General features: G+C 43.0%; 7 protein-coding genes and 1 long non-coding RNA gene across 9 annotated transcripts; 4 read left to right on the top strand and 4 right to left on the bottom strand.

The window, feature by feature from the left end:
• Positions 1–14121: 14121 nt before the first annotated feature.
• RRAGC (Ras related GTP binding C) lies at positions 14122–29061 on the bottom strand. The gene is made up of 7 exons (XM_036397137.2): positions 28744–29061; positions 25114–25317; positions 24196–24395; positions 23213–23327; positions 21634–21776; positions 20330–20478; positions 14122–19800 (listed from the first exon to the last, which is right to left on the bottom strand). The coding sequence occupies exons 1-7, from the start codon at positions 29008–29010 to the stop codon at positions 19649–19651; spliced, it is 1230 nt and encodes a 409-aa protein (XP_036253030.1). The 5' UTR covers positions 29011–29061; the 3' UTR covers positions 14122–19648.
• Positions 29062–31198: 2137 nt separating this feature from the next.
• On the bottom strand, positions 31199–36406 carry MYCBP (MYC binding protein). Its single transcript, XM_036397254.2, has 5 exons — positions 36315–36406; positions 36043–36115; positions 34310–34358; positions 33498–33627; positions 31199–31297 (listed from the first exon to the last, which is right to left on the bottom strand). Exons 1-5 carry the CDS (start codon positions 36327–36329, stop codon positions 31253–31255), a joined length of 312 nt encoding a protein of 103 aa, XP_036253147.1. The 5' UTR covers positions 36330–36406; the 3' UTR covers positions 31199–31252.
• A 2985-nt stretch (positions 36407–39391) lies between these two features.
• Positions 39392–40924, bottom strand: GJA9 (gap junction protein alpha 9). Its single transcript, XM_036397155.1, has one exon. The coding sequence runs from the start codon at positions 40922–40924 to the stop codon at positions 39407–39409; it is 1518 nt and encodes a 505-aa protein (XP_036253048.1). The 3' UTR covers positions 39392–39406.
• Positions 40925–46239: 5315 nt separating this feature from the next.
• Positions 46240–52061, top strand: NFKBID (NFKB inhibitor delta). Its single transcript, XM_036396987.2, has 12 exons — positions 46240–46307; positions 47009–47097; positions 47179–47212; positions 47345–47463; positions 47875–48059; positions 48540–48645; positions 49295–49441; positions 49598–49649; positions 50120–50277; positions 50648–50761; positions 51054–51218; positions 51683–52061. The coding sequence occupies exons 1-12, from the start codon at positions 46292–46294 to the stop codon at positions 51740–51742; spliced, it is 1245 nt and encodes a 414-aa protein (XP_036252880.1). The 5' UTR covers positions 46240–46291; the 3' UTR covers positions 51743–52061.
• Positions 52062–54610: 2549 nt separating this feature from the next.
• RLF (RLF zinc finger) lies at positions 54611–91426 on the top strand. Its single transcript, XM_036396986.2, is given in 9 exon segments — positions 54611–54763; positions 60372–60526; positions 66531–66612; positions 74624–74756; positions 82152–82354; positions 84776–84912; positions 85955–86096; positions 86287–88711; positions 88714–91426. Coding segments are annotated over 9 exon segments (5730 nt in total). The 3' UTR covers positions 91014–91426.
• Positions 91427–91556: 130 nt separating this feature from the next.
• LOC118695430 (uncharacterized) lies at positions 91557–94124 on the bottom strand. Its single transcript, XR_004981529.2, has 2 exons — positions 93933–94124; positions 91557–92030 (listed from the first exon to the last, which is right to left on the bottom strand). It is a non-coding gene; the product is annotated as an uncharacterized LOC118695430 (long non-coding RNA).
• Positions 94125–94694: 570 nt separating this feature from the next.
• On the top strand, positions 94695–107870 carry ZMPSTE24 (zinc metallopeptidase STE24). Its single transcript, XM_036397145.2, has 10 exons — positions 94695–94845; positions 96004–96150; positions 97621–97707; positions 98431–98547; positions 98861–99013; positions 100936–101077; positions 101768–101928; positions 103686–103790; positions 104904–105047; positions 106392–107870. The coding sequence occupies exons 1-10, from the start codon at positions 94729–94731 to the stop codon at positions 106614–106616; spliced, it is 1398 nt and encodes a 465-aa protein (XP_036253038.1). The 5' UTR covers positions 94695–94728; the 3' UTR covers positions 106617–107870.
• Positions 107871–109850: 1980 nt separating this feature from the next.
• KDM1A (lysine demethylase 1A) lies at positions 109851–137781 on the top strand. Of its 2 annotated transcripts, XM_036396974.2 has the most exons (20): positions 109851–110171; positions 113016–113181; positions 117898–117957; positions 121622–121755; positions 123399–123477; positions 124493–124585; positions 125293–125399; positions 126281–126362; positions 127762–127856; positions 128700–128842; positions 129309–129399; positions 130104–130238; positions 131305–131378; positions 132022–132133; positions 132508–132640; positions 133373–133560; positions 133906–134020; positions 135150–135277; positions 135532–135678; positions 137005–137781. In XM_036396974.2, exons 1-20 carry the CDS (start codon positions 109887–109889, stop codon positions 137188–137190), a joined length of 2553 nt encoding a protein of 850 aa, XP_036252867.1. In that variant the 5' UTR covers positions 109851–109886; the 3' UTR covers positions 137191–137781. The 2 variants fall into 2 exon arrangements, with proteins under 2 accessions (XP_036252867.1, XP_036252868.1); XM_036396975.2 differs by lacking the exon at positions 117898–117957.
• The last annotated feature ends 3740 nt before the right edge of the window (positions 137782–141521 follow it).

Genomic DNA, 141521 nt, shown 5'->3' with positions numbered 1-141521 from the left:
AAGAAACAAACAACAAAACAAGCAATAAATTATGATTTCTATGTTTTCATAAAAATTGGGTTTTTTAAACATTCACAGACAAATGGGTTTTCTTTCATTTTTCCTATTCTCTGGCAAACCAATTACTTTGTTTTCTCTGCCATATCACTACAAAATACGATGTGTTTGCTGATTGAGATATTAGGAAATTAAAAAAAAACAAACAAAACCAGAAATAAAGAGGAGTGGCCTTTTTTTTTTTTCTATTTGCTATCCAGAATATTTGTTAGAATTCTACCCTTAGGCTTAAATTCAATTCTGAAAATGAAACAACATATTTTACAGTTCCAATTAGTGTCCATTTATACTTTGATGTGCTGGTTATGGGAGCCCTGAGAACAGAATATGTTGTAAAAGTCATCAAAGTCAGATTTACCTGCTGATTACATAACAAGACTCTAAATAAAGAATGGTTCTTACTAGAGAAAAAGTGCAACATTTGGAAATATTAAAAGTTCATTTTTACATGAACATTGAAAATTTTGATACAGAGAGATGATAATGCAATATTTCTTCTTTCCCAACAGACAGAAAGATAGATTAATTAGAGATATGTCAGTGTGCTGGCCTACACTCTTTCACAAAAAGTGCAACATTTGAAAATACAAAAAGTGCATTGTTACATTCAAAATTTCAATACAGAGAGATGGTAATGCAATATTTCTTCTTTCCCAAGACAGAAAGATAGATTAATTAGAGATATGTCAGTATGCTGGTCTACACTCTTTCACTCAGCTGCAGATAGGTGAAATCATCTCACTGTGCATGGATCTCTCCACTACCACTGGAAAAAAAAAAAAAAACCCTGCAGTTAAGAAATGCCTGGCTAATAATATATTTAAAACCCCACCTGACATGATAAATGAAAGAGAATAAATGTATACAGCTAGTGAAACTTCCAGGGAACAGGGGGAGACTTCAACACTTTTGCTGACAGTGACTTTGCTGTCAGTGGCCTGTCTCTCTTGGAGGCAGCTGTCAATCAGAGCCCACCCTGCTCCCCCAGAGGAGTTCATTGTGCCTGCAGACAGCTGTGGAATAACCGCTCCTAGGCGCCAGCGCTGCAGATGGAGTGGATCTGTCAATCATTGTCACTAATTATTAACTTCTGTCACTCAGAGCAAGGCAACATATCTCTGCCTGATCCTCTGTGATTTGATCTGCTACGCCACCTCAGAGACAGGCAGTTCAACCTTTCATTATGTGTCACACTCTGAGCTCTGCTGGGTCAGCCCTCCTGGCTCCCTGCCCCAGCAGAGCTCTGCCCCAGCCTCACAACGTGGCAGAGAGGAGCTGGGGCCAAGGACACGCTCAGCCTCCAAATGCACTGGTCACTCCTGTTGTAAATGAATATTCTAATTTGATAATTAAGGAAATTTATTGAGTAATCAAAGTATAAATTTGGAAAAAGCCACAAGCAATTCAACTGTGAGTCCTCCTGGCTCCCTGCTCCAGCAGAGCTCTGCCCCAGCCCCACAACGTGGCAGAGAGGAGCTGGGGCCAAGGACACGCTCAGCCTCCAAATGCACTGGTCACTCCTGTTGTAAATGAATACTCTAATTTGATAATTAAGGAAATTTATTGAGTAATCAAAGTATAAATTTGGAAAAAGTCACAAGTAATTCGAGTCTGAGCCCTCCTGGCTCCCTGCCCCAGCAGAGCTCTGCCCCAGCCCCACAACGTGGCAGAGAGGAGCTGGGGCCAAGGACACGCTCAGCCTCCAAATGCACTGGTCACTCCTGTTAGAAGTGAATACTCCAATTTAGTAATTAAGGAAATTTGTTAAATAATCAAAGTATAAATTTGGAAAAAGCCACAAGCAATTTGACTCTGAGCCAGGCGATCAGAGTTGGGGAAACCCAGGATTTTGCCTCTATGACTCCATGCAGTCCCTGTGGGTCTCCAAATGTTATTTCTAAGGGTTTTCTTTTATCCTGTTTTTGTCAAGAAAATTGATCCACAAACACCAGAGGTTTATGTCCAAAAAGGACATAAACCCCTGAGCTCTGCTGGGTCAGCCCTCCTGGCTCCCTGCTCCAGCAGAGCTCTGCCCCAGCCCCACAACGTGGCAGAGAGGAGCTGGGACACTCAGCCTCCAAATGCACTGGTCACTCCTGTTAGAAGTGAATAGTCCAATTTAGTAATTAAGGAAATTCGTTAAATAATCAAAGTATAAATTTGGAAAAAGCCACAAGCAATTCAACTCTGAGCCCAGCAATCAGAGTCAGGAAAACCCAGGATTTGGCCTCTATATAGCAGCAAAGTCCCTGTGGGTCTCCAAATGTTATTTCTAAGGGGTTTCTTTTCTCTTGTTTTTAATCCACAAACACCAGAGGTTTATGTCCAAAAAGGAGACAGAGGAGTCCTGGAACTTTATTCCAGTACAGGCAGAGGCCATGGGGCATCCCCTGGGGTCTCTCCAGTTTTTGGAGGACACAGACTCCTTTTTATCCCAATTTCCCAGCCACATTTCCCTTCTCTCTTTCCCCATTTCTGAGGTACTTGAGAGGTACAAACTCCCTGATACACCTGACACTGAAGATTTCCCAAAGATTCCCACCTAATGTACAACCCTCCCTTTTAATTCTTAATTCTTCCAGAATTTAGGGTTTTTTCTTCCCTATTGCTTCTTTCATCTCTCAGTGTCCAGTTTCATTTCTCAGCAAACCTAAAGTTTATTTGTAAAAGCAAATCTCTTTTTCCATTCACCAATCAGTGGAATCCTTCCCAGAGCTAGTTTTATCTACCAGCAGACCCCCAGCTTGTTTGTAAAGACAAATCCACTGTTCCTCTCATTTTTGTCTTTTGGCCTCCAGAAGCGTATTATTGTCGTTTTTTTCTTTCTTGCTGTCGTGTTTTTTGGAACTGGTGAATAATTGCTGAAATTTTCTGAGGTGAAAACCTTCCGGGATAAACTTCTGGCATTGAATATTATCTTATTGACTATGCCTATCAAATGCCTCCTGCTGGGGTCTTGTCACACAAAAAAATCCCTTGAAATTTCCATCTCTGGAGACAGTGTCCTCCTGGTGTTTGAATCTCCATCCTCATCACTGAGCCTATTACTGCTTGTTGCCCAGCACTGGCTTTAGTACACAAAATGCTGTTGTTTTTAATTTCCTTTAGCATAAATTATTTTATAACATATATTACACCCCTCTTCTGGAAACATTTTGAAGCTGAGGAAGTGAAATATGGGTCTCCTCAAGCCAGGTCTCACAAGCTCTTGGAGATCTATTTCACACCCAAGATAGCTCAGCTACTTTAGAAGGCATAAAATCAGCAGGATGGCTTCTGTGGAAACAAAAAGGTTTTAATAAAAGGCAAAATAACAAAATTATAATAATACATAATATTACATAATATTTTCTCTTTACAGAGAAAAACTGAGCCAGGTGTAAGAGGTCCTCCTGCCCCTGGTAAAACACCCCACAAAAGCAATTAATTTCTTTGTTCTCTTCTTTTTCTAGTAAAATACTTAAGTGGGACTTTTAGGCTCCTGTCCAATTGGCCATCCTTAAGTTTGAGGTGAAGTCCCCCAAGTCCTATGAGATATCTTTTCACCTAACTGAGGAGAGAAACTTCTGGGTTTTTTTCATTTTTAAGGGGAGAAAGAATAGTTTTGTCACTCTATCAACAGGGTGCACATTCCTATAGGGAAGCATAGAAATACCTCAGTTTTAAGAAAGGGGAAGAAAAATCATCTAAATAGAAGCCAAGCAGGCCAGATTTTCATGGGATGAAAAGACTCAGAGAATTAATTTCATCATCATGCAAGGATCATCATGGAAAGAAAAGAAAATGACAAAAATTCTGCAGGAATGCTGGTGTGAAAAGAAAGGAGACAGGACATGAGTATGAATTAGACACAGGGTGAGAAACCACAAATGCCCTGCGTCAGCATTTTTAATAGCAGAGGTGATCCATTTCCAGCAGTGCACTGTCCACAGTGTCCTGGTACTCTTGAACATTTGCAGAAAACCCAATTTAGCTGAGTTCAGGGCACATTTAAAAAGTTAATGGGTTCAAGAAGGCATTAATGGTTGAAATACAATATGAGTGTGCCTCTTTCCCAATGTTATCTGTCTTGAAGTCTCCTAAAATGTTTAACTTAATGGTTTTAAAAATTCAAGTAGTTCAGAATTGCTAAGATTTTGTTTTCATCTTAAATTCTATTAACTCTTTTACCCAATAGCACTTAGCCTGACTATATCTTAATAATTAGCTATGCCAGTTTATTTACTTTGCTTCTAATAAAAAAAAAAATAGTACCCAGAAAGTTTAAATTTTAAAGACTTTTCCATACCAAAGGATACAGATCCTAAATAACCCCAGGTTTAGTTCTTCTCTCTCTTCCAAAAAAAACCCCAAAAAGCCCCACAAAAAACCAAAACCAAACAAACAAAAAACTAAAACCCAAAAAAACCCACCACAACAACAAAAACCAGCAAACAAACAACAAAAAATAGACTTATTTACATATTTACTCTTAAACACTCGTTGCTGTCTTGATGGGTCTCTTGAAGATCCATCTCCATTTTTCTCAGAATACTTCCAACTGAAAACCAAATCAAATTTCAAATTGGTAAACAGAATAATAACAAGGAAAATCTGAAAAGGGGAACCATTATTGGAAATGGCATAACCAACCATATATTATATGATTATATTATTATGGAGGTTTGATATTCCAAATTTATTTCCTCACACAAGTCCATTGAATAGAACACACATTTCAGTGCCTCTAATTACAGGGACTTTTGCTAGAGTTTTGTTGGGAAAATAGGAACAAAAAGAGACCATGAGCTTATTTCTCTTTGGACCCAGACCATCTGTTGTCATTACAGGTCAAAGAACATTTAATTTCCTTTCATTACCTTTGACAACAAGAATCCCTAACAGAATTTTAGTTGAAGAAACTTTTATAAAATATTACAAATCAAATAAATTGCATCTGAACCTCTAAATGCAACACAGTGGAAAACACAATAGTTCTTTATTTTATCAGCTGTCTGGTCATATATACATCATCTATAACTAAAACCAAAAGTATTGAGAATGCTATTTATCCAGAGTTAGCAAAAGGAATTATTTGACAGCTGAAAATGAAAAATCACTAATAAGCATTACAGTGTATTGCAGAGTTTAAACAATGTGATTAAGGAAACTTTTGCAATAATAAGGAGTGTACGCAATTCTATTTTACCTTGCTTTAAAAATTCCTCTGGGATTTCTTATTCTGTTATACAATAACTAAACTGGAATGTTATGTTAAACAAGCCTCACATTCTACCTGTATTCAGTATATATTCAACACTAAGAAATAAAGTTCTTTCAACTTATTGCCCTTCACTGAAGTATCCATATTTTCCCTTAAATTCTTTGCCCAAAGCAGTAAGTAGAGCAGAAGGAAAGTCTAAAAGCCCTAACCAATGCTTTGGCCACTTAGATGTTTGAGACATGCACTGTAAACACATTTAAACCATCTTATACAAACCTATTTTTAAGAGATGAAACTAGAAATTCTTCAGAAAGGCTGAGCAGAAATTTCAAAGAGGGATTACAGTGAAGAGATGGTGGGAAATAAAGCATTTACTGTTATCTCCTGCTGTGAGAAGCCAGTAACAAAACAAAACCAAAAGGAGCAAACAAATCCTGCAGCACAATTCTTCATGGAAAAACGCAGAAATGAAAGAGCAGCAGCACAGACAATGATTACATTGTCTATACTGTTCTCTTAATGTTTAGAGAATTAAAAGCAATACAAACAGAAATCAGTCAAGATATGCCCAAGAAGAATGTGCAGATAAGAAGAGCAAAATTTGTCATTTATGTAATCTGCTGTGGTCAGCAGTGATTGGACTCCTCCAAGTCACCAGAACATTATCAAGAGACAGAAATCAGATCAGATGGCTGCCACTGAAATGCAAGATTTGACAAGAGCCTCACAGCATCTAGAAAACACCACACTTGATATCGTGTTCTTAAGTTATACTGAATTACAGTTTCTTTAAAGTTTAAAGTTTGAAAATTAGGCCTAATTTTCAAACTCAATTTGTGTTCCTTAATTAAGTTTACTTAGGGCACTCTTTGAAAGTATTCACTGATGAACCAAATATTCCAATAACTGCTGCTATCAATGTCTTTTGAACCAGCAGCTTCACTACATCCAAAGCAGAGACAATTATTTAAAGTCTTTAAAGTCAAAATCCTCAAATTTAAAGTTTTCTCTAAATTTCTTCAGTTTGTGTATTGAAATCTGCAAATCATTTGCAAGTATTCTGGCCATACAGCTGCAAAGTGCTATTTAGCAGTCAGTAAATCCAGGTACACAAATACTTTCTAGACAAGTACAGTGCTCTGGTAAGTTATCATTCTAAAGCACAATAAAATTTTCAAAGAAAACAAAGTACACACATGCAGAAATAATCTTTTCCAAACTCCAAACAATTAAAGGATTACCCAATACTATTTTAAATACTTAAAGTTCAAAATTGGATGCATCTGAATCAGCATTTGCAGTCCATGTGTTTTCATAGAGTCATAAAACAATGATGCAAATTTACAAAAATGCATCCAAATCTAGCTCTTGATTTTGCTCAGATTTTACACCCAGCCACAAGGAGGTTAAATTCATAGTTCTGTAGAACTGCTGTTTATGCTGTTTATGTTTTTATAAACCATAAAACTTTATGTTTTATGGTTTAAAATCTGCTCAGATTTTAAACCCAGCCACAAGCAGGTTAAATTCATAGTTCTGTAGAACTGCTGTTTATGTCAAGTAGGTTGTCACAGGAACATGAGGTGAAAGTTTATCCTGCATTTCAAATTTATTTCAGCCAGCTGAGGCAAATCAAAGTCTCCAACACTCTTTCCTTTATAGAGTCTCTGGTTTAATCACATTTCAACTTCCAGTGCTGCTCTTCAAACCATTCCTGGATTCAACATCTTTCAAATACAATCAATAGAGAAAATGAGAGAGGAAAAGCATTTGTCTTGACCACTTGGTTTAGAAAACACTAAACTCAGTCTTGACAGTTCATGCTTTGAGACAATTAAAAATGGCAGGAACCCATAACAGTTGTTCCAAGCACCAATAAGTTTGATTGGTTTGGTCATGCACACAGGCACGAGGAACTAAATGTTCTTCTCTCGAATCTTCAGAAAAAGGAAATACAGAACTCATAGAAGAACCATTCAGCAATAAATTTATAAGTGGGACCTAATTCCCAAGTGCTCCACTCAGTCAGCTCTGAGCTCCCTGTGTATCTAAATTTTTTGCTCCAGAACTCCTGCCTGAACCTTCTCCTTGCTCTATTCTGTACAAAAAAAAAAAAAAAAGACTGGCCTGCCTCAGTTGCTTAATGAAGTCAGACACCCAAATCCTTAACAAAGTAGAATCTTTAGCCCATGATTTTCTTTGGTATTTTCTCTTTGCTGTTTAAAGCAATTGGGTAAACAGCCTCTTGTGGAGCCCAGTTCTGGTCAGTGGGCATTTTTTACATGGCACAATGAACACGAGCTATTCAAGATTGCACTCCCCATGTCAATGTAAGGAAATGCAAAGGCTTTCCAGTGTCATCATTGCAAAAAGGACAGAATATATGTTGTGCCACAAAACAGAAGATATGAGAGCTGCAATGCTGAAATAGCAGCCTACTGTGAACCTGCCTTTTTTGGCTTTCTCAGGCTTCAGTCTTCCCTTCCCTGAAGGCCTCCCATGCTTCCATTTAACATCAATTTTTTTTCTCTTTATCAACAGTTACAAATACAGATAGCTAGCTAAGAAGGCACAACATGGTAAAGACCATAAAGGAACTGGAACTCTATTCAAACTTCAAGAGCCTTTTAGATAATACAATAAAGAATCTGAAGCATTATTAAGTGACCAAGGATAAATACCTTTATCATTACAAAAAGAAGAGTTGTGTGGCAGTCACATAATGTAAAGATGCTGAAACAATCAAGAAGAGAAAATGAGCACAAGGTAGAAAATTTTTAGAATTAGGCTAATGTTATAATTCCTGTGCTGTCACTATAATGATGGAGAGCAGCACCAGAAGAATATTCATTCCAGTAATGCCTTTCCTAGGCTAATAGAAAAATATTATTCTAATGTTGAAAATGAACATCCTGCCCTGTCCAAATCAGAGAAACAATTTACAAAATAAAATGTCACATTTGCAGCAGTCCCAGAGGGACGTTTTCTTATTCCTCAGAGAACCGAAGCTGGTAAAAATGATAATAATTTTTATTATTGCAAAAACAACAACAACAACATTTCATAGCGAATAAGCAGGGATGCTTTGTGCTCTTACAGAAATGCAGGGATAGTCCTAATGTTTGATTCTGAATGTGTCTGTCAGGAAACAAACGCGAGCCTTCAGCAGCCTGATTAGTTTCACAGTCACTCCGAGGAGCTATCAGCTTCCCAGCGTGAAGTTCTCCTGCATCACTGCTCCAAGCCTTGGGGCAAAGGATTCTAATAATGACTCACAGTGCCGTGACTGAGGCCACACTTCTGCTCTGCTGAGCTGCTTGCTGAGAGGGCCTGCACACTCCCTCATTATCATTTTACAGTGGGGTTTTTTATTATTATTATTATGATTATTTATTTATTTTTATTTATTCTTTTGTATTGCACTTCCTTCCTCCAAATGCTTGGTGCATTGCAGTGAGAGTGCCAAGTGCTACCACCAGGACAGAAGCCATATGCTCATGGTTAATAACCTTCTGCTGTGGGGTAGTCACACAACTTTAGGCAGAGTGTTATGTGGGAGAAAAAGTTAGGATACAGTCTTCTAGCACATCCTAAGGAACAGACATCCTCCTTCCAACCAACAGAGGTTACAACCTCTGTTACTCTACACATTTCTCTTTTGTTAATGGAATTCTGCAGGATTAAAAATAAGAAGCAAAGGAAGGTGACTCACTTATTTAGCTGCACCTTAGCAGCTAGGATGAAAAACCAAATATTTTCATCTCCCTATCTATTTATTATGCACTACTGGAACAGGAATTCCTGTAGTCACACAACTTTAGGCAGAGTGTTATGTGGGACAATAGTTATGATACAGTCTTCTAGCACTTCCTATAAAATAGACATCCTCCTTCCAACCAACAGAGGTTACAACCTCTGTTACTCTACACATTTCTCCTTTTTTAATGGAATTCTGCAGGATTAAAAATAAAACAAGCAAAGGAAGGTGATTCACTTATTTAGCTGCACCTTAGCAGCTAGGATGAAAAACCAAATCTTTTTATCCCCCTACCTATTTATTATGCACTACTGGAACAGGAATTCCTCCAGTCACAAAACTTTAGGCAGAGTGTTATGTGGGAGAATAGTTAAGATTCAGTCTTCTAGCACTTCCTAAGAAATAGATGTAGGAGAGATCCTCCTTCCAACCTCTGTTACTCTACACATTTCTCTTTTGTTAATGGAATTACGCAGGATTAAAAATAAAACAAGCAAAGCAAGGTGATTCACTTATTTAGCTGCACCTTAGCAGCTAGGATGAAAAACCAGATCTTTTTATCCCCCTACCTATTTATTATGCACTACTGGAACAGGAATTCCTGTAGTCACACAACTTTAGGCAGAGTGTTATGTGGGACAATAGTTATGATACAGTCTTCTAGCACTTCCTATAAAACAGACATCCTCCTTCCAACCAACAGAGGTTACAACCTCTGTTACTCTACACATTTCTCCTTTTTTAATGGAATTCTGCAGGATTAAAAATAAGAAGCAAAGGAAGGTGACTCACTTATTTAGCTGCACCTTAGCAGCTAGGATAAAAACCAAATCTTTTTTTCCCCTTACCTATTTCTCATGCACTGCTGGAACAGCAATTCCTGTAGTCACACAACTTTAGGCAGAGGATTATGTGGGAGAATTAGTTAAGATTCAGTGTTCTAGCACATCCTATGAAATTGATGTAGACATCCTCCCTCCAACCTCTGTTACTCTACACATTTCTCTTTTTTTAGTGGAATTATGCAGGATTAAAAATAAAACAAGCAAAGGAAGGTGATTCACTTATTTAGCTGCACCTTAGCAGCTAGGATAAAAACCAGATATTTTCATCTCCCTACCCATTTCTCATTCACTGCTGGAACAGGAATTCCTCTAGAATTTGATGAACGTTGCTTAAACCAAACAGTGGTTGTATCAGTTACATCTCACACACACTCAGAGTGCTACCAATTTTCCATTTATTAATCATTTGGCAGAGTCAACTCAACAAACATCATGGACAAAATTGACACCAGTAAATATTTCATGCTATTATGCCTCTCTAATAAAATGTCCCTCTATTTCAGGACATATATGGATGACATGCAGTGTCATGTGAGGATACCATTTTCTCTGTTCATTCTTCATGTAATTAGAAACCTCTTGTTATTTTAATGCTCTTTACATAAGATCTAGATTTACTTGAGTGCTAGCACACTTCATAATTACTTCTCTAGAGAGGAAGCATGATAATAAAAAACTGAAATATTTAGAATATGCACATATAGTTCTGATTGACTGAATCCCCAAGTAAATCCAGGAAATAAGAAGTGATTTTAGAGCAGACAGTAAATGGATAACATGACTAGACTATCATATGAGGAATCCTGAAGTTGCCTTACAGATATGTCATCTACATGTTTAAAACTAAACTGAAAGAGGAGCTATACCAATCTTCTACAGAGTTATATATTCATATATTTATATATTTATATATGTATATATGTATATATTTATATGTAAGTGTGTGTATATATAGTATATATACATAGTATGTGTATATATATATATATACACTTTATCATTCCAATATCAGATATTAAAAAGGAAATTCTGAGAGAGTAAAAGGTGGGAACTTCAATAAAATTGCAGTAAACTTTTCCTATTTTATCAAGAGTTACACATAGTAGCTCCTGTACAGGATTAAAAGGAAAGAATAAAGCAAAAGCTGGAAAAGATGTGATCAGCTTGGTAAGTCTTCCCAAATCTGTGAGAGAATGTTGGTCTGAAAGGTGCAGAGCTGGACCATGATATTCAGAGTTTCACTTAAATTTACACTGTCCTTATGGTATTTTCAAATAAGTTTTGAGAAAATGATACGGTCTTGGCATTTTAAACAAGTATATTCTGCAAAAGGGACTCAGAAAAAACAGAAAGAGGAACACAGAGGAAAATGATTGCCCAGCTTTTGACGGAAGGACTTTGCTGCAGACACAGAAGTAAATAAAATCACCTTTTTTGTGTGTTGAAAGCATCTTTTCCAAAGACAAGACCTCCTCCAACAACTCTTACATTCATTAACTTTGGACATATTTGAGGGATCATCCTCTCTTCAAACACTACTGCTTTAACTGTCACCACACCTGGTGACACATCATCCTCACACAAACACAACTGCTCAAAGAATAAACCTTAAATAAACCTTAAACTTTCTCCTGCTCCTTGAGTTTTCTGATTTATTTTCTTTTATGATAAACTGCTCAGATGATCAAGCATTTCTGAAAGTCAGTTCAGGTTTTGAAGCTTTTTTAATAAAATTACCAAGACCTCTACTCCATTAGAAATATATTTAAATTAGGAAGACTTGAAAATTCTATAAAAACTAATCATTTAATAAAGTCAAATATAATCATTGTGATTTTTTTTTTCTTAACCTCAAAAGACTCTTATTTGACTTCTGATTTTTTTAACTGAAGTGACCAACCAACTGTGTTTTCCTACCTAGTCCATTCTGTGATTCTGTATGCAGGAGAGGCAGATCAAAGCAGTCACTTCCTAACCTAAAGTTGCTATCACTGTGCCAATTGTTACTTATGAAAACTGACATCATTCTTTGTGACAGCAGAAGGATGTTTAATAATCTCATGATCTCCCCTTCAGAAGCATTAAATTATAAGGGAGTCTTTTCCAGAAAGCAATTATTTTAATCAATGCTCAATCGGGTAAGTTATCATCCCTTATCAATTGTCTTTAACAGCAATTAACTAGAAGTAGTTTCTGAACACCCTAAGATCAATGCTGTCAAGAGGAGGGCACTTCCTGTCCAGTGAGAAAATTCCATTTTCGATAGTTCAGAAGCAGGAAAAAAAAATATACATAAAGTCATTTAGGAGCAAAAGAAACACAGTGAGAAATAAATGTCTTCATGGATGTTAGAGGTTAGGATTTTTTCTTTTTTTTTTTTCCTTTCTTTCTCTCAGGGAATCTCTCAGGGAATTTCTCAGGGAATTTCAAGGTTCCCTGAATTCCCTTTCTCTCAGGGAATTTCAACAAATCTTCCATTTGTTGCCTAAGACGATTAGGGACAAAAGCATCATATAGTCAACCTAGGACAGATGGAGATGAGGATACTGAAGAGAAGTGGCCAAGGTGAGGGGAGGGTGCAGCTGGAGACATCTCCTAGCTTGGGGGCTTTTGGGAAGGGCGACATCCCGAGGGATTTTAGGAAGGACAAAGATCCTGAGGAATTTTGGAAGCCAGAGATCCCGAGGGATTCAGGGAAGGGCAGAAATCCCGAGGGATTCAGGCTGGGAAGGGCAGAGATCCTGAGGGATTTTAGGAAGTGCAGAGATCTCAAGTGATTCTGGCTGGAAAGTGCAGAGATCCCGAGGGATTTTGGATAGAAAGGGCAGAGATCCAGAGGGATTTAGGCTGGGAAGGGCAAAGATCCTGAGGGATTTTGGGCAGTGCAGAGAGCTGGAGGAATTTTGGGAAGTACAAAGATCCCGTGGGATTTTAGGAAGGGCAGAGATCCCAAGGGATTCAGGGAAGGGCAGAGATCCCGAGGGATTTTGGATAGAAAGGGCAGAGATCCCGAAGGATTCAGGCTGGGAAGGGCAGAGATCCCAGGGATTTAGGGAAGGGCAGAGATCCTGAGGGATTTAGGGAAGGGCAGAGATCCTGAGGGATTTTGGCTGGGAAGGGCAGAGATCCTGAGGGATTTTGGCTGGGAAGGGCAGAGATCCCAAGATTTAGGCTGGGAAGGGCAGAGATCCTGAGGATCCAGGCTGGCCCTGAGGGCCGGGCTCGATTCCCTTTGCTCTCCCCTCGCCGCCGGGGCAGAGGAGGCAGCGCCGGTGCTGCCGAGCCCAGAATTCGCTGCCGCCGCCGCTGAGCTCCGTCCTTGGCCGCTTCTCCTTTGGCTGAGGCTTCGCTCAGAGCAGCCGAGAGCTGGGACCTCGTTAGCACCGATCCCACCGGGAGGGACCCTCACGGTCTGCTCGGGGGCTCGGGGGAACCCCGGGACCCTGACCCGCTCCCCACTCCTCCAACAGAGCGTTAATTCTGTTATAGATACATATTATAATATAGATATAATATATAATATAGATATAATATATGTAAAATATATAATATATAATATATCATATATATAATATATATTATATATTATATATAATATATTATATAATATATATTATGTATTATATATACTATATATAATATATAGTATATATAGTATATATACTATATATAGTATATATATTATAGTATAGATACATATTATAATACAGATATTATACAGATACATATTTGTGTATCTGTATAATATCTGTATTATACACTATATATACTATAATATATAGTATATGTAGTGTATAGTGTATATATATCTATATGTATAGATATATATTATAATATAGATATAATATAGATACCTATTATAATATAGATATTATACAGATAATATAATATAGATACATATTGTAATATTGGCTTTTCGCTAATATTAAAATGGATTCTATATGTGTGGTGTTAAAGTAACTTTGTTATAGAGATATCGGTTTTATTTCTGTTGTTAATTAAGCTTAGACATAGTAGTGAAATAGCTGCTATGTTTGTGTTAAAATCCCTGCTTGGATGGGATACTATCCAATGAACATAGGATGAGGACACCTGCTACAGATGTGCCCACTATCAACACTCACAGTCTGAAGACAAAATTTAACAAAATTTACGTTTAACAAAATAAATGAAGGACTTCAAGAACCAAAAATTTTAGGGATTTTTTTTTTAACAAGGAAGACTGAAAACCTCAGGAAATTTTCACTCCACACTGCTGATGGATGATTGAAGATGTGGCTTTATTAAGCTGTTTTTTGGCAATTATATTATCATTTACAAAAGTTTTCTTGTGCAATAAGTTAGCAGCTTTTTGATACAATGGAAAGTTTATTAGGAAATACTTTCAATTCTCTGAAACAAGTTAGTACTTATCCACCTCCTGCCCAGAAACAGAAGATATGTCAGCTGACAGCGGTTCACAGAAGGTTTTCAAGTCACATATCATTTTTGTTCATAAACGTTAAAGTACATTGCAAATACACAAACATGTAAAAACTGAGACTAATTAGATAAACTTTCTGCCTTACAGCTCTATCAGACTGTGTAATATTCTTTCAAAGAGAACAAGACAGCCATCTAGAGGGCATGAAAGATAAACTATCTATCTTTAGATCACAGGGGAGCACTGAATAACCAATTCACTCACTGCAAGCCAAAAATAATTAAATGGATCCCAAACACTTTTATCCACCAGGCGGTTTAATATTACTTGGTATTCCAACACATTTCCTCTTTGACTTTCTCTGACAGATTTCAGATAAAGAATAATCAGTTAGGAGCCCAAAAGATGTCTGGGGGTGGGGAGATTGATGGTGTGAGGGAGGGATGGGCACAGTATCAACAATGGAAACTTGATTGGAAAAATCAAAGTCAAGCAAAATGTGGACAGACTGCAATAGCTTCTCTTTTATTGGCCCCTAAGTGACATAAAAGCAGGGAATTAACATCATTCCCTTTATCTCATAGAGTAAAATGTTTTAAACACATTTTGTTAGGTAATTACAGAGTAAACCATATTTTATGAGACAGCAACTTTCACTTTCCATGACGCCCTTCAGCCTCTCGTTCCCCAGCCTGTCCGGAGGTCCGGGGTGCGTTCGCAGCTGCCAAATCCAACACTTTGCTGCATTTCACACAGTCGGTGATTGCCCCAGCCTCTAATTTGTCACGGTCTCGCCGCAGGGCCTCTCCCTTCGAGGGAATTGACATCTCCGCCAAATTTAGTGTCATAAGCAAACTTAATTAGTGTCCCTTCAAGTGCAGCTTCCACCTTGTTTATACAGACAGAGCAGGAGGCTTGCATTTACAACAGCATTCAGAAAAGGCACCTCTAGGACTCCTTTTTTAAAGGCTACGTTTCTCCTGCTACGGTTTCCACAACTTTCAGGGTAAAAAACTCTGCTGGGAGGGCAGAGAATAGCAAGAAAAGGAAAGGAAGGGAGAAGATGGCCACATGCACAGCAGCAGGGGTCAGTGGAATCACATTTTTTAAAGCCTTCCTGCAGACGCGTTACCAGAGCGCCGTCTACAGCGAGCGGCTGCTCCAAGCCTAAAACTGAAACCCGCTATTCTGCACCGAAAGGGACAAAAAAAATCTTCCCTAAATGAGAAAAACCACGCACACACAGGCGTCTGTAGCGGAGTCTTACAGGCGTCCCGCTATTCTGTACCGAAGGGAACACAAATCTTCCCTAAATGATAAAAACCACGCACACACAGGCGTCCCATTATTCGGCACCAAAGGGAACTCAAAATATTTCCTAAATGAGAAAAGACCACGCACACACAGGCGTCTGTTGTGGAGTCTTACAGGCGTCCCGCTACTTCGCACCAAAAGGAAACTCAAAATATTTCCTAAATGAGAAAATCCACGCATACACAGGCGTCTCGCTATTCCGCCCCAATGGGAACTCAACATACTTCCTAAATGAGAGAAGACCACGCTCACACAGCCGCCTGTTGTGGAGTCTTATAGGCACTTCCGCACCGAAGGGAACAAAAATCTTCCCTAAACGAGAAAACACCGCGCACGCACAGGCGTCCGTCCGTCCGTCCGTCTGTCCGTCCGGCAGCTCCCAGCACCGCGCACTGCCCGGGCCAGGCGGGGCGGCCCCGGCCCCGGTCCCGGTCTGCCCGCAGCTGCCGTGGGCGCTCCACCGCGGGCCAGGCACGGCCGAGGGCGGCCGGGGCCGGGCCCGCCCCGAGCCCGCGCAGCAGCGGCAGGGGCCGGGCTGAGCCACCCAGGCCGCTCCGGAGCGGGAGGCGCTGCCAGGCGAGCGGGGCTGCCCCACACTCCGTGCCGGACAGTGCAGGAGCATGGAGGGGCAGGATGGTGGGGATGGACGGAGAGCAGAGATCTCTGCAGCCAGGGCTGGAACTTGGGGTTTATTGCAAAGGGCCTGGGTGCAGGGCCCTGCTGGGAGCTGCCAGGCACAGCTCAGAGCAGGCCTGAGAGAGGAGCCCCAAAGAGGAGCCCGAGTGAGCAAAGAATAAAAAGCAAGAGCGAGAGCGAGGTTCCCGTTACAATACCATAAATCTTCCTCTGTGCTGAATATTCTAATTCTCACTAACCAATCTAGTACAAGATACAAATCCTACAGCATTTACATACAGCCTATTAGAATAAGATTTACATTACCACATAATGTAAAGCCTATTCTAATAGGCTGTATGTAAATTATGTAAATTTAGCATACCAATAACACGACCATACTGTGGTACATTTTAAACCCTAAAAACTCCTCTTTGGGCCCCTTCTGCCAAGCTGGCAGGGTCTGCTCTGAGCCTTGGGCCTGTCTGCAAGCAGAGGGGATTGTTTGATCAAAAGGGGATCACCTTCAGCTGGCCATGCCATTGTTTTCCAGTTGTTCAGGAACTGAGGGATCTCAAAGCTTGCTTTCATTTCAATCTCGCTTAGAGTTTCCATATTCTCAAAATCTTTTGCCAGGCAATCATATTTATAAGGCTTTCCTGTTTCATCTTCCCCAGCAGGACAGCAGCTATCCGTGAGATACAGAGCAAGAGAGGCAGTGAGGAGGGGTTTTTGGGTTTTTGGGTCTGTCTAACAGCCAAAGGGTAGCAGTGTTACACCTTCAGAACAGCAGTGATATCACCTTTGATTGCTCTGCCCCTATTCCAGGGCTTGGCCTTTCCCTCCATCCCTCCCCTGTGCTACAGCTGGCATCACTGCCAATGGGAGATTCAGCCAGACATCAGCAATACCCCAGTGCTCAATAATGCAAAGCTTTGAAAAATACCTTGCAAGGGATTGCTTTATTCTTCAACAGAAAGAAATTTTATTCCTTCTCTCAGCCCTCTCCTGTCAGCACCATTCTTCTCCTTAAAAGCACAGCTCCCCAGTTGTTTACAAAACAAGATTGAAAAACATGCACACCACCCACTACATGTGCAGAGGAGGAAAAAGGGGGAAAAAAAGGCAGAAAAGTAAAGCTTCAATTGATGGTTTCCTCTGCAAGTTCAGTACTTTTATTGGAGATATTGTGATACTGCCTTCCCTTTTCTCTAATAGCATCTGTCCCTGCAGCAGGCCAGCACAGGAAGGACAGACAAGTTCCTGCACAAGGAAGAAAATAAAGCCTAATTCCAATCCTTCCTCCTCCCTTGGCTTTCAGAAGCCAAAAACTCTCTAAAGCAGCAACAGGTTATTGACACTCTCCTTGTATAACAGCATCTTAGTTCAGTAAACTAAAGAAATACTGTACTCCTTTTAAATTTAACTTTCAACAAATTTAACTTTCAGAGCTTAGTTCTGAGACAGTTTTTAATTAAAATGAAAGCTAAGGCTGACTAAATGGGAATGTAGTATTTATCTTTTTTTAAGTATACCATAAAGATAACGTTGCTTTTAAAAGTTTGCTTAAACACATAGGCCTTTATAGACTTCTGTCCATAAAGACAAGCAGAAACCATAGTGTTACAGTTTGACCTTTTTTTTTTTTTTCATTTTATTAGCACAAAATCCTGTAGTGGGTGAAAAGAAAGAGAACATATGCATGTACTTAGAACATGGAAAACCCACTGCACAAATGGGGATTCTTTCTTCCTGTTATTTTGCCAATTACTTCCCCTCTTACCTTCAGAATCTGAACTGTGATAGTGCTTGCAAACTACAAAACCCAATCTTAAGAGCCCGCTGCACTCCCTCTAAAGAAGCTCTGCAGTTCCATTAGCAAAAAGGGGCTCGGCCTAGATTTAAGAGAACAGACCTAGAGCACTTGAATTCCAGTTTCCTGCTGTAAAAAAAAAAAAAAAAAAACCAAAACATTTACACAGTATGTGCATACACCCCAATGTTAATGCATGTATATTCATTTTTACATATATCAGTGGAAGTTCATCCTATAAGCACAGAAGCAGTCCCATGGTTATTTCTTCTGACCACATAAATACACCAGCTGCAGAAATCACTTCCATTAGTTCTTCTTGCAGAAACTTTTATAGTGGGACTTGTATAGTTGGTCCAATGGCTTTGCAACACCAATACACACATAGGGACAGGTAAAAGGAGGCAAGGTCTTTATGGGCCAGTGGCTGAGCCTCCTGCACAGCAAGGCTGGTGTACAGAATGACATCTGCAGTACTAATACCAATAAATTAAAGAATTCACATATACTGCCCATAGTATGAAAGTCAGCAGAATTCACAAAATCAGAAAAACCACTATTTTAGTCAGATTGCACAGCGACAAACAGGAGGGTGTTTGTCATAGTACAGAATCAATGTACCTTCAAAGTCCAGTACTGTTAGTAAATTATGGCACAGTGAACTTAATTGCCATGCACAGGTAACACCCTCAGACATTTTGCTAGGAATTGTCTTGATTATCAGTCAGAGAGTGGAGAAAGATCCACCATTAAAAGTCAGTAACTTTGTAATTTCTTTGCTTGGGAATAGCTGAAAGTGGCTGCTTTGTTCCAACAGATGGCAGACATTTCAGTTTAGTTAGCCATGCAGTTGTTTCATGAATGGGATTAATCACACAGATTTATGACATCCATGTTTTTGCAAAAGAGAGCAGGTAGTTTATTTCTGATTTTAATCCTTCCCTTCCATCAAAGGGGACATACCAAGAAGTGTGGTCTGAAAGCAAAGTATCACTATCTCTTAAAATGAAGCTCCAGGTCAGTTCTCCAAACAAACACATGATCACTAGAACAGAGCTCTCTATCTTGCATCCACTTAACAAGCACAGAATTCATGAGAACTATGAGCACACCAGCAAGAACAAGAACTACTTAATGGAATGATTTGAGACCAGCCTCAGCAAGCAAAAAGCTTGAGTTTCACAAGCCTTAATAACACCAATTTTGTTTTTGCATGACAGGAGGTAAACTGAAGCAAAAGAGGATATTCTACAGATTAATTTAAAAAAAAATTAAAAAGTTAAGCAAGTGACTGTTCAGTGTTTCACACAAAACCCAACTCAATTGTTTGTAAGTTTTGACCAGGCAATCAGTCAGACACAGACTGTTAAAAGAGGACTCCAAACTGAAAACCTACTGCATTTGCAATACAGCTGATTTCAAACTGGCATTTCTAACTCCACTGGCCTCAAAGTGTTTTCACAGTAGTTTCAGTTGCCCAACATGAGTTACAATCTGCTGTTCCACAGTTAGGACCACTCTTCTCTGAAACATACTTCAGGCTTTCAGACTACTCTTCTCTTGTTCCACAAAACTTTGGAGTGAAGAGCTGACAAGTCTACCCAAGGTCTTTAGCTTTCCTCTAGACTGCATTCCTAGGTGTGCCATTGTGAGTCACTGCTTTCATATTTGAGGTGCTTGATTGATGGTTGCAGATCCTGTGGGAGGCAACACCTACTTCAAAAACTTCATGGATGGCTTTGCGGAAGCAATGGAAATTGTAGTCTATCAAACCTGGCAAGGAGAGGAAAAACTGGGCTCAGATTGGCAGATTTATATAAACAGAGCTTCAAAATCAATATCAAATCTAACCAATAGGTATTTTGCTACTTATTTAGTATAAATTTGGACTTAGAAGATTTAACTAAGTTTCACTGATGGTAGTATTTATTTGGACTGTCTCAGTTTTTTGAAAAAAGAAAAGGTACTAATTTGGAATGCAAGGTGTATATTCATTATCAAAGAGTAGGTAAGGGGCCCATTGCTCCACACCACTGATCCCACTAGAACAGATGGTAGAACAGAGCTCCTGTTAGCTACACAAATCATTTTGGCAGGAGGACAGTGATTAAAGAGATGATTCACAAATTTAAAAATACGACTTCATTATATCTGTCTCCAAAAAATAAATATCCCCTCCCATAAGAAACTATGCAAATTTAGTCACACAAAAATCAAGGTGATTTGTAAAGTCATATTAGTATATTTTACAGCTGATAAAAAATATTAGATAAAGGCTGTTCAGTGGCAGGGAAGTTCTTACCTTTGCGCTCAAAACTCTCTTCCCTAAGAATGCAAACTAATGCCAAAAACTTCGTTACTTCCTTTAAGTACAGGACTGTTGTGTTATTGAGCTTGATAATTGCCATTGACTCTTTATCATAAGCACTTCCAGTGCCATCTTCTTTTAACCTAAAAAAGAACAAGTTAACCCAAGGCATAATCTAACAGGCATGCACATGTAACCTCCCAGACAAACAGCTGTTAAATGCAGTTAGAAGAATATTACTCATAATGAACTAAGCAAATGGAGAACCTGCAATGCAGGTCTCAATACTACCAGTGAGTAAGACCATTACCAGACCTTCAGCTTCTCAGGAAAGCCAGATCTAGACAGGGCAGAGGCCTTCATCAGACACTGATATCACAAATGAGCAGTTAAGAGCAAGCTACCAGCATGCATTCTTTTGATGCTTGGAGTGACAGCTCAGTGAAATTACTTTTGGTAAATGAATTCAAAGCTTCCTTTGTGAGGCTGGGGCACAGGATGCAACATGGAGCAGGACACTTTTGGTCTTAAGCTACACCAGCCTGCATTTCCAAGAAAAGATGAGCATGCTGTTTTCTAGCTTCAAGTCATTAGTGTTAGTTAAATTACTATAGAAGCAAATGATGTATTGCAAATTACTTCTAAGCACTCCTGAAAAAAACCCCAAATCAAAGAGTTACACAACCCTGGATCAACCCATCAGGAGACAGACCATGAAATGCTGTGGTATTTTCTTGGTAGCACTGCATTTTCCAGGCTACAGTTCTAAGACAAGTTATCACTTCTTCAGGACCACTTCTCAAGTCCAGTGGGAAGTATAATTCTGCTGTAAATTGTGAGATATCAGCACTGGATGCATCCCTCACAGAAAGTCAGCAGCAGATGAGTTGATCTTGCAAATGTTATTCTGTTCAGACTGCAGCAAGTCTCAAAACAATGTCACTGCAAGTTACACTCATGGCATGCTATTGACCCCAATTATTTGCAGGTATTTATGTACTTGCTCCACCATGCCAAACCAGGCACAGCAGTGTTCAGATTTTATATGAAACACGATTTCCACAAATGTCAGATAGCTGTCTAGGGCCACCAATGGAGGGAAACAAACCAAGTACAAGTGCTGCCAAATAATTTGGATTTATTTTAGTTAATCACAGAACCAATATGCTCTAAAGACCAACTGACAGCATTTTGCTGCGTGACAAAGCCAGCACCAATTGCACAGTTTGCAACCTATTTCTACAGGTGTTTCTACACTTTCTGAGGACTTTTTTTTCCTAAGAGTATTCATCACTTACCCATATATACAGGAGACATCTATGACTACATCAATCATGTCACAGCACAACTCATATGACTGCATGTCCACAGGAGAACTGTCTGTTGCAATGTAGATTTTGCTGACTACATCGAAGAGAAAAGCTTTTTCAATGCCTGAATTCTTCAGAAAGAGAAAGAATTTGGATGAATTTTTAAAATAAGTACAGTTTTATAATCTTAAGTAGAATTCATACATTTTCACATTCTTAGTAGCACAAGATGGTTTAAATATAAGCAATTTAGAGCCTTAGGACAGATTCAAGATTTAGAATATTTACTTTACAAATACAATACCCTTGTTGCCATAGTACATAGCAACATACATAGCTGACAAAAATAAAACTGGGGACTCTGTTACAATTCTTTTCAGTTTATTATTTAACTAATCATTATGAAGGTTACATTTTACTATGCCTCCAGAATCCATATTCAGCAATTTACCTTTTCTGTGTTTCTATTAACTCCAGAAGAGACAGAATTCACATCCTCCTAAGGGACTGGGCTCACAGATGAGATATTTCATAGCAGTATGCTGACTCTTAAATGTTATGCTTGTAGTATCTTGACAGTTCAGTTTCTGCATGAAGCATTTGCCATGCAGCTTAACATGCAGAGCAACTAAGTCAGCTTCTGAAGCTAAAAATCCATGACAAGTAGCACATGATGACTATGGAAAAGCACAATGCCATTTGTACCTGAGCACTTTGGTAAAGTGCACGTGCTCATACAAAGTTCAGAAGCCTTTTGTGGTTCAATTTATCACACATACACTACTGGCAAAGCTTCTTTTCTATTTATGCAGAAGCATTCCTTATCTTTTCCTAGCTAGTCTGAATACCCAGGACAGTGTCCTGAGGATATCCAAACAATCTTTCAAACATCCTCATGGCACTGGGCAAGGCCAACATACCCTTTATCCACTGGGCCAGGTTATTACAAACAGTCCTCTACCAAACAAGCATTACATGGTAGCATATGGGACATCTTTAAGTGTCCAGCTCCTCCTGGATAAAAATGGTTTTTTCTTTGTTGTCCAAATGCCTGCAGCAGCCTCACAGACAACTTAAATGAGATGGTCTTGTCTCTAGGGTGATACTTTATTTGATTGAAAGTATAGAGCAGCAAATTGCTATGAGACTAATTCCATAAGAAACATAAATATTAAAGAATAAGGGCAAAAAGCCTCACAAGTCATGTAAAACAGACAGCTAAGTCTGAGGCCAAGTTCATATTATCAAAAAAGTCTCTGGCCAGTACATTAAACTACTAATTGCCTTAGCAAAGTAATCAGTACACCCTACTGGCAGGAAACCTCCCTCAGCTGTTGTAACCAGGCAAAATACACTTTGTCAATATTTAGAGAAAGCCCACAAAGCACACACCAGTACAATTCAGCTGGTAAAGAGCTTTTAATATAGAAAACCAGGTTGCCAGAGGACACCTACATAAGTGCCACCCAAATCTCTCAAGGGCAGATGGAGCCAGCAATCTTTAGCAGAAGGACTTGCTTTGCCATTCTGGGTATTGCATTCCAGGTTCTGTTAGATGAACACTTACTGATATGAAGATATTAAGTAGATTTTCCAGGGTTGGCAGCTGTGGAATGAGCTTCTGTACCACTTTACTGAAGGCTTCAAATATTGAATGGTCATAGATACTGGTCAAATAAAAGCTGAGATGAGGAGGGAGGGCAAAGAAAGAAAAAAAAAGAAAAAGAAGATTCAAGAGTATTTCAGAATTGTAATAGAAATGTTAAAGCTATATTTTCTAACATTCTGGCCTGCTATTTTGCCTGGGATGCCTTTATCACAAATATGTCTGGACATTGCACAAAGAATCAAAGTTCTGAGCAGCTGGAGTACCCATGAAAAAGATTTTCCCCACCCTTGAGAGATGGGAGACCAAAGATAAAAACTTGAACATTGTTAGAACACACTTTTCCCACACAATGCTTATCACAAAGGTGTAAAAATGCTTCATCAGATTTCTTCCAGTCCCAGTCCTGGCCTTCCACTTTTTTCACATTAACATTGAGAGATACTGGCTCTACAAAAATCAAAAGAACAACAAAAGCAGAGAAAAGATAGCTTGTTTTAAAGGTGTGTGTAGAAAATACCTTAAAAGTGAGCCAAATCTCAAGTAACAGACGGAACTTTTAGAACCAGCCACACTAATCACAGGGAAAAGTCAGTGCAAGCCAAGACTAGAAGGCAGAGAGGTTCCCCTCTCTTTCCCTGCCCCTCCAGCCCACATGCACAAATCTGTTACAAATCTGTTACACTGGATGAGAAACTTTCAATTATCACTGAGCAGGGATAAATCTTGATTGGAATCTGATACAGTAGCCTGCCTCTTTTTCAGTCAGCCTAACAGCTGAGGCTTGGGCATAAATTCAGCACTGTGTCTTTTTTATACAAGTTGGTTCAGTAAGAAACTACCCAGACCTTGCTGCAGTTGTTGCAGTTTTACATCTAAAAGTCTTTAATCTGCATGCACATCAGCAACAGCATGAATCACATAGGCCAGAGCCTTTAACTCACCTAAGGTGAAGTTTTTCAAGGCCAGCATCTGTAAGATCATCATTAGCCCTCTGATGAATATCCCTCTGAGTTTCTATTTTATGGTCATCTGATAAACCATCAACTTTATGAATAAAAACTTCAAAGTTCATTTCTGGGTTGACCTTGTAGGCTTTTGAAACTGTAATGTGGAGTCTTGTTAAAGCTTCCATGTAGTCATCCTGTAAATCAGTTTTGGCAGGAATGAATGACAAAGTTGCCACCTGATAACTATTCCATTCTGCACAAAGACAAAATATTTCAGCACAAAGACAAAATACTTCACTTCTGTAACTAAACAGGAGTATGGGACAATAGAGTACCTTGATGTGTCATAAATCCAAGCAGCTTAGATTCTTTATGCCAATTAATTTTCATTAGCTATACAAGGCTCAGCTACACAAAACCAGACTTCAGAGCAAAAGGTGGGTTACACCTCAACTCCAGCACAAGGCAGCAGAGATCCCCAAAATGGTCCTAATAACCAGGAAACCTCCCAGTGTGAAATTCCTCGGGTTATGAGAAGCTACCAGATACCCAGTACACCAATACTAGAAACTGAGGTCAGAAGTGAGCTGTTATTGATTGAACTGTGTGTTATTAATTGAACTCCAGAGCAGAAAAAAGGGATAATTCAGACCATCTAACCAAGCAGGTTCTCCCTATTATTGCAGACCAGGTAAGTTCAGAGTAGGAGCCCTTTTCCACTCTCTCCACCAGCAGCCTATGTCCAGTCACTTCATCAGAACAAAACCACACACCACAAGTCAGATTGCCAATGTATCTCTTCACACACAGCAGAAGCCTTATGAACTTATCTAAAAATATAAATTACTGGCCTCTTGATCATTCCTTTCACACAAAAAGTAAAAATAAAACTTCCTTGTGATTTATATTTACCTGGGCATCAATAACATATATTAGAGCACCTGTTCCTCTGAAGATCATCTCATAATCAAATGTTGGATCAAAAAAGTCCATCTGTCCAGGAAAATCCCATATTTGGAAGTTCACAAATGAACTGTTGGAAATATCATCCTTGTAGATTTTGTTGGTACTTTCCAAGAACAGAGTCTCATTGGGAGACATTTTGTGAAATACCACCTGTGAAAAGAACACAAATAATAGTCTAGATTTTACCTTATTAGAAGAAACTAGTGAAAGATTTGTGATTTGAATTCTACAAATAGGTTTACCCAGTCTAAAATGTATAGCTTCTAAATCTATGGCATTTTAAAATGTATAACTTCAGGTAAATAGACAGCTTCCTGCATCAGCCAAGGAAATTGCCTACCCCTTACAAGAACCAAGCAACTGAAATACAGTGAAACATTTTCACAAATAACCCTACTGGCTGAAGACACAGACATCCAAGTTACTCTTTCTTTTTCCTTGCAAGGCTAGCACAGTGTTTTCAAATTCTGTTCTATTCAGATCTGGCATAAAGCCAGTTAATTAAATAACTGCAAGCTTTTAATACTTTTCCTTTCAGTCTTAGAAATTCCTAAAGGAAACTTTTAGTCTGGTGTCAAGTGTTAAAACACAACATAATCAGATGGTTCCTAAGCTACAAGAGAAGAGTGCAAAAATAACACCTCAGTTTTAGAGATCCAAAGAGTTAGGTAGTTTGCCATCTACTAACAACTCCTCTTGAGCAGGGAATCACAGCATGGGTAAGGCTGAAGGGAGCACAGTGGGGTTATCTGATCCAAGCTCCCTGCTCAGGCAGGGTCATCCCAGAGCACGAGACACAGGATTGCATCCACACAGCTCCTGAGTGGCTCCACACCCTCTCTGGGCAGCCTGTTCCAGGGCTCAGGCATCCACACAGTAAATAAGCAATTCCTCATATGTAGGTGGAACTTCCTGTGAAAGTTCACTAAAGAAAGGATGAAGGATTTCACACCAGTAGGCAAAAACAGTTTAGCTGCAGGATGATAAACATACTCATTGCCAGAACTCAAAAAGCCCCAGTGGGATTTTAGCCCTTCCTTGCAGAGAAGCAGCTAAAGCAGCCTGCAGCAAAACCAGCCAGTGTCAACAGAGAACTCTGTGCTAATGCAACTCAACCAGACAACGTGAAAGTTACTCCAAACAATGCACTCATATACACTAGGACTGCAAAAATTAAAGAAGTTTTATATACAGCACGTGGTAAATCTAAAAGCTTCACAATAGGGACTGCAAACTTGGTAATTTTGGTTTCTTCAAGTGTTTCTGACAGCTACAGAAGTCATCCCTTATAAACCTGATGCAACAAACTGTCAAAAAACTGCAAGACAAACAGCTCCACACCTAGTACAGTTTAGTGAGGCTCAAAGTATTACTTCAGCCTAGATTTTTAAGGCCAAGGGAAAGAATTTATTTCCTTGGGACAAACATCTTAGGAGGCCAGGGTCTAAACGAGGTTTTAAACAGCAGGACATTTGTATGGAGAAGTAAGAACACTTCTAGAAAAACAGCAGCTGTACTGCATTCTTCAAGGTTTGCAGCATAGTTTTCAAGTATTCTGAAATCAACATTTCTTTTGGAACTCAGCATCTCCCACAAGAGAAGAACAGAATTAGTAAATTCAGTTTAAAGCTGATAAGTCTCTGGGAAGCAACACTGTCACCTCCTTTTTGTCTCAAAATAGCACATTTCATCAGATTGCTGTTCTCCACCTGAACTCTTTCCAGTTTCCTATTACATCAGTACAGTAACTCCAGTTATGCAAGTCTGCACAGAAATTTGCTTATGAACTGAAACAGTCACTGCATTCCCAAAATCTACCTACAATTTGCTACTGAATATTAATAGGTTACACCAGTATGGAAAAAACAATTGGCCAAAGGGGAAAAAAAGAGTCCCTCCCCAGGACTGCATTTCTCTTTTTTGTGAGAGATCTCCTGTCAATACTGCTTCAGTAGAAGCATTAAATGATTTAATAATTCATGCTTTTCACAGAAATTTCTAGATAATCACAAGCCAATGCTTCCCCCAATACAGTGTTTATCTTGCATATATCCCTATTTTCTGGCAAGGGGATCAACAGCTGGTGCCCAGACAGAAGGGCTAGGTCTGGTTATGCCCATTTTTTAACTAGAGAGATCTGAGAGTAGGGACACTGTTAATAAGAAATTTCCTGATATTAGAGCATCACAATGAGCTCCTAGGTACCAGAATCACAGCTTCTAATTCCTAAGTAAGACTGGTAACTGGCAAAAGATAAATTCTATGTCCTCTTACTGCATATTCAATATGACACTATTCCTTTCCTATACAATTACTGGAATAGGCCCTCAAAGAATTGAAGACTGCCATAAAAAAGTCCAAAAGCTACATCTATAAAGAGACTTGTAATGTCTTGAAATCTGTCTGTAATCTGGAGTTCCTGCCTTCCTCTAGCTTTTAGGGCTCAGTTTTTTCAAAAGTGGACAATACAATCAGATCTCTAATAAGAGTCTACAACGAATACCATTCACATGACTAAAAGAGTTAGAAAAAGACTTTCAGTGAAAGCAGAACATTTGCACATACAGTGGGAGCATTTGACCTAAATAATGGGGAGTAACTGATAAGGCTAAAAAGCAACAACAGCCCAGTCTGCCACTGGATTTCAGCGTAGCACAATGGAAAAGATTTCTCACTGACAGAGGGTGAAGTCAGCTTACAACTCATTGGTTTACTGCAGCCTTGGATCACCAAGCAGCCTGCAGAAGATCGCTAAAAGAAGCAGATGCATACCTTCTATACTGCAATGTCCAAAAAGGCTTCTCTGCACAACAACTTTATAGAAATCTCTGTCGGTTTTCACACTTGCATCTGAAACAAATTTGAGGCCCTTAAGTCTAGAGCTGAGACTTATGCATTGCACCAGTAACATCTTCCCATAAAAATATCACCTATGCAAAGTTCATAGGAAGGACTGCAAACAAAATTTGCACTGAGGAACAAGGATTGTTCTGATTGCTACAATTCTAGTGAGCTACCTGGCAAATGAAAAGCCAGTTTTGTCTTATTTTTATTAAGAAACACTAGTGACTTCACAAAGCTACCAACAAACCTAAGGCACCGGAACTGCTGTATTTCCTCCTTGCCAAGTGACTCTCGTTCAGTCGCTCTAAAGGAAACCAGAGGCTCTTTCTGCTCACACAAAAGCAGAAGTCTCTCTCAAAGCATCAAAGGGCAAAACAACGGCTCAAGTCTTCCAAATGGAAGCACTAGCTAAACACCACACACCTAAACCACGTAAAAAAACACCTCATGATAAGTTTCACACCAGTGTCTTCACTTTTTACGCCTTAAAAGTGAAGAAATACAAAGGCTACAACCTATGCTACACAACCTTCCTCTCTAGGGCAGATGATCAGAGTCCATTCTGGAAAGCAAACGTCTGTAAGGAGGAGGCTCCCGTCGCTCCAACTTCGCCACACGGGCCCACAACAAAAAGTAGAAATTGCCCGAACAGCGGCAGGGCAGGGAGAACCAGCTCGGCGCCGGAGAGGCAGCGCGGCAGGCAGGGGCGGGGAGCCGCCGGCTGCCCCTCACCTTCTGGATGGAAGATTTCCCGCTGCGCCGCAGCCCCATGAGCAGAATCCGCGGCTTGGAGTCCGCCCCGCCCGCGCCGCCGCCAGGCCCGCCCGCGCCGCCCCCGGGCCCACCGGGCCCCGGGCCTCCCTCCAGCTCCGCCTCCTCCTCCTCCTCCCCGTAGCCGAAGTCCTTGGGGAACGAGTCCGCAGCCCCGAAGCTCCCCCCCACCAACGCCGGCTCCTCGGCTGTGCCTGGCGCGCCCGCCCCGCCGAACTGCAGCGCCATGTCCGCCCGAGCCCGCCGCCCCGCAGCCGCCAGCGCCCGTCCCGGGGCCTCCTCTGCTCGCCCGGCCCAGCCCGGCACGGCCCAGCCCGGCCCCGATTGGCCGCTGTCGGGCTGCGCGCCGCCGATTGGCTCGGCCGGGAGCGAGCTGGGAAGGCTCCGGTCAGACGACCCGAGTCACCTGACGGCGCTGCCGCACGTGAGCGGCGGGGCGGGGCGGCGGCACCGGGCGGCGGCACCACCGGGCGGCGGCACCACCGGGCGGCGGCGGCACCGGGCGGCGGCACCGGGCGGCGGCACCGGGCGGCGCTTGGTGCGGAGCGAAGGCATCGGGCAGCGGCACCGAGGGCGCAGCGCTCGGTACGGCCGGGCGGAGCGGAGGCACCAGGCAGCGCTCAGTGCGGCCGGGCGGAGCGGAGGTGAGACATAAACTTTAAAGGATTTAGGGATTTTAGAGGAGCTGACGTTTTAGTTAGAAATAAGCTTTATTGGAGTTAATCCAAATAAATGGGTAGGCCTCGATGAAGTTAAGAGTTAGTAGTTAACTAGTAATTGATTGCTTGTCAGCACAATGTTTGGGTAGCTGGGTTTATAATGAAGAATATAGAAACTGATAAATAGCTTTTAGGAACATAAGACAATTGTAGGGCTCCTCTGTTCTGAAACCAATTGAAGACGGGAATGGGAGTTCTACCAATGGGTTCATTTGTCATGTTTGAAAAGGTAGAAAGGTCAGAACGAGGAAGATTTCATTTATTTCCTCATTTTGGGACCCCTCCCCATGCAAGGGACCACCGACCCATTTCAAGGAACAAACTACGCAGGCTTAATGGCTTTTGAACTAATTACAATATGAAGCGGGGAATGGGATGTACCAAAGTTAGGAATATGCATTTGTATTTTGGGTATTCAATACCTGTATAGATAAAAGGACTCTGTAATCACCTGTAAATTTGGTGTGTCTTGGGGAGCTATCCCACAATAAACATTCACTTTCTAACTTTAACCTGTTAGAGAGTCTTTGTCCATCACAGATTGATATCAGCACTACATCAATATCCATATTTTTAATAAATCAGAGGCACTGGTTTCGGCAGGGGAGCTTTCGCCAAAGCAGCCACGTAAGAAAACGTTACCTTGCAAAGCAACAGTCTTCATTAAACAGGCATTAATTTTCTTCTAGCAGCCGTTTATCAAGCAGGCACTGAGATGAAGTTTTAACAAATCTTTGTTATTTCATCACCATCCTAATTTAAGGTTAGGATTGTGCTTTCAGAGGGAAGCAAATACAGTTATGAAAACTCTAAGTTGGGTTTACTTGCCAGGCACCAACAGCTCAAGTCAGTTGTCCATGCCCTGGGATGGCCTGGCCAACACCTTTACCTGCCTTGCTGCTTCTTTAGCAGGACATGCCACGGTACTCAGAAACACCAGCACCTTTCCCACAGCATTACCCTCTCCCTGCTCCCACATGGTGCAACTTAATGCCTCATGTTCTAGCTTACATTCAAGGAACTTTCTTCTGTCCTTTGTTCCTGAGGTTTGGGAAATTATTCTTTTTTGCCTTTCTTGATTGGCTTTGGTTTGTTGGTTCAGGGCAGTTTTTTTTTCCCTAATTAATGCTTTACAGACATAAAATAGTATTTCCCCCTAATTTTACCTCTCCTCTGGTCTATTTAGGACAATAGATACAATATTAAGGCAAGCAATTATTGCATTCACTAGCCCTTGATTACAATGACTAACAAAAGTTCTGATCCATCCTACCACATTTTCATGTTAGTTTAACTTCCTCATTTTTAGGATAGGTTTTGCAGACTAACAGCCAATAAATCTAATACATAAGACAACTACTGCATTTCATTTCCCCCTTCCTGTATTTTTGCTGTCATCAGCTGCCTTTAAAGTACTTAATTTTAGGGTAGGAAACAAATGTACCTCTTTAAAATATTATCACTCTTTTATTTTTAGGTTTTTTTTTATTAATAACTACTTTGCATTTCAGAAGAGTCAAGCACAGTTATCTAAAAGTTAATCATAATTGTCATCTTTTCTTAAACACAGAAAGACAAGAACATTGGCCAGCATGCTTAACTCAGCAGTTGCCAAGGCATCAGCATGCTCATGGTAATGAATTCTTTCTCTAAGATGATGAAGTAACAAAGACAATGCAGAGTTCACACACAAGACAGCATTTCTCAGGAAGCCCTTTATTAAGTCAAGGCAATAAAGAAAAAAACTACTGTTATTCACCATGCTTCTCATCTTGAGGTGGTTCATACTGAGCCAGCTGTGGATTTAAAGAAAGGAATTTAGTTAGTTGCAATATTTCATGTAACACTCTATATTAAGAGGTGAAAGAAAATGTATGGTCTGGACTTGTTCCATTTACTTTGTACATTTTAACTCACTCATCCTTATGCAAGTGCATTTTCAAGTCAGGCAATAAAGTAACCCTTCCCCAAAACATCCATTTCTCACACTGTATAACCCATGCAGCCATAACAAGGTGCATTTTTAAATGCACTTTCAAGCACATTTGTCTTGTCCTCAACTTTTCCCTGTTTCTAATTCTAGCAGTCTTTAGGCACTCTCATCTTAAATAGCAATTGATCATGACTGGGGTCCTGTAAGCTTTCACAGAAACACGATTCAATGAAACAGTCATTCTCACTGCAATAGTATCCAAGCTGACATTTCTTGTAATCCTTCTAGCTGCCATTATGCTTTCTGGAGAGTATAGCCTGGGCAACTCCATACTGAAATATGACCTTTACTTGTAAAGTTACTACCAAAGAAAGATACAAAGTTGTTCACTTGACCTCAGTGGCTTTAAAAATCAGTTCAAGCTTCAAAAACAGTTCAAGAATTATGGGTATCTCTCTGAAATATGCTGGTTCAGTTTACTCAATTAAGATTCCTCCCCTCTGCAAACTTCAGAGTGGGTTAAAATTAAACAAAGTACATATAAATAAAATTTAAAAGCATAAATAAAAATTAATAATAAAAAATATGTACATGTGTTCCTTCCTACCAGCAACAGTAAATTGCAGCAACCACTCTGCTGCTAACAAGAATCACTAAAATTTTATTTTTTTATTGATGTAGATATACACAACCCAAAGTCAGTTTTCTTTTCTACCAAGGACCTAACTGTTGATTTCCTGTCCTCCTCCAAGACACATGAATATCTGACATTTGTGTGATGAATGCAACAGTAGTTACCAATAAAATCACAGTTAAAGGCAGGTATTTTATGTTAGAGGATGCTACAAGAGAATGGTAGTGTTCTCCCTGCTGTGAGAACTTCTACAGTATGTCAGAATGATGGGCATTACATTGTAGAGGAAAGAACAGGGAAAAACAAAACACACTAATACTGGGAAATATGTAAAGAAGGAGTTATTATTTAAAGAATGAACGGGAAAGCACCAATGAACCATGATTCCAAAAGGGTTACTTTCCTGCAACAAGTTTTGACTTCTTGAAAAGACTTCTTTAAACAAAGACCCAGATTACTCTGCTCTTATCTGTCCATTTATTATCAGCTGCATTTTTAAGTCTGCTAAAACAAGTGGCTGGTCTACTGCTACTCTGTCTAAAATTGTGTTCTTTGCCATATTTCCTAGTAAGAAACAACAAATGTAGCTGAGGACTCATCATGGGTAATAGGGAAGAAGGAGACTTACAAGGACAGCAGGATGGCACTCTGGACAAGAAATACAAAGAATCCTTTCTCACAGAACTAAAGTGAGGGGGTTGTCTCCCACTAAAACTCAGGGGTATTCACATGTGACAATCACTATCCTCTTTTAATCTGCAGTGGCTCATAAGCCATGGCATACTAAGTATGTCAGAGGTTTCCTTCTTCAGCGTTGTTAGAGAGCTGTTCACAGCTCAGAGCTCTCTCAGACAGCCTGCAGACCATTAAAGAACGGCCCTGCCCTGGCTAGCACTTCAGATTCATTGTTGTTTCAGATAAATACCAAGGTCACTTGAAGTAAATTAAAGCACAAATTGTTGTTCCACACGGATCTAAGTGCCTGTGGAAGACCCTGCCATGTGGAAGGCTGTGCCAAGTGACACAAAGTAATACATAATATTCCTCCTTCAATCTGCCTTTTAAAAAGCTTTATAATGGATACTTGTTTTTCAAAACTGTCCTGAAAGCATGATCTACAAAATATCAGATAACTTAAACACATCCAGACAAGACTCAATACAACGTATTGGACATGATAATACACTTCCTCTAAATAAATAAAACCCTAGTTTAGCAATATCTTATGTTCTATTCCATAATAAGTGTTCCATAAAAAATAATAATCTTTACTACAACGAATTCTATCAGCATTTCTCAGTCATGAGGCTAAACAATGCAACAACATCTATCAGTTACTCTAATGGAAGAAAGTTAGCTCTATTATAATTAAAATATTTTTCTTGTTGTATAAGATGGAACTATAGAGTAACACCAAGTAGACTTTTACCTTGGTTTTCAGTTTTTTATTTTCTTCCAGCACAGCTTCATATTTTTCTTTCATCTCTGCCACTTCCAAGCGAAGTGCTTCTATTTCCGGATTCTCAGGAGCTGAAGCTCCCAGATGATGCTTCAGAAAACTGATATTTAGATGTTAAGTATTTCTTCAGTTGTATAACTACATTTTAGATTAAACCCCCGTGTTGAAGTTAACACTGCAGTATAAATGGTCAAAATTGCAGTAAACCACTGAGATTACTACAGGAAAAAAGTTACCAAAATAAGAGAGCTTTTCAAATTCATATTCCTTAAAAACAAAAAAAACAAGATATCAGTACAAATCCTTATGTGTTACTACGCCCTTCTTTTCTTTTCTTAATGGCAGATGTTTTGAAGAATTAAAATAACAAAAAAAAGAAGCCATACCCAAAAATGGAGGCTGTTTAAAAACAGCAGGAAAACAAATATTCTAGTTCCCCCTTTCTTCATGTATTTAAAAACAAACAAACAGAAAAAGGAAGTGTGAAGAAGCAAACTTCAGAACCCATTGCCACTGCAGGTACTCCAAGCTAATGCTGCAGCTCTCCAACACTGAAATGGCTCTAACTTAGCTCCATAACTGCCGGCATACTGAAATACCCAGCTCTCCTGCATCTGTCAGACTGTTAGCTTGTGAAAATGCAATTATTAGGGAAAATGCATTGATAAAAGTCACATTCCCAATGCAAGGCTTCGAAATGAGCCTATGCAGTTCACCCATGAGTCAGGAGCAGTACTGTGCATGAAGTCTCAATAAATAAGTCACAGCAAGAAAAAGGATACTCCAGTGCACTATCTGGTTTCTCTGGCTCTTCATATAAGGCTACCAACACTGCAAATAGAAAATATTCAACAATTGCAAGAAGTTCATGCAGCTCCAAGTTTTTCAAACACATACCAGCAGTCAGAAAGCATACATGTTGCATTTTTCCATTTAACAAGATTTTCACCTGTATACTATGGCATAAGCAACAGGTCTGCTGTATCAGAGGGGACAGAGCATTCCAGCTGGTAACAGCTCAAGAGTTTTCTTGATCCCTAACCCCACACAGTCTTTGGCTATTCTAGCACAGAACACAAAACATCCTGAAAAATTTTACATATGCCACATGCACCCTAGTACTAGCTTTCGCCAGTAAGCCTGAAATCCTAACTATAGTGTTCATAAAACTTCTACTTAAGCTACATCTTTATACCACAAGACATCGGCAGTTTTGTAACTTCCAGCAGAACAGCAAACACCCATTGAGCATCCAGTTACAAAACTAAATAGCTACTAAATGGCTGGCGCTGAGAATCTTTACGGATGGGGGCTCTAATGGCCAAAACCGCCGGACAAAAGCAGCAATAACCCGACAATTTTAATAAAAATAGCCACACACACAGCAGCATAATAGGAGACTGTCACATGAATACCCAGGAAGTTCCCAAACACAACCACTCCCTGCTCCCCACAGGGGCCACGTGCCAGTTTCAGATGTCTGCGCTACACAGCCAAACTGGTTTGCAGCTGAGCACCTCCTAAGTTAAAAGCAAAATGAGGCTGCTTGGGAGACTTGTTTTGCCATCCCATAGGATGGTAGTGCGATTGAAAAATCAAATGGTACTCACACACCAGGCCAAGAGTCTTAGTGCAGCAGCTATTCACTTGACATCCTAGATCTGCTGCTCCCTCTTTAAACAACATGTTTTCAATATTAGCAGAATAGTATTTTTTTCAATATTAACACATTTTTGCCACGTACTATTGGAAGGGTTTCAAAAAGATTTTAGAAGGGTTTCAAAGATACCAAGTCACAGGTGTCAAGTTTAGCATCATCATATCCCCCTATTTGATGTGGAGAGTCATTAATCCAGAACTTAGTGGTTTATTTCTAGAATGAATGAAACTAAGTTCCATCCAATAAAGGGTAGGAAACAAAGTTTTTTTTTAAGACAACATTTGCTGTTATTTCATCGCAAGCACTGACTTCCTCCGGAGAAGAACTTCACGAAAAGCACCCATTGAAAGAAAATAAACTAACCAACCAAAAGCAGGCATTGAAAGTAGCACTTTGGCCGGAGATGTCTCCATCACACCCCGCGATGGGAAGGGACCCGCCTCGCCGTTCTGCACGCACCTCCAGCACTGCCCCCCGCGCGGTGAGTGAGGAGCGGGACGGGAGCGCTCTGCGGCTCCCGGGGCGCCTTTCCCGCGGCCCGCTGCCCTCTCCCGCCGTGCTCCGCCCCGCCGCGCACCTCGGGCTCCATTTCCAGGCCACGCCGCACCAAGTTTTCCAGGCGAGTTCTTCTGCCGGCCGCCTCGCCGGACTGAGGAGAAAAAGCGATCGGCGAGGCGAGGCGGGAAGCCGATGGAGAGCGGCAAGGCAGCCCGAGGGACGGCCGCGGCACTGCCGTGCGGGGCGGCAGCTGCTCCGCGGGAGCGGGACACCGTGAGAGGAACCGCACCCGCCCGCAACGCCCCCGAGGAGCGCCCGCCGGCCCCCGGGGCGGCACGACGCGAGCCGGACACTTACCCTTGGTGAACATGTCCAGCACTCCCGACTTCTCCAAGTACTGGCGGAACTGCTCCCGCTTGGAGTCCGCGGCCTGAGGGAGGACGCCCACACGGTCAGATCGGCAGCGCGCCCCGCCTCGACTGCGGAGGCGGCCCTTTGGCACAGGCCGGTCCCGCTCTCCGCCGCGGAGGCGGCACGAAGGGCCGAGCCGGTGTCGGTCGGCGGCCCGCCGCTCCGCGCAGCCGGCACGGAGAGCGGCACCGCGCCCACGCCGGCGCGCTCCCCCCTACCTTGTGGTGCGCCATCTGACCCGCACGGCGCCTGCCCCGGCCGCGCGCCTGCGCCCTGCGCTTTAACGGCGCGAGCGCTTCTCCGCGGTTACCACAGCGACGGCGCCGCGGCAACGGCCGGGGCCGCGCCCCGCGCGCCGCCCTCCGCGCGCCGGCCTCGCTCCCCTCGGGACGGCCTCGCTCCCCTCAGGACAGCCTCGCTCCCCCTCGGGGCGGCCTCGCTCCCCCTCGGGGCGGCCTCGCCCCTTTTCGGGGCGGCCTCGCTCCCCTCGGGGCGGCCTCGCCCCCTTGCGGGGCGGCCTCGCTCCCCTCAAGACACCCTCGCTCGCCCTCGGGGCGGCCTCGCTCCCCTCGGGGCTGCCTCGCCCCTTTTCGGGGCGGCCTCGCTCCCTCTCAGAGCGGCCTCGCCCCCTTTCGGGGCGGCCTCGTTCCCCTCGGGGCCTCGCCGTCGCGCTCGCCGGCCAAGGGGAAGCCGAGGCTGGCGCTGTGCCCCCTTTCTTGCGCGGCTCTGGCCCCCGTCCCGCTCTGCCCTGCTCTCCTGGCCGGGGACGGTTCCGGGGCTCCGCTCAGCAGCCTCCGGGGCTGTTCCGCCCGCTGGCCGCGACGCCGCCACACGCGGCCCCGGAGCTGCGAGCGGTGGCAGCAGCGATCGTCCGGCCGTGACCGGGCCCGAGCGTCTCCGAGCTGTCCTGAGGGTCGCTGGAGTTTTTCTGTTTTCCAATGTAAGCACTCTGGTTTGTGGTTTTAGAAATTCAAAGTGTCTGATTAATACATTTCAGTAGCTGCAGCTGACTGAAATCCCAGGAGAAAGTTGCAGCAAGCAGCAGCTGCAGAGGTGCCTACCCAAGAGGCTCTGAAATCTTCACGTCGAAAGTCTTTTGCCTTAGCCTGTAAAAAAAAAAAAAAGCAGTTATACCTGTTTATTTTTCTGAAAAGCGGTTTACAATCTATTTATTGTAGAAACGAAATAATAATAATTAAAAAAGACCAACCAAATGATCTTGCACATATGATGTTAGGGAGTTTTTACACTTTTTCTCCATGCTGCTCCGCAATGTTTTTATTTTTCGGTAGTTACTCTTCCTTTGACAAAGTGCTGTGATGAAACAGAATGTTTAACTCCTGTCCAGACATTTAAAAAGTTCATAAAATTCCTCTCACAGCAGCAGAAAAATTGTTTTTTAACTTGTCTTGAACAATAAAAATACAAATGTCATATCCCATAGGTGAACATCTAAATGCTGACTTTGTATTATTTAGACAGCAGGAACAGAGTGCATTAAATACGAGGCTTTTTATTATGGAGAGATTAAATGCAAAACAAGCATTAGCAGTTATTGCCCACAGAATTTTATGCATCAAGAAATGCAAGAATCAAAGCCACAGCAGCAGCATTAACTTGCCTAAGTCACATTATGCAGTAATGTACATTCCAGTATATTACAAAACCTTAAATTTTACAGTGTAAACACAATTATGTAGGGCTGTATTTATGTATACAGATAGAAGTGAAAAGGATACTTGCTGGAGAGAAATCTACAGGGAATAGTTTAAATAATTCCAGTGTGTATTTCTTACCTGGATGGCACCAAATTAATGTTGCTGCTACAAGCAAAAAAACCTTTTAGGTTTTCTGGCTCCTCTTTTGCCAGTATTGTACAGTGTTCAGTCAATCTGAAACATGGCTGTCTGTTAAGCATAATGACAGTGCCCTTTAAGAATTGAATCATGCTGTAACATCATTATCCTATATCTCACAAATCATTTTTTTCAGTACATGAACAGTATGTCAAATCTGCTAATAAAAAATACACACAAATACTCATGCATTCCAGGTGGAACCACCTCACCAAGTATTTACAGTGTTTCAGAGCTATGCAACTCAAATAAATGTATTTCACACATAGAAAGCTTGATTACAAATGTACCATAGTGTTTTGTTCATCTTTGCCTCCTTTATTATTTCAAGATGTTTCATGGAACTTCCTTTACACCATGTGGACCAGAACAGCAAGTGGATAAATGTCCCAATGTTTTGTAATTCCTATAAAAAGCATAAACACAAATGCTCCTCCTAAACAGGTAGAAGCTTTATTTGATTTGAAAGTTTATCAGAATTCAGGGGAAAGACAAACAGAAAAGAAGTAGTTTTATTGTTTGATAAACCTTTTATCAATGTCTTTTGACATTGTGACTGAAATCAGGAAGGTACTACCATATTTACTTTTTTTGGTTCTCATTTTTTGGCTTTGGGTTTTGATTTTTTTTCTGTTTTTCATAGTAAGCCTTCTGGTTTGTGAAATTTAAAATGTCTGATTAGTAAATTTCAGTAACTTGTTTTCTGATTTTGCTATCTTATTAGTGCTATGAAAATTGTCAAAAATAAAGCTCACAACACGTCTGTAATTCATGATGCTTTAAAAAAATCAGTGGTGTATTGAATTCTGATAGTATGCTATAAGAAATACACTTTGATTTTTCTGCTGAGGAAGTCAGTGGTGATAACACTGAAAAAAAGTGTACCATGGAGCCAAAGAATTCATTATCTGTTTTGTAAATGCTTTTTCTCTTTGTATTTACAACAGTTTGAACAGTGGAATAAGTTTACCATTCTGCTTTTGGTCAGCCACCAAGTGTCTGTTTTAATTCTCAGACTGATTAGGCAGAGCCATGTTTACCAATACGTTCTTCTGAGAATTTGATTTGATTTACTGGTAAATTTGATTTACTGGTCTTTGTAAAAAATATCATTAGACTGCAAACTTTGTCTTCTACTTTTATTCAGTTTAAATAGTATCAGCTGTGATTTTATGCCTTTTTCCTAATATGTGCATTAGGAGGATGTATTTTTTCCTTTTTAGCTGGAGTGTAGAAGTTTATACACTAAGTCTATGCCACAATTTCATTACAAAGGAAGTAAAGAAACTATTTAAAATTACTTAGCTACTATTCAAAGAGTTACACAAATTTTCTACCTATGTAAAGAGCTGGTTAAAGTTGAATTATTTAGCTACACTTACACAGGTCTGGGTTGTGTCTGTGTGCAGGGATTATCCCAGCATTGGTTAGTGCAGCTAATGAGTTCACCCGTGTTATATTTGAAGATCAGTGGGGGCACGCCGGCTGCTGGCATTACTTGACAGTGACTGTTGCCTAGACAGAGAGAAAAGCTTAGGACTGTTCCAGTTTCTGCTTTGTGTAGATTCTGAGCTCACCACCCCCACAGAATCAGAAGTGTCTGCTCGGCTGGAATTTTTTCCATCAGCGTTGTAAGGAATTTGGGCTTTGTTTGCACTGAAACTGCTTTGTCTTCTGTCACTGTTCATTGGAAGAGAAATTGTTGGTGCTCCTGTGCCCTCAAGCACTGCCTGTCGTCTGTCACTGGTCCCAGGCTGCAGTGAAGTTTGAGATGGCATCTCAGCAAAGCTTCTCAAGTACATGTTTGCCCCAGGATCTGCATTCTGAGTATCAACATGCAAATGTTTCTTTTCGGTCTCTTCTTGTGCATTATGTGTCTCAGTCCAAAGCTCACCAAGGAAGCCTTCGTTATTATTTGTGCTAGCATTTTGAGTCTGATTGTCCAAAGCATTTGTAGCTGGCCTCTTCTTTGGAGATTTCTTTTCCTGATTACAATGGGTGTAATTGCTGCTGCTTTCTGTACGGTTATTTGGCACAGACTGAAACACAGAAGGAGAATTTAAAACTGGGTAGAGCATAGTGTCAGTTTGCTTTTCCATCAGAAAGGTGTAACTGCTAAGAGCACAAGGCAGTGTTTTCTGAGGGGTGGTGGGTATTCCCAAAGAAGAGTGTGGTATCACAGAGTATTTCTTAGATTTGTTTATGTAGAAATTCTCAGAGTCGTCTTTGGTTCTATTCTGCTCACAGAGTCCCATTTTAATTTTTCGGAATCCTAAGTGGATAATTTCTAGAATATTTAAAAGCAAGGATACAGTTGCTATTGATTGCATAAATAAAATAAACACTGTCTTTTCTGTTGGCCTAGATACAAAGCAGTCAACTGTGTTTGGACACGGGTCTCTCTGACATTTATAAAGGGGATCTAAGTGAAAACCATAAAGGAGATACTGCCCAATCATAAAGCCAACTTCCACTGCAGATCTTGTGAAAATATGTATCACATAAGTGCAGAGCAAAGAGCCTCTCAGGGGTGCTTTGTTCAGCTTTCTTTGGTCCAGCTGCCGCAGCTCTCTCTCCAGTCTTTTACGATTTTCAGTCATTTCTAATTCAGTGCTTTCAAGTTCCACCCTTACCTGAGCTTTCTTTTTTTGCCTTTCTTTTTCCAAGGCTCTTAGTCTGTATAAGGCATGACCCATATACACCAAGGAAGGGGAAGACACAAAAATAACTTGCAAGACCCAGTATCTTATGAGAGAGATGGGAAAGGCCTCATCATAGCACACATTTCTGCAACCAGGCTGCTCAGTATTGCATATAAATTCTGATTGTTCATCATTCCAAACATCCTCGGTTGCCACTCCAAGGACAAGCATTCGAAATATGAAGAGGATTGTTAGCCAAATCTTTCCAATAATAGTGGAATGAATGTGGACCTCCTCTAAAATGCCTCCAAGGAAATTCCAGTCTCCCATGGTTATTCTGCCATATTAACACTAAAATGCAATGAGAGAAACAAGTATCAAACATTGTAAAACTTGCATTCCTTCCTTAATATGTTATGAAAAAACAACACTGGGAAAATGATCATATCTCACATTGTAACCATGGGAACATGACCAACTGCTCATTGATAATTAGGTATTATTTTCTTTCACCTAGGAGAAGGAGAACTGCATCATCTGCCTGTGCCTGCTTCATTATTATTATTATTTATAATTAACATCCTGATAAGCACATCACTACAAGATATTAAACACCCTCAGTCTGCACCAGATCAGTAGAAACTTGAGTGCCTGACCTGTAGCAGGATTAAAAGAGCATTATGTGATCCATTTGAACATCATCCAGTAACACTGTGAGAGCAGTACATTTATATTTAGGTCACTTATCCAGGTACAGGAATATTTGCTTGCCCTCATTTTTGGATGTTCCAAGCCCCATGTCACAGCTGTAATTATGGCAGTCCAATTACTGTTTCAGAGAGAAAATTGGTTATATAAAGGAGCTCAAGAGAGAATAAATCATCTCATGGAAATGTCAATATTAATTAAAAAGACATGTTCAAGGATATCATTTTGTGCAGACATTTGCTTTTTGTTTATGGATGTCAACAATAAAGAAATAGAATTGCTGTAATTGGTTCACTTCCTCTGATCAATGATACCTGCATTTGAAATAGTGACTAGAGTGCCTAACTGCCAAGCATTACTATTTTTGGCCACAACTCTTTGAAAAATAAATTATTTCCACAAAAATTCTTTACCAGCATCTTCCTAAATGGCTGTCATCTGAATAGAGATAAACTGGTAACATATGTGTATAATTGTACCTCTCACCTTTCTTTCATACGTTTGTTTCTCCATTAACAGAATACTACATTGTGGTCAAAAGTTTAAATTCCTTTTCAATATTTATCTTATTGTATACATACACAATTGTAACACAATTTTTCATATGTGTGGGGACAAGCTAAACACTTGTAGCTAAACACCTTTTCATTGTATGTACAGCACAATTCAATAGAATAGTATCTTACTTTGGTATTTTTTAGGACAAAAGTGCTCTAGCATAGCATTTTCTCTTCAAATGGATTAATCTTCACCATATAAAACAGGAGTGCTAACAAGTCAACAAAAACTGGAGTGCTATGGTTGCAATATTGATGCCATAGAGGAATCTTTATGTTAAGCCTTCTAAACATGAAAATACTTTTGCAAATCAGTAGACAAATAGGCAAGTTAAACATTTAAAGAGAAACAAATTAAAAATAAATGGTAAATTAAAAATAAAACATACCTTTCTTTACAAAAATACGTAAAACTAAACATCTGCGGCGTCCAATAACAAATTACAACCCCTGCCATCTTCCATCTATGTGAGTAAATTGACACATGATAAGCAGTTTCTTTTGCTACAGTAGCAAATAGAGTGTGAGCTTTGCCCATGGAATTTATATTTGCTGGGGCTGAAGGGAGGAGAAAATCGATCTCTTGTTCAATCTACTAATGCTCCAAGCATAATTTAACTATGAACAGTAAATATTCTCACTTTTAAAAAGCTAGAAATAGAAATTCTGCAGCTTTAAGTTGAGATTATCTTCTCTCTTGCCTCAATAGCACCTTTAAGTTTTAGGAACAGTCTCAGCCTCATACAAATAACACAGAATAAAACAGAACTTTCAGACCATGTTTTAGTTTACATATCTCCCTCGCAGCAGACATTCAGCTTGCCTGTGCAGAAGAAGGTGAACACTCCCAAACACTCTCATTGTAAGTTCCTGCAGACAGTCTCTTCTCCTGCTCTAGCCAAGCACCACAACCCTGACATTAAAACATCAGTGGATGCACTTTTGGCCACTCCAGGCTCACTCCCTGCTCCCAGACAGCATCTCCTGTATTCTGTGATTCTGCACTTCTCATTTATCCTCCTGAGACCATATTACTTGTCATGCTGACATCTTTAAAAGACTCCTGAACTTGACAATGGTTTTGCTCTATTTTCCCATCCATATCATTCAGTATTTCTTTATGGGAGCAAATCATTATAATTCCTGTCTTAAATGTCAGACATACTAAAGATGTCGTTCTTCTTGATAGTGATCCTTACTCACAGCCTATAAAAGCTGACCAGGTGACACAAGTTCCATCTTTAATCTAGACCTTAAGCCACCCATCTGCATTACCTCAGCAGGAAAAACTGGGAGAACAGGCTGAACTATTTTCTGTTATAAAAGAGTCACAAACTGTCTGGTCTCAAAGAACATTTTGGGTACTGATGGTAAGCTGAGAAAACCCTTTCAAACACTCTAAACATTAAGAAATGTTGGGCAGGGGGGAGGGAAAAATACCTTATTTTACAAAAGGAGAAAAAAAGAAATACATATGTCTATTTTGTGTACAAAACTGTTTTCTGGAGCCAGCATTAGCAGTGCAGTGGCAAGGGCACAGCCTCATTAGGCATGCCTGGTATTAATGTGCAGGTCCACTGCTAGGACCAATGCATATCCAGCACTATAATGTTCTTCTAGGTGATCCTCATCAGCACTCTGCAAAAGTGTAGTTCTGATTCAAATGTCCTGTAAAGGATGAACAAGCTTCCTCTGCTGAGAACTCTAAAAAGCTAATCATTATCTTTTAATTTTGGTGCTGAAGATCAGTCGATAGGTCACGTCCAATTTCACACTTGACAGCTTGCCTGAAAGTACTCAGTCATTGTGGCAAGCTAGCAGTCTCCAGCCAGCCATCTCTGTGAAGTACTTAAAGCAGGATTTGAAACATGTGTCTTCTCTTGAGTACCCCAAGTAGGTCTCTAAATATTGTCTATTATTAATAAAACCCTCTAACTCTGCTGAAGTGGTGCACAGACACACACACACACACACAACCTGCCAGCTCGTGCAGAGATGATGAAGATTTGTTTGAAAAGCTGAAGTGTTTGGTGAGACTGAGCTGCCATGGCTGGAGATTTAGTTGCTCTGTAAAACCTAAATATTAAAAGAAGAACATGTAACAATCCCCAGTGTTCCAGGATGCATTATCTCTTTTAAAATGCTACTACAGTTAAATGACAACTTGACAACTCACAAGGGAAAATAAATTCAAGTGCCAACAATCATTTTATAGTGTTGATGCTGCTTTTTACCTTAGTTCAGACAGCTTGCAACTCTGACTATTTACATAAACTGTTTATAACAACATCCAGAAATTAGTAATTTAATGTTGTATGGAGAGGCTATTAATTATTCTTCCAGGTCTAGAAGCTACCTCACTGGCTTTTTATTCACTGCAAAACATTCTCTAAATTTTTATAACTGTATTGATTTTTCTTAGCTTAGGGTCAAACGTCACGGTAATCCTCCAATCATGGAAATAGTCTCTGAAGATCAAGGCCTTTTCATTTCTATACATCAATCAATAATGTGCACTTTATGTGTACAATTGATTTTTATTTTCTCCTGTTATCTGTCTGACCCACAATGGACAGCTGGATGAGCAGAGGCACAAACATCAGTGATGTGTCCTACACGTTTTCAGGCTAACACGAACTCACTCTCACAGTTTTCTTTCAGTAGTGAAAGAGGACCACAAATTATAAACTGCAACAATGAGAAATTTGGACAACTGAACTACTCAATGTTGTCTTTAGGATCACCAGATTCAGCAGTACTGGGTTTGAAGGCAGACCAGAGATCACCACATGAAGATTGAAGCACATACTCTCCAAATTAGTGTATTTTCTGTGCTGCCTTAGAGATTCAGTTTTTATTGCTAAGATACACATGCAAATCAGTAGGTATGTTATAGATTCACTCTTTATTGCTAAGATACACATGCAAATCAGTAGGTGCACATTTATATTTTCACTTTCACAAGCAAAATTTCTGAAGGTGCCCTGGCCTATATCAGAAAGTGTAAGGGTTTTTTTCACAGTTTCTGTCTTTATCTTAGTTCACTCTTGATAGTGTTTAATTCATTCCTCTCTTAGTTCCTTAACTTTAAACACTTGTATTTTCTGTATACTTTTATATAGCTCGCTGTCTATTTTCCTCTCTTAATCCATTGTCTGTAAAATTTTGTTTATACACATACACTGGTACTGTAGCTTTCTGTGCCTGCTTTTAGTTCTCTCCTGACCTTGCTTCTCTTTGTATTTTCAAGTTTCCATGTGTACTTTATAAGGTTTCCTCTCTATTTGTTTTCTTCTTTCCTGCCTGTTCTGTATCCATCTGCTGGGCTCAGGGTCAGTGTCTGTGGCTGGGGCCAGAGGAAGGGAGATGGGATTACCTGGGAGCTGCAGTTGTACTCAGGAGGTACAAGGGAGCCAAGGATTAAGAGAGGCTGCAGGAAGGGATGGGCTGGGACAGCAAATGTGCAGCCACTGAGACTGGGGTGTATAAACCACAGCCTTTGGTCAGGGTGCTTTGCTGTTCCTCCAGCTGTTCCAGCTCTTTGGGCAGGTGTGTTCTGGCATTTAGAGAATGGAGCTGCCTGTCTGAGTAAGGCTTCAGGACCTGTGTAATAGGAAGTACACTTGTGACACACCCCCCCCCAGTCAGGAACCTGGAGGGAACCTCCCTGCTGTGTGACATCCCCCACAATCAATCCACCAGCCTTGGTGGCCTCAGGAGTCTTCATGGTCTCAGTGGGTCCCATGGTTTCCTGGAGTTGGGGGTCCCATGTGTCAGAAGCTCCCACCAAAATCAGGCTGAGCCCCCCCCATCCTAAATACCACCCCCAAATGGGTCAGAAGCCTCCCTCAGATGGGGCAGAGATGCCCCCAAATGGGTAAGACACACCCCACAGCCCCCAAGTGGGGGGTATGGAGGAGAGCAGTGACATCCTGCAAATTGTGGCTGGGGGGACAGCCCTGGTCCCTCCCCCAGTCAAGGCACCAGCCCTGGTGTCTCCACAGTCTTCATGGTCTTCGTGGGTCTCGTGATCTTCTGGGGTTGGGGAGCCAGAGCCCCCTCATAGAAAGGGGAAGAGAGTCCCCCAAGTGGGGCAAAGACCCACACAAAATGATGGGGGCTGAGAGGGACCCTAGACTGTCGCCCCAAATCACTGCTGATGACGCCAAAAGGGAACAACCCAGGACCTGTGACCCATCGCAACACCCCCTCAGAGGACCCCGGCCCCGGGGTGACTCCGGCACCTTCACCCATCCTCTGGGTGCCCTGGGCCCCCCCGAAGCTCCGCCCCCCCGCTTTGTCACCCGTCGCAACAGTGACAGCGTTGGCGTTTTGGTGGCGTTTCCCTCCGGGGCGGGGTTTCCTCGCCCAAGTCCCCCCAAAACGGTCCCCGCGCCCGCCCCGGCCCCATTTGCCCCCGGATCCCGCGGGGATGCGGCCCCAGAGAGGTATGGGGGGATAAGTGGGTTGGGGGGTTCGGGGGCGGGGGGTGTCGCGGGCCCTTTCAGACCCGCTTTGAGGGGACGCTGGCCTTTTAAACGTTCTGGGACAGGGTGCTGGCTCTTTAAAACACCTGGGAGAGCGCGCTGGCCTTTTAGGACGCTCTTTTAGGGGACACTGGCCCTTTAAGAGCTGCTTTTGGGAGACACTGGCCCTTTAAGAGCTGCTTGTAGGAGACACTGGCCCTTTAAGCCTCGCTTTTAGGGGACACTGGCCCTTTAAGAGAGCCAAGAAGGGTCTGCCGACCCTTCAGGAGACCTGGGGGGGAGTAGGGGGGACACTGGCCTTGAAGGAGCGGGGGGACTCCCGGGGCCTCCCCGCTGGATTCTCCCCGCGGGGGAGGAGGGGGTTCCCCGGGGAGGAGGGCCGGGACGGCGGGGGCGGGCGGTGACGCATGGGAATCCCCGTGACGTCAGGACGGGGGGATTCCTGCCTCGCTGGGGGAGTGCCCAGGGCTTTGGGGGTCCCGGGGGGCCCGGTTATGACACGGCGGTTTGAGAGGTCTCGGGAGTTCAGAGGGGACCCCCGAAGAGGGTCTGGGTGAGACACGGGGATCTAGGGGACGCCTGGGCGCTTGGCGGGGTTTTAGGAGTTTTCAGGGTTCCCCGTCATCCCGGGGACCCCCGAACCCTCCCTTGCACACCCCCAGGTCCCCCCCGCGCCGCTCCGCCCCAGACGGTGAAGCAGCTGCTGAAGGAGCTACGGCAGCAGAAGAGCAGGGAAGGGGCGAGATCCCCGGTGGGTGACCCCCTCTCCCAGGTGACACCTCCCCCGGGGACACCTCCACTCTCCTCCCTGACCCCCTCGCTCTCCCCCCAGGTTTTGGCTCTGCCCTCCCCGCGCCCCTCGGACGGTGAGTGACCTGCGACCCCCCAGTTCCTCCCAGATCCCCCCACATCCCCTGTGCACTGTAAATATTCTCCATGCTTCCCCCATCCTTACGTCCCCCCTTCCCCTTCCCCCACATGACCGGGTGTCCCCTCAGGCGCTCCCTGGCCCGTTGTCCCCGCGGTGACTCCCGGCCTCTGCGCGGTCCCACATGTGTCCCATGGCAGCCCGGGGGGGGCCCACGGGGGAAGGGTCTCCGGTCCCAGGGCGTTTCAGGTGAGCTGGTTCGAGGGGACGGGGGAGAAATGGGGCGTGAACTGGGGGGTTCAAGGGGGGGCAGTGTGGTAAATGGGGGTCAATGGGGGAAAATGAGAGGGCAGTGGGGGGAGAATGGAGGGGAATGGGAGATGAAGGGAGGGAAATGGGGGGGACAAGGGGGCAGACAACTGGGAGGGGAATGGTGGGGCAATGCAGAGTTACATGGGGGAATGGGATGGTTAAGGGAGGCAATGGGAGGGAATGAAGGAAGCAATTGGGGACAGTGGAGGGGCAATGGGGGCGGCAATGGGGGGAGATGATGTAGATGGGGGCAATGGGGTGGCAAGGGGAGGAAAATGGTGGGGGGATCATTGGGGCAGGGGAAACTGGGACCAAGCCCCCCTCCACCTTGACTGCTGTCCCCCCAAGGCTGCTGCCATCCCTGGCCCTGCCTGGCCCCATCCCACAGTGCCGTGGGGAGAATTTGGGGCCTCCCTGCTGGGAAGGGAGATCCAAGACCCATATCCTGAACCCCAGGACCTGGCAGCCGCCCGCGCTGCACTGGGGGGCCAAGACCCCCGCGAGCTGCTGCGGCAGGACGAGGAGGGGGACACGTGAGTGAATGGGGGGCCATGGGAGGGCACTGGGGGGTATGGGGGCCATAACGGGGTACAGGGGTCAAGGGTTCCATGACGGGTCAATGGGCTAAATTGGAACAAATGGGGGGCGTCAATGGGGGGGCAGTTTGGGGGTCAGTGGTGTGAAGGACAGTCAGTGGGGCCCGTAGCAGTGCAATGGGAGGGCAATGGGGTGAGTGGGGTCAATGTGGTGTTCAGTGGGGGGCAATGGGATGAAGGGGGTCTGTGGGTGAGATCAGTGTGGGGTAAATAGGAGAGTCAATGTGGAGGTCAGCGGGGAGGCAATGGGGGAATCAGTGGGACAAGGCAGTGCTGGGAAGGCCCCAGGGGCAGTTGTGAGGCACTGGGAGGAGCTATGGGGTGACCAAGTCCTTTTGTGGGGTCTGTGTTCTGGGAGGAACGTGGCGGGTGGGTAGAGGGGCAAGGGGGTCCCCTGTAACCCCGCTCCATCCCCAGGCTGCTGCACGTGCTCTGTGCCGGGGGGCACTGGGCGCTCGCCCGGGCTGCGGCCGAGGCTCTGCGGGACCTGGGGGGACTTGAGGTGCGGGAGCACCTGGGCAAGGTGAGGGGGGGGCACGCCTGGGGCGCCTGAGGGGCATCTGGAGGAGATCAAGGTGCAGGAGCAGCTGGGCAAGCTGTGGGGGTAGGGGCAGGGAGGGGAAGCTCGAAGTGCAAGAGAAAGTTGAGGACATTGCTGGTAAAGAAGGGGTAATAAGTGGGTCTTACTGGGGCAACAAGGGGGTGATGGAGGTAAAAAGATGGGGTAATTAATAATGGGGAGGTAGTTAATTCTGGGATAATTAATCACAGTGTTCTGTTGCAGTCTAATAATACAGGGAGTGCTGGATAATAAAGGGGCAATTAATACTGGGGGGTAATAACGGGTGATTAGTGATGGTGTAATTAGACTACAATAAAGGGCAATGAAGGGGCAATCAATAACAAATCATTAATGAGGGGATGATCAAGGAATGAAAAGGTGGGGGGCAGAGCAGTTGCAGAATACCAGAGTGATAATTTGAGGGTTCAGGGGTGCTGGATGCCCCCCAACCAGCCCTGACTCCCCTAGATCTCACTGACCTTCCTTTTCTCCCTGCAAGAGCCCCCAGACCCCCTTTACCCCCGAGACATCTAATTCCCCCCAGGAGTGACTCACGTCCCCCCTGACCCCCTGTTCATTCTGTCCCTGACCCCCGCACTGATGTCCCCAGACTCCCCTGCTGGTGGCAGCAGCAGCTGCAGCCCCGGAGATTGTGCGGGACCTGCTTGTCCTGGGGGCCAATCCCGACGCCGCTGACCACGGGGGCCGCACGGCGCTGCACCTGGCTGCAGCCTACGGGCACCCTCAAATCCTCCAGGTGGGACCCCGACCCCATGGGGACCACAAAACCCTCCCAAAGGGGACCCCAGAGTGGGTCCAGAAGGGACACAGTTGTCCTGGGAGACCAGGGAACCGGCCTAGTGGGGTTCCTGGTATCCAGGGGGACCCCAGATCTTCCCCCTTGCCTTCCCAGGCCATGATGTCCTCGGGGGTTCCTGTCAACGTGGAGGCCAGAAATTTTGAGGGTCAGCAAATCTGAGGGGGGACAAGGGTGGTGGAGGGGCTTGGGGTGGACCCCTGGTTTTGGGGTGAGGGTGATTCTTGGGGAGTCCTTGTTTGGGTGGGACCGGGGAAGTTCAGTTGGTGGGTCCCCAGTGGGAGGGGGACTCAGGCGTCCCTGATTTGGGGTCTCTGACAAGTCCCTATTTCAGAGTGTCTTGGGAGAGTCCCACTTGAGGGGTACTTAATACAGAGGGGCTTGGGGGTCCCTGGTTTGAAGGGGACACTGGGGATCCCCATTTTTTGGTAGCTCTTGGTGGGATGCATCACTGTTTTGGGGGGATGGGGGATCTCCAGTTTGGGGGTCCTGGGTGATGGTGGGAGAGTCTCGGGGGTGTGTTTGTGCTTTGAGGGGGTCCCTAGGAGGATTCCCAATTCCAGAGGGGCCCTGTTTGGGGGAGGTGCCTTTCCTGAACCCCTCTTGGTTCCCCCCCAGGCCAGACCCCTCTGCACTGCGCTGTCCTGGCCCACAACGCCTCCCTGCAGGGAGGGCACAGCCCCACAGGGGGCTCTGGAGGGGGGTCCCCCACTCCCCAGGACCGATTCCGCTGTGTGGAGCTGCTCCTGCAGATGGGGGCAGACAGCAGCAGCCAGGTACAGACCCCCCCAAAGACTCCCAGGTACCCCACAACTCTCCAGGTGTCCCTCAGATCCCCGCACAGACCTCTGTGCCCCTCAAAGATGTCTGTGTCCCACCTCAAGGTCCCTGTGTGCTGGGCAGACCTGAGCTCCTGGCCTTTGGGGTCCTTTGGGGTCCCTTGGGGTACCTTGGGTTGGGGAGGGGTGTGAGACCCTCAAAGACACCTGTGTGCCCCCCAAAGACACCTGTGTGTCCCTTCAGGGTCCCCATGGGCTGGATAAACCTGTTCTCCCAGGCACTGGGATTTCTTGGGGTCCCTTTGAGGAGGTTGTAGGGGTGTGAGACCTGCTGTGGGACCCCCCCTGAGCCCTGTTTTGCCCCCAGGACACCAAAAGCAGCCTGACAGCGCTGCACCTGGCCGTGCGGGGAGGCAACCTTGCCCTGGCCCACCTGCTGCTGCGCCAGCCTGGCATGGCCCCCCGCCTCATCAACATCAAGGTTTGAGGGACTGGGGGAGCTCTGAGGGGGGCTCTGGGTTCTCTCTAGGGCCTTGTGGGGCACTTGGGACTGGAGGACCCCTGTGGGGCTCTTGGGGCTGATTGGAGGGGTCTGTGGAGCTCTTTGGGGTTCCTGTAGTGGCTTGCGGGGTGTGAAAGGGCTCTGGGAGGCTCAGAGGGATCAAAAGGGCACTGGGGGCTTTGGGGTGTCTGTGGAGAGTCTGGGGGGGCTGGAGGTATCAAGGGTCTCTGAGGTACCTCATGGGTACCCTGAGCCCCCTCACATCCCTCAGGCCCACGGGAACACGCCCCTGCACATGGCAGCAGCACTGCCTGGGACCCCCAGCCAGGAGCCCCTTGTGAGGCTGCTCCTGGCCTGGGGCGCCGACCCCAGCGCCCGCAACCTGGAGCACGACCTGCCCCAGAGCCTGCTGCCCCCGGGGGCCCCCGGAGACCAGGTGAGACCCCCAGATCACCCCCACAGCCAGCACCATCCCCAGCACCCCCCAGCACCCTAGATCACCCTCACAGCCAGCACCATCCCCAGCACCCCCCATCACCCCAGATCTGACCCCAGATCACCCCCACAGCCAGCACCATCCCCAGCACCCCCCATCACCCCAGATCTGACCCCAGATCACCTTCACACCCAGAACCCCACTGCACCCTAAAACTTCCTGTTGATGGGGGGAAATGCCTGGAAGTGCTCCTGGAACCCCAAAATCCCAGTTTGGCCTCAAAACCCTGCTGCTATGTCCAAAAGTTCTGCTGCTTTACCCCCAAATCCTGCTGCTTTACCCCCTCATTTTCACAAGCCCCGCAAACCTTGGGGTCCTGTCTCAGGATCACTGGGTGACATCCCCATATTCTGGGGTAGAACCCCGTGTTTTGGGGACCTCCCTGAGCCTTCCCTCTCCCACAGCTCCGCCTGCTCCTGAGGAGCCGCCGGGGGTCCCATCGCCCCCCCCACACCGCCGAGTGACGTCAGCGGGGCGGGGTCTCCCCGGTATCAGATGGGAGGACACCCCCATATTGGGGGATTTCCCCATGTTAACTTTTCCTGATTTCAATGAAATTGCCCCCAAATTTCTGTGAAATGAGTCTGAACCACATTGGTTTGGTGGGGGGAGGAGCACAGAGGGGGTCCAGCTCCCCCTTGCCCTCCCCCCCAGCCTCATTAATGGGGGCTGCTAATGAGGGGCGTCTCCTCTGTATTGGGGGATTTGGGTGGAGCATGCAAAATTGGAGGGGAAACCCAAAAACTGAGAGAATTCTGGAAATAAATAAAAACTTTCTTAAAATCTGAGTCTGTTTTTTCCCAGTGCCCTCAGTCTCTCCTCAGTCCCTCCCAGTGCATCCCAGTGACCACAGAAAAAGAAGGGGGTTCTGGAACAGAGGGCTTCAAATTGAGAAAACCTCCTTTTCTCTTCTTTTAAGGATTAAGTCATCAAAACCACCTCTCTGAGACTATTTTAAGGCTTTAAATTTAGGGGGTAAATGGTGGGAAGCATGAGGGGAAAAGAGCAGGAAACACAAGGGAGAAAGGGTGGGAAATGCAAAGGGAAGGAGGGTGGTAACCATGAGGGTGGGAAATGCAAAGGGAAGGAGGTGATAACCATGAGCCACTTGGGGTGACTCCCAGAGGTGCCCCCAAATGCTGAGGTTTTCCCCTCCCCGTGCCTAGAGGTGCTCTAGAGGAAGTGGTGAGGGGAGCATCCCTCAGAACCATCAAACACCTTCCGAGTCCCCTCACAGCCAGACCATCCCAGATCCCCAACCCACCTTCAAACCCTCCCAGCATCACCCCAAACCATTTTAGGCAGCTACAGCTCCTCTTTAGCACTCTCAAACCTCACCCAGCACCACTGAAAAGCCAACTGAGCTTACTAACACTCTATATGGAGCCCAGTGTTATACACTGATGTGTTGTCTTGATTTTTTAAGTTTTTCTAAGCTCTCTGATGTTTACATTCTTATAACAAACTTTTTCACACATTTTATGTAAATAACTTATTGGTTTGCATTCTTTTATAGAAGAACAAAAAATCTGATGAACTGCTGGTTTGTCCAGTGTCACTGTCACTTTTGAGAATCTATAAATGTTGGAGTCAAAAATTCAATATTCCCTTGTAAAAAACTGCGTGTCCGCGTCGCGTTATTTCGTGTCCCACAGTAACACTGATGCAGTTCAGGACCTGAAAAATATAAAAAAGATAAAAACTTCAACCAAAAGCCGTCACCCCAGGGACAGTGCCCTCTCTCCCGAGCGCACAGCGCCACCTCGCGGCCGCTCAAAGCTCCAGCAGGGGGCGCTGCGTGCCCGCCCAAGGGCCCCCAGGGCGGGCCCGGTAACGGCGCTCGAACGGAGCCCAGGGCGGGAAGCGCGGGGCTGGGCAAGCAGGCAATGCCTGGAAGGGACATGGGGACAGCTGATTCGGAACCCAGGAAATTCCTCTGGCTGCCCTGGAGGAGTTGAGACCCTGCCCGGGGGCTCAGAGACCTTGGCACAGAGCCCAAGACACCCCTGTGCCTTTGATTTTGACCCATGGAAAAACAATTACCAACCTATTACAAGTCAAAAGAGTTTAATTAGAATAACAGTTCGTTTGTAACAGGGTGAAAAATAGATTTTTGAGGTTTTTAGAATGGGGGCTTGGGGTCCCAAGATGGAGGAATTTGGGCGTATCCTGTCCTTCTTCTTTCTTCTTCCTCGCCTCCATCTTCTGGGTGATGCTGGCAGTTTTGGATTGGTTTAAGGTAGAAACTCCCTGTCTAACAAGGGTGATAGGTATTGGGAAGTTATTGTAAATAATGTACACATAGTCTTTAATATAAAAAGACAACACTGCCTCTGAGGCGGTCAGGGTGCCTCAACCCGACCTGCCAGACAGACCTCGGCAGGTCGGAGGAAGAATGTTATGGATAAGAAATAATAACCTTGAGAATGAGAACAGAAGAATCCTGACTCCTTATTCGACTCTGGGCTGGGAAAAAGAGACTTATACATATCTCAGAGTAACTCTGACAAGCAGAGATTCTGAGAGCCTAGAACTTCATTGACTTGTCAAGCCGTGCCTACGCCTTCTTTCCATGTCTTGCCAAACACTTCCTTGCCATACCTTGCCTATCCCTCTCTTGGATTGTCTTGACTTTGTTTACCCCTCTATTGCCTTGCCTTCCCTTCCTGTAATGGAATGTCCCTGGCTGGATGCCAGGGTCCCACCAAAGCCTGTCTGTCAGTCCCCTCATGAATGTGAAGTGGGGAGAAAATATACGTTTAATTAATTGAGAAAAGGACAGAGATCTGCTCCGATCCATGGGCCCAGCATCTCATGTCACCAGACATATTGCAAATTTTTGGTAAAAGCTATTTACCATCCTCCCCGTTCCCATGTCTGAGCAACACCCTCCTCAGGTCTATCCTAGAGACACGAACGTTCTGCTATGACACCGTGCTGTTAACGGCAGATTAGAGTAACGGCAGTCTAAGTTAAAAAGCCGGCTCTGGCCGGTGTCCATTATCATATTCCAAGTCTCCTAGCCCTGCAGTCAGTCACCTTCATGGCAGAGGGGCCGTCACTCCGGGCCGTGCCGCTGCCCCGCTCCCGGAGCCCTCACGGCGCGGGGAGGGCGGGGCCACGCCGGCCCCGCCCCCTCCGCGCCGAGGGCCGCGCGCGCCGCCGCCGCGTCACGTGGGTCGGCGCGCGGGGGCGCGCGCCCGCTCCCCTCCCAGGCCCGCCCCGCGCGGCGACGCGTCACGTGAGCGCATCACGTGCCGCCGTCCCTGACCGATGAGGTCAGCGGCGGGGGTCACGTGAGCGGTGCCTACGCGCAGTGGGGCCGGGTGCAGATGGCGGACGCGGAGGCCGAGGCGGCGGCGCGGCCGGAGGTGTCGCGGGTGGTGCCGGCGCTCCGCGCCCGCCTCTGGCAGCTGCAGACGGAGCTGCGCGAGCAGGAGGTGTCGGAGGCCTCGTCCCGAGCCTACTGCCGGGGCTTCTGCCAGGTAGGCTCCGGGCGGGGCGGGCCGCGGCGCGGGCGGCAGGGGGGATGCGGCGGGGCGGGCTCGGCGCTGCCCCCGCTCTGTCCCCGCTCTGCCGGGGCTGGCGGCGCGCAGGGCTCGGGGTTCCGTGCCCGGCTGCCCAGCGGGGCTGTGCCCGCCCTGCCGAGGGCGCCCCGCGGCCTCTGCGCCGCCAGCCCGGAGCGGGGACCGAGGGGAGTGCTCGGCTTTGGGCTTGGGCATCGCTGCGGAGCGGGGCGGCCTGGCTGGGGTCCGAGGCACGAGCAGTCCCGGCTCGGTTCTGAGACCTTCGGTGATCTGTTGCAGTGTTTCACTTGTCTCGGGATCGAATCTGCCTTGTAGGAGATGTGCCGTGGGGTGCAAGGAGTGCTTGCTGGGCCTACAGGGCCCTTCAGTCACTGAGTGAGCTGTGGTTTGGATGTCTTGTCTTGAATACTTGCTTTGTGCAACCCAGACGGAGATGTCCAATTTCTGAGTTCCAGAAGAAGAGCTGATCTTGATTAAAGCCACAGTGATGGAGATAACTCGTTCTTAAGTAACCTCTTCCAATGGTTAGTTTTTGCCACCCTCACAGCATCATTTACTGTGAGCTCTAACATTGAAAAATTGTTGTTATGATGCTGGATTAGAGAGTTGTCCCTGTTGTGTCTGGAGAGATTGTGGGTTTTAAAGTGAGAAAGAAAAAATCTGTTTTCTAAGCTGGTTTACAACACCTCAGCTGATAAAGATATAGTGTTTGATGAATGGTAAAATCTGAGAAAAAAGCTGGCTGGTTGTCACAAATTTTGTAGAAGTGGTGTTACCCTTCACAGTGTTCCATTTTGCATCCACAGGTTGTGTGCTTTGCAATGCCATTCTGGGAGGATGTTTAGCTCATCACTTACTGAAACAAGAGAATAAATGTATTTTCTATGTTTCAAAACTCTTTAAGCTGCAGGGTGCAGCTGCATCCTGCTTGTCCCAAATTCAGTTTATGTGACCTTGCACTGACATGGAACCTGCTACAAAGTGTCTCCCTGTCCATGTTCAGGATTTGTTAAAATTGTTTCCAGTGCAGTAAATTTGTGTCAGAACATTGAGACAAATATTCAGCTGACCCTTAATAGTGGGTGTGAGGATGATCTCTGTGTGTCCATGTCCAGTTTCCCAGATTAGTTGGGTACAGAAGAAGCTTTAAAGATGCTTGATCAGTGGAGTGTGGTGAAAGACAGTTCTGCTACCTAAAACAACAAAAAAAAAACCAACAAAAAAATCATGTCCCACAAATAATGTAGCCCTCTGGGTCTTTGTGCTGTTATTGCAATCTGGTTTTAAAATGCTGTGGTGGCACAGATGAAAATGGAAAAGGTTGGTTTTGAGTTGCCACCAGTCTGGGAGTTTTTGGATTGTCATACCTGGACTCCAGGAGCTGCAATGGGGGACATGGAGCTGCTGGTCCATCCTGAAGCAGCTCCATCCTTCATTGAGGATGAATTTCTGATGTCTTTGTGCGGTCAGACCACTGTGGGTGGGGTGGAATTTTATGTCTGGGTTTCTCCTGGCAGGGGATGTTTGTGATAACCTCAATAACTTAAGGTCTGCCCATGAGTGAAGTTTAGGGAGCTCAATTCTGTATTAATTACTTGGAAGGTACCACTGATACCTTGCCATAAAATTATTAGGCCACAGCAAAATGTGCCTAGAAAGAAGCTGAATTTATCTGGGCTTAAGTTTGATTTTGGGCAGTAGCTGACATGAGGAGAGCTGAAATGTTTTATGTTTGCCATCCTGTGAGTACAGCTGAGGCAGGGGCCTGGAAGTTGCTCTGTTTTGCTGTGGAAATTACCTTGGCTCTCAGGCAAACTGCACCAAATTAGGGAATTTCCTTTGCTTTGAGCTGGGTGAATGCTGTTTTACTGCTGGTAAACTTGTGCTGCTCTGTGCAGCTTTCCAGGAGCTCATACAGGGAATGATGCTGGATGTCACAATTTCCTTGAAGATCCCTATTTTCAAGCAGGGAAATGCTACTGTTGTCCAGGATAACAAAACAAAGAAGCTCCTGAAGCCTAAATAATGGGTTGACTCTGCAGCTTTATACTATATAGGCATTAATGCTTTGCACATTCACCTTGGGAAAAACCTTTTTTTTTTTTTTTTTTTTTTTTGTGGAGAGCAGTATGTACCCAAACAGCCAGATAGAACAACTCAGGGGAGTGTTTGAGGCTGTGCTGTCATAAACAGGAAGAACAGTTTCCAGTGAAGGGGAGGTTGGAATATGTCAAATCCCATCTGCCAGTGCCCAGCAGCTCTTGGCTTTCTGAAATTTTTGAAGGTGACATGTTGAGTGCAATCAGATATAGTTAAGAAGACAGGAAAGTCTTTTTCTTTAAAAGTCTCAAAGCTGTACCAACAGGTCAGGAAACTGAGATCTTCGTCTTTAAACTGGGTCTGAGCAAAAGAATTCCACTTCTGAGGAAGGTGCAGCTGAGGAGGTGTTGTGTCATTGCAGAGAGTGAAAACCTGGGCTGGCCCGTGTGTGTGTTACACATTGGGGGGATGTGGCTCTGCACTTCTCACCCCATTTACCCTTCAGAGATGTTACTGGAATGGAAGAGAGGGTGGCATGAAGTGTAAATGGGTGTGTGTGAGCCAGATTTAAATGCATGAATACTCTCTCAGGTAATTACACTGTAAGGTAGTAATTGCTTCTAAATTGTTACTTGAGAATCCCTTAAACATGTAGGTTATCTAATTCTGTCGAATTAATCGTTTTTCCATAATAGCTTTTATAAAGACTGCCAGGAGAAATCCATGGTGGACAACTAAACAACTCTTGCTGGTGAAACAGCACAAGGGCTTTGAAGAACGTCTCTAATACAGTTACTACATTTGGCTTCTTTGTCAGTGTGCTAATACTAATAGCATCAGAATGTTCCAAACCACAGACCCTTGAAGTCTAAGCTATTAATAAATCTGTCACCTTGAATGTGTTTTTCACACTGAAACCATTGTTTATGTATTTGACAAGAAGTTTCTCATAAATAGTTACTCAGTGAATTCCTCACGTTGGCTTGAAGACTTTGATCCCAGCGCTCAGATTGCACTTGAGCAAGGCTGCAGTGTTTACTAAAAAAATTATTTCATCTTAGAAAGTATTCTGCTGTGTTTCATGGTTTACATAGACCAGGTAGTTTATGATCAAAGTGTCTGTCAGAATAATTCAGTACTAAATTTGGCTTTTTAAATGGATTGGTTTTAATGGATATATTTTTAGTGTGCTTGATCTGTTTCTCTAGTCACTGTAATGGTAGTGTTACTGCTGGCTTTACTAAACAGCTGATTTATGATAGTCATCACTTGACTCTCTGGGAATTACAGCTTGACAGTCTTTGAATGTGATTTAATGCTACAAAGCAATGTATGATTTGAGTTATATTATCAAATCCATTCATCTGTTAAATAAACGTGAAGATTGGTATTACCATTACCTGCTGCAGCTAATGATATTTGTGCTGTGCTTAAAGATGATTTCTGCAAACTTCCAGTTCCATGCCCCCAGCTTAAGTCTTTATAACTATTAATATTATGTGGGATTTGGGAAAGTTTGTAACTTCCATTCACCCAGAAGTTCTGTTCATTAATTGTTGTAGTAACCAGCAGGTTACTGGTTCTTAGGTGGTATTTTTCATAGGTTGTTAAGTGTAACACATGATTCTGCTAGTCTGCATTGTTTTTAGGTTAGGACTAATACAGTACAGTTTCACATACCACTGATGTGACATTGGGTACTGGCACTTATTTCCTGCTGTGATGGAGGGTAGCTGTTGGTCATTATTATGGCTGCATCTGGTTTTAGCAGGTTTGTAGAAGGGTTTGTTCCATAGTGTGCTGTTTCCATTCACCTTCTGATAAGATCATGTGGGGTTTTTTTAAGGTGTTAAAATCAGTTTGTTGTGTCAGAGTGGCAACTTAAAGTGAATTGAAAACTGATATGGCCTCACCATCCTTGTAAGGACAGTTTGACTTGGTTTGAATGTTGGGGTGAAGCACTCTGAACTTTTTTCTTTCCCTATGCAGTCTTCACAGAAAATCACAGAATCACTGGGTTGGAAGAGACCTTAAAGATCATTGAGTCCAGCCCATGCCCTAACACCTCCACTAAACCATGGCATCGAGTGCCACATTGCTGCTTTGATTTTTAAGATTTTCTAAGCCTTCTGATGTTTACAGTCTTGTAGCAAACTTTGTCACACACTTTCTGTAGATAACTTATTGTTTTACATTCTTTTATAGAAGAAGAGAAATTTGATGGATAACTTATTGTTTTACATTCTTTATAGAAGAAGAGAAATTTGATGGACTGTTGGTTTGTCCAGTGTCATTGGAGAGGTGGCAATTTCACCCTCCAAAATAAAAAGAAGTGTCTCAGACAGTTCAGTTGATGATTAAGGCATTTTCAATGTGTACAAAACAAATCCATCCAAACAATCTGGTGACATAATCCCAAATAGCTGCTCTAAAAACTCACCCCATGGTTTGTTATCTTAGAACCTTTCTGTTTAATTGCAATTAACGTTACATGAATAGAGCTCTCTTAGACTATGCCCACCCAAGCTTCTAGAATTATTCTGAAATTATCCTTTTACCCAGTTTTTCTGGGATGTACTGGTGTTGTCCCTGTGTTGATGTGATTTCTGTTAAAACTGGCTAGATTTTATATTGCTGCTTTAGTGCCCAGGTAATGTGGGATTGCTGTGGCCAAGGAGTAAAATCTGGGGTAATTTTGTGTTTGAAAAATGCCTACATAATGATCTCATCTGGGTTTTGGATTCCTTTCTGGTGGCTTCATGTTTGCTGTGTGGGTAATGCAGGGATGTTTCCAATACTACACCTGTAGTAATGTTCTTAATCTTGAGTTTCTGCCTATTTTTTGTGCATTCTCACTAGTGATAAAGATTCCAGCGTTACATACATGGCTCTGTCTCCATGGTAGATGTACAAAAGGAGCCAAGTGTAGGACTTCTCCCTGAATTTTCTACTTAATAGCTCACATTCCTGCCAATTGCATCTAGCTTTCTCCCAGGTAGAAATTCTGATAACTTTATGAAGATAATAAACTAAATAAAATCTATTTCAATAAAAGGGAGAATTTCTGTTGCAATGAAAATCTGTCACTTTAAATTCTTCTTCAGGGTAAAAATTTCTCTCTTCCAGAATGATTCCACTCTGTGTGTCTGATATGTTGTATTGATATTTGTTTTTAAGCAAAAGTGTGTTACATGGTTCTGTCTCCATGGTAGTTTTACAAAAGGAGCCAAGTGTAGGACTTCTCCCTGAATTTTCTACTTAATAGCTCACATTTCTGCCAATTGCATCTAGCTTTCTCCCAGGTAGAAATTCTGATAACTTTATCAAGATAATAAAGTAAATAAAAATATCTTCCAATAAAAAGGAGAATTTCTGTTCAGGTGAAAAGCTGTCACTTTAAATTCTTCTTCAGAGTAAAAATTTCTCACTTCCTGAATGATTCCTCTGTATGTGTCTGATATTGTGTATTGATATTTGGTTTTAAGTGTGTTATAAGAATTTCTAATGCTAACTCATTTTGTTTCAGACACTGCTCCAGTATGCTGGCAGTCGGGGTGCATCAGAACATATTTTACCTTTTTTGGAAGTGTATCGAATCTCCATCCAAAGCTTTGCTAATGCAAGACCTTACTTGACTACAGAATGTGAAGATGTTCTTTTGGTACTTGGCAGGCTAGTGCTGTAAGTTTGAAGTTGGTATATTAATTTTTTTTGTTGTTGTTTTAAAAAGAATTGGATTTTATAAATTAAATTACAAGCTGTTGAAATTGTTTATTGCTTAATTTGACAATTGTATTTGCAATTTATCTAGTACATTTAGTACATTTTTAATTATACCACAAAAATGTATTTGAGCATTTAATTAATTAACATGGACAAGTTCTTTATTCTTCTGTATTTGGATAATCATGTAGGTATTAGGAGGGCTCTGTTCTTTCTTAAAACATTCTGCAAGTATTATTTTCTGTGGAAGAGGCTTAGTGTAGTACTCATTAAACAGAAGCTTCAATATTAGACTTTCACACATGGATTAATAAACTTTGTCCCTTGCTCTGCAGTTGCAGCTCTGTGTGTCCTGTCCCCTTTAGTGCAGGGACATTCTGGATGTGTCTCTTGTTGAAAAGGAGAAGCTGATTTGTGTTCATGGCAGTCTGAGCTGTGCTGGAAGATTGCAAAGCAGACTAGACATGACTTAAAGCACAGCAATTCCTGGAACAGAATAGAGAACGTTTTACAGCCCATCAGCTGAATTGGGATAACTTGGAGTTCCTCAAAGTCTGTCCTAAGTGCAAAGCAGCTTTTTGTGATTGAAGAGTGTAGAATGAGGGTTTTATATAATCAGTATAACCTGAGAGTGATAAGGGGATGTGCTGGTTGTTCCTTGCTAGTGAGTTTTCATCTGAGGAGGGAGGGTGAAAATCTAGAACCTTGAATATGAAGATTATCATAGAATAAAAGTGATTCTGTGGCAGTACTTGGGGTTTTTTTGTTATCACTCTACTTGTTTTGTGGTCTGAACTTGGGTATTCTCTTTAAGATGGACTTCAGCAGTGAGCTCCTTGGGCAAATGCTTTATTTTGTAATGGATTGACTTGCAATAAAAATGAACAGCTCAGAACCAGATCATCTCCAAATGATGCCTTGCATTATCTTCTTTTTAATTGTGAGAAATATGAGAACTAGGAGTGGTTTTGGATTTTTTGAAAACATGAAATCAGGAGAAGTGTGTCTTAGGTTCTTACAGTGGAAACCTAAGGCTTTAACTGCATTTACCTGGTACCTGATACACATTTTTGGCAAAATATCTTCATTGCTTTTTCAGTCTGTGCTCTTAAGGATAGAGTATTATTGTTTTCATCATACTATCATGAATTACCTTGTGTATTTGGTTGTTTCCTACTGAAGTAATTTTAAAAGTTTGTCATTTAGTGTTTGTTTGCAGGGCATCTCTGCTTGGACTGTTTTCTGTATGTTTTGCCACTGTTAGATATCTTGGGGTGTAAATCCTAATTCTGTAACAAAATTGCTTTTCTCCTATTGGGAAATATCAGAATATTCTGCTTTTGCTAATATGTTTTTTTCCAGCTTTCAGGGGGAGGAGTTTGTTGTAGCCTGTATGTTCAGAAAACTTTGTGTTAGAGGACAGTAGAAAAGCTGACTTGCTGAAATCTTCTCTTTCTTACAATGATTACATTTGAAAGGAATCTAAAGAATGAGGAATACAAAGAGTGAGGTGGAAGATAAGGAGGATAATGGCTTACCAGAATTAACTCTCCCACAGTTTCTCATAAGTTTCTAAGGGAGTGTGAGAGAAGTTAGAGCAGGGAATAAAAGATAAAAGTCGAGGTTCCATGAGGGAGGAAGACTGTTACCTAGTTAGGGACATGAAAACTTACTGTTCCCATGGAATTGGGATTTTTGAGGCGACAGTTGGGTTCCCCACAGCAATCATACACGCTGTGTTTTCAGAATTGAACTTTGGTTGGAAGTGAAATGAGCAAATTTGCTGTTCCAAAGCAGAAGTGCTCTACTTCCTATTGAAATCCTCCTCCCCTTCCAACATTCCTCCTGGAGAAGAGGAAAAGAACTTCCTCCTCCTGGCTTCCTTCTCAGCAGGGTGAGCCAGCAACAGCGAAACTCCGAACTCCGTGTGCTGTGGATTCCCCTGCTGGGTCCCGTTTGTGCTCCCAGTGCAGCTGACATGATTGTGGGACTGTGCCTCCCCTAAAAAACATCGTGTTCGTGCAATGTGAGATGTTGTTGGTCCAACCTCAGGAAACAAAAGGAAAGCTTGGAGTGGCTGCTTTTGTAGATGGCAGGTGTGACAAGCAATGACAAACACTTGCTGGTGTGTGTGGGTGGCAAACAGGAATGTTCTTTTTGGCCGTGCTGCTTTGTTCAAGTGGAATTTGGACAGGTTACTCTCACAGCCCCAAAGCACAGTGCATTGCCCTCAGCCCCAGGATCGCTATTTCAAAGGTTTTGCTTCTCTAGAAGAATTACTCGAGAATTAACCATATCAGAGATGTCTCTCACTGGCAGCTGGCTATCCTTGTGAACCTTCAAGGAGACCCTTGAAGCTGGTTATTCACTCAAACTTCTGTGAGTGCTTTATTTCTGAGGCTGGTGTGAGGGGGAAGGTGTCATGTACCATCAGTAGGAAAATTTTACTTCCATCTGAAAATGGTTTATTTGATTCTAAGATAAATAAATTAAAAAAGAAGAAATATTTGGTCATAAGTCACATGGTGTTTGCCTGTAACTAAGATTTAACTGCTTTCCACTTTCTCCTGTGTTCTGTGATGGCACTGAACTGAAAGAACTGAAAGGGAATTTACCACTTCTACAACTTTGAGAAGGTGTTAATATGGTTTTTTTTCAACCATAAAAAGTGAAAGGAGATTTGAATGCCATCAAGAAGCAAAACTGTATTGAACCAGTCGGACCAGTCTGCCTCAAGCTTGTACCTCTAGCTCACCTATGGAAAAAAAATCCCCTAATTTTTATTTTTATTATTTCTATTTTTATTGTTTTATTATTATTATTATTATTATTGTTGTTGAATCTGGCAGATGTTGTTCCAGGAGGAATGTGCTTGCTTCCCTCAGCACTCTGTGAGCAGGCACAGGTGACACTGAGCTGTTTGTGTCACAAACACTTCTCAGCCTAATCCACTGCTGCAGGCTGATTCACCAGCTTGCATTTACCACTCTGCTGTCTATCATTAGGAGCTAATTCAACTCTTCATAAGCACAGGTTCATTCCTGGCAACAAGTGAACAATGCATGCTGATAATCCAATGGATAATGACTCATCTTTTTGTCTCTGAGAAGATTAGCATAGAAAAGTGTTCTGATACAATCCAAAGATGAACACAGTTCTGAAAGGTTTTAAAATTTCATTTAAAAGTTTCTGTGAATGAGGTATAACTGAAATGGGGTATTACTGAAAAATTATATGCAAATAATATGTTGAATTTTGCATAGAGTTATTTGTTCCAAAATAAAGAAATTTATATCTAAGACACCTTTACTTAAAAGATATTTTGAAGTTGAGTGTTTGAGATGGGTAATATTTCTTCTAATAATGTAAACATTCAGGCACCCATCACAGTTAATTTGCAAAAATTGTGACTGAAGTTTAGAATTGAGTTTTGCATAGGTAGGCATTGTGGTGGTACTGGTGGAGTAGGGTTAGAAAGGTTTGACTTCTTGGCATGATCCTGGAATTTTGATTTGTGGCCTAGCCATGACATGTAAACTCCATTTAGTTGCATTACAATAGAGAGGGAAATGGGATTTCAGGGGCAGAAGTGTGTTTTAAAGTATTGTATAATAAGGACTAAAAGAAAGAATTAAGCTATTAAGAATTAAGTGTGTTGTCCCCCTTGGGAGTGGAGAAGTTTTTATGCACCTGTATGTTTGAATCAATTCTTACAAAAAGACTTTTTTAATTGACTTAGAATTCTAATTATTCTTCTGCCAAGGAAATTGTGATTGGAATATCCTGGATATTGCTTTTACAATTGTGCTGTGAGTTGTTTTACGTGGTAGTTTATAATCTGGAGCTCCAGATTTCTTATGGAGTGACTTCCAGACCAGAGTTCTCTGTGTTGGGATCCTGAGGAGGACTTGAAGACTTGCAGCACAAGAACCTTTTCCTTCTGGTTCAGATCAGTCCTGTGTTACAGACAGTAACTCTGGAGGCATAAATGAAATCCTCTTGTCTTCCTAGACTACCTCACTCCGTGTACACAATGCTTTCAAAATGTAATTGCAGATTTTTTCACTGCCCAAGTAGCAACTTAATGCTTAAGTGTAGAAAAATGATGTTTAAAAGCTTGCTCTGTCATTTTGTTCTAGTCTATTATATTACATAACCAGTATCATAGATATGAAAAAGAAATGTTCTAGAAAATGTAATTCTAGGAGTTGAAAGTGGACATAGGTAGGATTGAGTGACTAAGTCTGAAAGTGAGGTGTGCATCAAAAGACTTGACAAAAGCACATGGACTATGAAGTTTGCAAATGTGTTATGGCTGTAGGGTCTGTGTGACTTGGATGAAAACAGAACACATACATAGGGATTTTCTTGGTTGGTTGGTGTTGTTTGGGAGTTTTTGTTGGTTTTCTTGGTGTTGTTTCATAGAGTTTTTAAAGTTTTAGGGTTTTTTAACATTAAAATAGAGTTCAGGTGTTTCATAAAGTTGATTTTCATGGTCTGTTAGCAACCACCTGGGTCTAAGCATTTGGGCTGGTGAATTAACTTGAACTGCCAGGTGTGACTAGAAGGCACAGCAAAGTCCTATTTATTTTATTGAGACCTGTGACAGTGGCAATGTCTGGTGCTCCTGTTGGCAGCTTTTTCATCAGCAGCAGTCTTGTGCCTAATGGTGTGAATAATGATGGAATGACAGTGGGAAAGGCTGTTGTGTTTTCTGCCAATCTAATAAAAGTACTTAGAGCTTTTTGCAACAGCCTCTCTTTCAAGAAGCCAGGGTTGGGAGTGAACTCAAATGTATGAAATGTGAGAAGGATGGCCAGATACTTATTCAATATTCATCCATTTGGACCTGTTGATGTATATGGCTGCTGAATCTGAGTGGGCATAGCATTTGGTAGGTAGCTGTTCAATGCATTAGTCAGGAGGAAGATGGACATTATTTTGGAGTACTAAGTAAATCTGAAAATCATGTTTGCTTCATGGTCTTCTCTTCCTTTTCTACTTCCCCACGCTCAGTTCTTCTGTCTGAACGTGTTGCCCTATCCATCTTCTATTTAATATTTGAGAGGATGTTTTGAAGAAAAAGTAGCAAGAGTTGAAACTATCTAACAGTGTAGATGTAGCTTATAAAAAAGCTAATAGTGGTTTTTAATAGGTGGTGTCCTAGATTAGTTTTCTTTCCTTATATTGTCACATTTATGAAAACGCTTCTGCTGTGTGGAAGTCTTGTGAATGTCTAGGCAGGGTGTCATGGTTAACACTTTTAGTTTGGCTGGGTCTAATTGTTCAGTAGGGTTTCAGGCAATGCATGTTCTGTACAAGGCTGGATAGCTCCTGTTTGAGAGCAGCCCAGGCAGCAGTCCTGCCCTGGCAGGCTGCAGTTTGTGCTGGAGGCATTGGAATGCTCCCCCTTTGGCATCAAAGGCTCAGAAAGTGTTTCTAGGTGCTGATGCTCTCTTGACATATCTTGTCCAGATCCATTTTGGTGCTGATGCATGTGTCTCCTGTCAAGCTGTTTCTCAGGGGTTTTTTTCCTATCTATATCAGTGCTGAAATGTTGAGTTAGGTGAAGCTGGCTTTCATTCTCCCTCTAGGCAGAAACCATGCTGGACTCCAGTGAGCTTTATTTAGAATGGTTACTAGGTTTCCTTTGAGAAGAAAGAATAGAATCCTGTGATGCAATGTTCCTGGGCTACATTGAATGGACTATCTTTATGATAAGAGTAGCTGCAGTCTTAAATTAGAGAGATTGCATGTAGTAAAAGGAGCCCTGTTTCCTTATGATGAATCATGCCTGATTTACAGGCTGTTTCAGGCCTTTAATTGGTTTGCACAATCTAACATGTTTCAGTGTTACTGTCATTGCTTAGCTGAATACTGAGTAGTATGTGCCAGAAATGTTATTTAATGTAACAAGAGAATGTGTTCAGGTAGCTTGTTTACTTGCCTTTTGCTTTTCCAGGAGTTGTTTTGAGCTACTGCTTTCAATTCCTGAAAGTGAATTGCCACATGAGGTGTGGTTAGGATTCCATCAATCCATTCAGGTAAGTCTTCTGAATTTCTTTTTTGCAATTTACATATTAAAAACAAACAAACAAACAAGGCTGCAGTTGTATTCCTTCTCTTCTACCCTTCCCCTGAGTTCCACTTGTCCTGCATTGCTGTTACCTAGGCAGCAAGGATTTCTGAGCAGCAAAAGTCTGACTGCAGCAACTGTACTGGGAGCCTTAATGCCCAAGAGCACATTTATAACCACACTGCTGAACCTGACTGAGGCTTGGTTGAATGATTTGTAGGAGAGACAGACTGAGTTCAGTGAAGTGCTGTAACAGCTCTGAAGCATTGCTTTGATGATAAAAGAGCTTTTGTGGAGGCCTGAGTGGCAGGTTAGTGTCTGTACCTGATTGGAGAGGGATGGAAATGCTAGGGCAGGTCTTTAGTCCAGGTGGTTCTTAGAAGTGTTTCTTTATGGGTGGTGCTGAAATAAGCTCATACTACAGCATTCCTACACTCAAATCAAGGTGGCTGATGTAGACTGTGCAGGAAGAAGAGATGTTTTCTGGGTTTTAGTCTGGAGGTTGTACCTGGCTGTCTGCAGGAACTGCTGTTCCTCATGGGGCTGAAAGACAGGGGCGGTAGTGCTGTATTCATATTGGTGGATATGAACTCCAGGACCAGGGACTGCTCTGTTTCTGCTATTAGCTGTGACTGGTGGAGGTGGGAGCTAATCTCACTTACAAGTTACTGAAGTGAGGATCCTGACAGGAAGTAGTTGGAAGTGGCTTAGACCTTGCAGCTGTCTTTATTGCATGACCTTATACCCATTTGACTGGGGGTTTTCTCAGTCCCTGAGGTTTGGCTACTGCTGCATTAGCTCTGAAGATGCTAGTACTGAGTTTCTATTTTTGTTTTCCCTGCAGTCAAGGAAACAGGAGGTGTGAAAACTTTTCAGTAGACTGAAGATGAATAAACCTGTCACTTGAAACTGAGAAGCAGTCTAGCAGAGCTTTGTAGTCCTGCTAGCAGCAGAAGGGACAGAGATGGTCTGTGCTTGAGTGAGTCAAGGTGCAGAGAAACCTCCTTTTCCTGAAATATCATGGAATATTTACTATCATGAAATAGTTGTATGTGGCATGTACTTGGTAATAGAAAGAAATGCAGTTTGGATAGTTTAAATCCTATTGCCTCAGTGGTGACAAGGATCTATCTGGATTTAGTCCAGCTAAATCTTTAAATTGCTCAATGTTGGAGAATACATCAGTTCCCTGAGGAGATTTTTCATAATGAGAAGATTCAGCCACTGGAACAATGTTCCTTGGTTGTCCAATCAGAATTTCCCCAGGAGTAACTTGTACCCATTACACCATGTCTTTTCCATGTGAGTTCTTGTAAAAAGGGATTATCCATTGATTTTTGTAGCTACCCATTAAATACTGGAAGGTGGTGGTAAGGTCTCCCCTAAGCCTTGTGATCTTATCTTACACTAAAAGGCAAATAAGTTGTAACTGAGATGGCCTAGACTTGAAACAAGATGTTTGGAATATGGGAGGGCATATATAGGCTTTTTTTCACTATAGCAGAGTTACAGTGCAGCTCTAAAAATGTTACTAGCTTTTAACTGGAGGGATCTGCAAGGAGAATTCTTGTTACCAAGTTTAGTTGTTTTTATGATGTAACAGATCTGTGCATTTCTAGGATTTTGAGATGAGTGATTGAACATTGATATGTCAATAGAGAGCAGGTTTTTAGTCTGATGAGATGGCTCTGTTTATGCTGAATATTTTGGAAGGGAGCTGTTAAATTCCAGCAGTAGAAGGGTGTGATGTCCCACTCTTAAGAGGGACAGAGCATCCAAGATTTGTAAACCCTTGTGGCCTTAAGAATCTCCAGAACTCAGAGGATGCACAAACCCAAAATTTTCTTAGTAAATTACATGCTTGGCATGGAAATTGGTGTATTAGTGCTTTAGCTGCTATGTAGGCACACAGCAGGAGGGGTTGGATAAAGGGTTAAGGTAACTTCTCCAGCCACATTTTGTTCTTTTTCACAATGTGTTATTAGCAACAATCCTTGTGTCTTATTACCAACAATTTGTTGGGTCCTCAGCATCTCACTGTTGGTGTTTGGGCCATACATGTGAGCCCTTATCTTCTGGGGTTCTGCAAAGGGTGGCAAAGCTCAGATCTCTCATGTCAACTTTTAGAACTAAGGGAAAATTCAAGAAGTGCTGCTGTCAGGAGTAGTAATATATAGCTGGCTTTTGTAGTGACTTTTTGAAGCTACAGCTTCCAAGTTTAGCACTCACCTAATGCTGCCCATAGTTCAGATAGTGAGCTGATTAAACATGGTGATACTCTGAAAACTTGCTGAAGAGCTTTGTGGACTTTTACAAAGAGGTGTTTCTAATAAGATTTTGAAGTAGCTCTCTGGCAGAGGTATGAGGATGACAACACTTCTACCCTGCCTGGAGTACAGTAGGAACCCAGTTGTCACCACAGGAGGAGCATGTGAGTCATATGAAGGGCAATAGGGACAGGAATCACTTGTAGGCTGTCTTGTAGGTTTAAAACCTGTGTGTGACTGTGATGTGCAGATCTCCAGGCAAATCCAGTAGGAAAGCACCACAGAATATTATGTTAGCACATGCCCAAGACTGAGCTTATTGCTTTCCTAACAAAATGAACAAGCTTGACTTCAGAGGACTGTAACCCTAATATGGGAGGTATTTTTTGGATCTGCCTGCAGTAATTGTTGCTCTGTAACAATCTACACAGGTAATGGCAGTCAGTGAAGCTTCAAATAAATTTTCATCCCAGGAGTGTGAAAGGTGAGTGAGGGCTTGCATTTCAAAGCATCAAGGTATGGGGACTGTCCTAGACCTGGGAGTGTCACTGATGTCCAGTTTATACTGGACACACAAAATGCTGTCAAAATCTTTATTTGGTGTCTGAACCTGTTTGTTCTGGTATCCTGAATAACAGCAGTTATGCCTTGCAGTCACCCACGAGTCCAGTTTTCCTCATCCCTAAGCAAGATCAGAGGCAGCTTAGGCAAAATGAAAACAAGATGTGAGATTGTATGGCAGGAGTCTCTGCATGGATTTATTTAGTGGCAGCAAGCAAAAAGATGCAGGTACAAGTGGGGGAAAGCTGTAAAATATGAGAAAGGATTTGGGCAGAATTAAAACAGGGCTCTTGATACAAGTAAACAATCTGGGGGAGGAGCTCAGTGGAGAGGTACTGTGTGGATTGATATAACCTAGTTAGGTGAAGAAGGTAAAACCATGCATTCAAAAACATCCTCAGTGGGAGCAGAGATGTTTTGCTTTGGGTATTGAATATGGGTTGTGGAACAGGGTTCCCTTCAAGCCTTACAAAGAGCATCAATACTTTATTTAGAAAAGCTGTGAGTTGAGGAAGAGCATAAGCCAAAAACTTCTGTGAAGCTGTAGTAGATGCTGATCACTCTAAACTGCCAGGACTGAAAAATCCTGATGTCTTCAGTAAACTGTTTCAAGGCTTGTCTTTTCTTTTGAGCCTTGTCCATAGGCTCTTACTGTATTATTCTATCCTGACTTCATCTAGGATGAAATGTTTTATGTTCTGCTCTTTAGAACCTGTTTATGGTGTTGTAGTAACTTAATGAGATCTATATATGTAAATGTTGCATTAAGTTTCTTCAAGGACTTTTGATGTATTCATAATAGATTTTCTGCATATATTCCCATTAATATTAGCTTTATATTCTTCAGCAGATCCAATATGGTTCAGCTAAGCACTGTAGTGGAAGGGGAGTGTAGTGATAGTCAGTTAAATATTTATGCTACATATGTTGGTGAATTTTATATTTGGTATTTTGAAATTTGAAATACCCTGAATCTCAAACACTCAGCAAATCAGTTTGCCTGTATCAAAAGCCTCTTCTTTCTCACCTTCTTAGGTCCTTTCAGCCCTCAATACAGAGGTGCTGAAATGTGATGGATCCCCATAGCTGGGCTGGGCTCTGCTGGCTCTGCATCCTGAACCCCTCAGCTTAGGGAACAGTTGCTCTTGGGAAATCCTTGTTTAGTTGGTGTCTGAATCATTGAATGTCATAATCAGAGGGACAGTTATATTTTCAGTACCTAACCTCTGTCCAGGTTCTATAATTTTAAATTTCTTTCTGTCAGCCATGTCCTTCCAGCAGTGATGGCAGATGAATGGGCTGCTCTGGCTGTTTCTGAGCTCCTCAGTGCTTTGATTGGTTCCACCCCTTTCTAGGGCGTAGCACCTGTGCTGAATAAAGCTGATGAAAGCTCATCAGATCAGCCTTCAGGGTGAAGTTTGAGCACACAGGCTCTTAAATGCTGATGGGTTTTGGAGTTAGTCTTTGACCTGATCTATACTTAAGACTGAGGGAGATCAATGCTGTGACATGAGTGTGAGGGAAGAGAATTTACCATGGATGCTCTGGCAACCTGTTGTGTTGAAAAAACTTAATGCTGTGTGACATGTAGGCAAAGGCCTGAAGTAGAGGTTGTTGAAATGAGCTTCTGTTGATTTTTTAGGTGAGATCCAGTATCTTGTCTACCTGCACACCTGTAGCTGTTTTCTTAGTCATCCTCAAGACTGAAGATAATATACATAGACTTCCCATAGGACATAACCATCAGTTACAGAAACTGGGCTGTGGTTAGGTGCTTCATGGATGCAAATTTAGATCAGTTTTTTGTTTTCCAGTGGTGTTTTTAAAGCTATCCTGAGGCTGCAAGTTGAGCATCTTTTGGCAGTAGCATTGTGTTAAGCATTGTGTGTCATTCACCTGGCTGGTTCTATTGGCATGCCATTTAGCTCAGTGTCAAGGGGGGAATTGATCATGTTTTAGTTTTAAAAAGCAAAACAAAACAAAACAAACCCTCTTCTTCTCTGAGGGTCTTTGTGGTGAGTTCTGTTCACTGTTCCAGCATGCAGTGAAAGCAAAGACTTGAGAGGAAGAGCAGCTGTGTGAGCCTAAGGATTGCTAAAGTGATGTTCTCAAGTCCTTCAATTCAAAGGAAAATTAAATTCAAATTCAAAGGCTGAAACCTTTGTGTGTCAGTCTCTCAGTGCTGATAGCTAAGGGCAGTTGGAGCTCTGGTCAAGAGCATGTAAAGTCCATTGTGCCTTTAGCATCCAGGTGTGACTCTCCAAAATTACTTTACACCTTCTGAGTGGCATTTCAGGCTCAAGACCAGAAATCAGTCATTGCAAGCATCCCACTTGGCTATCTTTGCATCTGCCAATTAACACCAACTCCTCTACCAATACCAACACCTGATTTTTGAGGTGGTTTTACCAATAAGTTACTCCTTAGTTTTACTTCCTTTATAATCACTTTTAGAAGTAGTGTGGTCTTTAATGATTTCAGTTAGCAGGTTGCTATGAGCTAACAGTTGGAACACAGTTACAAAGGTTATCTAAAAATAAAATTAACTTTGTGGCAATAGCTACAGAAAATCTTTAGTACTGCTAAGGAAGATGAGATTGTTAAAGTTACCAAAGCTGCTTGATTGTTGCATTCAGCTATGAGACTTCTAATTTATGGTCCTTAGAAGGTGGAAGTCTGCACTATAGTTCTGCATTTGGAAAGAACTCCTAATGTCTGGGGTTTTGTTCACTCTGATGTTGGTTTGGTTTTTTTCTTGTAGTTGGAAAAATACTCATATAGGGCAGAAGCACTGACTTCCACAAAGTGTGCTTTCAGACATATTTTGGAGTTTCACTGTGTTCAATCTGCAGCTCTCTGAAGTTTTCTGTTGTGGCAGAGTGTGCTGGAAGACAGCTCAGTTACCTGATCCACCTCTTCACTCAGAGTGAGAGGCCTTTCTTCAGTCAGCTTGCTTTGGGTCCTGCCCCACCACACGTTGTCTTTAAGCAATGGAAAATGCACAAATTTCCTTTAGTCCTTTCAAAATGAGTGTTTACAAATGGCAACACTTCCTGCACACACACTTAGGGAATTTCCTTTCCTGTGACTCCCTCACTAGACAGCTCCAGCTACCTTCTGGCAATATAGGGAAGATAAAGACACCTCTAAGATTTTCCTTTTCACCCTCTCTTCTGCACTTGGTGGTCTGTGCTGGATGTGCATTACTGTGGCACATGAATGGTACAGGACAGTTGCAAACTCGGTGTTGTACTGCAGTGGAGTTTCAAAAGTGCCAAATGGGAATAAGCACTTCAGGAATCTCTTGGTCATGCTGTGTTTGAGGCTGTTCAGCAGAGCTAGCCTTGTTTGCAGTAAGGTCTCACTGCTGACCTACACATAAATCACAGTCCCTGGAGACCTGTGGTGCCAAACTGGAATCCAGCCAAGCTTGGATATCCGCCAAAGGTTGGGCTTTTGTGACCAACCTGTGTTGTTGTCACTTTGGGACAGTGACCAAGCTGTTCTCATACTGGAGGTTGTACCATGAGCAGCTCTTCCATTTGCCTGTGTGGAGCTTCCCTGAGTCCCTGTCAGGGATGTCCTGATGGCTGCCCAGCAGTGTCAGCTGCTCTCTGCTTCTGTAGGACTGGCAGATAATGAATGTGCTTTATCCCATTATTCAGACAATAAATGTGTTAAAAATTCAGCTCACCCTGAGAAGTGCTACTGGGAGACAGCTGCCAGTTGGGCTTGTACAGTTTGTCAAAAGCCTTTTTAGTCTGGCTGTTGAGCTGGTTTTTTTACCTGCATTTTGTCCACTTTTCCTTATTTTAACAATTTGGTTTTCAAGATACTGTGGGAGATTGTCAGAAGCCTTGCCAAGTATGACTAATATCATCTGCAGCTTATCACAGAAGGCAGTCAGATTACTGGATGTAGTTTCCAGGAGAATTTGTCCCATGTTCTTTTTGGGGTCAGGCTATGCTGACTGGCCTGTAGTTCTCCAGGGTTTCTTACTCTTGGTGATTTCTTCAAGTCACTAGAAACCTTTCTCCAGTAAAGGTACAACAGAGGCTATCAAAAGCAAGCCTGAGGTTAAAGATTGTGTTAAAAATACAAACTTGACACACAGCTCAGCAGAAGGAGGGGGAATTGCCACATATTGAACTTAAGATCTGCTGTGAGAAGCATTTTTACTGAAGGTGTAGCCACAAATTGCTCACAGTTAGCTGGCTTTATTTGTCAGCATTAGGAAATTCTGAAAGATGATATTTAATGCTTTCAGTTCAAGTCACTCTACATTTGTTTCTCTAATAGGGACATCAAATGCCTGGAATTTGTTTTAAGCTGCTTTCTTTTCTGTGTTAGACTCTAGATTCTTCCCATGTGTAATGTCTTATTTAAATTCCTCCTTCACTCCTCAGATTCCCAGAACTGAAAGCAGTAGGTCTCTGATCACTCTGAGCCATGTGCTGTGTACAGAGGTTTTGTGGAGGCCTGCTGCTCATGGAGAGTCTCTGGGTCAGGCTTCAGAGCATCAAATCATCCCTGGATCTTAGAATAAATGCACTGGATATAGATTAGTGTCTAAGAAATCTGCATCTTCATTTGCACTAGAAGAAAGTTTTCATCTTAATGATGGAATATCCCATGGCATTCTTCAGCCAGTGACTGATGGCTCTCATGACTCTCACAGTGAATTGACTGGCTCATCTTTAGTGGAAACACTAAATGTGCAATTTTAGACTCTTACCATTGTGTTATTCATTTTGAAAATCCACTCTTTCTTCTGAGTTATTCAATAGCATTATATGCTTTGATACAAAATCATCCTTTGTCTTTTATACAATTCCTGGTTTTTATATATATACACACATGTACATGGAGAACCATAAAAATTGCAGAAGAGTTACAACTGCAGAATAGGCTTTTTGATTTGAGCCATTTTAGCCAGCTCAGTCAGAAATTGGAATGTTTTGCAGTAGGATTAGAGAAGTGAAAGGACATTGGACTATTAAAATCCCAATGCAAACTTGTCAAAGCAGTAATGACTGAGAGGAATAGTGTGAAAGCATTAGCATGTAGTGAAATGTTGGGATAGATACTGTAAAATTACATTGGCTTAATTTTTAGCTAAGACTCTTAATGACTTTTTTTTACATTTTATAGGATTCACATGATGCTTTACTGGAATTTGGGAATAACAACCTCCAAATATTGGTGGATATCACAAGGGAAGGGGTATGGAAAAATCCAGTTCTTCTTAAAATTCTATCCCAGCAACCAGTAGAAACTGAGGAAGGTAAGAGTGTGTTTTTAGAGATGATGTGTGGTTGTTCAGAAATTACTTGGGGCAGTTTTGGTGGGTAAGCAGTGACTTGAAGACAGAAGAGTTGCATTTTGAATTGTGTTGTGGGGTAGTATTTATATGTTGCTAAATAATATTTAAATAATATTTATTATGAAACTGTCTCACTGGCATTTTGAATAATGTGTCCAACTGTACAACCAATGCATCTCTGCTTGGACTGTACTATCCATCAGTTTGAATATTTTGAAACTCCATTTTTAAAAATAATGATTTCTTCTTCGATCATAAAAATACAGAAATTTTTCCTCCTGAGATGATTTGTTTCTCATAACTCTGTGCTTTTAAATGTTTTCCTGAACTCTTCACAGGGAGGAATTGAGTATGTCCATACTTTTCAGAGGCATAAAAGATTCACGTGGAAGGGCAGTGTGGAGTGTTATTAACTCTAGGTTGGGAGGCACTTTGTGTGTAGACTGTGGAAATAAGATCTTGATTCAGAAACTGCTGAGAGGTGAGGAACAGGAGGTGCTAGTGTCACTTTATGTAATATAGTCTTTCTAATGTCTTTTAATAAATTCTTTCTTTACTTTGAATTTTTTTCCCATTAGTGGCGCCATTAAGTACTTGTAGCTATTTTATCTGTTTCATTAACTGTGCACTAGACTGCAGTTTACCTCTGGTAGTCTAAAGTTTAAAATAATACAGAAGGGAGGAAGAGTTTATTTTAAACTCTTAAAAATTAAGGAGGGAAAAAAAAGTATTTTAAGTTTTCTTCCGTTCTGGCTTTGGGTAGCCTCTCTTTGAGTTGAAGTATGTCAGAACTTTTAATAAATAAATAGAAACATGTTACAGTTCTTGAGACATATGTTGCTACTTGTGCTAAAAAAACAGCAGCCAGTTTGAACTGCAGTTTTCACTGGCCTTCATGTCAGGTGTTAATAGCATGGCAGAAACATTTGAACTGGTGTGATTTAATATCAGCTGGAAACATTTAGCCCCATTCAGCTGCTCCCTTTTCCCTCACCCCCTCTGATGAGGAGACAAGGGCTGAGTTAAGAACAATTCACTTGTAAACAGCAACGAGATAAGAAAATGAACAGTGACAGCAACAATACCAATACCAAGAGTTTATAAAAGAAGTGATTGCATTCAAAACCACTCTGTTGTGGCCAAAGTGTAGGAGTTTCCCAACCCCCTGCAGCGCTGCAGGCTGGGGACAGTGGCTGGGCAGAAAGTGACCTGGGGGTGCTGCTGGACAGCAGCTGGACACGAGCCAGAGTGGCTCCATGTCCTGGCCAGGGTCAGGAGTGCTGCAGGCAGCAGGAGTGAAGCGATGCAGAGAATCAATAAACTCCACGAGCAGATACAGTTGGGGACTGGGTGTATGCTGTGTACGTCAGCACCCAGCACAAGTGAGATAGCTCTCCTGAAAATTGTGCCCTGAGCTTCAGTCTGACCCACATCTTCATTCACCAAGGTGTTCCATGTTCATTACCTTGCACAGCTTTCCATGCATATTCAACCCTGGCCCTGCCTGTTCTCCCCTCCCATGGTAATCAGATCCACGCCCTTCTGGGCATGCCTTGTTTGCTGTGGTGCTTGCACATTTGAACTTTTCTCCTTTGTGCACGTTCTTTTGGTCCCTTGGTGCTTAGTCTGTCGGCCTTGATCAGCTTGGAGATGGAGGAGTCTCTTTATCTGGGCTCTTTGCATCACTTGGTTTTCTCTGGTGTTGTTCTTTATGCAAGAAGCTTCAGAAATTTGCATTTTCCTATGCCCTTTGTATCATGGCAGAGGTTTCTTAAGTAAAAAGGTTAAAATTCAACACATAGTTCTACAGGCTAAACTTTAACTGCTTAATTCATATTGCTAATTGGAGTGAACTCCAAAAATCTCTATTTCAGGAGCAGGGAATTGCTCCTGCCCCTGTACTCAGCAGTGGCTGGGCTGCACCTTGAGTGCTGTGTCCAGTTCTGGGCCCTCAGCTCAGGAGGGACATTGTGGTGTTCAACCATGTCCAGAGAAGGGCAAGGCTGGTGAAGGAGGAGTGCCTGGTGGAGCTGGGGTGTGTAACCTGGAGAAAAGGGACATTTTCACTCTCCTCAGCTACTGCAGGCTGTAGTCAGAGGGAGGTTGGCCTCTTCTCCCAGGCCAGCAGTGACAGGCCAAGAGGCCACAGTCTTAAGCTGCATCAGGGGAATTTTAGGCTGGACATGGGGAAAAAATTCCTCACTGAAAGAGTGATGGGGCACTGGGATGGTCTGCCTAGGGAGGGGATGGAGTCACAGTCCTGGAGGTGTTTGGGAACAGACTGGAGGTGGCACTCAGTGCCATGGTTTAGTTGATGAGGAGGTGTTAGGTCATAGGTTGGACGTGATGATCTCAAAGGTCTTTTCCAATATCGTTAATTCTGTGGTTCTGTGGCATTCATTGGAGCTCTTCTGCACAGGTGCATTTTTAGGTAGTCTGGAATAGTCCACAGGCACACCTAAACAGTCTGAATGGGACTCAGGAATCCTGTATTAGACAAATCTAACAAAAGCACATTTCTCAAGTAAACTGTTAGACATTTTAAGTAAAGGGTACTTCTGAGAAGTTGAATACCTGCCTAAAATGTTGCTTCTACCATGTGTCTTGCATTTGTGGCAATCTTGGAAACCTTGGTTTGTGTTTCCCCTTGCTCTGAGCAGCTGGAATTAGTCTCTTGGCCTTGTGTAGGACATGGTTGGAGTTGGTATTAAGCAACTATCTCTAGATGTCTACTAAATTAACTTAATCATTTGTTATCTTTAGAATGATACCAAGTAAATGCTAATTTCTGTAGTAGATTGTAAGTCACTGGTGAGTTACAAGGTTTGTCTTTGCTCTTTCACTTGTGTCACTTCTTTGATCTGTATGATGTTCTGTGCTAGCAGGCTCCATTTGATAGAAATGGGAGGAATCAAAGTGTATTTCCTGCAGGTCCCAGAAGGGATGGCAGTTCTGCTTTCAGACTTGGGAGCAGGGGCTGCAGAAGAGGCTCCAGTGCAATGGATTTTCAGTTGCCTTAGTCCAACTGCCATTTTCACCTTCAGTACAACAGCAGCTTCACAAAGTGTCTCTTTCAGTCATCTAAAGCCTAATTTCTTTGAATAGTCTGTATTTCATGCTTTTTGGGGTTTTGTGATGAGTACCTGAGTAGTTTTTGCTTCTGTGAGCCAGATGTGAGAGTGGCTCGGTGTGCCTAGCTGAAGCTGTGGTTTGTGAACTGGTAGTTCATGTTAATGGTCATCAGATGCTTACTTGAGTGAACAATCCTGAAGGTGTGTCAGGTTCCTGCCTTTCTTGTTTAGAGTTCTATATTTTAATTCTGTTTTTTTTTATGCACTGGCCTGGAAAAGGAACTGACATCAAATATGAATATGGTTTGCCAAATTTGTTCCAGCAAAAGTTTCACAGCAGCATTGCAGTGGGTTCTGTTGCTTCTATGGCTGTTAACAAATTGCACTGCCATGTGCTAGGCTGGTGGCTCCTAATTTTTACTGTCAGCTGCTGAGGATGGTTGGTTGGGGCATTAATATTTGCTTGAGGAAAGGGCTTTAACAAAATAATTTCAATTTAGGCCTTTTAGGTGGCTAAACAACACCAGCATCCTGGTGGGACCAGCAACCTGATAGTTGATGCTGTGAACAGTTGTGACATCCCATGTCGTCCTGTGCCTCAGGCAGCTTTGATACTGATTCCAAAACTTTAATACTTAAAAAGCTTTAATACTGATTCCAAAACTTTAATACTTAAAAAGCTTTAATACTGATTCCAGAACTTCCCCCACTTTTGCCTTAACAAACCCAGAACCAAGGAGGTTGGGGTCAGCTTGTTGCTGAGTGCAGCAGATGAATTCCAACAACTTGGGATGTCTGTCTTGATGAGAGTTGGTTTGAAGGACAGCTGGGATAACCATGCAACAGCTGCTGCTGTATAATACCCAGAGCTCAGTGCCAGCTGTGCATACTCAACACACCTTACTGCACATCAGCACCGGTCCTTTTGTCCTGTTCCACCGGGACTTTCAGCAGAAATGCTCACCCAAGATGATGTTTCTCTGGAATGTTCATCATGGAGACCACAGAGTCTTTTCATGCTTTATAAAGGTTGTATTCATAACATTGTGGTGTAACTTAAATTATCTTTCACTGCAAGCGTTTTGAGTGAGTGAAGGATCTCTTATTGTTACTATTTGGTCCTGGCTTAAGAGAGCTCTTAAAATGTGTGTTGGGTTGGAAACTGCGCTGCCCTTTAGGCCAAAGGGTTTGGGGGGAAGGGTTGCAGGGTGTCTGTGCTGATTTTTTTTTAGCAAGCTGTTTTAGTCTTGAGAAGTTTGATAGAGCACTGTGACAGAACACATAACAGCAGGAGAGCTAGGAAGAGAAGGAACAAGAAAATCTGTTCATGGACATGTATGGAAATGTAACAGATTTAGGACTGAGTACAAAATTAGGTTCTCTGAGGGAAAACATCTCTCATTTTGCTGTCTATTCCTCAGTTTCTGTTCCTTTTTCAGGAAAAGAGGAAACTTTCTACTTTAGAGTAAAGCTGAGTGCTAGGACAGATGTCTGACTGGTGACTCATTTCTGCATTTTGCTCCTACCATCATCACTTACATCCGCATGATAGAGGAGCTCAGTTTGTCATTTGTCTCCTTTGCAGAACTCACTACACGCTCGTTTAGGTGTGAAAGAATTGGCCTGAGGGCACAGACCTGCCACCCTTGGTGGGGGAGCATGTGAAAACTGACTGCTCTCAAAGACTGCAGCAAGCTGAGACCCTCTTGTGCATTCTGGCAGAGCTTCCACCTCCATCGAAGTTTCTCATTTGTGCTGGAGATAAAAGTGTAACTGTTAAACTGGAAGCGTTTCATTTCACTGACTGCAAATAGTCTTAAAATATTCCCCATGTCTTGACTAGCTGGCTCTGACACTGAAGTAAAACTTCATTTAAGCAGTTGCCAAGTGCATGTCTAGCTGTGTAAACAAGAGGAAATCTTAAGAATTCTTAGGGGAGGTTAAAAGAGTATTTTCTTTCTAGTACGTCCTTTACTTCTTTTTTCCAGATTCAGAAGAGGAATATTCTGTGAGCCAGGAGGTGTAGAAATAGGGACTTGGAGAATTGCTTTGAATTGCTTGTGGGCACTAAAGCCCACTCCATGAATAGCAGTTCCACCTGAAGGGGTGGCTGATGGATAGTGGGTGATCCAGCTTTGTGGGAGTTCTCCCTCAGCACTGATGTCCTGGCCATCTGTTGTGGTAGCATCAAATAACATGAAGTATCCATATTGAAGCACTGTTAGCTTTCCTCGATGGGGATTCAAGCCCAGTGTCATACAGATGCAGTTTTTAAGGAAGAGAGGAGCTTGTTTCCTAGCAACTGGAGATCTTACTGCAGGCTGCCTCCTGGTCAGGCAGTTCCTTTTGCTTTATCCATTGAAGTTCCTTTAATGTGAAGTGTCAGCTGGATCAAGAGTTTAATGCTCAGAGGTTTGTCCTGTGAAAAACAGAAACCATTACCATAATTTAAATCTTGAAATAATTCTCTAATGGACCACTAAGCTGATTCCTGCAGAATACAAGTTTCACTACAGGCCCCTGAAATGAGTTACCTGGCCCCTGAAATGAGTTTTCTGCTCAGGTGCACGTTGTGAGATTTCTCCCAGCTAGTGTAGTGTCTGTTAGAACACACTCTTGTTTGTTTGGGCAATAGTTTTCATGCTTCCTGCACTTCAAATTTCTTGTTCTGTGCCATCCTCTCTTTTAGAGGTGTACATACCATTTTGGTTTCTTACCATCCCATCTTGCATAGTAATAATAAGATGCTAACATAGTGGAAGAGCCATTGAACAGAAATATTTTCTTAAGTTGTTAGTCTAAAGCAAGCTTTCTTTTTTGACTAATCAGAGTCTCTTGCATGCACCAGAGGTAACTGGTTGGCTACAGCTGCTGCAGAGCACCATTCTAGTTTGTGTTTATCAGAATGTCTCATGCATTTCCATGACTTCTTGTACAGTTCATCAGCCAGTTTGTTCCTTGGTTCAAATGCATTACAAGCGTGTGTTGAACCATCTCTCTTAATTCACAAGAGTCTTTTGAATGATGTACAGATCTGGAGACTTGTACCAAGGCTTTGTGAAGATATTTATGTGAAGCTGGAAATAGCACCACAGATATTTTGAAGTGTATGATTTCATCATGTTGGTTTTGCACAGCCTGATTTTGGGTAGTGGGGGGGGGACATGGAGGTGGCTTCTGTGAGAAGCTGCTGGAAGCTTCCACCATGTCCAGCAGAGCCAGTCCCTGGTGGCTCTGAGGGTGGACATGCTGCTGGCCAAGGCTGGGCCAATTAGAAATGATGGTAAGGCCTCTGTGATGACAGATTTAAGAAGAAAATCAAAACAAAGTGGGGGCAGTTTGAATTCCAGCTAGAGAAGAGGAGGAGGTGAAAACATGTGAGGGAAAACAACATGGAAACAGCAAGGGCAGTGGAGAAGGAGGGGGAGGAGGTGCTCCAGGTGCTGGAGCTGAGATTGCTCTGCAGGCTGTGGTGAGACCATGGTGAAACAGCTGTGCCTGCAATCCATGAATCCATGGGGGAGGCAGAGATCCACCCACAGCCCCTGGGGATCCATGGGGGATGCAGAGATCCACCCACAGCCCCTGGGGATCCATGGGGGAGGCAGAGATCCACCCACAGCCATGGGGATCCACAGGGGAGGCAGAGATCTACAGGGGATGCAGAGATCCACCCACAACCCTTGGGGATCCACAGGGGATGCAGAGATCCACCCACAGCCCTTAGGGATCCATGGGGGATGCAGAGATCCACCCACAGCCATGGGGATCCACAGGGGAGGCAGAGATCCACCCACAGCCCTTAGGGATCCACAAGGGATGCAGAGATCCACCCACAGCCATGGGGATCCATGGGGGATGCAGAGATCCACCCACAGGGAATGGGGATCCATGGGGGATGCAGAGATCCACCCACAGCCTGTAGGGATCCATGGGGGATGCAGAGATCCACCCACAGCCTGTAGGGATCCATGGGGGATGCAGAGATCCACCCACAGCCTGTAGGGATCCATGGGGGATGCAGAGATCCACCCACAACCCTTAGGGATCCACAAGGGGTGCAGAGATCCACCCACAGGGAATGGGGATCCATGGGGGATGCAGAGATCCACCCACAGGGAATGGGGATCCATGGGGATGCAGAGTCATTTGTCACCATGCCTAGAGTTTCCTAAAAACACAGTCCCTACCCAAATTTGTGAAGAGGTGTGAATGCAGTGAGACAATTTCATTTAGGTGCCATCTGTAAATTGGTCTGTTCTCAAAGGATTTTTTCTTTTCCTAGCTAATAAATTGATTACACGAGAAGGGCCTTCCTTTCTGCAGATGCGAATCAAACATTTGATGAAGTCCAACTGCATCCCCCAAGCCACCTTCTTGTCCAAATTGTGTGCAGATTCTCCAGAAATTGCAAATGTTTCATCTTTTCGCCAAGCCTACATCACATGTGTGTGTTCAATGCTGCCTAATGAAGACTCCATTAAGGAGGTTAGTAACTTACAGTCCCTTTTTAATATATATCTATGAAGCATTTTAGAATTTATTTATGTAGTACTAAGAACTGAAGCTGAAGAGTGAAACTGTTTCAGCAGAGTTCCATAAGAGGAATTCTGAAAGATTCTTTTGAAAGATGAGACAATGTGTGCTCATCCCTGTCCAGGAATTGGATGTGATAGGGCTGGCTAAGTCAGGTGTGGAAGTTAAATTGCTGAGCTCCTTCAAATTAAACTACTTCTATCTATGGCTATAATAATAGCAAATCCATGCACACACAAGTGTATATATGCATCTGTAAGTGCATACTTCTCTAGAGTATGTAAATACATGTGCATTATGTCAATGTCAAACTCTTCTGCTCTTCATAATTACTGTTTGTGGCTTATATCCAAGCTGACAGCCTGGTTTGACACACAGGGTTGGTAACACAGAGATGGTTTTGTTCTTGCTGAGCAGCACAGAGCAAAGGAGGCTGGAAGGACACACAGCCAAGGACAGGTGACCCCAGCTGACCAAAGGATGTTCCAGACCATGACATCCTGCTCATTGCATACAGTGAGGGGAGGGGAGTGGGTGGAGAGATGGAATTTGTCTTCTCAAATCTCCATTATGCACAATTGTGCCTTGGCCTCCTGGAGGTGCCTGCTCATGGGTAGCAGTGAATTAATTCCTGCTTTTGCTTGGCCTTTGTGCATGGCTTTTTCTTCACCTATTCTATTGTCTTTACCTACAAGTTTTCTCACTTTTACCCTTCCACTCCTGTCCCTGGTACCTCTGGTTGGGGAGTTGAGCAAGCAGCTACGAGGGGCCTGGGTCTAGCTAGGGTTAAACCATGACAAGGAGACAAATTCCAAGAAGTTCAGGAATGTCTGCTTGAGGTAGAACATATCTGTGTATCAAACCAGGGTGTCAGCTTGGATATAAGCCACAAACAGTAATTATGAAGAGCATTTACTACTAAGACAACATTATGTTTGAATACATTTTTTTCACTGGATCTATTCTGTTTCACAGAACAGACTGTGTTCTAGCAATATGTACTTTAAACAGCTGTTGATATTATAAACATTTCAAACTTCTTGCTCATCATGAATAACAATGACAGAGAACAAACAACAGGAAGTTAAACTGATTTTTGCAGACATCTCATTCAGCAGGAAGAGCAGAAGCAGGGATATTAACCCAGTTTCTCATTCAGGCTTGACACTGGAGTTCATTCAGCAATGTCAGCGTTTTCTAGGGTCCACTGACTTTTGGTGTTCAACTTGAGACCCAGAAGTGACCTCTTGCAGCAGCCATTTCCAGAGCAATTCACAAGCTGCAAGGCCTTGAGATGTGTCAGTTTGGCATTTGATAAAGTAAAATACAGCAGATTTGGGGGGGAAAGGAAGGAGGGAGTTGTCACTGATTCACCCCTGGCAAGAGAGAAACCTCAGAAAATGATTGAGGTGACAGTGCTTTGATATTTAGGGGAACAGACCCTAGCTAGACCCAGGCCCCTCGTAGCTGCTTGCTCAACTCCCCAGCCAGAGGTACCAGGGACAGGAGTGGAAGGGTAAAAGTGAGAAAACTTGTAGGTAAAGACAATAGAATAGGTGAAGAAAAAGCCATGCACAAAGGCAAAGCAAAAGCAGGAATTAATTCACTGCTACCCATGAGCAGGCACCTCCAGGAGGCCAAGGCACAATTGTGCATAATGGAGATTTGAGAAGACAAATTCCATCTCTCAACCCACTCCCCTTCCCCTCACTGTATGCAATGAGCAGGATGTCATGGTCTGGAACATCCTTTGGTCAGCTGGGGTCACCTGTCCTTGGCTGTGTCCTTCCAGCCTCCTTTGCTCAGCAAGAACAAAACCATCTCTGTGTTACCAACCCTGTGTCCAGCAGAAATCCCAAACACAGCCCCACACCAGCCAGGAGGAAGAAAATTGACTCTACCTCAGGCAAAATCAGCACTACTCTAAACACTTCTGTTTCTCCATCATGCTTTGAAATGTGCTTGTTCAGAATCAGCACCCAGGGATGAGGAGAACAAGAGCCTGGATTTTTCACAACTCTTGATCTTTTTAGGCCTGGCTTCTAATTTTCAAAAGTAGCACAAGAATCCCTGCAAGTGCAAGGGAGACAGAATGGGAAGTTTTAGATAGATGGTTGCCTGCATGCAAGCATTTAGCTAAGCTGCCCAAGTGGAAGGTTGTCCCACAGAAAAGTGATTTTGAGAAGGGATCAGAAGTAACAGGTGAATTTCTCATACCATTTTGTAGCTGAGAGGTGTGGCATGATCTCTGGGTACAGGAGATGTAATGTTTTGTTTGTGAGACTTTGATTTAGTAAATGTGCATTTCTTTTATAAACATAAACATATTTGAGAATAAAGTGCCTTTTCTTTTTAATTTTCTTTTTCTTTAAGATTGCAAAGGTGGATTGCAAAGAGGTACTAGACATCATATGTAATCTGGAATCTGAGGGACAAGAAAATACTGCATTTATTCTTTGTACAACATATCTTACCCATCAGCTTCAAACAGCAAATGTGTATTGCTCTTGGTAAGTGTAAGCTGCTTCTGCTGCCTGCTCCTCACTAGCTAGAATTGAGTGAATATAGTACAAAAATATGTAGAGAAGGTGAATTTATCCTTTACTTGAGAAGTGCATCAGACTGAAGCTCTTCCTAGATAATTACTTATTTTGTCACAAGTTGCTGTGCTAATAGAGCAATTAGGCAAAAGTAATGTTTAAAGCAATTTCAAACTGAAACAGCCCTCAGACTATTGGCATAAACACTGGTGCTTCTGTGAGGTGCTAGATCTGTCACTGGTGCTGGCTCAGTGCTCTCAGGGTTTAAACCCCTGGCTTTGTGCTTCCACAGAGTATGTTGTCTGTTCTTCCCTTGGGAATTCTTGGCCCCATGAAAGTCTGGCGCATTTTTTTGACCTGTTCCACAGAGATGTCAGTATTAGGAATGAGAAGAAGCAGCACTCTGTTGCTTCTCTCCACTTCCCCTCCACGAGGCTTTTTTATATTTTTATAATTTCTGTAACTCCAAGAATTCTCAAGTTCCAGCTACCTTCCCTGGGGGTGAGATGGAAGAATGAAGTCTTCTGTCTAATAGGAATGCTGACATTGTAGAGATGTATAAATTGAAGTTCTAGTGGTGTACCTAGCAGTCCTTTTACAGCTGCTTGCTTCTTGGAAGAGAAGTGGCAACTTTGTGTTGTGATTCACCTTACCCATTTTAAATTTCCATGTGAGAGGTAAAGACTCTTGAAATGTGGAACTGGGTTTATTTTGTCTGGAAAGGAAGTCTGCAGTTGCAGATGTGTGCATTGAGTGAGCTGAATCCCAGTGCCAGTGTGTTTCCCCTGTAAGGATCAGAGATGCACTGGGGTTTGATCTGGTGCTGGAGTGGAGCACATGAACAGTTCTCTGCACTGTCACTTGGAGATCAGGACCTCATTGAAGTGTGTGCTGTCCTTGAATAGCACTTAAATTAAATTTTTCTTGGTGTCAGCTCTGAACTGACACACTGTGAGTGCACAGATTGTGTGTATTTGCAATGTTCTTACATTCTGCTTTCAACTCTTCCCAGGGAACTGACACTTTTCTGGAGCAAACTGCAGAGAAGAATAGATCCTTCCTTGGATTCCTTTTTGGAGAGATGTCGTCAGTTTGGCATCATTGCCAAGACACTACAGCATCTGTTTTTCTTGATAAGAGTCATACAATCTGAAGTAAGTAACAGTCCTGAGTCTTTGGACACAGCTAGAGCTGTCTACATGAATTTATTGTTTTCTTCATAATTCTATTGAACTGAAAAAAAAATTAGCTTATTTCATTAATAATATTAATCAAATTAATAATCATACTTTCTGATTCTGCCTAAGAACATACTAATAAAAATCTTCTGTTTTCTTTAAACAGGCAGAGGAAGCAGGACTTGCTGTGTCTGTGTTGTTGTGTGTGAGAGCCCTTCAGATCAGATCCAACGGAAGCGATGAAATGAAGACATCAGTGTGCAAAACAATTGCTTGCCTTTTACCAGAAGACCTTGAAGTTAGAAGAGCCTGTCAGCTCACAGAGTTCTTACTTGAGCCAACTTTGAGTGGATTTAATGCCTTGGAAGAGCTCTATATGCAGCCAGACCAAAAATTTGATGAAGAAAACGCACTGGTCCCAAACTCACTCCGCTGTGAACTGCTGTTAGCTTTGAAAGCATATTGGCCATTTGATCCTGAATTTTGGGACTGGAAGACTTTGAAGAGGCATTGCCTTAAACTATTAGGGAAGGTAGCTTCTGATTCTGAGGATGACACAGGTTGTCATATGTCACTCAATGAAACTGATATGTTAGAAACTTTCTTTAGTGACTATGATGAGACAAAAGAACATAAATATTATGATGGCAAAGACACAATGAGCCACCCTAAGGAAAAAGCAAGAGTAAAAAAACCAATTGGTTCTTCAGAAAGATACCAGAGATGGCTTCAATACAAGTTTTTTTGTGTGCTCTGCAAAAGGGAGTGTATAGAGGCCAGAATACTGCATCATTCTAAGATGCACATGGAAGATGGTATTTATACGTGTCCTGTTTGCACAAAAAAGTTCAAGAGAAAGGAATTTTTTGTACCACACGTCATGGAACATGTTAAAATGCCACCTAGCAGAACACACAGACCTAAAAAGAAAATAATTCTGAAAAAAGAGAGATCACCACAAAAGGCAACAGCTTCCAGCAGCCCACCCCCAGTGTTTCCAGAAAGGTCACACCAGACACAGCTCCCTGAAAGCTTTGATGATGACACAGAGGAATATGTCACATTCAGCCAACTGGAAAACTGCCAGCTGCAAGACAGAGACATCTACCCCTGCCCTGGGACAGATTGTTCTAGAGTATTTAAACAGTTTAAATACCTGAGTGTCCATCTGAAAGCTGAGCACCAAAACAACGACGAGAACGCCAAACACTACTTGGACATGAAGAACAGGAGGGAGAAGTGCGCGTTCTGCCGCCGCCACTTCATGACCTCCTTCCACCTGCGGGAGCACGAGCGCGTGCACTGCGGGCCCCAGCCCTACATGTGCGTGTCCATGGACTGCTACGCCAGGTTTGGCTCCGTCAATGAGCTGCTCAACCACAAACAGACCCACGAGGATCTTCGCTATAAATGTGAGCTCAATGGCTGTAACATCGTTTTCAGTGACCTAGGGCAGCTTTACCATCACGAGGCGCAGCACTTCAGGGATGCCTCCTACACTTGTAATTATTTTGGTTGTAAGAAGTTTTATTATTCAAAGACTGAATTTCAAAATCACCTTGCAGCACATGATATTAAAGTGTCAAATGGGGAAGGGAAGCAAACGCTGAACCTTGAAGGGTTGGTTTCAGAAGAGAAATCCAGTTATCTTCCAGAGTCTCAGCTGCTTGAACAATCGGAAAATTCCAATCTGAATGATAACTTGGATCCCTCAGGCTCTCAGGAAATTCCACAGGTGAAGGAAGAATCTCTCTCTGACAGCGAAGATCTCAACAGTGAAAGTAATTGCAGCCTGCATTGTGGGAAGCACAGGGCAGATGCTGCAGCAAGCCAAGGTCAGACATCCCCACAGCTGCTTGGAACAGTGGCTCACAACCAGTCAATTCCAGGTTTTGTTGTGTCCCAGGAAGGAGTCTTCCATCCAGCAAATATGAAAGAACAGTGTTCCAATGTGGCAGTTTGCTTTGATGAAAAAAATCTTTCCTGTGGTTTTGAAGGCTGCTGTTCCACCCACAAAAATTCCAGAAGTATGCAAAAGCACCTTCGAAGGGTCCATCCATACAACTTTAAAGGTAAAAGAAACATGGAAATGAAAACTAAATACTTTCTTGATCTGTTGAATGATGCTCAGGACAGTAAATCCCCTACAGATATGAGTCCAGAGTTAGGTCATAATTCTGATACAAACGCTGACTCTCCAGAAAGTGTGTGCTGTGCTGTAGATGCTAAAGGAAGCAGTGGCCTGAGGGAAGAAACTTGTCCTTCTTCCCCAGAAACATCTTTTTATGACAGCTCTAAAGAACTAGATATTGAAGATAACATGTTGGAACTAATGTTAGGCTTGAAACATCTAAGCTTAAAAAATAACATTCAGAATTCTTCAAGACAGAAATCTTTTCTGGGCTATTCATCTAGGGATGCCAAGTGCCCTGAGTCAGTTGATGAAGCTACCTCAAAATTTCACCTTCAAGATCAAGAAGATAATTTACCCAGCCAGTACCTTACTCAACTGGCAGCTAAACCATTTTTCTGTGAATGTCACGGATGTACATGTGAGTTTGTGACCAGAGAAGCTCTCTTAATGCATTATGTTAAAAACATAACTATTCAAAGGAAATGGTTCTTCAGCTAAATATGTTCCAGCATCGATATTCACCTTTCAAGTGTCATATTTGCCAAAGATCTTTTACAAGAAAAACACATCTTCGAATTCACTATAGAAACAAACATCAAATTGGCTGTCAGAGGGTGGCTCACAAGGTGTGTCCTAGTGAAAAATATGATCATGTGGGTTTATGTACAGAGGACATGCATAAGAACAGCACTGCTCCAGTGCCTGCCTGTGCAAACAGCGTTGGCTTCTCTGGACATTCGGACTCTGAACAGCTGTGTCACCCAAAAAAGGAAGACTGCTGTTCTGAGACTGATTTGGAGTCCAATGAAGAGACAGACAATGATGTAACAAGAAAAACATCGAACATAACTTCTCTGGACAGTCATAGGGAAGAACTGGAAGCAAGACAGGGAAGAGGAAGCAAAAGAACAGTTGCTAAAGGAAACTTATGTTACATATTGCATAAGTACCACAAACCATTTCATTGTATACATAAGAGCTGCAACTCAGCATTCACAAACCAGAAAGGTTTGATTCGCCACTACAGAACTGTTCACCAGTATAACAAGGAACAGCTCTGCCTAGAAAAAGACAAAGCAAGAACAAAAAGGGAACTTGTCAAATGTAAAAAAATATTTGCATGCAAACACAAAGAGTGTGGTAAGCGTTTTCTGTGTTCTAAAGCTCTTGCTAAACATTGTAGTGACTTCCACAATGAAATCTTAGAGGATCAAAAACTGCTTTCTGAAGCTGAGTCTGCCAGATTTGCTTGTAACCAAGCACACTGCCATGCTGTATTTTATACATTTAATAAGCTTAAACAGCACCTAATAGAAGAACACGCCAATGAAGAAAAATTAAACAAAGATTTTGAAATCCATTGTGACCTTAATGGCTGCAATCGAATTTTCACAAATTACAGTCACTATTCTCAACATGTATATTTCAGACACAGTGAATATTATGATAGTCTCTTTGGAAATCACAAAGAGGAGGAAGATGATGAAGATAAAGATAAAAATGAGCAAAATTGTTTGAAAGACAGCTTTGGCACAAGCAAGCAGAATGGGAAGCAATTAAAAGAAAAAGCTAAAAGAATTAACAGAAGCAGGGAAAAGCATTTGCTAAATTTCAAAACAAAAGAGGAAGCCCTACAAATGTGCAAAGAGAAGTCCAACCAGACCCAGTACCCCTGCATGGTGCAGGGCTGCCTGTCTGTGGTCAAACTGGAGAGCAGCATCGTGAGGCACTACAAGCGCACCCACCAGATGACCAACATGTACATCGAGCAGCGCCTCCAGAAACTCGTTCTCTGTGTCAAATGTGGCATCATGATTGAAAAGCAGTCTTGCTCTGACACAGCTGAAGACTTGGATAAAAAAGGGGTAGAAGGTAACGAGGATAAAGCAGGTAATTCTGAGCCTGTGCAGGAGAGTGACAAAGGCCTTGTTCCAAACCCTGCATGTGATCCTCCGGATGGGAGTAACGAAGACCAAAACCAACGTTCACCGAGTGGTGTGAATTGTGATGCCAGTGCCTTTGTGTACTCAGGCACTTTAAAATATAACCACAGTTCGAAGAACACCTGTTTTGAGGAGCCTGACAGCAGGGAGGTAGCTGTGTGTAAAACTGAAGATCTTTCTGAAAGCAGTGAAAGAGAGAACAGCTCTTCTTTGTCCAGTTTACAATTAGAGTTGCCAAGAGAGAAAGACCCAGAAGGATGTCAACATAGTGCTGTTAATCAGAATGCAAAAAGAAATGTACTTTGTGCTACAAAAGACAAATTTCAAAAGCCTCCTGTGTCCAAACCATTTGATTTAAAGACATATAAACCAATGGGATTTGAGTCTTCATTTTTAAAATTTATTCAGGAGAGTGAGGGAAAAGATGATGACGACGATGATGATTGTGATGAGGTCGTAGAATGGGAGTCTCCTGAGCAGTTGCCAGTAGATGAAATGTTGCAAAAAGAGGGAGACAGTCAAGGGAATACACCAGTAAACAACTTTGTAAGTGATGAAAATGTAATCATAACCCCAAATAATGCTGGGCAGCTAACAGAGATCCAGCCCTTGCTGTCAGAGTCCTCCTCTGCCCCTTCTCTAGAAAATCTGAGGGCGATCTTGGACAAGGCCCTAACGGACTGTGGAGACCTTGCCTTAAAACAGCTGCATTACTTACGACCAGTAGTAGTTCTTGAAAGATCCAAGTTTTCCACACCTCTCATAGATTTATTTCCAACAAAAAAGGCAGATGAGCTGTGTGTAGGAAGTACATAAGTAGCTTTGCTTAGAGCAGGTAGCCTCTGCTACTGCTGTATGGGGAGAACTTCAAACTAGAACAGTAATTGTTACAGTACACAATTTTTAGGTTAGTTTTGACTGTTTAATTCCATGAATGTATAATATCTGTCAAAAGTAATGGCCAAGTTAATTTAGCTCCCCATTTTTTTCAATGAACAATGCTGATTTTGGTGCTATTTAACACATCAGAATACTGGGGGCTTCCTCTTGAAGAGTAAATGTGCATGATTGTATATGGAAAAAGTACTGGGGTACCAGGGTTTGGGGGGCGATGGAGTTATTACTTGACTTGAATGTGCACCCCAGGGTGCTTTGTGTAACATATTGTACACTACAGCATCTTATATTTTTTGAGTTATGAGTTTCAATAAATTACAGTTTTTCACCCATTTGTTTACTGTACAGTAAATCTTTAATGTGCTTTACTTGTAATTGAGTTTGGGACCATTCTGAGTGCATTGGACGGTGTTGCTTAAGTTTAATGCATTTGTAGATAATTTATCAGACTGATAAAATAGATACAGAAAAGTAAAATATTACATTTTATTTTACAACATTCTCTGTGCTTTATTCAGACTTGAAAGAACTATAATTAGTCCAGGCTTACTAATTACACTTCTGCGTGAGAAAGTCCTTGTTCCTTTGAAGGCAGAGGTGTTTTCTGAGACTGTCTGGCACCACCTGAGTGCGTGATGAGTGTTGTTGCCAGACTTGCAAGCAGGTTGTGTCACATGAAAGTACCAGAATACATCTGGAGTTCCCTGGTTAGCTTTTTGGACAATGAATGAAACCTGGCTGGAAGATTCAGCAGAAGGATCAGCCACCATTTGAAGCTCTGTTTCTTGCTCTGTATTTCATTTCTTCCCACACATGGCTGCATCACAAGGCCCAGAATCACTGTCCCCTTCAAGCAGCAATCACAGCTTCTTACTGACTGAGGGCTTGGGTGTTGTTGGGGCTTCTGGGGTTTTATCTGTGATCTGAAAAGCAGCACTGGAAAGGAAATGGAAAAAACTTCAGGAATGTTTAAGAGCATGAGGATTGGCTGGGTGCAGGAATGATGGCAGCTATCAAACAGTGAACTGTGGTATGACCAAAATGAGGCAGAAATGGCATCTTCGCACTACATTTAGGAAAATAAAGTTATTTGGGCATCCTTAAAAGTTAGGTTAAAAATCATACACCAGTTAAGGAAGTGTAGCTTACTGCCTAGCCTTCATGTCATTTTCTCTCTAAACTCTAAGCTTCTTTTAATGACAGAAATATAGTGCACCAATCTTCTCACAAAGTTGTAAAAATGGAAGTAAGCACTGTCAAAGGGTTAAATTCTGAAACATCATCAGACAGCCTTCAATGTGTTCCAAAGTAATAATGAAGTACCTTTTAATGTCAGGTTTGAGTCATGTTTGAACATACTTGAAGCTTCAAGATCTCAAAACAGGAGAAGAGATGAGCAGCAAACTTGACAGACATGTGATGGCTGCTCCAGGTATTGGGCCAGCCCTGTCACCCTCTCAGGCTCTGAGATCCCAGAGAAGAACCTGTCCCTTTGTGGCCAGCATGAACAGTCAATTCTTAGAGGTTCAGAGACTTCAGTTTCAAGTCAAGCAGCTGTATTTCCCACAAAACAAGCTGCACGTGAAACTCATTCCGATGTAATTCTGCTTTTGCCAAATGAGTTCCTGTGTGCCTGCAAAGCACCCACAGTGCAGACTGTACTCACTGCCCCTCTGCTGTCACAGGGCCTGTTGAGTAGGGTCCTGCCCCTTCCATAGGCTGGGATCTACCACAGGACAAGACAGCAAGTGATTTCTGTTTGCCAGGTATGGAGACAAGTCCTGCAACATTCCTCAGTCCAAGAGCTGCATTTAGAAAATGGTTGAGTTGCTTTGGGCTGCACAGAAGAAGCTTCCTGTCATGATGTGGCACTCCATGCACTGCCAGGACTTTTAGTAATGTGGGCTCATAGGGTGTTCATACTTCAGCTAAAAGATACCAGTACAGCACTGGTCAGCTTCTTCCTCGTTACAAAAATTATATCTTGCCCATTTCAGAGACTGTCAGTGGGTTTCAGTCTTTGAACTCCATCATCTACAAAATGCACGACTGTCTCAATGAGGTAATAGGTATCACACCATCAAAAATGTACAGCTTGAATCTACATCTTTATCCCAATTTCCTCTTGGGCTTTTTTATTTAATCTAATTGCCTGGCATAGATGGGTATTGGAGAAGGAGGCCACAAAGGGTAACTGTTTGAAGAGTTTTTACTGTCTGTTTCTGTTTTCATGCCATGAGGTAGGCCATCATTTTCCCTCCCAAGTGCTACCAGAATTTGTCTTACAAATGATGTAACATTTCCAGCTTCTTGCTTTCAAGCATATGGGAGAAACTTTGTTCTGCAGTAAAGGAACACCATTGCATTGACTTTCCAAAAAAACAATTCTTAATGTGAAGAGCAGATACCTCAGAAAACACAGCTCATAGGGAATAATGCTTCCATTTTAAAAATTGTCTTGAAGTGTGTGGATTTTATGGGACAAAAACATGTTGTGGGCTGTCCTGCTGCATCCGTGGGTAGTGAAAAGCTGTAAATTCCTTTACAATGAGAGACATTCCAGACTGACCTCTCTCTTTCCAGCAGAGCTCTCAGCAGGGATATATTAGGTTACAGAAAATGCTGGGCTTCAATATATTTGACAGGTAATTCTTCTATATAGTTAAAAAAGGTAACTGATAGCTAATGAGAACGTTAAGTTGGCATTATTTTATTAAAAGTTAACGACTAAAAATCCACAGGCATTTTCTGTTATACTTTAGACCAGTAGAAATTAGATAAATTACTGATACTAAAATGCCGTATCTAGAAGTGGCTCAATGTTAACCCATCTCTTACTGCATCTTTGTCAGGTTCCACAGTCCCTGTGCTCTGCAGGGCACGCTTGTCCCCAGGCAGCCCCGTGCTGTCTTCACCGAGCATTACACTGGCCAAATCTGAAGTTTCGGCTTGAATAAACCAGCGAGTCCTGCAGCAGTGTTAATTTCTGTACTTCTCTTAGTGTTTCTCTAAAAGGTTTTGGACAAGTACAAAAGACGGCATTATAGGCGTTATTGTGCGTGGTCTAAGTAATTTATACTGAAGAAATATAATTTAAACACCTGCCCAGATCCTCGCCGTGCTGCCCCCCACACGCGCTTCACTGGGGTGGCCGGGCAAGAGCCGTGACGGACGGAGCTGAGCCCGAGCCCACCGCACCAGCCGCGGCGCCCTCACGGAGCCCAGCCCGGAGCCCACCATGGAGCCCTCACAGAGCCCAGCCTGGAGCCCACCATGGAGCCCTCACAGAGCCCAGCCTGGAGCCCCTCACGTAGCTCAGCCCGGAGCCCGCCTCGGCCGCCTCTCATGGAGCCCAGCCCGGAGCCCACCATGGAGCCCCTCACGGAGCTCAGCCCGGAGCCCACCATGGAGCCCCTCACGGAGCCCAGCCTGGAGACCCTCACGTAGCTCAGCCCGGAGCCCGCCTCGGCCGCCTCTCATGGAGCCCAGCCCGGAGCCCACCATGGAGTCTCTCACGGAGCCCAGCCCGGAGCCCGCCGCAGCCGCCCCTCACGGCCGCCCCGCCCCGCCCTGCCCCGCCCTCGGTTCCTCCGGCCGCCAGGCGGCGCCGCAGCGTGCGGCGGGTGGAGCGGCCATGGCGCTGTCCGGCGACCTGTGGGCAGAGCTGCCGGCTGAGCGCCGCATCTTCTGCTCCGTCCTGCTCTTCTCGTGGGCCGTCTACCTCTGGGAGGCTTTCCTGGCGCACCGGCAGGTCGGTGGGGCTCTGGCGGGGACGGTCGCTGGCGGGCCGGGGCTGTGCCGGGCCCGGCCCGGCCTCACGTGGAGGATGTCCGGGGCTGGGGCCGGGGCTGGGGCCGGAGCCGGAGCCGGAGGACGCGGGGTCTGTCACCTGCCTGTGGAGGGCTCGGCCCTGTCCCGGGGCTCGGCCTCAGCGCGCTGTAGCGGATGGTGGGAATGCTCACAGCGGCGAGTGGGTGAGTGCGGTAGGGTCACGGCGGCTCGGCACCCCCAGCAGCTCCGTCCTCCTCCCCGGGACAGCTGAGAGTGAGCGAAAAATGAGGAAATGCGTGACTTGAAATAGCGACAGTTTAACCTGTGAAGGAAAGAGGAAGGAAGCGCTGCACAGGCCGTGGTTCAGCACGTCCCCGAGCAGGTGATGCCTGGCAGCCTCCGAGCGATGGCCGCCCTGGAAGGCACATCCCAACCCCGCTTCCTATTGCAGAATATGACATAGAGGACGGAGCGGCCCTTTGGTCGGGTCCTGCCAGCCACATGCCCACCTGGCAGGTTCAGCAGCAGCCGCACACCGGCTGTGGGAGCCCTGCGGTCGGGGACAGTGCAGCCTGATGGCCCGGACAGGGGAGAACGTGTTTAGAAGTGCCCAAGGGTAGGAGCTTTTCCTTAGAGAACGGGTAAGTATACTGAAACAAGACAGCTGAGGGAAAAGACTTCTAGTCTTAAAAAAACTTCAAGTGGCAAGTTCTTTGCTGAAAAGGAAATAGCACCTCGTTTGTGCAGCCACTCTGCGCTCTGTATTCTGGTGAAGTCACATGGCTTGCACAGGAGGATCTGGTGTTTGCTTTCAGACTTGGCTTAGTTGTTAACTGTGGTGTGGTAAGTAACATCCTGTGGAAAAATCACTTTGTGTGCTCTCTGTTTGATCGCACATAGATAAGTTATTAAGCCAGCAGTTCAGTTCCTGGTTACAGCATCATAATTATGCTTCAGTTTTATATTTAGAACTTCACAGAAAACCGGAATTTAGGAATAATTGTTCCTTTGTGTGTTGTTTTTTCTTTTTAACTTTCTGTGGTGGCCCATGGGATCATTTTATGTGTTATTTTTAAATCTTATGTATCTCCTTTAAAATATTAGGTGTAGACTTTAAGTTTTGTCTTCAATTTTTCAGAGGCGGGTGTATAGAACAACAACACATGTACCTCAGGAGCTGGGACAGATCATGGACTCAGAAACATTTGAAAAATCTCGCCTCTATCAGTTGGACAAAAGCACTTTCAGCTTTTGGTCAGGCCTCTATTCAGAGGTTGAGGGCACTGTAAGTACCTTTCATGTGATATTTTTTATTTACTCAAACTATTAAATACTTTGGTTCTTAGTGATCCTATGCAGCTGCACCATTGGCATTCTGGTGTCGTACAGCAAATGCTGACATTTATATTCTGGTTTTGTTTGTGGCTATATTTGCTACACAAAAAGAAGTAACTGTTCAGAAAGCATGTAATTTCTTTCTGCAGTGCTGAGTCATACTGCACAAGTACTGTGTTAGCTTACATTTTAATTATGTTCTATAGTAGTCTCCATTGCAAAATAATTAAGCAGCATGAGAGTTATTCTAAATTGTTAAAATACAGATCTTTCCCTGTTTGGAGGAATCAACTACTTTCATTTTTAGATAAAATTTAAGTAGAAGGTAAAAAGAGAAAAGAAAAAAAAAGAAAAGGTGTAGTTGAAGTGGCTCTCATTTCTCCATTAAGCTTTTAAAACCACCACACTTGCTTTCATCCTTTCCATCTCCTCCTGACACTGAAAATGCACCCTAAGTGTAGGTTGTAAGAGAAGCCTTTTCAAAATAAAGAAATAGATAAACCTCTGGTGTCATCAATATTGGAAGGCTGCTTCCTTGAAAGCTGATTTTATATCTAGAGATGCATCACTTCCTGAGAAAGCAAACATGAAATATTTACAAGTTAAGCTGTATGAGAAATGCTGCCAGGCCTGGCTGTGAGCTGCAGTGAGCCTCAGCAGCTGTAGCTTGGGCATTTCTTTGATGCTGGTGTACCCCAGATGTTCACTCTCTGTTCTTTGGCAGCTGGTACATCAGGAGACACTGGGAGCAGGCACAAGGAGGAGACCACAAAGCTTTCTTCAACATGACTGTAGCAATTCCAGTACTGAAAGTGAAACTGGGGCTTTTCTCTGGTCAGGGAACTGAGGTGAACCTCCAGGAGAGGAGGGCAGCTCCTCTTCAAGAGGAGAGGCTGCAATATGAATATATGTGTATGGCTATTCATAAATGAATATATGTGTATGGCTATTCATATATCAATATATGTGTATGGCTATTCACAAATGAATATATGTGTATGGCTATTCATAAATGAATATATGTGTATGGCTATTCATATATCAATATATGTGTATGGCTATTCATATATCAATATATGTGTGTGGTTAACCCCAGAGCTTTAGGGTCTTCTGAAGATATCCCTTATGTCTAAGCCAGTACAGTGGCAAAGTGTACAGGAAATAGGCTTGAAAATATGCTTGTATTTCACAGGAAAAAAAAAATTAATTGCCTGCTCTCTACTTCTGTGAAGTAAAAATTAATTAATGCCAGATATTCCAGGCTTGTTTTATCACTGTTAAGATCAGAGGGGTGGCAAAAAGCTAATTATAAAACTTGTCTTATTCACCCTTAAAAGGTTCTTACCATGCTGAAATGTTAGTAGACTAAGATGACAGTGTGTTTCATACTGCCTCTGTAGTATGTGGTTTTGTTTTTAAGATGATTCTCCTCTGTGGAGGAATTCCTTTTCTATGGAAACTGTCTGGTCAGATCTCTGGTCGTGCTGGCTTTGGACCAGAATATGAGGTAAGTAGGCTTTAAATTCCTGTGCAAGTATTTGGTCCCTACTGCAATAATTATTTTTAAATTGGTATTTGGTTAAAAGTGAGATTTAGCTAACCTGTAATAGAGTAAAAGATAACATATTTTCTGGTGCACACAGTGACTCTGTGATTCTGAGAACTGATAACAGTAAATTAGCTTGTTTTTAAATTAGTTTACTAATTAAAACAGCCTTATGTGTTAAAAGCAAAGTCTGGTATCTGCTTGACTCAAATGAGGTGGTGGGCTGTGTTTTTGGGAGCTCTTTATTTGGCTGTTTTCTTTTTACTAATCCTAGAATTGATCTACCTGCCCACTAAAAGGGTAAGAAATTTGAGTCTAGTGCTTATGTTACCTTTGTGCTGTGGATGAGGCATATATACAAATTTGTGCTCCAAATCCTTAGTAAGCTATCAGTGAGCAATAATTAGTCATCATGAGCAAGTTAATTCTGTGAATTTATCTAGCATCATCTGACTGGTTTCAGTTAAACCACTGACCTAAAAGCCATTTAAATTTGTGCTCCAAATCCTTAGTAAGCTATCAGTGAGCAATAATTAGTCATCATGAGCAAGTTTATTCTGTGAATTTATCTAGCATCATCTAACTGGTTTCAGTTAAACCACTGACCTAAAAGCCATTTTTAACACCTGGAATATTTGTTAGAATTGGTCAGTAAATATCAGGTGGTTTTGTTTTGTTTTTTAGATTGTTCAGTCCCTGGTATTTCTGCTGCTTGCAACACTCTTCAGTGCACTGACTGGTCTCCCATGGAGTTTGTATAATACATTTGTCATAGAAGAGAAACATGGCTTCAATCAACAGGTACTGCAGAGAGCTCTTGTACTGACCAAATTGGTTCAGATTTGTTACATAGACTGGTCCTTTAATGAATGTGCAACACAAAATAATGGTTTGGGTCAGGCCTTTCTAAGGGAGAGTGCATCTGCATGGGCTTGAGTCCCTGTAAATGTAAGGAGCTACTGGGAGAGCTCCTTTTTTGACTGACTCTGATTTTCTTATGACACTGGCATTGCTGTTTACCATTTGTTTAAACTGAAGGGATCAGTTCACAAACCAGAGTGGTATATTAATATTTGCATTGATGTCACTGATCCAATTTATCCTTTCTTTGCAGACACTGGGATTCTTTTTTAAGGATGCTATCAAGAAGTTTGTTGTGACTCAGTGTATTCTGTTGCCAGTGACATCCCTTCTGCTTTACATTATTAAAATAGGGGGAGACTACTTTTTTATCTATGCCTGGCTCTTCACTTTAGTTGTTTCCTTGGTGAGTATGAGAAGATGTTTGGGCTTCTTCCAGACCCCAGATTACTGGCATGGCTCAGCATGCTGAATGCAGCTGAAAGGAAATGGAAAAAAAAATCTAAATCTCCTGTGAATTTTACTGTCTACAGACTTTAACAGTGTCTTGCTCTCAATGTAGCTGTTCAGGAATAGTAGCTCAGATTAGTTGTCCACAATAATGTCATATCTATCTAATTTATTTAATACTGGAGTGTCTTCATCAATTGAAAGAGAAGCACTTATAAAGCTTTAGAATAGGTACTGGAGATACAGCACTATGTGGTGATCTGTTTTCCTTTCTCCTGAATGTAGAGGTGAGAACCAGAATATGCAGCTGAAGCCACATTCCTCTCTCTCACTTTCCTATCACAAGCTGCTATTTTATTTTTGCTCTGCCTGTACCTTCCCCTTGAACTGTCCACACAGATTTTGTTCTGAAGTTCTACAGATACTATAACAATATCTACAATATCTACAGATGCTTTAGAACCTGATATAACAGGGCTAGGTCTATCTTTTATACTACAAGAGCTAGAAAATAAAACATCTTGACAGAGCTTCAAACTTCTGTATTGAAAGAACAGAATTTTCCTGGCTCACTCTTCTCCTCTGAGCCTCCTCCACACCTGAGGTTAAGTGCATGCTTAGACAATTGGTGTGTTGCCTATAGAGTTTCAGGCCTTAATGTGTTTGAACAGCCTTTGACATGCAAAATCATCCTAAGAGGTATTAGATTTACCCTTTAGAGTCTGGTTTTGGGGAAAATTCAGTCCACAACTCTGTAATCAGAGTTAGAGTTGCATCCTCCTGCTAGTCTGTCATGCCTGCTGGTTCCAAGGCATTACACAAAGATCTGAGATAAAACCTGGAAATTAGGCCCCACATGCTCTGTGGTCTGTAACAATAGCCTGGACTGAATAGCTGATTTCTACTCTATGAAATACCCTCCTACACCTTCTGCAAAATACCTGCAGAGGTTTAAGCCCTTAAAAATTACAGTAACAAACCTTATTTTAGTGGTGTTTCATATTGATGCCCTCGCTTGCTGTGACTTTGCAAAAGTCAGTTTTTCTGATTTTCTATTTCATTGGACTTTTTCAGCAGTGCACACACTGTCAAAAGTCCAGGAGCATGTTTTCAGTGAAGTAAAATGTATCAAGATAATTTTGAATTTAATGTTGACGTCCGTTTGCCTCTCATGTCCTGTTCCTTTTTCGCTAACCAGAATTTAAACTTATAAAACAAATAAATAAAAATAATATTGAGGTGATCCAGAGTATGAGGAAAGGGAGTTCAGCTTTCCTTTCTATCACATTATTCCAGTTCTGGCTGTCTCTGCAGCTGATGCCAGTTTGAAGAGATGCAGGTACACTGTAGTGATGTTTTTAGGTCAAGGCTATTGGTGATGGTGGAGCCAGAGGCATCAGGCAGACAATTCCCTGAGCCCTGCAGACAGCTGGGAGACAGAAAGAAAACAGGGGACATAAAATTTCTTGCCTCTTTTTAGACAGTTGTTTTGCAAGTTAGCAGGAATTAGTCCCACTTTTTCTATCTCTTGGTTCTTTCATCTCTTCAGCTGAGTGTGAAACCCTTCAGAGCTTTCCAGGATTAGTGGAAGTGAGAGCCTTTCACTGAGGAGCCCCCTGCTCCCAGAGGCTTTGTCTTCTGCACTGTTCACACCAGTTCTGCTCAGGTGTGTGGTGGTTTGTGCACAGTTTGCTGGAATGTGGACTGGCCACCAGACAGAGCAGCCCACAAGAGCCTCCCACAGATCCCACTTCATACAGGACTCTGCTTTATCAAGTGTTTTTTTCTGAAATCGTGGCCTCTTTTTGAACTTTTTGCTCCACCTTTAGTACCAAACAGGTTTGCATGCCCTGTTTTTAATATCTGCATGTGTTGCAGGTGCTTGTTACAATCTATGCAGACTATATTGCACCTTTGTTTGATAAATTCATTCCGCTTCCGGAGGGAGAGCTCAAGCAGCAAATTGAAACAATGGCAAAGAGCATTGACTTCCCATTGACTAAGGTGTATGTTGTTGAAGGTGAGGTTTTGTTATTTTTATAAATAAAAAGGCTTTGTAAGTTTAAATTTGTGGGGTTTTAGCATTGATTGTGGATGCTGTAGTAGGGCAGTTGATTGCATTGCTCAGATACTGCCATACTTGCCAATGTCTGGAGCATTTTCCTGGTCTTTTTCCTGAAGCTCAGTGCACAACCTGAACTCATCTTCTGGTTGGAAGCATTTTCCTGGGTCTGTGAAATGGAAATACACAGCTTGGTCAGGAATGGAAGCACAAAAGTAGCCAAGATTATCATTTTAGAACTGTGAAACAAAGGGAATAGCTGTTTCCATTCACCTTTGCTGGCACATTTGAAAGAATTCTACATAATTTGGCACAGGTTCTTTGCCTGGAGCAGTGTCAATTCAGAATGCTCTTTCCACTCTCAATCTGAAATTGCAATAGGATTAGCTTTTCTTCCTGGACATTAGATGTTCATAACTGCTCTTATGGTTTTAGTGCTTTTAGTGATTGCATGCTACATTTCTCTATTGGAGTCATCATTACTTAGGTTTTAGAATATGCTTCAGCTTCCAAACAGATCTGTTTGAGTTTGTCTACAGTTCATTTGGGGACTTTGAGAATTCTTCTGGAAAAATCTCATCTGTCATACTGTGCAGCCTTCAATGCATGGGATTATTCAGATCATGGTCTTTAAATTTTCCCCATCAGGTTCTAAGCGTTCTTCCCACAGCAATGCTTATTTCTATGGATTCTTCAAGAACAAGAGGATAGTACTCTTTGACACACTCCTGGAAGACTATTCTGCTTTGAACAAAGAACCAGCAGAAGGAGAAGATGGTGAGAATGAAGAAACAAAGTCTAAAACCAAAGTGAGTTTGTCTTTCATTGTGTTGTTTATATTAACTTCTTGGTGAGATACTCCCTTGTTTTTTCTAGTGTATTTTAAAGGTCTTGAGTAAGTTGCTAAAACACAAAGCCTAATGATTTCAACACCAAAGTATGCCTGCTTTGCTGATTGGAATTTCTGGGGCTGTGTGAGTTGTGCACATAGCAGCAGAGACTGTAAAAATCCACATGGGCTTTAGCAAAACATTTGTTCCCTGCATGTAAAAACTGGGTCTGAATAAGGGACCTGTTCAGGGTTTTAGCTCATCCTCTCTTGGGACTGCCATACCACAGGTTCCCTTTGAAAGAAATACTTTTAATTCTTAGTGTGTCATTTGTGTGCCTTTTACTGCATGCAGAGGTTTTGGTGCAGGAGGACAGACAGACTGCATGTGTACATCCTGCCATGCTCTGCTCAAGAACAGGAGGGAGCCTGGCACTGGCCTCTCCTTTGATGTGCAGCTGCACATCAGGAGTCTGCTGGAGGAGCTGCTGTGGCCTCAGAAGAGTATGGAAATGACTAAAGCTAATAGAGTATTTCCTGAATAACCTGAAGGAGTTATTCTGAGAAAAACAAATGGCTTTGTGCAGGTCAGGCCTAAGGGTAGGCCAATGTCTGGATTGTTGTTCAGTTCAGCTTCTGTTCCTTGACACCATGTTAGTGGGGTCCAGGTATTTATTTGCAGGGAATGCCCCAATGAAGGCAGGAATGATGCATCTGACTCCATGTTCTCAGAAGGCTAATTCATTACTTATAATTCTATACTATATTAAAGAATACTATGCTAAAGAATGCAGAAGGGATACAGACAGAATGTTAAAAAGATGATAATGAAAACTTGTGACTCTGGAAAGAGTCCCAGCACAGCTTGGCCCTGATTGGCCAAAGAGTGAAAACAACTCCCAGCAGAATCCAATGGAACAATCACCTGTGGGTAAACAATCTCCAAACACATTCCACATGAGCACAGCACAGGAGAAGCAAATGAGAGAAGAATTGTTTTCCTTTTCTCTGAGGCCTCTCAGCTTCTCAGGAGGAAAATCCTGGGGGAAGGGATTTTTTCAGAGAATGTGAATGCCACATCCAGGGTTTTGTTTGGCAAATACTGCAGAAGTGGGTGGTGAGAGGAGGGCATGTTGAGCTCACCTGATCTAGTCGTAATGAGAGTGTGTTCCATTTCAACAGGTTCTTCAGCCTTTGTGTTTGCTTCTGACTTGCTAATGGAACTCTGAAGGGGCAGATGTCCTTCCTAATTAAAGCTTTAGGGCGTGTCATAGGGCTTTCTGAAGAGGACAGTTCCTTCTAAAAGGAGCAGCTCTGCCTTGGGAGGAAGGTTACATGTTGAGTGTTGAAGGAAAGTAGGAACAAGGCTTTGCTCTCAATTCTTCTCTGAAAGTCTGAATTCCTGTTCCCAGTGTCATGCTTTGCTTGAGTAAAGAAACAGGATGGGAAAGGGTAGGGGAGAGCATTTGGAAGGCAAATCTCCCAGTGTTCTTTCAGGTTTGCATCAGCATGTCTGATCATCAGCATGTAGAATTCTTCCTAACCTTAAAAGGTTTTATTTCTGTGTCTTCATGAAAAAGGCTCAGCAAGAAATTATATGTGTGTTTCTGGTATTAGAAGGGAATGGCCTGATCTAAGGACACTTAAGTGACCAAGAAAAAAAAACAAATTAGTAAGAAATTCGTTTGGTTGTGTTCAGACATACCTGATCATACTTCTGCTTTGTTGCTCCCTCAGAATAAGAAACAAGGATGTAAAAATGAAGAAGTTCTGGCTGTACTTGGTCATGAATTGGGTCACTGGAAACTAGGTCATACTGTCAAAAATATAATCATCAGCCAGGTAAGTTATTTTAAACTGGATTTTTTTTCCTGGAGCATCTGTAATTATAGCTGTTTCCAAATGCCCTTTTCTAGATTTGTTAGTGTACATTCACCTGATACATTTACACTGTGTGACAGGAAGTTGGTCTGGATCACAGCCATCCTTCTTTTCTCTTCTGTGTGTTTCAATAACAAACAATATTCTGGCACCTTCTATTTTACTCTAAAAAGACCAAAAAACCACTTGGGTAGCTAGTCACCCCCTCTAGAAAACTTGGTAAGGCATGGTCCTGCCTGCTGGCTCTGAAAAGCCAGGCAAGCACAGTGTGTGTACAGGACACTGCCCAGCTTGGGTGGAAGCCCAGATTGTCTCCAGGAACAGAAGTACAACACAGCACAGACACATTTTGTTTGGCTTTAAACTTTTCAGAACCTGTACTCAATTCCAAGGAGATGGGTTCTATTCTGTACCGTGGAGAGCTTTGTGGATAATTGGCTGGCTGAGAAAGGCCACTTCGATGTGATACCGTTAGATAAGGATAGGGGAAACAAGCTGGGGATTGAGTAATCAGTGTCCAGTCACTGACAAGGGTCATGGTGACCTTTGCTGCAACATGAAGATGGGGGAGAAAATCTTTTGCCAGAAAATGAAGATAGCCTAGGTAGAGTAGCTATAAGAATGTAAACATAGAAACAAAATAATCATTAGAGCATAGAAGTAGGTGTGGTTGATTTAAGTGTGCTTTAACCAATAATGAGCTCAGCTTTTGCAATATGTATAAGCTTCATTAACACCAATATAAATATGTGTGAGTTACCAATAAACTCTGAGATTTGCTGTTCACGCATATTGTGTGCTGCAATTCTCCACTGTTCACGACACTGTACTACCTCCTCTCTTCTCTTCTGCTTTTTCATCCCCCTTCATTATTTGTTTTTTGCTCCCTGGCAGAAAATAGTGCTGCTTCTGCTGTTGCATTTTCAGGAAGCAGGTAAAGACCAGCTGTCCCTCTCTGTGTATTAGTTCTAAAGTAATCCACTTGGTTTTTTACAGTGGCATCCATGTGCAAATCTATAATGTGATGTTATGTAATGACTTATCTTAATCAAGAATGTTTTTTCTTTTCTCCAGATGAATTCCTTCCTTTGCTTCTTCTTGTTTGCTGTGCTAATTGGTCAGAAAGAACTCTTTGCTGCATTTGGTTTCTATGACACCCAGCCTACCCTGATAGGCTTGATGATTATTTTCCAGTTCATTTTTTCACCTTACAATGAGGTAACTTGTTTTCAAGACATAGACTCTGAAGTACCATCCTATTTAAATAATGATTTTGTTTTGTCAGGGGAAGTTTGAATTTCTAGGGGCTGTGTTGGGTGTCTCATTTTGATAATCAGGCTTAGTGCTGCATGTTGGGCAGCACTCTCAGTTTCAGGTATGGCTTGGATAAAGCTTAGTGAGATCAGCCTGCAGCCACAGCAATGTGTGGGATGTGGGAAGCTAGATTTGGTGCTACTTACTGGCACTGAAGGAATGTGCAGATAGCTGAATTTTAACATAATTTAAAATAATTTAAAAATAATTTTTAAGAATTAAAAAATAATTTTAATAACTTGCTGGCACTGAAGGAATGTGGAGATAGCTGAATTTTAACATAATTTAAAAATAATTTTTAAGAATTAAAAAGTAATTTTAATAACTTGCTGGCACTGAAGGAATTTGCAGATAGCTGGATTTTAAAATAATTTAAAAATAATTTTTAAGAATTAAAAAATAATTTTAATAACTTGCTGGCACTGAAGGAATTTGCAGATAGCTGAATTTTAACATAATTTAAAAATAATTTTTAAGAATTAAAAAGTAATTTTAATAACTTGCTGGCACTGAAGGAATTTGCAGGTAGCTGAATTTTAACATAATTTAAAATAATTTAAAAATAATTTTTAAGAATTAAAAAATAATTTTAATAACTTACTGGCACTGAAGGAATTTGCAGGTAGCTGGATTTTAAAATAATTTAAAATAATTTAAAAATAATTTTTAAGAATTAAAAAATAATTGTAATAACTTGCTGGCACTGAAGGAATTTGCAGGTAGCTGGATTTTAAAATAATTTAAAATAATTTAAAAATAATTTTTAAGAATTAAAAAATAATTTTAATAACTTGCTGGCACTGAAGGAATGTGCAGATAGCTGTATTTTAAAATAATTTAAAAATAATTTTAAAATAATTTTTAATAATTAAAAAATAATTTTAATAACTTACTGGCACTGAAGGAATTTGCAGATAGCTGGATTTTAACATAATTTAAAATAATTTAAAAATTATTTTTAAGAATTAAAAAATAATTTTAATAACTTGCTGGCACTGAAGGAATTTGCAGATAGCTGGATTTTAACATAATTTAAAATAATTTAAAAATTATTTTTAAGAATTAAAAAATAATTTTAATAACTTGCTGGCACTGAAGGAATTTGCAGATAGCTGGATTTTAACATAATTTAAAATAATTTAAAAATAATTTTTAAGAATTAAAAAGTAATTTTAATAAATTACTGGCACTGAAGGAATTTGCAGATAGCTGGATTTTAAAATAATTTTAATGCATTTCTCTCCACAGGTTCTCTCATTTTGTTTGACAGTATTGAGCCGACGATTTGAGTTTCAAGCAGATGCATTTGCCAAGGAACTTGGCAAGGCCAAGGACTTATATTCTGCTTTGATCAAGCTAAACAAAGATAATTTAGGATTCCCTGTTTCTGACTGGATCTTTTCAATGTGGCATTACTCCCACCCACCCCTTTTAGAAAGACTTCAGGCCTTGAAAGATGCAAAGCAGGAGTGACAGCAATGATTGCTGGTGCAGAGACAGTGCTTCCATCTCAGAAGCAAAGTTCAGAGCTGCTTTTTAATTTTTTTTTTTAATGGATAATGCAAATTAAGCACGCTGTTAACAGCACCACACATCTGAGTATCCTGAAACAGGTATTAAATTATAAATGACTTATTTTTAACAAAAACAAAACTGTGGAACTTAATTTAGAAAAAGTGCTGGGTGAAGACCTTCCCCCCCACCCACCACAGTGACTTTTATTTCCATATCATAGTATAGACTTTTAAAGGGAGGAAAACAAGTGTAGACTTCAAAGCACCTTTTTCTTCAGTTTGTGTATGCCTTGAACATTGCTTTTGATCCTTTTTCTATTCTCAGCATTCTGTGAACCTTCCCAGGCTCACCCTCTTCACAGTGAAGAGGCTTTGGGTGATTTGATTTCCTGTATAATGATACTTGTGCTTGCCAGTGTGTTTGAAAAAGCTGAATTCAGCTGCAGGCTTTTCTCCTGCATTCATGTCTGTCAGAATGAAAAATGCTACTTAATAAAACCTTTCTCTGAAGTGTGGGAAGAAGGATGAATTATAGCTGAGGATATGTACCATGTCTTCCTTGAAAATGAGAATTATCATTTAGTAGCATTACAGTGGGATTAGGCTGCTCCTATTGCCCCAGGAAATGCTACTTAATAAAACCTTTCTCTGAAGTGTGGGAAGAAGGATGAATTATAGCTGAGGATATGTACCATGTCTTCCTTGAAAATGAGAATTATCATTTAGTAGCATTACAGTGGGATTAGGCTGCTCCTATTGCCCCAGGGTGCTGGGGGGTATGGGAGGAAGAAGAGAATATTACAGAGAATCAGAAACTTTTGAGAAAATTGCTAATTCGCTCTTGTTCTCCCTTTTTCCACATCTCAGTTCCTCCATTTCTGTTGTACTTTGCCTGGATTTCTTGTGTATATGGAAGTGTCCAGTTGCTCAGCCAGTGTATTAAAGCCACACTTTGATTCTGAAGGGGCTTATCCTCCATTCCATTGAGGGTTTTTCATGAATATGAATCCAGCTGAACTTATTCTTCATCATTGTTCTTATATATAAAAATTCCTACATATAAAAAGCCCAGGAAACAGTTTGCCCCCATCAGTTAATAAAGAAAAAAGTGGGTACACCTGGAAATGGCATTGATTATCTCAGACTTTTCTGATGAAAAATAGGATTATAGTTACTTTTGTTGAAGTAAAAATAAAAGCAAGATATAAGTTTACATGTGCATACAAATGTTTTAACCAGCGTGAATATAAAACCTCCATATAAAAATCAGATTTTCTATCTTTAATAAATGAAAAAGTTCTGCTCAGCTCTGTACAAAGAGAGGAGTCATCAAAGCAAATTGTCATTGTTTCACATGTCAGAATATTCTCATATATTTTATTGTTAGCTTACATTTGTTTTTCTGATCATAGGGAAAAATGCCTTATAAGATGATGGGCACAACGATGTCTTGGGTGAAACAAGATATTGCTGAAAGCCCTTCGTATGCCTTATTCTAATTGTGTTTATACCCCAGCAAATATGGAGCTAAGCTATAGCTTATAGCTACGGATTTAGGAGACAATTTTACAAATCTGGAGAGCCTATATTTGTCATGTGAACTGTATTTAATAAAAGGCCCTCAAAAATAAAAGCATTAACTTGAATCTGTCAATTCAGAAGAATAAATAACTATGTCAAGTTTTGAATGAGCTGATGGCTGGTTTAAAGCTATGGAAAACATGTGAAGTGTGCTCTGAGAAAGAAAATAATTTGTGTAAAAGTTGTATGCAAAAACTGAGATGTTGGAGCCCCTCTGCTCTGGCTGGGAGAGCTGGGGGTGTTCTCCTGGAGAAGGCTCCAGGGAGACCTTAGAGCCCATTCCAGCACATAAAGGGACTGCAAGAGAGCTGAGAGGGACAGGAGAGGAAGGGATGGCTTTAAGCTGAAGGAAGGTAGATTTAGATCAGATATTATGAAGAAATTCTTTACTGAGGGACAACTGGCACAGGTTGCCCAGGGCACAGAGCAGCCTGGCCTAGTGGAAGGTGTCCTTGCCCATGCTTTAAGATGATCTTTAAGGTCCCTTCAATCCAAACCGTTCTGTGATGAAATAGGCATACACGTCTGTCCTTCAAAGCATTTCAAGGACCTCCCTCCATTTGTTCACACAGGATTGTTACGGCCACAGGGCTCCTTCCTGCTCGGGGTCTCCAGCAGCTCCCGCTGCTGTGTACGCGGGGCAGCTGCGCCGCCTGGGGAGCGGCGGCAAGGCCGGGTGCGACGGCTGGGAGCCGTGTGCCAGCCCTGTGCCTGTTCAGGCTCCCTCCCCGGGGGAAATGTGCCAGCCCTGTGCCCCTTCAGGCTCCGCGGGAGCAATGTGCCAGCCCTGTGCCCGCTCGGGCTCCATCCCCAGGGCCGATGTACCAGCCCTGTGCCCGCTCAGTGCCAGCCCTGTGCCTGCTCAGTGCCAGCCCTGTGCCCGTTCAGCGCCGGCCCTGTGCCTGCTCAGTGCCAGCCCTGTGCCCGTTCAGTGCCGGCCCTGTGCCTGCTCAGGCTCCATCCCCAGGGCCGATGTGCCAGCCCTATGCCTGCTCAGTGCCAGCCCTGTGCCTGCTCAGTGCCAGCCCTGTGCCTGTTCAGGCTCCCTCCCCGGGGGAAATGTGCCAGCCCTGTGCCCCTTCAGGCTCCGCGGGAGCAATGTGCCAGCCCTGTGCCCGCTCGGGCTCCCTCCCCAGGGCCATGTGCCAGCCCTGTGCCCACTCGGGCTCCCCGGGGCTGATGTGCCAGCCCTGTGCCCTCACAGGCTCCGCGGGAGCGATGTGCGAGCTCTGTGCCCGTTCAGGCTCCCCGGGGGCGATGTGCCAGCCCTATGTCCGCTCAGGCTCCATGGGGCCGATGGGCGAGCCCTGTGCCCGCTCAGGTTCCCCGGGGTGATGCTCCAGCCCCGTGCCCGCTCAGTGCCAGCCCTGTGCCCGCTCAGTGCCGGCCCTGTGCCTGCTCAGTGCCAGCTCCGTGCCCGTTCAGTGCCAGCCCCGTGCCCGTTCAGGCTCTCCGGGCCCCGCTCAGGCCGGAGCGGCGGCGGCTCCGCGGGCGGGGCGCGGCTGCCGGGCGGACCCGCGAGCTGCAGGGGGCGCTGTGGCGCAGGACCGGCCCGCGGGGCAGCAGCGCCCCCTGCTGCCGGCAGGGGCCGGATGTGACGTGGGGCCGGGGCCGCAGCCCCGCGCGGCTCCTTTGTGCGGCGGGGGTGATGCTGGCGAGCGGCAAGAAGGGCGCGGAGGCGGCGGCGGGCGGCGAGGCCGGGCCGGAGGCGCCGGTGCCCCCGCCCGCCGCCGCCGGGGCCCTGGGCTCCTCTTCGGATAGCGGCGGGGCATCGGAGCGCACGCCCCGCAAGAAGGAGCCGCCGCGGGCCTCGCCGCCGGGCGGGGTGTCCGAGTCCTCGGCCGTCGGGGCCGCCCCTGCGCCCGGCGCCGAAACCACCGGCATCGCCGAGACCCCCGAGGGCCGCAGGACCAGCCGCCGCAAGCGAGCCAAAGTAGGTGTGGGGCGGCCCGGTTGTGGGCCCCGCCGGCGCCTCGTGCGCGACGCGCTCGGGCCGGCAGGGGCGTCCCGGGCCTGGCTCTGCACGGCCGGCCCTTCCCCGGGGCTTCCTGGGCCCGCCTGGCCGGCCCTTCCCCGGGGCTTCCTGGGCCCCCCTGGCCGGGGCTTCCTGGGCCCGCTCGGCCGGCCCTTCCCCGGGGCTTCCTGGGCCCGCCTGGCCGGCCCTTCCCCGGGGCTTCTTGGGCCCCCCTGGCCGGGGCTTCCCCTGGGCGTCCCGGGCCCGGTCCCGCTTGTCTGGCCCTTCCCCGGGGCGTCCCGGGCCCGGTCCCGCTTGCCTGGCCCTTCCTCAGGGCGTCCCGGGGGCGGGTGGCATCCCCGGGACCGAAGGCTCCGGTGTTTTTTGTGAGTGCAAAAAAACAAACAGGCGGGCGCGCAGGAAGCCCCACTGGTTTAAGATTAAGATCAGGATCCCCTGTTGTAGCTCATTTTCGTGGGCTCTGGGGAGGGCTCGTGCCTTGTCAATAAAGGAGAGCTTCCTGCAGCTGTTTAGGAACTTTCTGCGGTTTCTGACCGGATACCGAGTAGTAAAAACACCCCAAATCCATGGCAGGGCATTGGGGCGCTCGGGAGCTTACATTTTATCAGCAAATTCTTCTGTTGCTGTGGTGTGTGGATGCAGCCTCTCCAGGATGCACAGGATGATGCTGGTTTTGCAGGGTTGTGATGGTGATGGCCGTGCTCAGTCCATTGTTCCTCACCTTCCCTCCACTGGTGTTGGAGAGCTGAGTCAAGGCTGAGTAAGGGTGGAATTCAGCAGTGAAGTCTAACAGCTATAAAAGGTCTTCAATAGTTTGGGTGTGTAGTATTTAATTCTCATCTGTTGTTCTGAATATATGAGAACATTACCTTTTTGTTTGTGAAACCTTTTCTTGGAAACCTTGTTTCAGAAGATAGTGAAGATCTTGAATGTGCCCGGGGCCAGGGTGTTTAACATGGAAGCTGAAATTACTTTTTGGAACTGTTTTGTCCTGTGGCATTGAATGTGGCTCTTCAGAGCCATTGTGTGATGTAATGACTGAACTGCTCCTTCACATAGAGCAGCTGTTGTGTTGGTCAGTCTGGTGCATCTTTTAAATCAAAATAAGGTGGGTGCAGACTGGACATAAGGGAAGCATTTTTTACAATGAGGGTGTTGAGACCCTGGCACAGGTTGCCCAGAGGAGCTGTGGCTGCCTCATCCCTGGAAGTGTTCATGGAAAGGTTGGACAGGGCTTGGAGCACCCTGCTCTAGTGAAAGGTGTCCCTGCCCATAGGTGGGTGGGATGAGATGGGTTTGAATATCCCTTCCATTCTGTGATCCCAACCATTCTGTGACCTTCAAAGGCAGCATTCCTTCTTTATAGTGCTCTGATAACGAGCAGGAGTTAGTGCTCTGTGTGGGTTGTGTGTTGGTGGTGATCTTTGCACTGACAGTGCCCATCTGCAAGAGGTGTTCTGTCTCTTGTGGCACCATCTGTCCCCTGGAGCACTTGGCCAGCATGAGGGCACCTTCCCATGAGTGTTTGTAGCTGGGGAGGGTATCTAGGTTAAAAATAAATCTAGGGAAAAACTTAGGGGTTTGTATTGAACTTGATTGTTCTTCAAAAGTTGTGGAAGCTCAAAGGGAATGGGAGAGCTCAGAGGGGCTCTGGACAGAAGTAGCTGTGAGTGGCTTCAAATGCCCCTTGTATGAGTGGTCACTGTTACTTCCCTCAGAGTGGGAGTTAACAGGAGGTCCTGGAGGTGCAACAGTGTGAAAACCTGAATATGCTGGGCATTGTGGAATGTAAACATTTAAAAGATAGCAGATCATGGATTATATTAGTATCTTACAGAATCCAGGATTTCCTGTACACAGGCCTCCCAAAGCTACTTTGAATTGTGCCCATTATTGCTCTTTTTTAGTGGCTAGACTTAGACCATGAAAGATTTTTTTCTTCTGGTGAGAAATCCAGAGTTGTTTTTGTCATTTCCTGGTGGAAGCTGACCTGTTGGATGTTGGAGGATCAATAGCTGCCTTCTTTTTCTTTTCCCATGGCTGCATATTGAGAAGTGCTTTTTTCTTTCCCAATCAGTAGGGAAATTCACTAGCAGTGTACAGAACTTTCTCACTTTGGATTAAAGCTTGGTTGACCAAGCAGTAGGGATGCAGCCCTCCCAGGCCAGTTCTGGGGGTTCCTTCAAGTTCAAGTGAGTCTTCTTGGCTGCTAATTTTATTTCTTTTTACTGGAGAGCAGTAACAGAACAAGACATCTATGGCAATAAAGACTGGGGGGGATGAGGGGAAGGGGTGTTTCTAGTGTTGAGCCACAAGTGTGATCATTCTGGAGAGGAAGCAGCTGTGAGCCTCTGTACCAGGACAAGATTCCCAGTAAGCAGGAGACCATACAGGACACAGATGGGATTTCTGCAGGAAATCTTGTGTGTGCTTCTGGTCATCTGTGCTTAGCAGATGAAATTCAAGTTTGAACACATGGAGTGGACACAGAGGCTGCTTTTCATCCCTTGGCAGGGAAGAAACCCAGAGTGGTTAAATGATAATATAACACAAATAAACTGGGCTTGATGAAAGCTCCTACTGCAGAGTGCTGAAGATTTTTTTTTAGGTGGAGGCAAAAACATTTGGAACTTGTTAAGCTTTGTTGCATTTTACAACATGGTATCTGCAATAAGAGTCTGCATAAGGTAACTCAAGCCTTTTCTTTACACTGTAAGCAGTTTTGTTACTTGCAGCATTAATGTTAGCAGCCTGACTTACAGGCATCTTCAGTGTGTTTATGTTCTGTTGTGCTTTTCACAGGTCGAGTATAGAGAGATGGATGAGAGTCTTGCAAACCTGTCAGAAGATGAGTATTACTCTGAAGAAGAGAGAAATGCTAAAGCTGAGAAAGAGAAAAAACTGCCCCCACCACCTCCACCAGCTCCTGCAGAAGAAGAGAATGAAAGTGAGCCAGAGGAGCCCTCTGGTGAGTACAGAGAGACCTTCTCTGAAAGCATTTACCTGATTTGTTAACAGAAATTAGGTAGGGCTGGGTGTGGCATCATGAATCCCATGTCTGGTTTCAATCTGGTTTTGAATAATTGTTCTACTGTGTTTTATTTGCTGGCCCCATATGTGGAAGGAGGGGAGAAATGCAGAACAGCCTGATAAAGATAGGAATGTGCATTAATGTAATTCCAAATGAAGGCAAACCTCTTGTGCTAGATTCTCATGATCCTTACAGACTTTGGAAGTTTATTGACCAGAATAGCCTCTCTGGCTCTTTGCTGCCACACCTGCTTGGGTATGAACATTCATTTATTCCTCAGAGAGGAAAGAGGTTGGGTTTATGGGGGGTTTGTTATGCAGAACAGATTTAAACTACTGTGATTCCTGTGGCTTTAAACTATGACTCTAATCTGAAATTCTGGCTGGATACTGTTGTTTAAATTTCAGTATTAAATTTCAGTATTCAGTGCTTTCCTTATTAGCTTAGAGAGAGCTTCACTTTCCATTGAGATGTTTTTTGGTCAGTCTTGTTCAGGAGGCAGCTTTTGAAATTTGTGGTGGTAGCTGTACCCTATCCTTTACCTCCATTGTGTTTACAGCTGCCACCATGAGTGAGCTCTGTTGGTCTCACTCAGCTGCTAGAAGGTGATGCTTTTGCAAAGTTCAGAGTCAAAGATTTCATGAGCTAATGTGTTAGACAAGAGCTGGAATGTAGCAGCTGAATCTTTGCAGGTTCATCACTAATCTGAGTCACTGTTAGTCTTCAGTGATCTCAATTTTCTTTCTGGCTGGCAGGTTTGAGAACACAGGACTGATGTTGGCTTGGGGATACCTACCTTCAGTGACAGGAAAAATATTAAAAGCTGTGGGTGTGTTTTATCTCTTATGATTTGCCATTATAACCTCTCCTTGTTGCAGCTGTTGGCTCCTGCCTTGATACAGGAATACTGTAGCTCATGTGCTTGACTGAAATACTTAAAATGATAAAAATCCTGCCACCCCAGTTGTAGCTGATGTAGCAAAAATGGAATTTTAATATTTGTAATTGAGCAAATATTTTAAACTTACTCTTTAATTTAGCTTAGATATTGTATTTAATCCTTGAGACCTAATATTAATATACTTTGTTATTTCTCTCAGATTCCATTTTGTGCCTCTAAGAATGATTATTGAAATCAGTTTGAGGCATAATCAGTGAGGTACAGTGGAGCAGGTTTTGTCCCATGAAGGAAGGAGCATGGAAGATGAGCAGTGCTGATCATGCTGTTCTATACACACAGCAGCCTGCTGGACAGTTATTTTACAAACACTGTATTTAGCCATCTAAGTACAGTCAATTTTCAAACAGGCTGTATCTAGCTGCCTAGAAATGAGTACATTTCAGGTCATCATATCATTTTTCTATTCCTAGAAATTCTGTGAATATGCATGAAGCAATAAAGTAGAAAGAAGATAGATTTCAAGCTGTCATTCCACAGCCAGTCTTGCTGTAATTTTAAAGGTTTCTGAGACTATATGTGTTTCTGGATCTCTCTATTTTTGTCTTTATTAATGTAGGTGTCAAGAACATCAGGTCATCTCATGCTGGCTGTTAAAAGTGCATTGAAAATTCTAATTCTGCCACCCTTTAGTAGGAGGAGGCAGCATGGAGTCTGCTGTATATAAAAGCAGTGTTTATAATTGAGGTTTTCTCTCTCTGTAAATTTGAAGGAAAAGGTAAAGTGTTCAATAAGAAATACTGAATTGGACAGTAATACTAGTGGAGGATTACATACTGAAAATCTAGGGAAATGTTAGTTAGCCTGGGTATTACTTTTAATTTATTCTCATTGCAGACCTTAAAAAAAATTCTGTGTTTAAAGCCTGTAAAAATGCAGATAATGCAGCAGAAGTATAAAGTTGTCACATTACAGCTTTTGAGCTGAAAAGCCTGATTGTGCAGCTTAAAAATGTCCTGGTGCTAGTGTCTGGTGTTTCATTAGGCTGTCCCCACAGCTTACAGGGAAGGGGAATATTAAATGTCACACTCAGGTGACAGCAGGTTCCATTCATGTGTTCAGCTGTGGGGAATTCCAGGTGTCCTGGCTATTGCAGGGTGGATTTGCAAGATACACTGCATGCTATTGCAGAGCAGTTTGAAAAGGTGTGACAGTATTTCATGGTTAAGAGAATTTTCTTAGAGTATCTCTCCTTTTTTTACTTGAGGAATATTGTCTAATAGCAGAAAGCTTCCAAACTCCCTTTCAGTGCTGACTGATGACATTTGTGTTCTTGTTTGCCAGTATCCCTTTTAGAATCAAGGAGCTCACTTCTGGGTTTTTTTGGTTTTGTTTTTCCTCACTGAATTGGATTTTCATTTTTAGAACTTCAGAAAATTTTCTTTAACTAGCTCCTGGCCTTTTATTTTCAGTATTCTCACTTTGTGGTATTTTTAGGTGCTGTTTTCCAAGGAATATGATCAAAATTAAGATCAGTGGAATAGTCAAAATAGTGGTGCTTTGTCTCTTTATTTTATCTGACTTGTCTGCTTTCCTAAATAAATTCAGTGCTCTGTGATACTCATGTGCAGCTATTGTTAATTTTGAGACAGTGGATAATTATTTGAAGTAGATTCCCCTCTGGACCTTCTCCCTCATTGCTCTTCAGCTCATGGTCTGTTGTTGCCTTGAGGCTTGGGGCAGATTCTGCTCTCACACATGTTCTGTTCAGCTGCAGCAGTTTGATGCTAGCAGGGATCAGTGGTTTGCTTGCTGCTCCTTCCTGTTCAACTGGAACCTTTCTTCCAGGGAAGGAGAGGCAGTCTTCACTAGCAGGCCTTGTTTCCACACTTCTCTGCTCAGACTGAGGAGCATTTTTAGAATTGTGTCCAAGCAATCAGTAATAGTGATGAGAAGAGGAAGATTCTAATTTCTTTCTGTAAGTAAGCTGAGAGCAATGTTTTCCCCTCTGCTCATTGTCAGTGTTAATTCAGGGATTATGAGTGCCAGAGACTGAAGTCAGAGTCTATTTAATTTCTTAATTTATGGAAGGCACAGGTGAAACTCTTATTGCAAATTAATGGCCTATGCTTGACTGTAAATATTCATGTTTCAATTGTGTTCGTCTCTCCCAGAATGGAAATAAGTCTTGAAGTGTTCCCTGCAAAATAAAGCACTTGCAATGCAGATCAGGTAAAGAATTACATCTTGCTGTTGCAGATAATTTTATTCACAGAATCATAACTTGTGAGGCCTTTCAAAATACAATTATTTGTCACAGTCTCTCTTGAGTTTTTATATTTCCCTGCTGGCAGACTGATTTTATACAAGTACTAACTATGGCTCCTCTGCTGTACTGAGGGACAATGTCTTGTTTCAGATCCTATTTTGTTTTATTTGTAGGTGCTTAATGTTGTGACATTCTATTTAATCCAGTTTAGCACAGTATGGAAACATTTGTTTAACTTTCTGTGTCTCACTTTAGGGGTTAAATCTGTAGTTCAGATTAAATTCTTCTCAGTTACTGTGTCCCCTAAGAGCCTTAAGTTTCATTCTGGCAAAATTGTCCACCCAGACTCTAAATATTAACAATTGTGTGTTTAGCCTCAGGTTAGACCTTGCTCTTACCTGTTTGGAGATGACACCTGAGCAGCTGTGCTCTAGGAAGCAGCTGTTCCATTCCAGTGCCCTTTGCAGCGTGTTTCAGTGCATGTTGGTTTGGACTCGATGCCTGTTGAAGTGTGTGGTTTGAAGGACCTTGGTAGAGCAGGAGCTGAACAGCTCTGGGCCATGTCTGGGGTGTCCATGGCTTCCTGAGCTCTGCAGGTGATGGGATTTCAGGCAGGCTTGTGGTAGATGGAAGGATTTTTCTCATGAGCTCACATCAGGGCCAGTGCCTCCTGTGAAGTGAGCAGTGTGTGAGGTGTGGAATGGCTTTGTTCCTGCAGACACTGCAGCTGGACCCATCTCTCTTCTCAACATGCTCTGTTCCTGCTTGTGTTGCAGTCCTGTTTAGGACTTAGATGCAGGTTAAGGTAATTCTGAGATTTCTTCAGATGTGCTTAGCCTTTCCTCATGTTTCCACTGCTGGGAATGTTGGAAGACTGATGTCTTTCAGTGCTGGGTATTGATCACATCACTGATCAATGGTATGATATGTATTTGGCTTCCAAGACAATCTTGGTGTGTCAGAACACTGATGGTGTATCAAGGGTGAAGCCAAATAAGTGGTCTGAGCCTTTCAAGAATTGTTCTAGCATCAAGCTTAAAGGAAGGGTTTATGGGGGAAAAAATAGGGTCTCCTAGTTTTGAACATAAGAGGCTCTTCAAAATGCTTTAAACTATCTCCTTGGGATATGGGGAGACTTGGGAACACCAAGGCAAGATGATCAAATTCTTAGGGTTTGAGGTCCATAGAATCTGATGGTATCCATCTGCCAGATCATAAGTATTTAGCCACCAGGAATGCTACATATGGTGTACTTCTTTATTTCCCATAAAATCTGATGTAAAGCGTTCCAGTAACCTGGATAACACTTTAGAACATAATTTTTTGGTGCCCTGAACCTAGATTCCAGAAAATGGGATTCTCAGAAAAAACGGGTTTAGTTAGTTGGTGAAATTTAATACCTAAAACGCCAACTGCCGGGCCTTTATGTCCAGTATGGTTTAATTTATGGAGTAAGGTCCCTGAGTTCTCCTCTTTCCTTCCACAGGGCAAGCAGGAGGACTTCAAGACGACAGTTCTGGAGGGTATGGAGACGGCCAAGCATCAGGTGAGGGTGGCGTTTGATGCTTGCCACTGAGTAGCAAGAGCCGCCAGGTTAGGGATTGATGCTTGCGAGTGCGCATGGGTATGGTTGTCCCCATCCTAGCAAGAGGTGCAGGAGTTGTGTTCCCACCTGTTTGAAAAGTGTGGGGTGCTCAGATTGCAGTTGAGGGCTATAACAGCTGTGGAAAAGGCTGCTAGCTAACCTGTGCTGAAATGCCTCAGGCCGATCTCTCATCCCTCCACTCCTCTCCATGTTCAGAGGAGTCTAAACAGAAAAAAAGCTGGTTCTTACCTAGCCAGGCTGTACCACCTGGACTGACACAGAGAGCTTTAGAACAGTGTACCCATTTTTCTAATCTGCTGAAGAAACATAGCACAGAGTACCTTTTTGCTCCTTTCTTTTTGTCTTTTGAAAGGGTTTGTGTTTGACCTCTGTGCCAGCACTTAGCCCAGGAGATTGTCAGCTGGGCAGATCCATAGTGTGCTGCTCACTGGACTGGATTGTGGATTGCATTTGCCATTTGGCCTTGGTACTGCTGCTGGCAGTACTCACTCACTGCTTCCTTCACAGGATTGGTGTCTTTACTCCTACGTACTTGGAGTGCTACTTAAAATCTTCCTCCAACTCTGCTGCTTTTGCTCTCACTTCAGGATTAGGGTTTTAGACAAGAGTCAAAGGCTCCTGAACCTATTCTGTACCTCCAAGTTGCTCTTTTTGAAGCAAATAGAACTTGAAGATACTCATCTGAGAGTGCATCCTTTGCTGTTGTAAGTAAGGGAGCCAAATACTGTTATGGATGTTACCTCTTGCATGGAGCTGCTGACTGTTATGGCTCATGGGCTTAAGGATGCCTTGCCTATTTCATTTTTAGGCAGGCATTGGCTGATTGGAAATTCTGCATATTTTGCATTTTGTATTATATGCTGAGAGTATTCTCTAACAACTGTCCAATTCGACAGCCAGAATCCTTTCATTCAGTTTGTTCATCTGCAGATGTTGCAGTAAGTCTTGAAATGAGCAGCATCCCTCAGGATTTCTTCTGTGAGCAAGGATATACTCAAAACTTCAGCCAATTAGTTGCTAGTGCTAAATGTCAGGAATTGCCAAGTGTGTGTGTGCAAATATGTGTGAAAAGGAGCTGATAATCCAGTCTAGGCAGAACCATTCCAAAGAGAAACATGTAGTTTTGAACTGGTAATCCCTGTAATGTGTAGCTTTCATGAAATACAAGCAGTAAGGGTGTAAAATGGGATTTAGTCAGCCTGAAATCCAAATCCATTAAGACTTGAGCTGTGTAGTTGCAGAAGTAAATTCAAGGACATTTAGTTCTTAGAAGATCTTCCAGTGGTTGGCCAAATAAAAATGCTACCTTTGCTATTACTAGCTATGCTTTTTCTAAATTCTTGTATGAAACACTCTTGTGGGTTGTTTTATTAGCTTTTTTTCCCCTGAATACCTGTGCACATCTGGAGCTACTCTGTTATTCTAATTTTAAAGTTTGGGTTATTGCCATGATAGGTATTTGGCCTTAAAAGTCCCCCCAACTCAGCCCCCCTTGGGAGTTCTTCTCCAAACTATTGGTAGCACCATGATCTCTGTCTGCTCAGTTTGAAGAAATAAATCCCAAAGCTTTTCCAGACACTGCCAAGTTGCCTTAAATCCACACATCTGAGAGTTTGCTGGTGTTTGATGACTACAGGACTTTTTAGCAGGCACCTGGAGAAGCACAATTCTCTTAGCACAAACCTGAAGAGTCAGGTTCAGCATTTTAGGTCTGGGAAAATTGTGCTGCTGAGCTTTTTGCTAACACTTGAGCATCTAGAGCCTTCATTAAGATTGTTAGCATTAATAAAGCATCAGAGAACTGGTAACTGGTTTGATTTCCAGTTTTACAGAATTCAGAGCTGAGCATGTGCATTCCTGCACAGGTGTTGGCACACTTGGGCAGTGTTAGCTGGAAGGACAGCAGCAGGGCTGGGCAGTGGTTGTTGCTGGAGAAATGAAGTCATAGTGGAGCTATGGGTTTCTATTCCACAGCTCAATATTAGTGCAGAAAACATTGTTGGTGTTCCTCCTCAACTTCTCCTATGGTTAATTTTATTTTACTTGCAATGCTCTGTAGCTTCTCTTACTAATTTCTTCTTGTAAAATTTCTGTAAATGATTATAGTTTTCTTTACCTTGAGTCATCACACAGATCTTTTGATCTTTACTTGAGAATGAATTTTTGGTTGTGGGGTTTTTTTTGGTTGGTTTTTTGGGGGGATTTTTTTGGGGTTGTGGGTTTTATTTGTTTGGTTGGGTGTTTTGTGTGCTTGTTTTTGGTTGGTTTGTTTTGGGAGTTTTTTTGGTTTGGTTTGGTTTTTTTGTTAGTTTCACAACCATCTCCTTCCTTGATTTTTTTTTTCAGCACCTTTGGGAAGTAAAAATGCTTGGAAGTTAAAGGGGGGTGTATGGTGGCACCAGAATTAAATGCAGGGAACTCCTCTCCCTGGTACAGTAACATGTACTGCTGTACATGAACTTCAAACTCTTAAACAGTTGTCCTGGTTAGTGTAACACACTGCAAGCTTATATTTACTTTGCTATTTATTGTAATCTTTTCAGCAATTCCACTTTCAGCAAGTGATTTTAATCATCCTGTGTTACTTGGGGGGGTTTTTGCCCCTGGGATGTATTGGCAATTATCTTTCTAGATTGAATGCCCTGTCCTCTGTCCTGATCAAAGTCACTTCTAGGACATGGGAGATTTCTATTTTTCTTGCTGTATTTCACATCTCAGTGCTTTGTTTTGCTCACTTTGCCTGCAGGATTTGCTTTCTGCACTTGTGCTGTAGCACTGGATGCAGCTGTGTCTTAGTTTGTCACTTTTTCTGTAGTACAACATAACAGAGACTGAGGAAAGCAGGGTACAGAAATGCAGCTACATCACTGTCAGTGTGTGGATTGCTGGAAGTGCAGTTCCTGTATGAATAAAGGCTTTCCATAGAGAAAAGCTCTCCTGGATGGGTTCAGCATCAGGTCTTTTACATGTGGAGCATTTAGAAAGAGCAGTAGGAAATCTGTTATTTGTAGGGAGCACAGGAAATGCATAAGTGTGATTGTATTCCATTGCACTGCCTGCTGTAAATGCATCAGAGATGCAGAATGAGATTTTAGGGTGGGTTCCTTTAGCTGGAGAAAGTCAGGGCAAATTCAACTTTGAGAAGCAGGTGAGAGGGGATGGTAGATGCTGTGCTTGTATTTTACAGATACTTTGGCTTTGAATAGGTTCTAAAACAGTTTTCTGGTTCTGTTAGAAACTGGAAACCACACAAATTAAGGACAGCACCTAAAATTAGTTATATGTGTGAACAATAAAACATATATGTGTGTGTGTATTATATATAATGTATTGATATGTGCCCCTTCCCCACTTATTTTTTAGACTTTGTTTTTTTGGGGGGGGCTTTTGTTTGCTTGTTTGTTTTATGCCCCCTGTAGTACAGCTTTTCCATTATCTCTAGATACCTGTAATTCAAAGAACTGTTGACTTTGAAGCCGGTACATCTTGCAGAAATAACTAAAAGAACTAAATGAAAGCATCCCATGGAATTGGGATCATCTCCAGGCTGGGAAGGGCAGTGTTCCTTTGCAGTGCCTGTTCACTACTTGTCTTTTTATTGTAGGTGTGGAGGGTGCAGCTTTCCAGAGCAGACTTCCCCATGACCGTATGACATCCCAAGAAGCTGCCTGCTTCCCTGATATCATCAGTGGGCCCCAGCAGACTCAGAAGGTGTTTCTGTACATCAGGAACCGCACCGTAAGTTTGGTGTAAAAATATTGCTGAAAAAAGGGCAGGGAATTGGTGTACCTTGCAAAGAGTTTTTGGCAGTTAGCATATCTAGTTGAATTTTTTTGGTTTTGAGACAGTGGGGTTTCATTTCTGGCATCCTTTTAAGTTGTTAAGAAATGTACTGTCCAGTTCTTGATCTGTGCTGTGAACAGCATAAAGAATCTGTAGTGTATTTACAGCATCCAAAACAGGGATCAAGGCTTTCTCCCACATTTTGAAAAGAGTATTTTGGAAAACTGAAGTAATGCTAGAAAAATTACAGTGGGAAAGCAAGAAATATTTTGAAAATTGCTGTGTTACCATAGTTGAGAGACAAAACACCTTATTCACCACTTAGTTTTTTCACAGACTAAAGATGACCAAGAAACATCAGGGGGCATTGACCATGTTAACACCCAAGTGCTTAATAAGTTTAAGTTATTTAAAATTTATGTGTGGAATAGCATGACTTCTGCTATTCCTGTAATGTTTTCCTCTAACTATAGTTGTAACTTCTGGGAAGTCATGAGATGTGTAAACACAGGCCAGAGCATGCCAAAAAAGTTTGGAGAACAATTTGCACAAAATGAACAGTGAGTAATCCTTATACAAATGTATTGGAAGCAGAGAAGCCTTCCACTGAAACTAAGAAATTACTGCAGAGAGATATTTGCAGGGAAAAGCAGCACTGCTGGGCCTTATTCACTACAGAGCAACATTCCTGAGCAGGAATCCTGGTTGAGGAAGGTTTGTGAGAGGAACTCTTCCAGCAAGAATGGCAGAGACCGTGGGACAGCTGATAGGAGCCCAGTGCTCAGCAGAGCTGCAAACTGCAGTGTGCAGCCTCTTAATCAGCCATTTGCCTCAAATAGCCTCCCAAATTCAAAGGAAAATATTTCTTAACCATTCCTATTCGTTATAGTTGTAGGGTTTCCACTTTAATTTGGTATCTGTGAGGAACTGTGAAGCTCAGTAATGCAACTCTGGAGAAATACCCAAATAAATTACTAATTAAGGAATGCAAAGTGGAGTGGAAGCGCTATGTATGACCTAGACCTAGGCATGGAACAGTAAAATTATTGATTTACTCTTGCCTCTGTGCTACAAAGTAGGAGTTCTGTTGGGAAAACAGTTCTTTTCCAGTATGAATTGACCTACTAACATATCACAGACAATTCCTCCTCTCAGTTTTTGAACTGTAAATGTCCTGTAAATGTGCTTTTTTGTGTACGTCCATGGTTGTGTCTCATATTCGTGAAGATGGATTGGATCATTAAATATTGGAGATAAATAAATCTTATAACATGATCGGTACTGCTGTAGCTTTTATGGAAACATGAAATCTGATTCCAAAATAACAATGCTGGCTGACTTTGCCATCCACACACATCTTTGTGCTACCTTGGTGCATTTCCACTTATTTGAAATGGTGTGAGAATTTCCAACAAACTGTATTGCACCTTAAGGGACACTGGAAGGTGAAGTTCAGTGTGGCTTGGGTATTCCTGCCAAAATTTAATTCATTAGGGGGTTTCATGTCCTGACAGTATTTGATAGCAAACATGGGCCTGGAAAACACCTCTTTTTGTATTGCTTAATGTGATTTGTTGTATTGTTTTGTTTCAATCCAGCTGCAGCTCTGGTTGGATAACCCAAAGATTCAGCTGACATTTGAAGCAACTATCCAACAATTAGAGGCACCTTATAATAGTAAGTCAAGTTTTTAATTGCCAAAATCCTACTGGGTGTATCATTGCTGTTTTCTTTCACTTTTGTTTGAGGAAAAGCTGCTTCAGTCCTTTGTTAATGGAGCTCCATGAGTGGTCATGTACAGACTGGGATATTGGTTCAGATTTAGTAGAGTTCATTGCCTGGTAAAGAAATATCACTAGCAGGATTCATAAAAGTTGCTAAAAAGATGGATTGTTTCAGTAGGGTTAATTCATGTGCAGCTTTTGAGGTTTGCTACAGCTTCTTGGTGGGTTTTCAGCTGTAAAATGTTATTAATCATATGGGTTTGGGGAGGTTTATTTTAAGATTTAAACAGACTGGATGTGGTGCAAGAAGGCAGTAAAAGAGTGAGGAGTTACTGCTTGCAAATGGAGACCATTCAACACTTCTCAGACAAGATCCCAATAAACTGGAAAAAGGTGGAGGGTAACCATAAAAATATAATTGAAGAAGAAAATAGTGCTGAAATGAATGCAAATATCCTGTCAAGGATTGCAAAATAGTGAGTTCTTGTGATTTAAAAAAAAAAATGAGAATTCAGTGCTGCAGTAAGTATTGGCATAATACTGGCAAATCTCATCACAGTTCTGTGTCGTGATCTTGGGATTTTGCAGTCAGTTTCAGGAAAGGTGTTCTTTGCACTGGATTAAAAGAAGCACCTGATGTCCTGTACAGCTTTTCAGGCAGGACTCAAAGCTGCAGTAGAGCATGGGAGTGAGCTCAGGCCTCCTCAGGAAGGTGAGTGGGTCAGTAGGGCAGCAGAGCTGTAGGGCAGGATGTGTTTGGTGGGACTTGACCAGGTCACTGTGAATATTGCTCAGTATTTATGTGCTGCTGAACACACAGAATCATTCTGAACATTTCTGCATTCCTGTAGGTGACAGGAATCGGGTCACTGTGAATATTGCTCAGTATTTATGTGCTGCTGAACACACAGAATCATTCTGAACATTTCTGCATTCCTTTCATTTTGAACATTTCTGCATTCCTGTAGGTGACACCGTGCTCGTTCACAGGGTTCACAGCTACCTGGAGCGCCATGGGCTGATCAACTTTGGCATCTACAAAAGAGTCAAACCCCTTCCAAGTAAGAGACTTGAACATTGTTTCTAGCTGAAGTTCTGTTTTATTGTTCCATGATTTCTTAGGACAGTTTGAGTGTTCTTTTTTAGAATTGAAGTGCTAAGAAAATAAAAAAAAGGCTGGAAGGCCATCTGGCTATTGATGTTAATGTGTTTTATTTTGGCATAGAGAAACCATGGATTTATGTAAATCACTTTGAGAGGAAAAATTGTTGGCAAATCTTCTGTAGATAATTCAGTGACTGTCACTTTTTAATGAGTTATTTTGGTTTCTCATTTGAGTATCTAAAGTCAGAAACACAATATTGTGCTTAGATCTGTTACATACTTACGTGATTCTGGAATTTTGCAAGTGAACTTGTAAGTTTTAAAACTTTAAAGTTTTATTCTTCTCGGGCAGAAAGAAATCAAACTATGATACTTTGTCCCCCATAATTAATATGAATTGCTTTCTTCTTCACACAGTTGTCTGGAAGCATTTTTTCTCCTATTTTCTTGTTGTTCCAGATTTACTGCTTGTGTATTTTCCTTGTCTCTTTCTCAGCATGACATTCAGAATTACTTCAGTTTTCTTTTGGTTAAAGAATTATTCTGTCAGAACTACTCATGAGAAGAAAACTGCTTTTTGTTCTTGGTATCTCTCATAAGACTGTTTGCAATTTAGTACTGCACATATAAAGGACTACTGTAGCTGATTTTTCTCTTTCTTTAGCCAAGAAGACAGGAAAGGTGATCATTATTGGTTCTGGAGTCTCTGGCTTGGCAGCAGCTCGCCAGTTGCAGAGTTTTGGAATGGATGTCACAGTTCTGGAAGCCAGAGTATGAATTTCTGTGCTATTTTATTTTATTACCACTTAACCAGTAACCCTGTTCATTACTAGGCCAGGGCAGTGTCCCAGCAGCATTCCTGGGGTCTCTGTGGGGTGATCCAGGCAGTCAGGAGGAATTGCTGCTACTGAACCTTCTCACCAGGAGCTGAGTGGGTCTGTCCTTGCTGGGAGCTTCTGATGCTTTCTCACAGCTGGGCTGGAGAGTCAGGTGCTAGTGTTGTGTGCTTACACCAGAAACAGCTTAAAACAACCTTCTTGCATCATTAGCAATTGGTTTTCCATCAGAAAGCAGAATGCAAGGCCAGAATGTCAGACTAAAGGGAAGACTAAACAGAATTTCAGGAGTGTATTATTAAGAGTTTGTTAAACTGTGGGAGAGGGCAGGAAAAGTACTCTGTGTATTGACAGTCTACAAAGTTACAAAAAATATGAAAATATATGAAATATATGAAAAAATATATTAAAAATAGATAAAAAGCTAAAAATCTTTAGGCATAAGGGGGAGGAGGAAACCTAGTACATAACTAAATTTGTGCATGGACAGTGAAGGGATTGGCTTTGCAATCACAGTGGATCCTACTGTAGAAATAGTGAAATATGCCCAAATCAAATTAGGCATATTTTTTTCTATTTCTTCCCTTTTTTCTTTCCTTCTCCTTTTTTAAATGCTACTTAAGCATTTTATTCCTTAACTTAGGCAAATTAATTGTGCTGGAGTTCATTTGCAGAGGTTTTTGGAAAAGTGTACATTCTGTTTATTAAACCCTCAGTTAAGAGAATATTTGCACCATGTTTTGTAGATGTTTCAGTGATTATATTTCAGTGGATTTCTTACTGAATGTAGCTGTCAATATCTTGTGCTTTCCACAGGACCGAGTAGGAGGAAGAGTTGCCACCTTTCGCAAAGGGAATTACGTTGCTGATCTGGGAGCAATGGTGGTGACAGGACTTGGTGAGTTTTTCAAAATCAAAAAGACAGGGGAGGAAAACTGTGAGGCAAGATGCTATAAATGTGAAATCTTAATGCTGTTTTCTTTCATGGCCAAAATAATTGGGTATTTTTAAACTGTTTCAAAGTGTCTGTTCTCATTCAACCTTTTAGCAGTTAGTGTTTTCTTAAATAGCAAAGCTGTTATGAGGGGAGAGACCCTAAAGAGACAGAATGTATTCTTTCAGTTTACATGGGAAAACAAGGGAGATGGGGAAATGGAGAGACATTCTAAAGAGGAAGCCCTTCTTCAGGGTTGAAACCCCAAAAGTGCTTTCTCCACATGATTTCAAGAATAGTTGTAAAAATAATGGCAAACAAGGCACATTTCTTCCTATTTATTACTGTTTCATGGGATGGCATCAGTTATTGGCATGGCTACCCTGCTAAGAAGATGAGCAAGTGTTTAGTGTGGAATATCCTTCAGCAATGTAGTGAAATGATAAAATACTGTAAAACCTGTAATAAACCCCTGGTTGTACTGACAGCCTGAATTTGGTGTCTGTCTCATGATCAATCTTATTAAATTGCATACAGAACCTGGTTCCAAAGAAGTGAACTTGCACAGTCATGGAAAAACAGATTTCAGTTTGCCTATTGAAAGGCTGTAATATTTTTATGTTTAACTCATAAAATCATGGAATCTTAAGGGCTGGAAGGGACCTTAAAGATCATCTAGACCCAGTCACCCTTGCCATGGACAGGGACCCTTCCACTAGACCAGGTTGCTCAAGGCCTTGTTCAACCTGGCCTTGAACACTGCCAGGGCTGGGGCATCCACAACCTCCTTGAGCAGCCTGATCCAGTGTCTCACCACCCTCAGAGGAAAGAACTTCTTCCTAATAACCCAGCTTCAAGAACTTCTTCCTAATAATCCAGCTTCAAGAACTTCTTCCTAATAATCCAACTTCAAGAACTTCTTCCTAATAATCCAGCTTCAAGAACTTCTTCCTAATAATCCAGCTTCAAGAACTTCTTCCTAATAATCCAGCTTCAAGAACTTCTTCCTAATAATCCAACTTCAAGAACTTCTTCCTAATAATCCAGCTTCAAGAACTTCTTCCTAATAATCCAGCTTCAATTTCCCCTCTTTCAGTTTGTACCCATTCCCCCTTGTCACATCAATGCTGCTTCTGACAAGGAGTCCCTCTCAGGAGCCCTGCAGATCCTGCAAGCAGAAATGTGGTTTTTTTTCCATGTCCTCATTGCAGGAATCCCTGTGAAGTGCAGACCTTTGGCAGGGTTACACTAGGTCACTGGAATTGGTGGTTTAGTCTCTGAAATTGCTTTAACTGTGGAGTTTTTGTTTAATTGCAGACAGATTTTACAGGAGTCTCTGTTAACTATATAAAATCTTTTCCAGGAGGAAATCCCATGGCTGTGGTCAGCAAACAAGTAAATATGGAATTGGCAAAGATCAAACAAAAATGTCCCCTTTATGAAGCAAATGGGCAAGCTGTAAGTCAGATGCTGTTTCCATGAACCTTTTCAAAAAGAAGTAATATCTCAATTATGTTTGTTACCAGGCTGTTGGTCTAGCATGAGATGGCTTCCAGAGAGGGAAGAAGGAAATATTGTGTCCCCCTTTTTAGGCATTTTAGTTATATTGTAGCATACTGCACAGATTCTTCTAAAACCTGCTCTTTCCACATGAGTTTTTACCTTTGCATTTCAGAGGTTTTGTGGAAGCCAAGTTTCTCACCTTTGTTTAACCTGTGAGTGGTTTAACAGATGTGAGGTTTGCTCTTTCCAGCACTTGAGCTCTCATCATGTAACAACAGGTATTTTCACACTGGCAGCACTCAGCACTGAACTGAGTATCATCAGTACAGTCAAATCCACCTTTCCATGTGTGTCCTGCAGTGTTTCCACCATCACCCTAGAAAAGCTGGATTGGTAGTTCCTACTCTCAGTGCCCATCCCAGAGGATAAATTACTGTCTACCCCACTGAGCCATGCCAAGCCTCTAAAGGCCTGGGATTGTGTAGAGCCATCCTACCATCAGAGTCTTCTGGCAAGCTTCTGCAGCTGTGATGAACACACCTTCCTTTCCAGTTTGGAAATCTCATCAGCCCTTAAGGCAGTTTGGTTTTCTCCTGCCAGAGAAGTTTGTTGTCATTGTGCTTTGACAGCTGCTCTTGTGCCCATCCTGCCCAAGTGTGACATTGTGTTGTACACACCTTGGTGTCTGACCATTTGAGACACTTGAGGGTATTAAATTATTTTTTTCCAAGGGCTGTTCTCAGCAGCTGCATTATTTATGAATGAGTTAAGAACAATGCTTGTTCTTTTGTCTCCTAGGTTCCCAAGGAGAAAGATGAAATGGTGGAACAAGAATTTAATCGTCTGCTGGAAGCCACATCCTATCTCAGCCATCAGCTGGATTTTAATGTTCTCAATAATAAACCTGTCTCCCTAGGGCAGGCTCTGGAGGTTGTCATACAGTAAGTGACTTCTCTTTTTGGTAAACCTTCCTATTTTGTGGATGGATTTCCAAGATAGCTCAAACAATTGTGGTGCTCCTTGATGTAAGCATTACCTCTTAATATTTAATGTCACAGATGGTTAAAGGAGCAAACCTCTCTTCTTAAAACTCCTAAAAATCATTGCTGGGGTGGCTCAGTGTGATTGGTGTCCACAGAGTGCACTGACACTATTTATAATCTAATGACAATTATAATGGCCTTTAATAGCAGAAAGGAACTTCACACTCACATTTTACTATCATGTAAAGTCATGCATCCCTTATTTACAGAAACTTCCAATTATTTTCCAATTACACAAGTATTTACTAAAATATCCCACGACACGGGGTTTTATTGCATTCCACTAATTAGATTGTGATAATAAGTTTTCTCATTAACACAAGGATTTTTTGTTGAGCTGACAATTGCTTCTCACCTTTTCCAGATTGCAGGAGAAACATGTGAAGGATGAGCAGATTGAGCACTGGAAAAAAATTGTGAAAACACAGGAGGAATTGAAAGATCTTCTTAACAAGGTCAGATGATGACATTTAGAACAAGATGATAAGCATTGTGCTCCTCAGAAAATGGCAAAATATACAAAAATGTCCAAAGAAAAATATCAGAAAATTGCTATTAATGCTGTTCTTAAAATATGTCTTTGCTTAAGACTTACATAGAAGCCCTGTTAGGACAAAGGTGTCACCTGCTTGATTGGGCAGAAAATCATAAAACAGAATGTGGGAAAAGAAAGGAAGAGGACAGACAAACAAACAGTGATGTTTGATAGCTTCCTTTGGATATGCTGATACTGCCTGAGGCTTTTGGGGACTATTTAAAAACGTTTCCTGTCTTCACTACACATCTGATTTGTAGTACAGAAACAGTAGTTTAGGACAACTTCCATTATTTTTGCTTGTGGTAAATGATGTTTTTACTTTTCTATGCTTCTCAAATTAAAAATGCTTTTGGACTGCTCTCAAATTACTTGCAACATAGTAAGAAATCAATTATGTTGGGTTTCAGCCATGCTGTTTAGGGTTGATGGTATTTACTGTGGCTTCTTGGAGGTAGAATTGAATGCATAAGTGATACCTGCCAAAATCAGGAAATCTCTTTGCTCTAATGGCACAGGTAGAGGTAAATATCCAGTTCACACAGTAACTTGTTGAAATCTGCCTTTTGACTTTTTTTTTTCCCCTTTCCTTTCTTTTTTCTTTTCCCTGCTCTATCTTAAAAGATGGTGAATTTAAAAGAGAAGATCAAAGAGCTCCATCAGCAGTATAAGGAGGCATCAGAAGTGAAGCCACCTCGGGATATCACAGCAGAGTTCCTTGTGAAAAGCAAGCACAGAGATCTGACTGCCCTTTGCAAGGTGAAGCATCACACACATGCAGGGTGTCAGTGTTTTCTCAGGACTTCAGCAGCCAAAAATGAACCAATTAACCACAGCCACATTTTTCAGGAGATAGAAGTAGCCAATGTAAATGTTTCCACATCTCTCACTGTGATCCAGTGCTTTCAAGAGAATGTGATTTACAATAATTCTGGGTTCTAACACTGATCTGCTTTGAGTACCTTTAGCTGGGGAATACTAAAGCTCAGTTTTAGGTAAGTCTGCTGGCTCATGTCAGACAGCTTGTAATGTTCTGAAGATGAATTTTTCTCAGATTTGGTCTTTAATACAGCTGGATTTCACAATAATAAATATCATATATTATATGATATATTACAATTTGATATCATATAATGTAGTCTAATATAGTATAGTATATGTTATAATATAATAATAAAAAAATAGTCCGGAAATAAAATCTACATTTGAATAGAGATGACTTTTCTCTAAGATAAATAAAGGTGGTTTCTTGACTAAAAAACTTCTTTTATCTAAAGATTATCATGTACAGAGCTCTGTCTTGACAAGCAGAGTTCCTTCCCCTCTCTGGGAGTATCTTGATGTAGAGATGTGCCTTAAAAAGGAAACCATAAAAGCTGGAATTAGATCACATCTTTGGTTTTTAACTATGATTCATTCAGCTTTGGAAATCTTCATGTTCTATATTAACTATAAACTTTTAAGAGAAAGGAGAATAGAAGAAATAGCTTGTGGAATATGAAGCTCTCAGAACCAGAGGAACCCTTAAAATATCAACAGTGTAATGGACCCTTCTTCAGTTCTGAGTGTTTCAATTCCTGAAATATCCCCAAACTAATGTTTTCTGCAGTGTGACACAGAGCTCTGTGTATCCAAAGAGCAGAAAAGCAAAATATGCTGGATTAAATGTTGAAAAAAGTAACAAACTTGATTTAGATTCCACTAAACCCATGAAGTGATTTTTCTGGTGATTTCTCTTGAGACCAGGTCCAGTCTGATGCTACATGATGCCTTCAAGCTCTTTTACATGTAAACTGGTTTTAATGTTAGCTTTTAATCTTAATAGGAGTATGATGAATTGGCAGAAACACAAGGAAAGCTGGAAGAGAAATTACAGGAACTTGAAGCCAATCCACCAAGGTAAAGAGACAAAGTAAAAGGATAAACCCTTAGGAAAGCAGTTCTTCTACTTCCTCTTCCCTGAGTTTCAAAAATGGTATGGTGTTATGGGAACTCAGGAGGTTACAAAGGCACAATCGTGCAGTTGGAGTTCCCTCAGCTTTAGAACTCCAATTTCCTCATTTTTAGAGATGACTCAAACAGAAAAGGTGATTCTGTAGAAATGCTGGCAGTAATCAGGGCCTGATCCCAAAAGGCAATTGAGGTTTTAAATACCTGTCAGTAATGATAGCACACAATCCTACTTATATTGGTGGAATATTATTATTCTGTGCAATTTTACTAAGCTTTTTCTTGTTGTCCTTATGCATGCAACTCAAGCCATTATTATGTAACCTTTTTTATTTCTGAAGTTTTTAGCTTCCCTTTGAGTATTTTACATGAATTCTGCCCTAAAAACCTGAATTTGCTGGGTTTTGATAGTCAGCTTTCATGAGAGAGGTCCAGATATTTGAAAGAAAATCTGTGTTGTTTTTTAATATTTTTATTTCTGGACTAAGGAGAGAGTAAAAAATGACTTGTGAAGAAATTTTCAGAAGCAATGCATTTACAATGTCCTCTGCTTACAAACTAAATGTCTTTGTGTTATATTTGTTTTTTCTAGTGATGTTTATTTGTCATCAAGAGACAGGCAAATACTTGACTGGCATTTTGCAAACCTGGAATTTGCTAATGCTACACCCCTCTCTACACTGTCACTGAAGCACTGGGACCAGGTAGGTAACAGTACTCAGCAATTCATAGAAACCTGAACTGTGTTTATTTCATTCTCATTAAATTTTGTCAATATTTAGAGTTTCTAACTGTTAAGGACCTGCTTTTGTACAGTACTGAATTCTTATGTGATTATTATTCAATGATGAAATTCCAGACAGCTTTTTGTTAGTGCTAAAGCAATCTCTAACAGTACTCTCTGCTTAAAGTTTCCATATGTATTACTTGATAAATAATCAGAAATAATTCCACATTTGTTTAACTCTTTCAAAAAGCTTTTGAAATATTTTTTGCCATTTTGTAGAGTTGATGATTTTCTACTGACTTAGAGGACTTCATTATGTGACTGCGTGCTTTTTATGCCTCTTCATTTTAGGATGATGACTTTGAATTCACAGGCAGCCACTTGACAGTGAGGAATGGCTACTCCTGTGTGCCAGTGGCCTTGGCAGAAGGCTTGGACATCAAATTGAACACAGCAGTTCGACAGGTTCGCTACACGGCCTCAGGTACCGAACCCCCAGAGGCTGCTCTGGGGCACTGGGGGCACAGGAAGCAGATTTCAATGTCCTGGAAGCACTTGTGAGCACTGATCTTGTAAAACCCTTCCCATGGCGTGTTTGGGGTTAGATAAACAGCCACATTTCTTACTGGGATTGTGTAAGTACTTGCTAGAGGTTTATTAATCTTGAATGGTTTTTTGATTATTTCTGAGTCTCATTTGATACAGTGTTTTTCAGTTGTATTTACTGATGGTTCACATTTATTCTCTTATTTATTTTCTTCATTGATTGAAGCATTTGGAGTAAGAGGTCTGGGCCTGCTTAAGGCTTGGTGTCACAGGGCCTGGTATTAGAAGTATAAATGAATGTAATGGAAGGAATGCATCTGTTTGTTGTTCTTCAAAACATTGTGCTTGGGAAACTGTCAGCTGGGAGAGCAATGTAATGAGAGGAACACTCTCTACTTGTTTATTTATGGATATATTTAAATAGTATTTACTGCCCTGGATGAACCTTTAGGCTTATCCCAGTAAGGCCATTTTCAGATGCTGCCTTAATTGTGTTTGCTGGAATAGAGTTAAATGGCCAGTAACAACTTGCCTACAAGTTTAGTGCAGTTATTGTAAAGCTGTCTCCATAAACAAAATACTTTCTGATGTGGTTATGGTAATTTCTTTCATTTGTAATCCAATGCTCTTGCTTCATGGCCTATTAAAGTGTTTTTTCTGCCCTTTTCAGGCTGTGAAGTGATAGCTGTAAACACCAGATCCACTAGCCAGACCTTCATTTACAAGTGTGATGCTGTGCTGTGCACTCTGCCCCTGGGAGTGCTGAAGCAGCAGCCCCCAGCAGTTCAGTTTGTGCCACCTCTTCCAGAGTGGAAAACTTCAGCAGTGCAGAGGATGGGCTTTGGCAACCTGAACAAGGTACAGGGTCCCTGGGGAGCTGCAGCAGAGCAGAGGCTGTCAGAGAGAATCTGGAATGTGGGTGCAATGTGGCTGCTGGGGAGAGCAAGGATGCCCTTTGCACAGCTGGGGTTTGGTGATGAACACTGTCTGAGGAACTTGCAGGAGTAGATCTGAAATGGAACTTGTGAAGCAGACAATGCAGAGCACACTCACCTGGGGAAGGCAGTTGCAGGCTTACACCTCTATGTATTCACACATTTCCCTTTCATGACCTGTCCAGTGATGAACATTCATGAGTGCAATTGTCTTTATTTCTGTTCCTTCCCTTCATTCTTCCCCACTGTTTATGCTCTTTCTCTCCAGGTTGTGTTGTGTTTTGATCGTGTCTTCTGGGATCCCAGTGTCAATTTGTTTGGCCATGTTGGGAGCACTACTGCCAGCAGAGGAGAACTTTTCCTCTTTTGGAACCTGTACAAAGGTAGCTGTGGTGCAAGTCTGCTTTTGGCAGTGTCTTATTGTGCAGTTTCAGATGTAGAAAAAAGCACTTTTAAAATGCTGTTAGTGTTCATATGTGGCTATGATGAAAAGTATTTTTAGAAAGACAAATAGAAGCAGAGAACAGCACTGACTGCAGACAGTTCCAGGCTGTACCTGTTAAATTACATCACTCCCACAGCAGGACTTGGCATGAGTAGTTCTGGTTTATCTGTAGCTGGTGCTGCCACAATAAATTGTCAGGAGATCTCTGCAGTAATTGTATGGTTTTGGTGCAGCCATTGACCAGACTAAAAGCAAAGATGTGTATGAGGAGCATTATTAAATCAGTCACTTGTTTAGCAGTGGGTTTTCTGACATGAGCAGGACAGGTTTCTCTGTTAACTGGAAAAAATTGCTGTGCAAGGGAAGCACCTTTCTAGGCTATAGACTTATTAAAATGTTTGGTAAGATTTTACTGGAGAAATGCAAGTAATGAGCCTTGGATAGCAAGGCTGTTCATGTGGCTTTGTGATGGCTCTGTTATGGGGTTAGCAAGCAGGGTCGTGGTTTTGGTTTAGATGGAACGATCATGTCATGTACAAATTGGCTTCACATGCTACATTCTAAGCCTTCCTTCTCATGAAGAAGGCAGAGCAGGTAGAAATGAAACAGAAACACAGTAAAACCTCATGTTGAAGCACAAGTCAGATGACTGAAATCAAAACCAGCAATTACCATTTCAGTTAATGTGATTAGATTAGATTATGAAACACTGAAACATCATTCCTGATGTTTTTATTTAGGTTTTTAATAAATAAATTCTCTTGATAATTCTAAATAGTACCTTGCCATATAACAATTAATTTTCTTTTTGTTGTATTGAAAAATGGTGGAAAATTTAGGACTACTGATAATAGTAATACTATTACTACTATTGGTAGTCCTAATTTTCTAATAGTACTGATAGGACCATATTTGGTGGAAAATTTAGGACTATTTCATTGGACTTGTTTAGCCTCTAACTTTGTCCCTTAACTGCAGATCCCTTTCTATCCAAGTCCAACTTGTCTGATCAAAATATTCAATTTCATTAATCCAATTGTTCTTTTTTCTCTCCTACCCCCCTCCAGCACCGATTTTGTTGGCCTTGGTGGCAGGAGAAGCAGCAGGGATCATGGAGAACATCAGTGATGATGTCATTGTGGGTCGGTGCCTGGCCATCCTCAAAGGCATCTTTGGCAGCAGTGCTGTGCCCCAGGTCAGTGCAGGGAAGGGTGCATTGGGGAACACTGCACATGCAGCAAGGTCTGGGGATGTTTTGGAAAGATTTAAGGAATTGCCATCAAAAATTCACCTTAGTCTGTGTTCTCCTAGAATAAAAACGTGGGGCTCACCACCAACATCAGCCCAAGGACTTTGTCCCTTATGTTGTTGCAATTTGCATTGTTTGCATTTGTCTCAAAGTGTAGAATTTGCACTTTGCCAACCACTGAAGCTCCTGTCTTGTCTCAGCCCAAGGAGACCGTGGTGTCCCGCTGGCGTGCTGACCCCTGGGCCCGGGGATCCTACTCCTACGTGGCTGCTGGCTCCTCTGGAAATGACTATGATCTGATGGCTCAGCCAATCACTCCAGGACCAGCCATTCCAGGTGCTCCACAGGTGAGAAATTATTTTTAGAAAAAGCTCAGAACAAAATTAATTAATTTTTTCATTCATTCTCTTATCACAGGTTTGATGTCATTTGTTTTGCTAAAAAAAAGAGCATTTTTACTCAGAAAGCCAGTTTGGTTATGTCTGAAAAGAGTATTTAATATTATAGCTGTGTTTTGTACTCCATATTTTTATTGTCCATTACCATCTTTAGGTGAGTTGTAGTGATTTGAAAGAGAGTGAAGGCCAGAGTGAGAAGAACAGGTATCAAAAGGTCTCTTCTGAATAAGGGGGGCAACACAATGAAGGCAGGGGTCATCTCCAGATTGAGAGAATTAAGTTTGAAAGCACTGCCAGGAAAGGCTGTGTGGCTTTGGCTTTATTTGAGGTCTTGTTCTAATGATACAAGTCATTAATACACACAGCTATGATTCAAATGACTCCCTGCAGAATATAAGATATGAACATTTCTTTTTCTCCCACTTCTTATGATTCTGTGGGTAGTTGTTTAAGGTCTCAGTTTAAAGAGAAACTGCTGATTTAAATGAATTTTTTAAGTTTTTTTTTTTTGTTTACTGTGTGTCATGGTTTGATGCTGGCACAATGCCAGTGCCCCCATGAAAATACATTCTCCCTGGTGTCTGCTGTGGGATGTGACCAGAAATAGAGCAAAGCAGGCTCCAGCTTAGGAATAAGGGAAAGAACTAGAGTTCATATTCCAGGATTAGATTGCTCAATATATTATATGAGCATTTCTTTTTCTCCCACTTTGTATGATTCTGTGAGCAGTTGTTTAAGGGCTCAGTTTAAAGAGAAACTGCTGATTTAAATGAATTTTTTTTGTTTGCTTACTGTCATGGTTTGACTCTGGCACAATGCCAGTGCCCCCATGAAAATACATTCTCCTTAGTGTCTGCTGTGAGATGTGACCAAAACTAGCAGGCTCCAGCTTAGGAATAAAGGAAAGAACTAGAGTTCATGTTCCAGGATTACAAAGTATTCTTCCTGAACACCTTTGGCTGTAGAGTTAGTTACAAACACTGTTTATCAAATTCTTCCTGAACACCTTTGGCTGTAGAGTCATAGTTACAAACACTGTTTATCAAATTCTTCCTGAACACCTTTGGCTGTAGAGTCACAGTTACAAACACTGTTTATCAAGTAGAGCTTTATTTTCTTGGTAATTTGTAGTAGGTTCAATATGACCGATCCTGCATGCGCCACCTTCACACTAACAGAGATTGTGCCGTGATTAGAGCCCCTTGAACACCTTTCAGCACCATTTACTGCACAATCTGCTGCCAGCTGACCGAGCCCTGCTGTGTTTTCCCCCAGCCCATCCCTCGTTTGTTCTTCGCGGGCGAGCACACCATCCGCAACTACCCGGCCACGGTGCACGGCGCGCTGCTGAGCGGGCTGCGCGAGGCCGGCCGCATCGCCGACCAGTTCCTGGGGGCCATGTACACCCTGCCCCGGCAGCCCACGCCCGGAGTGCCCCCCCAGCAGGCTGCCAGCATGTGAGGGAGCTCTGCAGGGCCAGAAGAGGAGCCTGGAGCGGAGCCTGGAGTAGTTTGTGCCGCGTCTCCCGAGAGGAGCCCGAGTCGCTGGACGAGCCTTGTCTGAGAATGGCCTTACAGGAGCTTTGGCTTGGCAGCCTCTTAGGGCTGTTTGAAGGGACGGTGTAAACTGAATCCTCTACTGCAAAGCTGGTCAGGGACTTTGACTCTGCAGATGCTTCTTGGAAGACAAAATAGTTGGAGGGATTTTTAGGGTGTTTGGGGGTTTTTTCTACCTATGTGTGTATTTACAATTTGGTACTTGCACAAGGGCCTCTAGAAGCTGGTTGCTATGAATACTAGCTTAGTGTAGAATGTATGTAAATTTCTTTGTGGTTTTTTTATGGCTTTGTTTTGAAGAGTAATATTTTTGACCAATTCTATTCCTGTCTGGCATTCAAGAATTTGGGGCAACTTGTTTGCCTATGGTAGCAAATCGCAGCTCTCCAAAGTGATCCATTGGCTGCTACACCACCTGCATCCTGCTGTAGAGTAACCTGGTATCACTGAGTATGCTAAGCATACTGATTTATTAAATACTTCCAACAAAAGAAAAGGTGCTGAACTGTGTTCCAGTGTCCTGAGGTGAACTCTGTGTGTAGAACAGCCTGGTGCAGTACATGGAACCACTGAATGGCTCCTGGTGTGTTAAACAATCCCAAAGGAGATGGAAATGATCATCCCAGGGCATGTAACTGGAATTCCAGTGCTTGTCCTTTAACCTTAACAGGGACCAGGAGAACAGGCAGTGCTAGCTGGGATGAGAGGAACAATAGGACATACCCAGCCTGGATATCCCTGCTTCGGGGCTGCTGTCTGATGTAGGGACATTGGTGTAATGCCTTTGTTGTTGTATCTTTCTGCCTGGAGAGCTCTGGCACAGGTCTGACTCCTGGTACAGTGACAGTCTGGCTGTGACCCCTGCCTTAACCTGCAGCAGATCTGGAGAAACTCTTTGTGCACCTGCTCTCTGTGCCACCAGGCTCGTGGCAAACACCCACTGCTCCTGGGACCCCTGAGTAGCACAGGCCATTCCCAGCAGTGCCATGTCCAGCTCAGGAGCCTCAGGGGAGAATGGCTGTGTACAGCTTGCTGTGCTGTCTCTGCACCATCCCTGCCTCAAATGCATCCTGGAATGGGCATCTGAGATCTGCCTCAACCAAGGCACAAAAAGAAGTGCAAGGTGCTCAGCTGCAGCACACACAGACAGACACACACCATCCACTCTGCTGCCTCAGTGCCTCCCCCAGCAACGGGCACTGCTGTAAACACCACATCACACCTTGTAAAAAGAGAAGAGTGTTTATTGGTTATATACTGTAGCACTGACAGTGTTTGAGTCAGGAGAGACATGCAGATAAGAGTGTGTTTACATTTGGCATGCAGACTAAGAGCACTGTGTCGCTGGAAGGAGGTGAGCACCATCTGTATCCACTGCATGGGCAGCCTGGGGAGGAAAGCGCTGGCTTTCCTCTACTCAGCATGCTGAGACAGGGCAAGTTCTAAGGGTGGAACACTGCTCATAGTTCTGTTGGACACAAAGTAATTTTAGGGGAAAAGGCAATACTGCAACCCTGGAAAATCTGCTTACTTGGATGAACCTGTGATTATGAAAAGATTGCTTGCATTATTTGTCTTCTAACTAAGCTGCCCCACCCAAATATATGTTCACAAATACAAAAAAATAGATTTATTCTCTTAAAAATACATTCCATGCAGCCTGGAGTGCTGCTTCCCCAAAGCAGGAGCCGGCACTGCACGTGGGGCAGCCCAGGGGGATCCTGCGGGCCCTGGGTTCTGACCATGGGAGGCAGCTGCTGACAATGGCTTTGTGTTCTGTTCACAGCTCAGCCTGGGCTGGCCTGGAGCAGTGCCCTGATTGCTTCAGCCGTGTGCAAGGGTGGCAGAGATGAGGTCTGCTAGGTCAGAGATGACACCAGTGTGACTATTGCTTCAGCCTGCAGCTGGGAGAGTGCTCGTGTCGAGTGTCTCTTGCAGCAGCAAGGCACGTGGCTCTGCCCTGTGCTTCCTGCCCTTTTCCCTTGCTGGGGGCCTGGCCAGAGGCTGCCCTGCACAGCAGCAGGGGCCAGGCTGTCACCCCAGACCCTCAGGAGCTGGACAGGCAGCTCTGCAGGCTGCACAGGTGGCCCAGACATGGAGGAAGCCGTTCACGAAGCAGTGAGCTGCTGGGCCCTCAGACTGGAGCCAGCCCTTCTGGGGAAAGCACTGGCTCTCCAAAGGGACCAGCAGCTGAGGCTCCTCGGGAGCAGCAAGCACTGACACTTCCTCTGTACAGCAAATACATTTACAACTTTGGAATCACCCGAGGGCTCGATGCGTGGCCTTGTGCATCATCAAGCCTACTGGAAAGCCGGTTATCTTTATATGCTAAAATTACAAATACTTCTTGTGATGGCAATATTTACACATATACTCTATTTTACAGCTGTTCAAAAAAAGTGTGCAATTCGAGTAAACACATTGTGTTTCCTGAAGTCATTGCTATAAGATTAATAATACAATCAGCTCCTATTGCACTCATTGACTAGAGGGCATGGCCCCTTTCCATACTAGGTAGGGTTTTCTTTCTCAGATTTAATCTCAGCTGTGGTAAAAACAACCAGTGTGCAGTTACCAAGTGACATCTGTGTCCAGTATTTACAAGCAGTGAAACTGAGTCTAGAGCAGGAGTTCAAGGTATCTGCTGTAAAATATTGAACAAATAACTGAGGCAGCTGGAGAAAGGAGAGACATCATCCGTGAGGAGCACCTGAAGACAGTGCCAGCAGCGCTGTGTTGCTGGGGCAGTAGCTGGGGCTAAGCCAGCTGAGCAGCAGGGTAAAGCTCTCCCATTGCCTGGGCAAAGCCTGGTCCTGGCTGGCAGAAGGAGAAAACCCAACAGCCACTGCTGCTGGTGGTTCTTCCCTTGCACTTCAGACACGGGGCTGTGTTCTTGGGGTGAGCAGTGGGCTTGAGAAGCTGATGGGTGAGCCAGTGTTCTGTGGGTAGGCTCAGGGAAGCTGATTTCACCCCACATGTTGACTCACAGGGATGCAGAGATTTCCTCACCACAGCTGAAACCACTTCCCTCGGGAGGCTCTTTGGGAGCACCGTGCTGAGCCACGTCCACGCCAACAAGGTGAGGAGGAGGAGGAGGAGGAGGAAGCTGCTGGATGTGCAGGGACGTCCTGTAGAGTGTGGAGCTGTGTCCTGCAGCAGGATGGGGCTGGGACTGTGAGGGAAGGCTTCAGTCACTGCCCAGAGCGCTCCTTGTCCTCCTGTCTGTCTGTGCTGTCCAGCAGTGACCCAGGGCAGGGGGAGCCCCACACCCTCCAGGGCTCTGGGGGCAGGGGGAGCCCCACACCCTGCAGGGCTCAGGGAGGGCAGGGGGAGCCCCACACCCTGCAGGGCTCTGAGAGCAGGGAGAGCCCCACACCCTGCAGGGCTCTGAGAGCAAGGGGAGCCCCACACCCTGCAGGGCTCTGAGAGCAGGGAGAGCCCCACACCCTGCAGGGCTCAGGGAGGGCAGGGGGAGCCTCACACCCTGCAGGGCTCTGGGGGCAGGGAGAGCCCCACACCCTGCAGGGCTCTGAGGGCAAGGGGAGCCCCACACCCTGCAGGGCTCTGAGAGCAGGGGGAGCCCCTCACCCTGCAGGGCTCTGAGAGCAGGGGGAGCCCCACACCCTGCAGGGCTCTGAGAGCAGGGGGAGCCCCACACCCTGCAGGGCTCTGAGAGCAAGGGGAGCCCCACACCCTGCAGGGCTCTGGGGGCAGGGGGAGCCCCACACCCTGCAGGTGCTGGAGACACAACAGCAGTGCCCAGCAGTGGCTCTCCACAGCCTCTGTGGCTGGCTGACAGGTGGAGAGCTGCTCAGCAGCAGAGAGGGAATCCCTGTGACATCTGAAGAGGCAGGGACACACCAAGATGTGTCAGGGACACACCAAGATGTGTCAGGGACACACCAAGGTGCCTCCCAGCTGCTCCCAGGGTAAGCAAGCAGGTGCAGAGTGAGGCATTTGGGCAGCTGAGGGAGCAGGTTCAGTTTGGAGGGCACAGGAGAAGAAGGGGCAGAGTCAGAGGCAGCAGCCTGTGGTGGGCACACACAGGTGGGGGAGCTGCTGCTCAGCAATCCAGCTGGTTCTGGGTGCTGAGCAGAGCAGGGGGCTCAGGAAGGACACAGCCATTGCACAGGACTGTTCCAGCCACTGCTTTCAGATTGCACAATCCATAAGGATTTCCAGTCCTTCCTGATAAACGGGGCAGGGGGAGGCAAGAAGAAGTCTGAATTTAGCTTC

The sequence above is a fragment of the Molothrus ater genome, chromosome 24 (assembly GCF_012460135.2).
Source record: "Molothrus ater isolate BHLD 08-10-18 breed brown headed cowbird chromosome 24, BPBGC_Mater_1.1, whole genome shotgun sequence".
Lineage (NCBI taxonomy): Eukaryota > Metazoa > Chordata > Aves > Passeriformes > Icteridae > Molothrus > Molothrus ater.
Note: the sequence above shows the minus strand (reverse complement) of the source record. Positions and strands in the feature narration are given on the sequence as shown.

Coding starts and splice junctions, on each gene's coding strand:
- RRAGC (XM_036397137.2), bottom strand. CDS start 29,010: ATGGCGCTGCAGTTCGGCGGGGCGGGCGCGCCAGGCACAGCCGAGGAG. Junction 25,318..28,743: donor GGAAATCTTCCATCCAGAAG/GTGAGGGGCAGC, acceptor TTCTTTTCACAG/GTGGTATTTCACAAAATGTC. Junction 19,801..20,329: donor AGAGAGTTTTGAGCGCAAAG/GTAAGAACTTCC, acceptor TCTCCTTGCCAG/GTTTGATAGACTACAATTTC.
- MYCBP (XM_036397254.2), bottom strand. Junction 34,359..36,042: donor GCTGGACATGTTCACCAAGG/GTAAGTGTCCGG, acceptor TTCTATTTGCAG/TGTTGGTAGCCTTATATGAA. Junction 33,628..34,309: donor AAACCAGATAGTGCACTGGA/GTATCCTTTTTC, acceptor TCTAAATATCAG/TTTTCTGAAGCATCATCTGG.
- GJA9 (XM_036397155.1), bottom strand. CDS start 40,924: ATGGGAGACTGGAATTTCCTTGGAGGCATTTTAGAGGAGGTCCACATT.
- NFKBID (XM_036396987.2), top strand. Junction 50,762..51,053: donor CCCGCCTCATCAACATCAAG/GTTTGAGGGACT, acceptor CACATCCCTCAG/GCCCACGGGAACACGCCCCT. Junction 51,219..51,682: donor CGGGGGCCCCCGGAGACCAG/GTGAGACCCCCA, acceptor CCTCTCCCACAG/CTCCGCCTGCTCCTGAGGAG.
- ZMPSTE24 (XM_036397145.2), top strand. CDS start 94,729: ATGGCGCTGTCCGGCGACCTGTGGGCAGAGCTGCCGGCTGAGCGCCGC. Junction 97,708..98,430: donor GCTTTGGACCAGAATATGAG/GTAAGTAGGCTT, acceptor TTTGTTTTTTAG/ATTGTTCAGTCCCTGGTATT. Junction 105,048..106,391: donor TTTTTTCACCTTACAATGAG/GTAACTTGTTTT, acceptor TTCTCTCCACAG/GTTCTCTCATTTTGTTTGAC.
- KDM1A (XM_036396974.2), top strand. CDS start 109,887: ATGCTGGCGAGCGGCAAGAAGGGCGCGGAGGCGGCGGCGGGCGGCGAG. Junction 126,363..127,761: donor AATGGTGGTGACAGGACTTG/GTGAGTTTTTCA, acceptor AATCTTTTCCAG/GAGGAAATCCCATGGCTGTG. Junction 132,134..132,507: donor CACTGAAGCACTGGGACCAG/GTAGGTAACAGT, acceptor TCTTCATTTTAG/GATGATGACTTTGAATTCAC.